This window comes from Eulemur rufifrons, chromosome 14 (genome assembly GCF_041146395.1).
Source record: "Eulemur rufifrons isolate Redbay chromosome 14, OSU_ERuf_1, whole genome shotgun sequence".
In the NCBI taxonomy this organism is placed as follows: domain Eukaryota; kingdom Metazoa; phylum Chordata; class Mammalia; order Primates; family Lemuridae; genus Eulemur; species Eulemur rufifrons.
In genome coordinates, this window is record NC_090996.1 from 29099244 (window position 1) to 29243422 (window position 144179).

General features: G+C 44.4%; 2 protein-coding genes, 1 long non-coding RNA gene and 1 other non-coding gene across 7 annotated transcripts; 3 read left to right on the plus strand and 1 right to left on the minus strand.

The window, feature by feature from the left end:
• Positions 1–3515: 3515 nt before the first annotated feature.
• Positions 3516–40941, plus strand: EMP2 (epithelial membrane protein 2). Of its 3 annotated transcripts, none has more exons than XM_069486934.1 (5): positions 3516–3673; positions 29925–30090; positions 32188–32278; positions 36253–36399; positions 39106–40941. In XM_069486934.1, exons 2-5 carry the CDS (start codon positions 30013–30015, stop codon positions 39291–39293), a joined length of 504 nt encoding a protein of 167 aa, XP_069343035.1. In that variant the 5' UTR covers positions 3516–3673; positions 29925–30012; the 3' UTR covers positions 39294–40941. The 3 variants fall into 3 exon arrangements, with proteins under 3 accessions (XP_069343035.1, XP_069343036.1, XP_069343038.1); XM_069486935.1 differs by lacking the exon at positions 3516–3673 and adding an exon at positions 20903–20976; XM_069486937.1 differs by lacking the exon at positions 3516–3673 and adding an exon at positions 22673–22716.
• A 4552-nt stretch (positions 40942–45493) lies between these two features.
• On the plus strand, positions 45494–115655 carry LOC138394310 (uncharacterized). 2 transcript variants are annotated; one of them, XR_011235302.1, is made up of 5 exons: positions 45494–45685; positions 89150–89269; positions 108868–108971; positions 112633–113244; positions 115256–115655. It is a non-coding gene; the product is annotated as an uncharacterized lncRNA (long non-coding RNA). The 2 variants fall into 2 exon arrangements; XR_011235303.1 differs by lacking the exon at positions 45494–45685 and adding an exon at positions 51932–52605.
• Positions 69920–113192, minus strand: ATF7IP2 (activating transcription factor 7 interacting protein 2). The gene is made up of 11 exons (XM_069486137.1): positions 113152–113192; positions 98457–99313; positions 96792–96916; positions 93153–93287; positions 92466–92561; positions 89086–89237; positions 77424–77497; positions 76287–76342; positions 75776–75842; positions 71369–71454; positions 69920–70758 (listed from the first exon to the last, which is right to left on the minus strand). Exons 2-11 carry the CDS (start codon positions 99301–99303, stop codon positions 70345–70347), a joined length of 2052 nt encoding a protein of 683 aa, XP_069342238.1. The 5' UTR covers positions 99304–99313; positions 113152–113192; the 3' UTR covers positions 69920–70344.
• LOC138394959 (small nucleolar RNA U13) lies at positions 89763–89867 on the plus strand. Its single transcript, XR_011235465.1, has one exon. It is a non-coding gene; the product is annotated as a small nucleolar RNA U13 (small nucleolar RNA).
• Positions 115656–144179: the final 28524 nt, after the last annotated feature.

The window sequence follows — 144179 nt, forward strand, 5'->3', positions numbered from 1 at the left end:
TTGGGGTTCTGCTAAGCTGTCTTAAGGCTGGGGATCAGATTTGCTCCTAGGCAAACCAGGGCATGGACACCCCCAGCCATTCCTTCTGAGAACAAGAGTCGACAGGAGCAGGTTACAAAAGACTGTAGAACCTAAAATGTTCAAGCCAAGAAGGACACACAGAGAAATTACTCAGTTCTCAATTATCTTCTCTCCCCAATCCTAAACCAACCCTCCCAACCTCCATGACCTTCGAGTGCCTTCCTTACACTTCTCTCTCTCTCTATAAGATGATCCTTTCATCAACCAGCTATTGCTACGAAACGAGTAACCATGAAGCTTCAGTGGCCTGGAAATAAACACACATTTCTCAGTCACGTGTCTGCAGTGTGGCTGGAGCGACTGTGTGTCTCAGAGGGAAGTTCTGCAGGTCACCCAGGGCAGCACTACTCCATGTGTGTCTCATTTTTCTGGGAGTGTGTCTCTCATTTCTCTGGGACCAGTAGGCACCAGAGGTATATTCTGCTCATGGAAATGTCAAAATTGCAAGAGGGCAAACCCTGCCGCCCAAACACCTTTCCGTTCCTCGTGTGTGTCATGTCTGTATATATCTCAGTGACCAAAGCAAGTCACATGGCTGAGCTCAAGGTCAAGTTGGGGAACATGCTTGTCCATCATGAGGCCACAGCTAGGCTGGAGACGTATACTGCTACTATGGGGGGCTGAAATACTGGGGCCCAGAGCTCAGTGGAACACACTCTTACTTCCCCCCCCCCCACCATGTTGAAGTTTTGAGCTTATTGCTGAAACACCAGGAGCAGGAGATACAAGCAGGTATAAGGCAGGAATCCTACTGGAGGGACAGGAGTATATTTAGAGAGAGAAAACGAAGAGCACTAGGTGGCAGGTGAATGTGACAGGTAGCTGGGCTCTGGAGAGGGTTTGGAAACCAGGGAGGGGAGCAACTGGCGCACTCCTTTCCTGGGTGCTGGAGAGGCATCTTGATGTCTGGCCAGGCCGGCCTCAGTCTGGACGCAGCCCAGCAGCAGGTGGCTCGGGAGGCGAAGATACCGGGAGGAGGCACCGCCTGGCTTTGAATCACAGAGTGAGAACACAGTTCCCTTTCCCAGTTATCTTGCAATAGTTCTGATGACAGCAGGAGAAAGACTTCTCTGTGCTCATGTGCTTTTAACACCTTGCTGATCTGCCTTTTGAACAGACCCTAAACCCTGGGCCCATGGACTCATTCAGGCAACAGTACCTGGCTACAATTTACTAACACTGTTTTATTTTGGTAGTGTTTACATTTGTAAGTTTGTCTTCTATTTTTGGTGGGTGGCACTGGTTTCCTGTTTACCATGGCGATAGAGGGCTTTCTTTTAAAATAAACACATTAAAATAAACAGAGTTAACTTAAAGAAGACTATTAAGTGAATACTAAGACAGGGGGCAGGTGGATATGGCAAAAATGATAGCTTGAGCTTGGTTAGCACTTGGTGGCGATAGACTGGAGAGAGGAGAGTGGTGTTTGATGCTGTCAGTCTGGGTTCAAATCTGTTTCATCACTCGCATGGAGCCGTTGAGCAGGTTATTTATGTAGCTCCTTTGAGCCTTGGTTTCTTCATGGATAAGATGCGGGTGACTTCTTTCGCAGGGCTGTTGTGTTATATTGAAGGTAATGTTTGTAAAGGAACTGGCGTACGATCAGCAAATGGCAGAAGAAACCCACCTGCTCCATCTCCTACGTGCCCTTTCCATTTTGGGAGAGACTTCTGGGTTTTCACGGTCCTCTACGAGGCCACAGGACAGACAGGTGGGCCCTGCCTGGCCTCCTCTATGGCAGTCAGACCCCACGCTTCCCATTATGGGGAAGGGGAACTCAGTTCAAATTAATGCCTTCCTGCCCTCTCTCCAGCCCTGAGTAAGAAAGTCTTGAGAAGCCATAGAATTAAGAGAGTTGGCAGGTCAGATCCCAGACCAAGTAGGGAAGTTCAGGGCCTTGGAGGGGTTCTCCCATCCCCCAAACATCCCTAATTTAGACCCAGCAAGGCTCTCCCATTGCAAAGCTCCTCAGCAGCATTAAAAAAAGATGCTCATCGGCCGGGCGCGGTGGCTCACACCTGTAATCCTAGCACTCTGGGAGGCGGAGGTGGGCGGATCGTTTGAGCTCAGGAGTTCGAGACCGGCCTGAGCAAGAGCGAGACCCCATCTCTACTAAAAATAGAAAGAAATTATATGGACAGCTAAAAATATATATAGAAAAAATTAGCCGGGCATGGTGGTGCATGCCTGTAGTCCCAGCTACTCGGGAGGCTGAGACAGGAGGATTGCTTGAGCTCAGGAGTTTGAGGTTGCTGTGAGATAGGCTGACGCCACGGCACTCACTCTAGCCTGGGCAACAGAGTGAGACTCTGTCTCAAAAAAAAAAAAAAGATGCTCATCAGGAAATATGAACATGACGTCCCAGCCAGAGGACACTCGCGCAATAAATCAGTATTTCTTAAAAGGGTTTCTCGTTCTCTTGTCAGTGGCACAAGTCAATTGCCTTGTGTTTGGGGTGTGTACAAATAACATTAACCTGTTAAAAGTACAAAAATATAAAAAATAAACAGTCGTGGCCCTGTGTTGGAATTTCTTTTGATTTTTTTAATACACTAAGTCCCACTTCCCCTTCCACACACAGGATGGGGCTCAGGCCCCTCTGGCCTCCCCCCCTCCACCTCATCCTCCCAAGAGCCTCTAGAGCAGACCAGCCCTCTCAGTTTCCAGATGGGGAAACTGAGTCTGGAAAGAAAGGCAGTTCCTTGTCTTTTGATGTCATTTCCAGGGACAATAAATTCCAGGACTTCGTGTTCAAAAGATACAGGGAGTGGTTTATGTGAGGGTGTGTGTCTATTGGCCACGGAGTGAATGGGGGGGGCACCCTGGGGCCGTCCTAAACCTTGGTTCCTGGTTGCTGGGCCACCCCACACCACGGCCAGCTTTCCAGGTCAGTTAATAAAAATGACAATGGCTGACATTTATGGAGGATTTACTATGGGCCAAGCACTGTGGATGTATTACACCTCCAGGCCTTACAACAACCCAAGGAATGGGGTCTTGTAATAACTCCCAGTTGCAGAAGAGGAAATTGAGGCAGGAAGATTAAGTACAAGCTCACGAAGTCAACACAAGTGCCCGAGAAGGGGGCTTCTAGAGCTGGGAGCCCGGATTCCAAAGCCCCTTACCCAAAGGGACAAGAAGAAAAGGGGAGAAGTGGGGGCGAAGGGAGGGGGTAGGGAGGAGGAGAGGAGGAAAGAGGAGAGGGACGTGGAAACCTGCGAGGGGAGCGCAGCGAAGAGAAACTTCCAGCCCTCAGGACCTTCCCTTCTTCCTTCTTTCCCTGGGCCTCGCCACCGACTCCGCCCCAAACTTGGCCAAAGGGAGGCGGGCGCGGGCTGGGGACGCCTGGGGCCTTTCCCTGCAGGGTCCCCTCCGCCTCCTGCGGCCCCTCCCTTCGGCTGTCCCGGCTCCTGACATCACGCCCTGGGAGGCGGGATCGGGAAGGAGGGGGCCGTGGGGAGGAGGCTCCGCGCCGGAGAGGGAGGAGGTAGGGCGCGCAGTCCCAGCCCAGAGCTTCAAAACAGCCCGGCGGCCTCGCCTCGCGCCCCAGCCCGTCCGTCTGTCCAGCTGCCAGCGCCGCCGCCAGTGCCCGGTGAGTTGGGGGCGCGGCCGGGATCCGCGCGCGGGGCGCGGTCGGGGGTCTCGGGGTCACGTGCGCCCGGGCAGCAGGGGCGCGACCTCGCCACTTACTGGACCGTGAGCGGCCCCCGGAATTGGTGGGGGGCAGGGAGAGGCCCGTGCCGCAGATCTCCAGCCTGCGACGCGCTCGTTCGGGCCCCCGAATGGCACCTCGCCACCCCCGGCCAGCTTCCTTCGCCTTTTGCGCCGAGGCGGGCGGGAAAAGTTCGGGGAGGAGTCGGGGCGGCTCCCCTTGTCCCAGCCAGCCCTACTCCCGACCTCTCGGAGACCAGGGCGGTCCCCAGTGTCGCACGAGGGACCCGGGTGTCCCGGCGCAGCGCCCCCAGTCTCTCCGACCGGGCAGGACTGGCTGAGCCCAGGCGCGGTTGGCGGGTCCTCCCGGGCTGCGCACCCCTCTCGGCCCGGCCGCGGCTCCGGCGCGCCCCCGAGCGGCGAGGAGCGACTTCTCTGGGTCCGGAGCGGTGGAGGGGCCTGGGGGCGCTGCTGGGATGACACCTTTCTCCCTCCCAGCTCTGACGGGGCTTGGGGGGCTTGCAGGAGGCAAGGCCACGCTCATGGGTTCCCGAGCAAGGGGAGGCTAGAGGTCAGAATGTGGACTCTACGCCCTCCCCAAATCCGGCAACCTAAGTACACTCCAGGGAGGTCTTTAAGGTCGTAACGTGGCGCTGACATGTGGACATCGTACGGGGGGGACTGGTGGGAAACACCTGGACTTGGGCGAGACCCCACAGAGCAAAGCTCTCCCTCCAGGCCACAGAGTCCACCCCCTGCTTTACAGTAAGGCTGTCAGCCCAGCTTCAGGTTTGGAGAAAGGGTCACTGTCCGCAACCGCAAACTCCCAAGCTGGGTGTGTGTGTGTGTGTGTGTGTGTTTACATGAGCGGCGATCTGGTAACCCAGCTGTGTCTAAGTAAGGGGTTTGGACAAGGACTTAAAGCCTCCAGCTCAAATACTGTGTGATTCCACGTCTATGAAGCACCTAGAACAGGCACATTCGTAGACAGTAGCATGGTGGTTGCCAGGGGGCGGGAGTGTGTGGGAGTGGGGAGTTAGCAGTTCATGGGTACAGATTTTGTTGGGGAGGATGAAAAAGTTTAGGGTTAGAGATAGTGGTCATGGTTACACAACATTGTGAATGTATTTAATGCCACTGAATTGTACACGTACAAGTGGTTAAAATGATAATTACCGCCAGCCCGCTGCTCTTCAATCTGAATCAGTTATAGAAATGCCAAAACTGACACACTGTTGCTGGCCACCTCTCCCTGCAGTTTGGCCTCTGGATAAGGAAGTCCAGGGAGAATGAGGAAGGGACAGGGTCCTGGTTTCCCCGGTAGCCACTAGCGGGAAGGGTGGCCTCGGAGCTGATGGAGGTTCCAGGTGCCCTGGTGCGCACCTGTCTTCCCGCTTCTCCCGGTGAGCCTCGCCCCGAGCCTCGCCCCGAGCCTCTCCCCTGAGCCGTTTGCAGCAAACTCCTCCGTTGCAGGTGGGGAAACCCAGGCCAGAGACAAGTCAGTTTGCTCAAGGCCACTGAGCTGTATGTAAGTGCCAAGAGCCAGACTTTGAACCTCCCCCTCCCCCTGAGTCCTCCCCCTTTTTCCACTTGGAGATGCCCTGGCGGTTTGTGGGGAATGGGGGGCCGGGGAGGGGACACTTCTGGAGAAAACAGGGCGCAGCTGCCCGCGGGGGCCTTGGCAAATGCCAAGCCCACAGCCAAGGGAGGGGTGTGGGGGTGGCAGGAAGGTGCGGAACCTGTTTTCCCACTGAGGGTTTTTGGATCCTGCCACCTCCACCCCCACGGGGACCTGGGGAGTGGGGTCTGAGGCAGAGAGCAGGCCACGTACCCTGAGCCTCCTCTGCCCCCGAAGTGGAGAATTGAGATTCGTCTGAAATCCAGAGAACACATTTGTGGTGAAGCCACAGACGTGGCCAGCAAGTGGGGTGGGTGAGGGCAGGGCTACGTGGGAACAGTGGTGTTAAGAGGGTGGGGCTTGGAGGTGACACTTCCCTGGGGAAGGGGGGTGCACCCTCTCTGGCTGGCACCACCCCAGATCAGGGTCTAGCTGATGAAGGGCTAACAAGGCGTGGTGGCATTTGACTGGAAAGACAGAGCACATCCATTTAGCACCTACACACACACACACATACACACACACAAGTAATAGCACTTAAATCCTTTATGGGGTCCATTCTTCCCGGAATGGGGGGAATGTTTACCCAGCTTCCTTTTCTCTGCCTCTCACATAAAGGCCACGTGCATATGCGCACTCTCAATTTTGCAGCAACAGGTAAATCACAGGGAGGCTCCACCCGCCAGTTTTTCATCCTAGGCGCACACTGACACTCCGCTGCCCTGGCCTCTGCTCTGCCGCCTTCCTGGTCGGTGGGGGCACAGCCAAGGCCAGTTCTTTGTCACAGTAAACGCCGCCAGACATGACCAGGAAGGGAAGTCTGTCGAGACAAAAATACATAAATGCCTTTCCAGGCCAGATGGATGGCGCTGGATTGCTGGCTGATTGGCGAGATTTGTTTGGGAGGCAGGAGGCCAGTCGCCCTCCTGAGGGGGCAGGTAATTGTGTGTGTGTGTGTGTGTGTGTGTGTGTTGCAACACGTGGCTGATTCTCAAGTGGGGCCTCTGACACAGGCTCCGGAGGCTAAGGGGGTTAGGGTGGGCTCCACCGTGGGGAGCTCCTGGGCCACCACCCAGGCACTGGGATAGGGGTGCTGGCCTCTCCTAGAGGAGTGAGTTAAAGGTCGGCCTTGGGACGCCCGTGCAGGAGGAGGTGAGAGGGTGTCTTGGGAAAGCAGGCAATTGGCGACGGCAGCTGGCATGGGGGAATAGGGCAGTTGGCATCGTGGGAAGTACTAGAGGCTGGACTCTTGAGTGACAGCCTCTGCTTGTCCTGGGAGGAACTGGGAGATAGGAGTGGGGGTGGCGGGAAGAGGCTCCCCTCCTTCCCCTAGGAGTGGCGAAGTCTGGCTCCCTGCAGAGTTAGCCCAAGTACAATTTCAGGAGGACTGTGGCGGGAATCAGACGCATCTGGCTCTTGTTAGAGACAGGCCGAGCGAGGGGGGAGTCTAAAAATATCAGAGGCAGAGCTGCCACCCAGCGAGAGAGTACAGGCCTGGTAACCTGACACTGGGGCGGAGGCTGGCGGTGGTGACGACACCGCCAGTGCTGCTCTATTCCAGAGTCACTTGGGCTCTTCCAGGCAGCCAACAGGGTGAGGGCTTCCTGTGTTCAGGGCAGCCGCAGGCTGAGATTGGAGAATTTCAGACATATAAGGGCCTTTTAAAGTCCCAGTTTGAAAGCTAGGGACACTCAGAAAGGTGGAGTGACTTGCTCAGGTCACACAGCAAGTGGGCGGCAGACCCAGGACTAGATCTGGGGCCCAGCTGAGACGTTCAATGGCTAGGAAGTGGTCAGTGGGATTCCAGGCTCAGGTCCCCAGGGTCTGGGGCCCTTTTATGGCATGTGTCATCTGTCTAGGATGCTGGATGTCCACGCTCACTCACGTACTGGCGGAGAGTGGTAAACAAGGAGCTATGCTCAGGCAGGAGGTCACTTCCCATTGGGCACTAGGTCGCTCTCAGGCACAGCTGTTGGGCTCTGGGAATGTTGGCCCGTCTTGGGGCCGGATGTGGGGAGAAGGGAGGCTGGAGAAGAACCGGCTGAATGAGTCTTTCCCTCCTTCCCGTGCAAAGACACTGTTGGTTTTGTTCACCCAGTATCGCCAGTGCTTAATGAGTAGTTGTGGAACGGAATCATTGCATTCCCGGGGCTGTCACCATCCTTGGGAAGCTGGGCTTCTAGTGATCTATTTCATAAAAAGGACCCTATAAACTGTTCCAGTTTCCTGCCCTCCATGAGCAGGCTAGATGACATCAGCTTCTAGAAGCTTCCTAGAACCCTGGGTCCAGAGCTGAGAGAGGGGTCACCAGAGTGATATTTGGCACCAAGATTGTCCTGAGAAATCTGGGATGCACAATAGTCATCACCATGCAGGACAGAAAGACGGACAAGCTAAGTCCCTCAGTTCAGACAGTTCATCGTCCAAGGTCAAGGTTTTCCCAATAGGAAAGTTGCTCGATCTGAAGATTTCTCTTTCTGATACTCTGATCACAAACTTCTCGAGTGAACTGTCTTTCCTTAAAATGAAATTAATAAAAAAAAAGTAGTGAATAAATATGACCCAAAGTTGTCTCGTTAGTCTTATGAATGTTTCCCCAGGCGTGTTACTGCCGACGGTGTGCGAGATAATTGCACAAAACCTGCAGCTGAGTGTAAAGAGAAAAAACAATAATTACATATTTTTCTTGGTTGTTTTTTTTGGGGGGGGGGGAAGCAAGTAGCACACAAAGCCGTGGTTTCACAGATACTGCTGCTTAGGTTGAAATGAAAGTCGATGCTTTAAACTTTAAAACATTTTTTTTTAATAATTAAAGAATTTGCTTCATAAGCACAGGTGGTCCTTGGGTTTGGCAAACATCTTAGTACCGGAGTGACTGCCTTTTGGGAGATGGTATCGTAACAGGACTGGGATGGGCGAGTTTCACTCTTGATAGCATGACTCATCCTGAAATATCTACGAGCTCCGCCTACAAGCCCCTCTTTGCAAAGACGCCCCCAGTGTTCAGCTCCAGACTGAGACCGACCACTTAGCTGCCGAGGGAGTCTCTTCATCTTTAATGAAGATCATGGTTCCACCCCATGACCTGCGCTGGTTGTTCGGAGGATCAGAGGGGATGACATATTGATGTACGTGGAAGTGGCTTGAAATGTTTGTGGTTTGCTTGAATCAAAGGAAGGCCGAGGGAGGGGCTGCCTTGCCCACTTTAATCTCGAGGAGTATTATTAAGCTGCTTTGTGCTCTGGCAATACAAAGGGAGGGAGGCGGGCTGGGAGGGCAGAGGGAGGGAGGCGTAGTGTGGGGAGGGCTTCCCTTCCACATCCCCAAGGACCCCGCCAAGGAGGCAGGTGCGAAGATATTCGCAGAGCATTGCTGGAACGAAAAAGAAAAAAAGAGAAAGAGAGAGAGAAGAAGAAAGAAAAAAGTGGAAGCAAATGAAATGTCCATTTGGCCACTTTGCAGAATATTTGACAGCAGTTGAAAAGAACACGGTTCGTCCACGGGCACCAATGTGGAAAGGGCTCTGTGGCATTATGGAATTAAAACAAAACCAAGTAGCAAAGCAATATGGAAAAATGTTCTATTTATGTAAACATAAACAGAATTTCTTATGTTATGTTTACACGAGGAACAATGTCTGGAAGGGTACACCAGAATGGATGGATGTGCTTGTCTCTGATGAGAGAGGAGGGAAGGAGCCGCACGGGCAGGGTAAAGACTTTTCTGTAACCAAGAGAATAGCATCGTCAGTTGCCTCTTTCCCTAAACTTCAGTGAGAATGAAATAGTCGCCCCTAAATCCGGTGAGCAATGGGGGTTGTGCAGGTGTGAGGGCAGCAAGGTCGGATGACATATTTGGCGGTGGGGTGTCAGATGGCTTGCATGGCGGAGGCTCCCTAGACAGAGAGACCAGTTTGGGACTCTTTTGGAAATCCAGGGACAAGGACATGGTGACTGATCTGAGGTGGTGTCGTCCAGCACTCCCTCTCGAACATCACATTGTGGATTCCTAATAGGCATGATGAGTGTCCCGTCTGGGTGCGGTTAATAGATGTTAACAATGGTTTGGACACAAGGCGCCGATGGCGGGTTCACTGGGTCATGTTAATGGGGCAGTTATGAAATCCAGGGGAAGGTGCCTGGGAAGCCCCTGGGAACGGGAGTCCAGGGCTTCGAAGAGAATTCCAGGAGACAGGTAAAAAGACCTGGGTCTCAAACTGTTTTAGGTTGATATTTTGGGGTTGGCAAAAGTGACTTAGATTTTACCAATGTTATCAGTAGTGGTAATAATAATAATTATCGTTACTCTTGGTTCAGCATTTATGGAGTGCAAAGCTGTGTGCTGGGCCACGGGTTTTACATCCCTTCCCTCATTTAAAATGAACAACCATGCCTGGGTGCAGTGGCTCACGCCCGTAATCCTAGCACTCTGGGAGGCCGAGGCAGGAGGATCGCTTGAGGCCAGGAGTTCAAGACCAACCTGAGCAAGAGTCAGATCTTGTCTCTACAAAAAATAGAAAAATTAGCCAGGTGGTGGTGCACATCTGTAGTCCCAGCTACTCGGGAGGCTGAGGCAGGAGGATTGTTTGAGCCCAGGAGTTTGAGGCTGCAGTGAGCTATTATGACACCACTGTACTCTAGCCTGGGTGACAGAGCTGGTCTTCCACCCCCCGGGGTGGTCCTCTCCGTAGATGCTGCTTCTCCTCATTCCCAGGGATACCATCTTGGCCCAGGCCTCTGTCTCTGTTGTGCTGACAACTGCACAAGCGCCTTGACCACTGTCTCCGCAGCCACTCCGGCCCACCATCCATCTTCCATCCGCATCCAGAAGGAACTTACAGAGATGCAAAGCTGACAGGGTCATGTGCCCCCACCCCCTCCCCTACTTAAAATTCATCAGTAGTTTCAATTGCTCCTAAATTAAAGCAACAGATCCCAGGGCTTGGAGGTCCTTGGCTGGGTACCCCTTAGAATCCCCTGGGCAGTCTGGGTAAAATGCCACTTCCCAGTCCCCACCTGAAAGCCACAACATCAGAATCTCTGGAGGCCGGGGCCAGGGCACGGGGAGTTTTCGAGGTGCCCCTGGTGCTGTTGGTGTGGGACCCGCTGGCCTGGCCCCTTCTGGATTTTCACTGTGTCCAGGTGCCGGCTTGCTCCAGCCCCTGCCTGCCTTTGCTCCAGCTCTTCATCCTCTCCACCGCTGCTTCCACCTGCTCTGCCCTCTCTCCTCCTCCTTCCACGTTCTCTTCTGCTGTTTGTCCAACTAATTCTCTTTGATCTTTAAGACTCGCACCATTTCTTTATGGTCGCCGTCTAACCCCAGGTTAAGTCCGATTTTCTCTTTGCCATTATTCCTGATGGCATTTGTTTAAGCCCGGCAAGGGCTGGAGGGCACAGCTTGAGTTCCCATCTGTTGAGTTCACTGGGACACCCCCAACATCTGTCAGCGTCCCCCCAGCATCGCAGCGGACCCAGGGGAGAGATACGGAAGGGAGGCCCAAGCCTTGGGTGAGCAATGGGCCGGAGGCTGCAGGGGTGAGTGGAGTGGGTGGGGCGGTGGGAGTGTTTGGGAGGTCCCTGGGGTCAGGCCAGCTGCCCCCTCTCCCTCCTGCAGTTGGCTCTGCCTGGAGCTGCATCAGGCATGGTCAGTGCCGTGTATACCAGCGTGACACGGGGTCACATTCCTCCAGGCCAGAGCCCGAAAGAGACTTAATCTATCAACACACCCAGGGAGGGGTCCACACACCGGCAGGCACTGGGGGGTGATTTCTATAGCATACAGGTGGTGCTGACCACTAATATGCTCGTATTCATTCCAAAGCGTGTTACTGAAATGCCACTCGGCGAGCGATGCTGCTTTCCCACTTGTGATGCGCTTTGGGACATGAATCCATCTCAGCTTAATGCGTTTTAAAGAAAACTGTGGGTAATGAGTAGAGCAGGTGGTGCACAGAGAAGGGGGAAATGGCCACAGTGGTGGAGGTGACACTCGGTGCCCACCCTGTTCCCTTCACTGCATAATGTGCCCGTCTCCTCGGCGATGACTCACAGCTTCTTCTCCGGAGAATTTCGAGAAGCCCCTCCCAGAGATGCCTGGGAGGTCACGCTCCCATCCCCCTTCCGGGGCCAACACTCAGCAGAGGCCTGCGGGGCGGGGCAGGGCGGGCCGGTAAGAGCCCGGCCCCGTTGCCTGGGGCCGGACGAACTGCTGCTGTCCACTCCCCGGAGCTCCCTGGAGGGCCAGGCCGAGCTGGACTTCAGCCGAACCCACTTCTTTGCTGGCCTCTTCCCCCCTGGCGTCCCGCTTCCCCCACTTCCTCCTCCGTTTCACCGAAGAGCCTCCTTCAGAAAATCCCTAAGGACAGAATCCACACCCCACTCCGCCTCTAGGTAACCGACGTGAGACCTAAGACGTGACTTTCAGGGCTGGACATGGGGGGTGCAGCTTTAATGCCACCCTCTCCTTGTGCCAGGGAGGAACTGCGGTCCGGTTAGCAGGTGTGACTTGCCCCAGGGTACCAGGTGGCTGCGGCAGGGCCGGGCAGGGCCGATTGGAGGAAACAGAAGATAAAAGAGAGCCAGTGAGTTTTCATTACTCAATGGTCTGTGCGTGGACCGGGTGTACCTTCTAGCCACAGGGTCGTGGTCCTGGTGTTGGGAAAACCTCCCAGAAAGAAGGTTGCATGAGGAAAGGATCCATTCACCTCTCTAGTCCTGAGCAGTCGGAGAGAAACCTGTGAATTGGCAGCTTCTACTTGTTTTACATACACATGTAAATACACATAATATATAAATGTAGTATGTAAAATGGGTATATGTGCATGTCTGTGTGGGTATGCACTGTGCTCCACCTCAGTGCACGCTGAATGTTATCATTTAAGGACCCATGAAAGGGTTACCTGGTGGTTTGCAATCCTTGCTGTTTATTGGACTCACCTGGGCAGCTTTTAACAAAAGAGAGGTTCTGATTTAACGGTCGAGAGAGACGCTCCAGGCGTGTGCTCTTGCACTTCCTGCAGCCTGGATTCTCGGCAGCCTCAGTGTTGCCATGAACTGGTCGTGCCCAAGACTAAGCTGTGCTTTCTGTGTCTTGCTCCGGGTATTCTAGAGCCCTGGGCTTGGTTAGGCAAGGTGGTGGCCGGGGGTGCCACTGCTCACACCCCAGTTCTGCCACTTACCGGTGGTGGGACCTTCGGCGAGCCACCTAACCTCTCTGCCCCTCCGTGTGCTCATCTGTATGAGGGGGACTGTGATGAACCTAAAAAGACAGTATTCTGATTAGACAGTATCTCGAATGCCTCGTTCCTCAGGTCCCCCCTTGAGTTTGTAGTATCTTGTGCCACACACAGCAGGGGTCCTTGGATGACCCTGGTGGGACATGAATCAAAGGGAGGCTTTGGTTTGCTCTACCAGGGCAGTCTGGCCCCAGCAGTCCCCTTGGGGGGAACCCAGGTCTCCCCACTTTGCCTTTTCCTGGGGGGGTGTTGAGGCTCCTAGAGAACCAGTGTCGCTTCCTGCCGGAGCCCCACCTGGACCGTGAGCCCCCATGGCTGTCCTTCTCCCCTCAAGCCTCCTTGCCTTCTGCCCCTGCTCCTCCCTGGGCATGTGGGTGGAACCCCTGGCACACTCGCCCAGGTGTGTTGGGGGCCTAGCCTGAGCCCCTGCCCACCCCCTCCCAGCAGCCTCCCTGGTGCTGTTTCTGCAGTTTGCAAGCAGGAGACCAGGAGCTGGGAGTTGTTCGTGCTCTTGCACTCAGAAGACCCAGCTGGAGGCTGCGGGGCTCCCACGGGGGAGGAGGACACTGTGCCTTCAGGTCGAGTCCCCTCACCCCAGATTCCCCCTGTGTTCACCTCCTGCCGGCTCTGGAGGCTCAAGGCATCCTGGGGAGTCCTGGAGTGGGAAGAAAGATGCCCCCCAAAAGTCTCCATCCTTTGCCCCACGGATAGGCATTTGAGGATGTACCGTGCTGGGCAGGGGCCACAGCAGTGATGGGACGGACATAAATCCCCACTCTAGGGAGCTCCCAGTGCAGAGGGACAAGACAGAAAAAAGAAGTGAGTAGAGAGAAATTAGAGTATAGCGGATGGCGTTCAGTGGTTGGAGAGGAGATGAGGGCAGGCCGCTTGCTCAGACAGAAGACCTGGGGAAGCTTCTCCAAGGAGGTGACTTTGGAGTTGAGTCTGAATGAAAAGAAGAAGCCAGTCATGCCAAGATCTAAGAACTTTCCAGACAGAGGGAACAGCTTGTGCAAAGGTGCCGCTTCCCTGGGGGGTGGGGGACAGGCTTGGTTTTTTGGATACTGAACCATCCCCACGGTTCTTCTGAGCTCTCCATGAGGGCGGGGACCCCGGAGTCCCTGTCTTCACGCCCTGCCGTAGCGCCTACAAAGAACCTCGCGCCTTCTGTGTACTCCGGGAACACGCAGATGGACAGGAGGCTGGAAAATGGGGGCACACGTGTTCCACCTCGTGGGGTGTCCCGAGAGGTGGAGCTGGGTGGTGGCTTGTAGGTGGGGCACGGTCTGAGAGTTAAGGGGCTCCTGGCCCAGATCAGCCCCTTCCAGCTCAAGACCCTGAATCCTGACCCGTGGTTTCTACCTTCCCTCCCTCAGCCGGGGCCACCGAGAGCTCTTAGGTCATGGTGTCCTTGTGGCATTAGATCCATAATTCATCACATTTTAATATAGTCACAGATATGTGCGACCATCACCACCATCAATTTTAGAATATTTTCATCACCCCAAAGAGAAACCCCCTACCCTTTAGATAACTCCTCCCCCATCTTCCCCGTCCCCGCCAGCCCTCACCAACCCCTCATCCACTTTCTGACTCTGTGGATCTGCCCATTCAGGACATGTCACATAAATAGCATTGTGCACCACGTGACCTTTCGTGCCTGGCTTCTTTCTCGGAGCACGTGTCCTCCAGGTCCATCCCTGCGGTAGCGGGTGTCGGTGCTCTGTTCCTTTTTATGGCTGAATAATATTCCCCACGTGGACGTGCACGTTGTATGCACCTGTTCACCCACTGCTGGATGCGTGGGCTGTTACCGCCGTTGACAGCGGTGAGTAACGCTGCTGTAAACACCGTGTGCAAGTTTGTGTGGAGCTGGGCTTCATTTCCCTTGGGTACATATCCAAGAGGGATTGCTGGGTCACAGGGTCACTCTGTGTTCAGTTGTTTGAGGGACTGCCAGGCTGTTTTCCGCAGCGGCTGTACTGTTCTACATTCCCACCAGCAGAGCATGAGGGCTTCTATTTCTCTGCTTCCCCCGGTTTTAATTTAATGCTTAGCCCTGTCCTTGTTTCTAGCTCCTAGGAAGCTCCCAGTGGTGGAATTTCTATAGGCCTAGACCAGGTTTCTGGGGGCCAGGGCTCCTGGGTTTAAGCTGGGCCCCACCGGAGTTCTGGGACAGGCTGGGCCCAGGCCAGGGGCGGCTGAGGTGGAAGGAAGGGAAGGCACAGGCTCTGTGGTTGCCTGGGTGGAGACCACCGAAGACAGAGTTGGCATCAGAGCTTTCTTTAGTGCTGTTTTCGGCACGGGGGGATTCACGGTGCTGCAGTGAGTTTAGATGGCTCTGTCATCAAGTGCCACAAAGCGTCCCTTTTCAATGCCCTTTCAACTCTTCTGATTCCTTCCAGGGGCAAACTGGTGCTATGGCGTTCAGTGCCCTCCGACTCTTGTTTTCCCTCTTTAGCCAGGTCTCCGGCTTAGTTTCTTTGGCAGGAAACAGCATCAAACCAGAATTTGTGAACTTTTTTTTGGGGGGGATGCTATTTATTTTCATAATCAATTTCTATTTATGGCAAGTGATGCTGATTTTCCATTCCCAGGGAAATGGAAAACCAAAAGGTTTCTCTTTAAAATGCATGTATGTATGTTACCAAGTGGTTAGAGAGGCACATGACTGAGTTTCGGAGCCCTTGTTCTAAAGTTTAGGGCCTGACGATCAGATGTGATAGTGGACGGTGCTGAGGTCCGTAGCCCTGCGGCACGTAGGGGTGGAAACTGGGTGCTAGAAAAATAATGCAGGCAGAGGCTGGGGGCAGGGGTGGTTCTAATGTCACACGGCGCCTTTCAGCTGAGACTGCATGAGTGTGCGATTCCCATTGTGTTGGGGCAGTTTCCCAATCCCACGGCCGGACAATGTCATTGCTACAGACGCAACATCGTCAGCGGCGCTCCAGTGGGAAGGGTGAGATTTTGGGGGTGGGGGCGGAGGGGGTGCCTTTCTTTCCAGCATGGCCACCTACAGCCCCCACAGGCATGCCGGTGGGGAAATGTTACTGGGGGACTCCAAGTTCATGGGAACGGCTCCCCAGCTCAGAAATGCTACCCACGGTGCTGGCTCCGCATCTGCCCTGGTCTTGAATTTTTTGTAGTGGGATTCCTTTCTGTTGGTGCCCTCCGAGTCTGCAGTTAAGGGGCGTGACCTGCCAGCTGTTAGGTTGGTGAATCCATATGGGCTGGGTACCCCAGTGGAGAGGTGCTGTACTAGTCAGGGTTCCACAGAGAAACAGAACCAATATGCACATACTTAGATTTATTTTAAGGAATTGGCTCATGTGATTATGCAGGCTGGCAAGTTCAAAATCTGCAGCGTGAGCCGGCAGGCTGGAGACCCGGGGAAGAGCTGATGCTGAAGTCCAAGGCTGGCAGAATTCCTTCCTGCTTGGAGGAAGTCCACCCTTTGTGCTATCCGGGCCTTCAACTGATTGGGTGAGGCCCACCCACTTGCGGGAGCACCACTTCTTAACTTAGAGTCCACTGATTCAACTGTGAATCTCATCCCAGAACATCCTCAGAGAAACGCTGTGGCCCAGGCAGGGTGACACATGAAATGAACCATCTCAGATGCTTTGGTTGGACGGGACACACAGCATTAAGTAAGATAGAATCCCTTTCAAACCACTCCCTTTTAAATTCCCTTTCACCTCTGCAAAGAGGAAATCTCAGTTTTCTGCTAATGTGTCTTTAAAACTTCTCAAACACATGTGACATCCTGTTCTAGCAAAAAAAAAAAAAAAAATAGAAAGCTGCTTCTGGACTCAGCTTTTAGGAGCAAGAGCTTCTAGCTAGAATTTAATAACAATGTTTTGTTTTCATTGTATTTATTTTTTCCAGCACTCTATTTATGGCAGGCGATGCTGACTTTCCATTTCAGTTGTGATATAAGGTTTTCTTTTATAAAAGTGAATGAGCTAGGCAGTGTGGGAACGACAGGCCTGGGGAAACATCAACGTGAGCATCGCTGGGACGGTGCCTGAAATGTCCCCGAATTGTCCCCACATGCCCTGAGCTGCCTGTTGCCTGTTTGCGTTTCCTTCCCTCCTAGAGACTGCCCTGGTAGTTTATTTCTGCTTGGTGGCTCCTGTCCGAGAGTGGTGGCCGTGGACAGGAGGAGGGAACGCTGGCTCTCTGGGGAAGGGAAAGGCCTGGGGATGGCAGTCCTATGACAAACTCCTTGACCAGGATGCTGGTGCTGATTAGTAACACATCCATGGCCTTTGCTGTGTGCCAGATGCTGCTCTAGCTACTTTCACTTAACTATCTTCCAGTAGTCCTAGGGGGTAGGTGTTCCAGTGTCACCCCCACTTTACGGATGGGGTCACTGACTGTTTAAGCTGCTGGACGACAGCCTGGCTCACGTTGTGCTCTTCCCTCGTTTGCTTGAATTGCTTCCTGCTTATCTCCTACCCTCTGTCCTCTTCCTGTATCAACTTACATGCTAACCAGGTGGGACCCTGGTTTCCTGGTCTTGAGGCTCCTTGGGCCTGGCTGAGTTGCAGGCTGTGGTGCACAGTCCATAACTTGCCAGCAAAATCCATCTGCAGAAATGACAACTCTTGTCACTTATGAAAGAGGAAAAGGCTATTAAAGTGAGTGTGACCGATGTCCTGGGGATTACTAGAAAGTTGCTAATACAAAGTGCTCTGTGAAGGAGAGAATGTTAATAACCTAATGGGTGTGAGGATGCGGACACCCTGAGTTTGACACCCGCCTCACCTCCAGCAATTTAGTCCAAATCAACCTCACTCTCAGGCTGACATGCTGTGTGCCTATAGCTATGTTACCAACACTCTCTGGGCTGCAGTGTGGTTTTGCTGGGTGGTATAATTATAGGAAGCTCCTTGGATGACAGCAGCCAGTGGTGAGCTCTTTAATTGACAGGGTCAAGCAGCAGTCATTGGCAGAATGGCAGTGATTAGCTGTTCTGCAAAAGCTGCACAAATATTCAACAAGTATTTGCTGAGCAATGTTGGGTGCTGGGGAAGATGAGTAAGACATAATTTCTGTCCTTGAGGAACTGAATCTAACAAGGCAGTGTCTGCCCTGTATCAGTTAGCTCTTGCTGGGTAACAAACCACCCCGCAAACCGAAAACCTGAATTTTGTTCATGATTCTGAAGGTGGGCAATTTGGACTGGGCTCAGCTGGGTGGGCTTTTTTTATCTCAGCTGGGCTCACTGATGTGTCTGTGACAGCTGGTAGGTCAGCTGGGGGCTGGCTGGGCTAGGGTGGCCTCTGCTGGAAAAGCTAGTCTGGTCGCCAGCTGGTCTCCTGTTCTCCAGCAGGCCAGCCCAGCTTGTTCACGTGGTTGCTGGGCGGAGAGAGAGAGAATAGACGTGTATGAGTCCTCTTGAGGACTTGGCTAGAATTTATATAATGTCACATTTTTGTCGCCTTTTATGGGTAAAACAAATCACAAGGCCAGTGGGGGTTTGGTGGTTGGGGAAATAGATTCTACCTCTTAAACAGAGGATTTGATTTGCTAAAATGTTAAAATTTTTTTCACTTGTATACATGAGGGATATTGGTCTGTCTTTTTCTATTTTTTTTTTTTTTTGGTAAGTCTTTGTCTGGTTTTGGGGTCAGGGTAGTGCCAGCCTCATAGGATGAGTTGGGGCGGGGAGTGTTCCCTTCTCTTCAGTTTCCTGGAACCGTTTGTTTAGAATTCGTATTATTCTCCCTTAAGTGTTTGGCAGAATTTACCCGTGAAGCCATCTGGGCCTGGAGTTTTCTCTATGGGAAGGGACCCTGGGCTCTTGATAAATATTTTCCTCCTTTTATTGCCAAACTTGGGGGACAAAAAAAAAAAAAGACTAGTTCCATTTCTTTACATGTTGTTAGTCCTTAGCGCCTTAAAATCTGGCTCCTTCATTCATTCATTCAGCACATTCGCTGAGCGCCGTGGGTGAGCAGGGCACTGCGTTGGGTGCTGGGAACACCGTCCGGCACAGACTCGCCGGCCCCAGCCTCTGCAAGCCAAGTAAACAACCACACTATGACATCAGGCCGTGAGAGGTGCTACGGGGAGAAAAATAAAGGGCTTTAGTTACTTCACTAAAATTGTGGTCACCAAGTCTGCCAAGGAGCTGATTTTCCCTCCTGATCCCTGTTTTCTGGTCTCTCCTCTTGGCATCAGTTCCCACTGTCGCCCTTGTTGCTCTTCCACTTCTGCCCACCCCGTCGTCTCCTTCTCTGGCCTCGTCTCCTTCCTCTGTGCCCTCCTCTCCCTGGGCAGGACATCTCCTCTCCCAGTGGCCTCGCCTGCCGTCCCCACACCAGGACACCAGGGTTTCTGTTCCTGCCTCCTGTTTTCTCTTGAGTGACAGTCCCGCCTGTACTTCCAACTGCTGGACACGTTTCCAGCATCGCTCACTGGACATGTCCCAAACCAAAGGAACTGTTTTCCTCGTCCTTTGGACAAGCTCCTCCTGCCCCATCCGAGAATCCTTTTCCCTGTCCCCCAGCCCTCTGCCAAGTCCCATCAGCTCTGCTTCTGGAAGCTCTCTCGGGCCCTCCCTCTGCCCACCCTCTGTTCCTGCCTCGGTCGAGACCCTCCTTGTGTCCCACCAGGGCCGCTCTGGCAGCCCTCCCGTTCACCTCCGCCTGTTCCGTCTCCCTGGTGGTGGTGCTGTGGGTGGTTTTCTCCTAGAAGCAGATCTTACGCCTTTTCTGCTTACAAACCTTCCCCAGCCCCCACGGCCTCCAGGGGAACATTTCCTCGCCTTTGCGTGGCCCCCACGGCCCGTGAAGCTTCTCACCCAGCAGAGAGTTCTGGCCCTGGCCCGTCTTGGGGCCCAGTGGGGCGCACACCCTTCTCCGTGGTGCGCTGCTCTGTGCCTCGGGGCAGCGCACACCCCTTGCCTGCAACACCCTCTCCCCACAGCTCCGCCTGGCAAACCCGCCCACCCTCAGAGACCCGGCTCAGTGTCACCTCCTTCACGAAGCTTCCGATGCTGCCCCCACCGCAGCACAGGGCCTGTCACACCACGTGTGTCTCAGCACACGTGCCAGCACGTCACGTCTATCTATACTCCCTTGTCCTCCACGGAGCCTCCAGCTCCCAGGGCACAGGGAACACGCCTTACTCATCCTCGTGTCACCAGGGCTTGGTACGTGGCGGGTGAGCGATAAGTTCTCACTGGGTGAATGACTCTAAAGAACGGGCAATGGGCTAGTAATCCGATGGCTGCGGTTTGGGCCCTGGCTCTGCCACCTGCACATGGGACGATGTGAACAGACCCCTTAACTTTGAGTTGTCGCCGACAAAGTGCGCGTAGTCCTTGCCTGTCCTTATGACAGGGCTGTGTCCCCACTGACAGGTGTCTGCCGTGCAGGCAGTGGAGGGAAGAGCCTTCAGCCTGGAGGACTCCGGGATGACTTTGTTCTCAGCTTCCCTTGTCTTCAATGTGCTTCATGAGCGTGGCCCAGGATATGGGGCCTGGAGTGATGACGTTGCAATGGCCAGTGGCCAGCGCCTGAAGCCATGTGTGGCCCCAGGACTTTGGTTGGATGCCTGATCAGGCGTTAAAGTAACAGGACTCCAAAAAGGAAGGGAAATTCTGATTTAGGCCAGGCTACATGGTGGTTTCTCTGATGCCAGACTGCCTGGGTTCACATCCCAGCTCCTGCCTTTCCTAACTGTGTGACCTTGGGGAAGTTGCCTAACCTCTCTGCACCTAATTTTCTTTACCTATAAAATGAGGCTAATTATAACACCTATAGTGTAGTGTTTTAGTGAGTAGCGAATACATTACTATGTATAAAAAGCTTAGAACAGTGACCAGCACATACTAGGCGATAAATGTTGGCTATCGTTATTGTTGAAGTTGTGGTTATTATAACATTATTCCAACGGATTGGAAGACCCAGGGCTACACAGACAGAATCATCCTCAGTGACTTCTGCCCTGGAGCACTGCCAAATTCCAATGTCCCGCCTGTTGCCATTTCCGGACAGAGCCGAATGTTGACTTTGTGCCCAGAGCCCCGGCCACAGGGAGCGTGAAGCGGGGCTGCCCGGAATAATTGGCTCCCGCCATCCCCAGGGCATCCTGGATGCCTGGATCTTCCTAGCTGGCGGGTGTCCAGATACCAGGCAGGAGGCTGAGCTGACCTCTGCCTTCTTGAAAACAGAGGCCAAAGCCACTGTCCCTCCCGGAGTCCTGTGGGCAGTGGGAGGAGCCTGGGTCCCCGCCAGCCTGGGGTGGAACCACCAGCGCTCACCAGCACGGCCTTCCCCAGGGGTCAGTGCCAGGGCCTCCTGGCCTTTCGAGCAAGAGCCGTGGGTGGAACCTTCTGTGCTGGGGGACGGCCCCGGATCTGCAGGCGCAAACATCTCAGGTCGGTACTGAAAGTTTCCACACCTCGGGATTGTATTTTGCCTACAATTCCGGGAAAAGGCTCCAACTCGGGCTGAGAGTCGGCACGGTCTAAATTGTAGGAAGAACTCCTGAGGGTGGGAATGGGGCTGGGCGGCCCGGCGGGCATCTTCCCAGCACGTTCTTTCTCCGCGGGAAGCCCGGGGCTCGCTCTCTTGTGCGCTTGCACGTAACGAAGTGTGTGCCAAAGCCCTTTCCTTTTGGCAACAGCAAGCAGGGGACGGGGCTCCCGGGGTGGACACTGGTGTTTTAAGGAAAGAGAGGACAGGAGTGGACCCTTCCGCTGTCCATGGGCAGGTCCCATGGCATTTTGTTCACCCACAAGCCCCTAATGGCGATGTTCCACCATCAAGGGCAAACGCTTCTGGGGGAGGGCGAGCTGGTGTCCAGGATGTTTGTGTGTTTCTGCACACCCAGGCTAGATGTACAACACACACACACACACACACACACACACACAGAGTAAGGGAACACTGGACTGAGGCCTAGCAGAACAGCCGCTCCGTAGGACACAGCAAGATGTCAGTTCTCGGTGTGTTTGTTATCTGAGGTCGGGATGGACATTTCTGTGGGCACCGTCCCTCTTCCTGTCAACCTTTAGAAAGTGAAATGCGCTGAGCCACAAACGTTCCATTCTGTGAGCAGAATTTCCATAGCCGCACCCCCCCAGTGCCACACCCCTTCCTCCTCCCTCTCACTCCTCCTCCTCTGCCCTGCGCTCTGCAGCCCTGAGGCCTGGAGGGTGCCGGATGCCGCTTGAGGAAACCCACGTGCTGCTTCTCCTGCCCCAGTTATGGGTTGTTTTTCCTTTTAGAAAATTTGTTTTTAAAAATCTCAAGTCCTGATATCCTGTATTGTGTATTGTTTTTATGGGTATTTCATAGAATGAGGAGTATCTAGGCTTGCACTCTGAAGACAGTTTACCATGGTACCTACGATGCACCTGAACCAAGATTGGGGTGTCTCGGTAACTTATTGCACTCTGTGAGCCCAACCGAGTTTCTGGATGGAAAGGGGATGCACTTCGATACATTTAGAAAACATCCTGCCATGTCTGAATGATTCCTTTTAGATATCAAGGGAAAACTCTTATTTATAAACCAAACCAGGCCAGGCACGGTGGCTCACGCCTGTAATCCTAGCACTGTGGGAGGCCGAGGCGGGAGGATCACTCATCACTCGAGGTCAGAAGTTTGAGACCAGCCTGAGCAAGAGCGAGACCCCGTCTCTACTAAAAATAGAAAGAAATGATTTGGACAGCCAAAAATATGTAGAAAAAATTAGCCGGGCATGGTTGTGCATGCCTGTAGTCCCAGCTACTCAGGAGGCTGAGGCAGAAGGATCGCTTGAGCCCTGGAGTTTGAGATTGCTGTGAGCTAGGCTGACGCCACGGCACTCTAGCCCGGGCAACAGAGCGAGACTCTGTCTCCAAAAATATATATATATATATAAGCCAAACCAATCTCAAAGTAGATCAATAAAGACAGCAAATGCTTCAGCTTGGCCAGTGAGCTAATAGGATGAAAAATGCAGGAAACCCTGTTTTTTGTGCAAATGAAGACTGAAGCGTAGTTCTTAATGAGGCCCTCTCTCAGTTATATCTCAGGCATATCTCAACTTTAGCCAATGGGCCGGTGTAGAGAGAAGATGCCTTCACAGTCCCTCCTGCCTGGCACAGAGCTCGAGAGAAATGCAGCCAAAGGTAAAAGACACAAAGATGATTTAACGCTGCCTCGTGCCCTCTTGCCTGATTTTAATTAGGCTGCCGTGTGGTTTTCATTAGGCCCTCGGTATATGAGTGGGAAAAAGAGTAGTCAAAAAAATGCCTTGTATTTGGAATTGGAAAACCGGGGATGTGCGTCCTAGCCCTGTGAACTTTGGCAAGTCACAAAGGCTTTGGCCTCAGAGCCTTTGGGAGCCTCGGTTTCTCCTCTGTAAAAGAGGGATAATGATACCTTGTTCTGCCAGCTTCACAAGGTTGACATGAAGACCCAATGCAAGACGCACTCTGTAAACTGCAACTTGACCTTTAATCGTGGTGAGTCTCGTTTTCATGTGGGATGACCCCTCTGGACACTCCTTCCCCACGAATCTGCTTTCCCTCCTACCCGTCTTGGAGTTATGCCGACGCTCAGTGCCCCGACCACTGTCAGGAACGAATTTGCTATCTTCCCTGAAGAATGCCGTGCATGGACTGCTTGTCCTGCTTGTCCTGTGATGGCAGCAGCTGCTGAGGCTGCACATGGCAGAGAGCAGGGGCGGGCGGAGTCGGGAGAGTGACTGGCTGGAGAATGTGCTCAGGCTTGTAACTGAAATCGTGCATTTGCTTTGCTTCGGGGGTTCTAGAACAGCAGATTTGGAACTATAAAAAATTTGATAAGAACTGAAGAAATGTGGAAAATAGGTGGGACCACAGAAAGAAAAGAAGGAAGGAAGAAAGAAAGGCAACTAGAAATTCTAGGGAAAAGAAGAATTTTTCAAGGAAAAACCATAATCATAGTATACTATTTGGCTCTGCAGTGTACAATATTTATGTGGTGATGATGTAAATGACAATTATTGATCTAAGTTTAGACTGTGTTGGGATGATGGGAGGAGGAAGATGGAGGGCAAATGATGGTGAGAGAAACTTTTCCCAAAGCAGAAAGTTCTAATAATAATGATAAATTAGTTGGGAAATAGAAGTGCACGGATATTGTCTATAAATATGGAAAGATGGTGGGAGTAGAAACAGCTGAAATGGTTAAAAGTGATTGTTTCCAGGGAGCAGGACTGGGGAAGGCAAAAAGCTGTAGTTTTTCATCATATGCCTTTTGGTTCTATTATCTCTTAAAAAAAAATCATCACGTGTATTATGTAGATCAAAACATTTTTAAAAGATAAGTTCTGCAAATTGTAGGACTTTGATTTCAAGACAGGAACTACTCATCTCGTGCAGTCTCCAACCTTCAGGTAGGTAAATGCCCAAACCCAGGTGGCCTTTTAGAATGTTCTGCTCAGCTCCTGAAGGAATTGCAAAAGGAAAAACAATGTGGTTTGTTCTGTGCCACTAACATTGTGCTTGAATGTGACAGAGTCTTTTGGGAAATGGTCGTTGAGTCGTGAAAGATTGTTGTGGGCCTTCCCACCGAGATAGAAAGGGCAACTGGAAAAGGGCCAGGAGACCCCATTCTAGTCCTGGCCTTGTTCCTGCTTCGCTGTGAGATGGGAGCAAGTCTTAGCTCTCCCGGGCCTCCATTCCTGCCTCTGGACAATCAGGGCTTTGAGTTTTCCAAGGGCCTTTACAGTTCTAGAATGTAGAACTGTAAAGTGATAGCAAATAGCTGTCAGAGGGGGAGATAAACAATAAACAAGTGAACGAATAAGATGCTTTCAGACTGTGCGAGTTTTCCAAAGAAAATAAACTAGGGGGGTAGGATAGATTATGCCGGAAGGGGGCATGGCCACTTTACGTGGGGGTGGTCAGGGACACTTCTTGGAGGAGGGGAGGTTTGAATTGGGACCTAGACAATGCCAGAGAGCCAAGTGAGTGTGGAACAGGGACTGCTCCAGGGAAGTGTGTTCCAGGGAACTGAGACAAGGCCAGTGCAGCTAAAGCCGCAAAGCACTGAAGCTAGCAGGGACAAGGGGGACAGAGGAGGGAGACAGATCAGCATTCAGTATCACATGTTTTGAAGGGAAAATAGGTTTTGTGAATGGCAAGGATTAATTCCGATGCCACTTTGGGTTTGGTGTGCCAGCCGTCATCCAACGTGCAGCCCAGGGAGTTGTTCCTTAGTGTCACCAGAAAGGGCAGGGTACAGTGTGGGTGTGCGTTGTGGCAAGGGTGCTACACCGCTGGGAAAAGCCCTGGGAGAGCTTAGGCTAGTCTCTAGGTGCCTGAATTATTTCTGGAGGAACTAAGGGATGTTCACAAGTCAAAGAAGGCTTCGCCACCCACTCATCATGCATAAGAGGTGGCCCAGTACTTAAAGTACTCTGAAGACCCTCTGAAGATCAAGGCTGACATGTGTTTGGCAGTAATTTAAATTAAATTTTAAAAACTACAAGTAAAATAACTTTGACTCAGTGCCTCCACCACTAGGAATCTGTCCTTTGGTATATGACATGCAAAGAAATAAGTGCAAGGATGTCATTGACAGTGTAGTGTGGAGCAGCAGCAAGTCTGGAAGTGACATAAATAGCTACCAATAGGGAACTAGTTAAGTAAATTGTGGCACAGCCACACAAGGGAACACCAAGCAGCCATTCCAAGAATGAGGAGGATTCATATGCGCAGGAAAAGAATGATCTTGGAGGGATATTATTAGAAAAGCTAGATTAGAGGATGGGGCTTGGACTTGCGGCCAGAGGAGCTTGCTGGAGCTCCCAGCTACACACACCTGCCCCCCAATATCCCTGGGCCCCTCCAGCCAAAAGAAATTGGGGCTCTGTGGGAGCAGACACACCACTCACTAGCAGAGGGAGGAAGTATGGGGAAGGGCAAAGTGCTGCACTCAGGTCAGGAGTGTTACTGTAGCGTTGCTCCCTCCACACGGAAACGTGAGGAGTGGGGAATAAGTGTTCCTCCCTGACAAATGTCTCTGGAAGTTTACACAGAAAACTGAGAAGAGTGGTTACCTCAAGAAAGGCACTGGGACACTGGCATGAGGGATGGTGGCAGAGAGGGTATAGAGATGCAGGAGTGAAGTGTCACTTTTATTGTCTCTTAAAGATTCTTGGGATTCCTCTACGTATGAATAACTTCCTCCAAAGCCCTCTGGTGAGGTCCCCAGCAGTGTCCTGGGTTCACAAGTCCTATAATTGATTTACCCGTATTTTGTTTTTTACTGGAGATCTGAATTCCAGATGTCATCATGGGAGAGTACTAAGGAGGTGACATTTACTTCTCTGTTCCCTAATTTTCCTGGGTGACCAATGGTTCAAACCAATCTTGAGGCACCTTTGTATGTCCCCAGACTTCTCTCTTACACTGGACCTCACTTGATGTCTTATAAAAACTGACCCCTTTCTGTGCAGGAGCCTATTCCTGACATCAGAACCTCCGACTGAAAACATTCCCAGGGCTTAAAGCAGTGCCTCCCAGACATCAGGCATTTGAGAACCACCCCCAGGATGTTTGCTATCACAAGACCACCTGGCCTTTTTCCTTACGTAACATTTTTTTCTTAAATGACTCATGTTTACAACTTAATAAATTTGTTTTAAAAGGATATTTTAAATCATATTATAAATAGTATTACTTCCTATTAAAAGAAATAAACTTAACTATAATAAACCCAAAAAAAGTTATTAAATTCTAGCTACAAACTATGGCCTAACCAAAGATCTGCTTTTTCTTTTTGTGAAAAAGAAATTGGCAAGTATTAGAGACAGACTAGCTCCAAACTGAGTTGTTTTTTTTTTTCTTGGTGGATTTAGAAGGATTGGAATGAGGACTTCCTGTCTGTGTGAGTCAGTGTTAATGCTCTAGCAAAGCACCATCCAAAATCATCCCTTAGAACATTTGAATTCCACACTTTGGAGAAGAATGGGTTAAAGCCTTTTTTTTTTCCTTTTCTAGAAAGTTTCAGTTATGTGTCCCTATGCATTTGCGTCATCTGAGCACGACAATATATGAAGCCATTATCACCCCGGAGTTTGTGGCCCCGATGAAGCTGGCATTCTGGCATTCCAGCTGATATTATAGTAACATGGCATTCAGCATAGTACACAAAGCCTTTTTTCCCCGAGGTCAGAAATGCATCTATTTGAGAGGGGCAAAAAAACAAAAAAAGAAATGCATCTATTTGGAGGCAGCATATGATGGCTGCTAAGAATGACGCAGAACTAAACAAAGGGGAATTTGTCCTTTTTCACAGAATTGGAAGAATCTCTGAACTGGTTCATTGGGTTCTTCTAAGTGGTGATGCACAGAATTGCAGCTGGGACCTCCCAGACTGAGTTCTGTAGCCACACAGCTCCTGGATCATTGTCCCGAGGAGGGGCCCCTTTGTGAACCCACAGACACGGATCAGTCCCATGGGGGAATAACGGGATGAGAATGAGCAAATCAGAGAGCAGAGCTGGCAGAGAAAGGGTGGTGAGTTTGTGCAGTGCCTGTCCACTAGATGAGGTGGGCGAGTCGGTACCAAAAAAAGTCTATATTAAATGATCCTATTTCAGAAATATCAGTGGATGCTCAAACTATCGGGGTGAAAGTTTCATGAGAGATAGGATCTTTACATTGTTTCAAAATGCCCCCCCACAAATGCTACAACGTGGAGGAACCTTGGAAACATTATGCTAAGTGAAAGCAGACAGACACAAAAGGCTACATATTGTATGATTCCATTTGTATTAAATATTTAGAATAGACACATCCTTAGAGGCAGAAAGCATATTAGTTGTTGCCAGGGGCTAGGGGGAGGGGAGAATGGGAAGTGACTGCTTAATGGGTACAGAGTAGCCTGCTGGGGTGATGGAATGTTCTAGAACTAGGTAGCGGTGATGGATTGTGAATGTAATAAGTGTCACTAATGGTAAATCTTATGTGAATTTTACCACCACAAAAACATCACCCCCTGCAAATTATTTTTTAATTAGAAAGGGGAAATGCGCAGTGAAAGACGCCAGCAGGCCGTAACCACGTGATCAAAGTCAGCATCACCAGACTGTGCCTCCTGGTGGGGTACACTGCGGACACATGGCTTATGTCGCATTCTTGCCAGAAAACATAACCTGAGTCAAATCAGGAGGAAACATCAAACACAAACTAGAGGGACATTCTATAAAATAAATAGTCAATACTCAAATGCTATCCATGTCACGAGAAACGAAGAAAGGCTGAGGACCCGTTCTGTATGGAAAGAGACTAAAGGGACATGACACAATGCGATGCGTCATCTTGGATTGGATCATGAGGCAGGAAAAAAGAAAGCTATATGGGCCATTATGGGATAATTGGAGAAATTTGAAAATGGACGGTCAATGTGATAATAATATCGTATCATGTTAAATGTCTTCGTTGTGATTATACTGTGGTTATGTAAGAAAATGTCTTTGTTTTTTAGAAATTCACACTAAAATATTTAGACATAAAGAGGTATGAGTTAGGCAACTTACTCTCAGGTAGTTCAGAGAATGTGTGTGTGTGGGGGGGGTGTACACACAGGTGCACATATCAATCCATTTAAAACTGGGGCCTCTCCGGTGGGGTTGGGGGGCAAGGGCAATATATGTAACCTAAACTTTTGTACCCCCACAATATGCTGAAATAAGAATTAAAATAAATAAATAAATAAATAAAAAACTGGGGCTAAAATTTCATCCTAATGAAGACAAGGTCTGATTTGAACTGTACTGTAAAAAGTGAAACTAAAAAATAATTTTATTTTCTACAAAATTTTAGTAATAATATCTGGTTGCAGTTATTGGAATGAACCAAGTATTCATTTGGTTGTACCCTGCCAACCAGATTGATATGACAGCTTCACTTGGCATTTCAGTTTCATCAACCAAGATCATGGTCATGGTTGTAAAAAATGTTCAAAGGTTTCCTCAGTTTTCCCAGGTGTGACTTTTAATCCTTTGATATTCAAATAATTCTTTTGAATGCTTTTTGTTTTCTTCTTTTATTACCTCATCCACATTCATTTTTTCCTTGTTTATTTTGAACTCGTCCAGCTCAGACAACTCATGTGTTAATGCCTTGGGTGCCTTTTGAACAGTCTTCCGGGGTGTCACTTTCGTCAACTTGGTACAGTTCTAGTTCTTTTGCAAGATTTCCAATTTCACTTTGCAGTCGCTTCCTGTTCAAACTGTCCTACAAGAGTAAAAATTTACTCTGAAATCTCAGTGGTTTAACATCGAAAGGCTTATTTCTCAAACATAATATCTATCCAAGGTGTGAAGCTTCAAGGTATTGTGGCTGCACCATGCCCAGCTACTTCCTCAGGGGGAGGAATCCTGGAGAACTCACACCTGCTCTCCCAAGCTTCTGCTGGAAATGGATGTGCTGTGAGATTCTGCCCCATTGGTCAGAATTAGTCACAAGGGCTCAACCTGTCTGCAAGGGCATCTGGGAAATGTAGTCCTCTTGTGTGATCGGAGAGAGGAAAATGAAATGGCGACTGTCTGCCACCCATTGGATTTGTATTTTGGGATCTGATGTTGTTCAAATGGGGATAGATATTGAGAGGAGGGGTTAATTTTATACATGGTCAGATCATTGGGAAATATTTTTGTATTGAGATCACTTTTGCTTAGTTATGAAGCAGGGACTCTGATGGTGAACCCTTGGATGAGGAGTTTCTGGGGTGTGGGATCAGGAACATGTCAGCACACACACAGCTACTCCTTCCTGAGTGGGTGCTCACGGTGTGCTTCAAAGGCACAATTCTTCTCTGAATTAGAGATTTTAATGGGTCCTCACCCCTCCTCCTCTGCAAGGAATATTTGGCATTTGGATCTGACAACAAACAGCTCTTCACGCCAGACTTTTTGTGCAGTAAAGTCTCCAGGTGAAGAAAGATGAGAAGAGCTGTTTTCTATTTTCTAAGACCCCCCCCCCTTAAAATTTGATTTTTAAAATTTTTTTTTACAGACAAGTACTCTCTCTGTCACCCAGGCTGGAGTGTAATGGCATGATCATAGCTCACTATAACTTTGAACTCCTGGGCTCAAGTGTCCTCCCACCTTGGCCCCTCCAGTAGCTGGGACTACAGGCGTGCACCACCACACCCGGCTAGTTTTTTTTATATTTTTTGTAGAGATGGGGTCTCTCTATGTTGCCCAGGCTGGTCTCAAACTCCGGGCCTCAAGTGATCCTCCCACCTCGGCCTCCCAACGTGTTGTGATTACAGCGTGAGCCCCTGTGCCCAGCCTAACATTTGCATATTTTTATTTTTAATTTTGTTTTGTCGTTGACAGATTTGAATCTCTCTCACACACTCTTGAGAGACATCCCTCTCTGGACTTTACACGGGACTTCTAGCCTCGCCCCGCCCACCCCGTGACAATGTTGGTGCTTCTGGCTTTCATCATCCTCTTCCACATCACCTCCGCCGCCCTGCTGTTCGTCGCCACCATCGACAATGTAAGTGCCCCTCCTGCCGGACGTCGCGGAGGCTCTGCGTCCTAGAGTCGGTAGAAGCAGGGTGAGGACTCTGCCAAGGTGCTCGTGATTTGGGGTTGTCCCATCTTCTGAACCCAGGACTGAGGACGCTGGGCCTAAATATGGGGCTTCTGGAGTGTCCTGTGTGCAGGTTTGGATGGCAGGTCCTGGAGGGCAGGGACCTCTGTCCTCTCGGATTCCCCCAGAGCCGGGCTCTAGGGAGCTCCCCAGAGATGTTGTGTGGATTCAGCTGTCCTCTAGACCAGCGCGCTCAGCCTCGCCACCCTTGTCATTTTGGGCTGGACAGTCCTTCCTGTGCACTGTCGGAGGGTTAGCAGCATCCCTGTCCCTTATCCTCTAGATGCTTGTAGCACCTGCCCCTCCAGTCATGACAACCAAAAATGTCTTCAGACATTGCCAAAGGCCCCGGGGGCAGCAAAATCGCCCTCTGCTGAGGGCCGCTGCCCTAGGTCCCCAGGGTGACCTGCTCCAGATGACCTCTGCCCTCCACCCCAATACCTCCTTACCAGCTATGATCCCTTGTTGGGAGCCCACCTGGCCATGCCCTCCCCAGCGGAGCTCATGCTTGGAACTTTCCAGACTCTACACGTGGCTCTTTTCTTTAGTATCCAGCCTGCGTCCATATGGCAGGAAGGTATTTGATAAATAACCCTTTGGCATAGATTAATATCCCTCCAGGCAGGAAATGAAGCTTTTTAACAGAGCTGCTCTATAGCCCATGTGCTGATCCAAAGACCTGGCTTCCGTCCTGATAATTTCAGACTGCAGAGAGATTGAAGGGGCAGCATTGCTCAGAAAGTCAAAAAGTGCACCGTATGAGTGGCCACCAACTCTGCTACACACAGGACTCCTTTTGACTAATCATAATAACAATAGTAACACAAACGGTAACACCTGTCACATAGTGAGCCATTACTATGGCCAGGGCCTGTGTAAACCCTTTTATGCATGTCATCTCCTGTAATCCTCACTCCAGCTGGACCAGGCAGGGACTTTCCTTGCACTGGTTCACACACGAGGGCAGTTTGGGCACTTGGTGGAGTTTACACTGCAGGAAGTGGCGGAGCCAGGATTTGAACCATCCCAGAGGCTCCCAGTCCTGGATCCAGCCAGGGGAGATGAGCGCAGTGATTGCATTTGAGTTCTGGAGGGTCTTGCGGAGCTGCTGTGAGTGGCCTGGGCAGAGATCACATTGATGCTGGGGGTTGGACCCCACCATCCAAAGGGCCCACTGTCTGTGAAATAGATGGTATTGAATGTTCTTTTAGAATCTTCTTTTTCCATTTCTTGCATCCGGTCCTTTGGGATCCTGAAAAGGTCCCAGACTTAGTGAGAGGGACAGACATTCGGGGCAGAAAATGAATGCACCGTAGCACCCAAGAGTCCTCTCGGGCACCCCCGGGGTGTTCGTGTTATTGTGGCACTTACTGAGAAGATGCAGGTGGACTTTTCTGCCCACCAGTCTGATGGTGTTCATTGTGCGTTTGGAGTTGTCCTTGGCATTGTCGCTGGGCATGTACTGGGAGCTAAGTGAGGGCTTGTTGACTGGGTGGCTGGGGTGGGAGGTCCAGTCTTGGGGTGGGTGGAAAGTAGAGGGAGGAGCATCTTGGGTGGTGCGGGCGGGAAGCAGCCACAGCAGCACAGAGGGAAATGAACGCATTTGTGCTGCAGGCGGGAAAGTCCTGTCTGGTCAGTTGCGTCCATCCCGACATTCCCCCCTAGACTTCACCGTTTCCTAACTCCGCTCTCACGTCGCCCCGTAGTTCTGGGGGACTTGACGACCATCTACTCTAATTACCAGCAGCCCAGCCTCGTCTCTTTCCCACACCCAGCGCCAGGGCATCGCCAGGAGCTGGTTAGAAATGCAGACTCCCAGGCCCCACCAGCCCTCCCGAGCCAGAATCTGCACGTGCACCTGACCCCGGTGACCCGCACGCAGGCTGCAGCGCCAGCCGCGCGGGAGCCCGATGCTTCCCTGCGCCCCACACCTCGTTAGCCGTCAGGGTTGACATCGCTGACGGACAAACAGCCTTTCTCTGTCTCCGCTTCCTGTCACAGGCCTGGTGGGTAGGAGACGAGTTTTTTGCAGATGTCTGGAGAGTGTGCCTCAACAACACGAACTGCACAGAAGTCAGTGACAGCTTTGAAGGTGAGTGTGGGGGAGGAAGCCACCGGGGAAGCCCCGAGTGAGAAGGGAAGAGCGAGGGGTGAGTTCCTCGGGGTCCCTGACGCCTCACCCTCCCCTCTGCTCGCAGGGCGGGCCTGGGGGGCAGAGGACCACACGGGCTGCAGACGGCAGAGGGGACCCGCTCCGGCTGAGTTGGGCTCCGTCCCTTCTCCTCTGTCCCTTGGCAAAGCAGGGTTTCCCTTCTCAGCTTCCCACAGCTCCAGCCGTCACGCGGGATTTTCCCTCCCGCCGTTTTTATCCAAGCCCTGCGTCTGAGCAGCTCAGCGGTTGCCACTCACCTCCGGTCACATGTCCCCCCTGCAGTCGGGACCCCGAGCGCCGGCTTCTGCCCCGTCGGAGCTGCGTGACAGCGCCTTGGGCTGGTCTCTCTCCACGTCCTCAGTTGTAAAATGGAGCCAGTCACCATGTCCCCGCCATGCCCGCCTCTTTATATGAGCTGAAATATAGGAAGGGGCTTTGAACTACAGAAAATCCCACTTAGAAACAGACCAACCACTGTCTTTCATCGTGGAATGAATGGGTCTGTTTCCCTCACGGAACTGACGGGAGAGACACTTTGGGGTCCCAGTTGCCCGATGACACACAGGGTGCCCAGTTAAATTGGATGTTTTAGATAAACAACAGACACTTTTTTAGTATGAATATGTCCCAAATATCACATGGGATATACGTATGCTAAAAACTGTTTGTGGTTTATCCGATATTCAAAAACATCCTGTTTTTGTGTTTGTTTGCCAAAGATGACCGCTCTATTTGGGGAGCAAGGGACCCTCCTCACTGGGTCCCAGAGTCTCACCATGCACCTAATAACAACATTCGTAACAAAGGCAGCAAAAATTCCAACAGAAGGCACCATTTGCGGAAGGTGAGGTGCGGGTCTCAGTCCTTTACATATGTGATCTCCTAGCCCTGTCAGGCAGGGACCATAGGCCCCATTTGAAGATGGGGAAACTGAGGCACGGAACAGTTAAGTTACCCAGCAAGCAAATGATGGAGCCAGGATTCCAATCTCGATGTGACCAACTCCAAAGCCTGCACTCTTAAGCACAGGACACGGTCACCCCTCCATCTGTTTATCTGTCACGCTAACCCCTGGCCCTGGGAATTGCCATTCTTCTCATGCTCTGCAAACGCCAGCTGTGGCTGGTGTGTGTGGCCGGCTGGGAGGGCTCGCTGTGCACCGTGGCCGTGTTTCCAGGCCTCTGTCTGTGTTCCACGTCCTCCGTGTGGGATTATTTACTTGTTATTTTCTTTAAAACAGGGGTTGCTGAACTACCGGCCAAATTCAGCCCAGCGCCTGTTTTTGTTTGGCCCTTGAGCCGAGAACAGTTTTTGCATTTTTAAAGAGTAGTTTAAAAACACAAAAACCCCAAACCAAAACAAAATTAAAATAAAAAAAAGGACATTTGACATGAGACCATACTGTCCACAAAGCCTAAAATATTTACTGTCTGGCCCTTTAGTGAACTTTTTCATTTGCTGACCCCTACTTTTTAAAACAGCTCACCTTTTCCTTACATAAATCTATTTTAAAGGTAACTCTGCATCCTCACCATAAATGATAAACTAGTACCTCTTGCTTTTAGAAAATACTCGCTTGAAAACCAAATGGTGTTATTAAAGTCTGGGCAGACACACTTGCTTCCTAAAGGCTGTGAGCCTGTTTGGGGCTCTTTCCATGTTAATAAACAAAACAACCGAAAGCCAAATATTAGTGGGTGTTTTAAAAGTACTAAATCCCCAAGTGGAGAACTCCTCCTTGAGGTCCTTAGAAGAATTTAAACAAAGCAAAGTGACCAGCCTCCCGTTAAGTGAGGTTTTGTCTCTTCCTGCCCTCACTGGGTCCCACATGCCCTCATCTCAGGGGCCCTTTCTGCACCCGCCTCCCAACGTGGAGAAGCCCCGTCTAAAGACACGTGTCCAACTTTTCCCCCCAAAGCCGTGTTTTCTACGTTTGCCGTCATATGAGCCGCCTGTTGCTAAACATACAGATTTCTGGTGCCTACCTCAGGATGGCGGCGGAGAATTTCTGGAGGAGAGGGGTGGAAGGAGCCCAGGAATCTGTATTTGTAACAAGCATCCTGATGATTCCTGAAATTGGGCAAATTTGGGAAGTACCACTCTGAGCTGGTGGGTCACAACTTTGGCCCCACATTGGAATTCCCTTAGTGTCTTTGCAAACCCCATGCCTGCTCTCAATGCCCAGCATTCTGACTTATTTCATCTTGCTATAGCCTGATGGGACTCTTTTTTTTTTTTTTTTTTTGAGACAGAGTCTCACTCTGTTGCCCAGGCTACAGTGCCATGGCATCAGCCTCAAACTCCTGGGCTCAAGCGATCCTCCTGCCTTAGCCTCCCGAGTAGCTGGGACTACAGGCATGCGCCACCATGCCCAGCTCATTTTTTCTATATATATTTTTAGTTGTCCATATAATTTCTTTCTATTTTTTTGGTAGAGACGGGGTCTCGCTCTTGCTCGGGCTGTTCTCGAACTCCTGAGCTCAAATGATCCACCCGCCTTGGCCTCCCAGAGTGCTAGGATTACAGGTGTGAGCCACCGCGCCCCACGGGGACTTTTTTTTTAAATGGGGTTATAATTTACAAACAAGGAAATGCACAGGTCTTAAGGGCTCAGGTTGATGAGTTTTGACAATTGTATTAACACCCATGTAACCACCTTCCAAAACAAGATCGAGAACATTCCCCACACGCCTGAGAAGTTCCCCCAGGCCCGTTTCCACTCAGCTGCCTCCATCCCCTGCCCCCAGGGCAGCCGCCTCTGACTTCTGTCACTGCAGTTTCCTTCTGCCTGTTCTTGGACTTCATCCCAGTGGGGTCACGTGGCGCACAGGCGGGTCTGGGTAAGCAATCGAGGAGGGGCTGGGTGCTCTCCCAGTGACCCTGCTGTGCAGCCAGAATGAGTTAAGATCCACTGCTCTAGACATTTCATGAAGAACTTATAAATTATGCTCCCTCCAGTCGGTTTCAGGCAAAACTGCAAAATTGCCAACAAACAAATAAAAGGGTTTGTCCTTACGTTTCCTGTGCAGCTTGGGCACTCTCCCCTCACCTGGTCTTTTATCCGCATCCTGGTGGCAGCATCCAGCTTGTACACAAGACTCTCTTTGCCGGCACCCTCTAAAGCCTTACACAGATTCGTTTACTCCCCTTTCCCAGCCTGGTGAGGGGGGAGCTGTGAGTATTCCCATTTTACAGGTGTGGAAACTGAGGCCCACGAAGGTGGCTGCAGCCCCTGTGCTTGACTCCTCTGCACCGCCGGAGCATAGCTGTGTCCTTCCTCCCCATGTGACATGCTCACCCCAGAAATTCTCCCTTCTCCACTGAAACCTCCCTGTCCTGAGCCCCAAACCCTCACACCCCAGTCTCTGTTAGGGCTGATCTGAAACGAAAGGAATGCCCCTTCTCTCCCTAGGGCGTGACCGTAAATGTCACCCTGTGATGCTTCCAGGCTGCTGTGGAGTCCGTAGAGCACTTGCAGAAGGCCACTCGGTCCCCTGAGCCCTGAGTCCATGGCAGCCCCTCTGGGGACCTTTCTAAAGTGAGAACCCCAAGGCCCCACCGTGACTTCTGGAATCAGAGTTGACCAGGTTGGAGCCTGGAGATTTGTGTTTTTAAAAAATCCCCAGTCCGTGAGCCTCGTGTTTGGGAGCTGGGACCCAGGAGCAGGTGGTTCTCGCTCTGTTTTCCAGATGAGGATGTTGTGATCATCCGGTCAGGTGCACAGTAGACGCTGGAGTGGGGGCCTCTGGAAGACTCCTTGGCTGCCCTTGTGCTCAGACCATGTAGACGGCAGCCCGGCCTCTGGCCTGTTTGCCTCCTGTCGCCCCCACTCCGGAGCTGCCTCGCTCACTGTGCACCCTGAGGTTCTGGCCGGCCGTGGTCCTCAGTCGTGCGCCCTCGCCCTCTGCCCGCAGGGTACACCACGCTGCAGGCCGTCCAGGCCACCATGATCCTGTCCACCACCCTCTGCTGCATCGCCTTCCTCATCTTCCTGTTCCAGCTCTTCCGCCTCAAGCAGGGGGAGAGGTTCGTCCTGACGTCCATCATCCAGCTCATGTCCTGTAAGTACAGCGACAGGCATCCTGGAGTGAGCGCTTCCTTCCCAGCCGCCCGGGAGGGACGCCAGGGGGAGGGTGGCCAGCAAGGATTTGGAAAGGAGAAGTTGGCTGCCGTGCTGGGACAGGACATCTTATATTCGGGAGTTTGGATTTAGTTAGGGGAAGGCGCCCAGGAGCCTGGGCTCTGTAGGGTGAGTAGGAGTTGATGTCTGGAGCGTGGATGTGGGGAGTGCGGGGGGAGGGGGCAGGTGGGGCCATGGTCTTGTAGGCCATGGCGAGGATTTGGCGTCTTTGTCCTAAACCCACCGGTGGGACACCATCAGCAGGCTTGAGGCAGGTGGGTGACCGAAGCTCCCACTTTGGGCCAGGCCTGGGCCGGCTGCAGGAGACAAAGGGATGAACGAGACCTGGCCTTAGTGCTGGAGGAGTTTGGAGAAGGCAGATGTCTCAGAGCACTTTTCTCTGCTCAGGAATCTTAGCAAGGTTGCAATCAGATGAAGAAGCTACACCACAATCATTATTGTTTCTCGATGCCGGCTTAAAGCTTTCCAATAAATAATGAAAATGTAGGAGCCATTGCATGGCTTTCTAACCGGGAACTAACGGGTAGCTCGATGAAGGCAAGAAACCTGGTCATCTGGAGTCAAGTCCAAACCTGCCACGCCCTCAGAACAGCCCCCGGGGCATGTCACCAGCATACTGGGGTGACAACTTGTTCCACTTTGCCTGGGACTGTCTCTGTTTTAAACTGAAAGTCTCATATCCCAGGAAACCCCTCGGTCTGGGGCAAAGTGGGGCAGTTGGTTACACACAGCGTCCCCTCCCCTCGGGGCACTTTCTCTGGACAGCCAGGGCACCCCCCTTCTGGGCACAAGGCAGAGAATGGAAGTGTTTTCAAGTGGGAAGGACTTTGGAAGGTCACCTGATCTTGAGAGCCCCAAGTCCATGACAGTCCCTCTTTAGGGACCATTCTAAAGTGCAGACCCCCAGGGCGCCACCCTGACCCTTTTGAATCAGAGTCTGTCCCTCCCATCTGCCCCAAGCCTGCACGGTGTTTGGACGCCCGATCAGTCAGGGATTTTAGTTGCAATCAACAGGTACTCCAACTCGTGTCAGAGATGAGACTCTGGGGTCATTTGCATGAATCAAAGGAAAAGCTGGAGAAACAGGTCTTAGAGAGAAGCTCCAGGCACCAGCCAGTGCCAGGCAGTAGCTTCAGGGAGATGCTGTCGGAATCAGGGGACTCCAGCAGTGTCACTTTGTCTAGCTCCACGTTTCTAGGAATGAGAGTCTGTTTGGCGGAGCTTGTCTCATGTACTCGATCCCCGGCCAGCAAAGGTCTGGGCATCTGATGGCCACTCCCACCAAAACTGCCCGGCCAGGAGAGGGGTAGGTCCCCACGAAAGTCAGACCAGCTACCCTCGTGCTGGCACTAATGCCTGTGAATGCTGGGACTGCAAGTGTTTCAATTAGGATGCTTTTGGCTGTGCGTAACAGAAAATCCAATTAACATGACGTCAGCCAAAAAGATGGTTATGTTTTTACATAATCAGTACCCTGGAGCTGGAAGGTGCCATAGCTGGTTTGGCAGCTCATCAGCAGGGAGCACTTACTTCTGCTCTGTCCATTCTTCTATTCTGTCATCTTTAGAGGTTCAGCGATAACCTCTTCAGGGCTCCAAAAAGGCTGCTGCAGCTCCGGACATCCCATCCTGCCCTGACAGTATCTAAAACAGTAAGCAAGGGGGAAATAGAGCAATTGCAGAAAGTTTTCTCTTCCCTCATCTCTCTCTTTCCAGGGAGAGATATTTTTCACTGAAGGATTTTCTGTGGCCAGAACTGGGACACGTACTGATCCATAAACTACGACAAGTAAACAGGAACCAGATTGCCCAGGCGAAGGGTTGGCAAACTATGGCCCATGGACCAGATCTGACCTGCCACGTGTTTTTGTAAATAAAATTTTATTGGAACACAGCCACAGCCATTCATTTATGTATTGTCTGTGGCTGCTGTCACACCGCAACCTCAGAGTTGAGTATTTGTGACAATGGCCCGCAAAAAACCTGCACAGTTCATTGTCTGGCCTCCACGGGGCAAGATTATTGACCACTGGTGTAGACTATGCTTATCCTCTGGGTTGGGTACTTGGCTGTCCAAACAAAACTGGGTTCAGCAAGAATGGGAAGCGAAATAGCTACAGGGTAGGTGGCAATATTCTGTCACAAACTATTAGTTGCAATTTTTCCAATAGACTGAAATAAATATCTAATAATAAAAGCTTAAGTTTGTCTTTAACTACATACAGCCATATGCCCCTCAGGTACCTGGGGTGCACTGTGCCCCGTGATGTATTCAAACTCTGGTTTTCGTCCGGGCGCGGTGGCTCACACCTGTAATCCTAGCACTCTGAGAGGCCGAGGCGGGAGGATCGCTTGAGGTCAGGAGTTTGAGGCCAGCCTGAGCAAGAGTGAGACCCCATCTCTACTAAAAAAAAAAATTTTTTTTTAAATAGAAAAATTAGCCAGGCTGGTGGCATGCACCTGTAGTCCCAGCTACTCGGGAGGCTGAGGCAGGAGGATCGCTTGAGCCCAGGAGTTTGAGGTGGCTGTGAGCTAGGCTGACGCCACAGCACTCTAGCCCAGGTGACAGAGCAAGCCTCTGTCTCAAAAAACAAAACAAAACAAACTGTGTTTTTTTTCCCCAACAGGTCTGTGCGTCATGATTGCAGCTTCGATTTACACAGACAGGCGCGAAGAACTTCACAGCAAAAACAAGGAATTCTACCCTGTGAGCTCGGAAGGCAGATACGGCTACTCCTTCATCCTGGCGTGGGTGGCCTTCGCCTTCACCTTCGTCAGCGGCATGATGTACCTGATACTGAGGAAGCGCAAATAGAGCTCCGGGGCCGGTCACCTTTGCTGCAGCACGAATCCACATTCAGATAACCGTTTTGTATATAATCATATTTTTTTGTGGTTTTTCTAGCAAACATATTGTTTCCTTTAAAAGCCAAAAAAAAAAAAAAAGAAAGAAAGAAAGAAAGAAAGAAAAAAGAGAGAGGAGTTTTTGCATTCTTGAGATCAGAGAACAGACTGTGAAGCTGGCATTCAGGACTCCTGCCCACTCGAAAGTCTCAGCAAGGCCAAGGCAAAAATCCAGCAACGCTCAAATCCAGAAATGCCAGCGGCAAGTTCCTTAACCACGGGGCTGTGACGGGCTGAGACGAGAGACCGAGAAAGCCAGGTCTCTGCGGGGGGACATGTTTCCTGTAGGTTTCGGCCGGGCACCCCCTCACCTGAGCTTCCCTTCCCAAATGCCAGTGGTTGAAGGGGGGTGAGGAGGGGCCCGGGTGAGGAGTGACAGTCTCCCTAGATGTTTAGCCCAAGTGCCATGTGGGAAGCATGGGGGTAGCCCTGGCATTCTGTCCCCATCCAAACCAGAGCCCAATCCTCTTGTAATGGGCTGGTCGCAAAAGTCCCATCCAAATTTGCTGACAGCGACCACCTGCTGGCCTTAGGGATGGTAATCCTTAACCTGGGTGTCAGATTTAGACTGACTCTAAGGCAAAAAGTCTCACCGCGTGATGCCTTAAAGCACCTTTTAAAATGCAGATGACAGGGCCCCTCCTCAGACCTGCAGAATCAGAGTCTTCGAGGGATGGAGCCCAGGAATCTGCATTTCTAACACGTTCTTTGGGCGGTGCTTAAATGCATTAGAGTTGGGGACCACAGTCCCTGGGCCAGGCGAGCAGAGCTGCCTCATAAATGCTCGAGATCTTGTCACCCCGAGATGGGGAGGTGGGTCCAGCCCCCAATGCGGGCAACCTCAGCCTCCATCACCACAGCTGTTTACATCTGGGCCCCCCAACTCTGGTCCCAGGCCCAGCCCATAGCCAGACACTCTGTCTCAGAAGTCTGCTCTTCCTGCCCTGCGTTCTAAGGCTGCTGGCCTCTAACCCCTGTTTCTAGAGGCTCAGAGGACCCACCCACCATTCATTCATTCATTCATGAACATAATAAATCCTGGCTAGCTTGCCGTGTCGTGTGCCAGGCACAGGGGACACCGTCTCAAGATAATCTCTCTCCTCTTGGGGGCTCATAGCCTAGCGGAGGAGACAGATTAAAAACCAATTAGTGGGCCGGGTGCGGTGGCTCACGCTTGTAATCCTAGCACTCTGGGAGGTCGAGGCGGTGGATAGCTCGAGGTTAGGAGTTCGAGACCAGCCTGAGCAAGAGCGAGACCCCGTCTCTACTAAAAATAGTAAGAAATTATCTGGCCAACTGAAGATATATATAGAAAAAATTAGCCAGGCATGGTGGCTCACGCCTGTAATCCTAGCACTCTGGGAGGTTGAGGCGGGTGGATCGCTCAAGGTCAGGAGTCGAGACCAGCCTGAGCAAGAGCGAGACCCCGTCTCTACTAAAAATAGAAAGAAATTAGCTGGACAACTAAAAATATATATAGAAAAAATTAGCCGGGCATGGTGGCACATGCCTGTAGTCCCAGCTACTTGGGAGGCTGAGGCAGGAGGATCGCTTAAGCCCAGGAGTTTGAGGTTGCTGTGAGCTAGGCTGACGCCACGGCACTCACTCTAGCCCGGGCAACAGATCGAGACTCTGTCTCAAAAAAAAAAAAACAAAAAAAAACCAATTAGGAAAACTAATTACACACTGATGGAGGCTGCAAAGAACACCACCAAGAATTCAAAATAGAGGCCCACAGCACGGGAGGGAACCTGCTTTATGCGTGCGGATCAGTGTAAATATACCTCCATTCAGTTCGGACAGATGCCATTTATCGGGCAGGGCCTGTCCGTGTTGCATCCAGGAAACACTTCCGTGGAGGGTCTCACAGAGCCGGGGTTCTCGAGCTTTAGGGGTGCCAGTGCCAGTCGGGAGAGGCTGACTGGCAGGGTCTGGGTGGTTCCAAGACTGCGCTGAGAAATAGGGCTTTGGGGCTTGTCTTTCGGGGCCACTCTGGGAACATTCTATGATAGAAGCTCTTTGCACCCCAGTGTCTTCTTCCACTCGTGTTCTGAGCATGGTGCTGGGAGGTGTCCCGGGACAGGGGGCGGGGGCGGGGAACCTCGTGTTACTGAAATCCTTTTGCACTTCTGCTACGTGGAGGGAGGGTTTGCCATGAGCTGTGTGGATGTCTGGTCTGAGTAGTTTTAGGGCCCCCGTGAATACCTCTTCAGTGCAGGATTGGGTTTTCCCATCGATTCGTTCATTTCTTTTCAACAAATAGTATTAACTGTTCAGTATGTGAGGCACCGTATGAGGCTCTGAAACTACAGGGGTGAGAAAACCAGATGTCCTCCCCGTCCTCGTGGAGTTTGCAGTCTCTGAGACAGGCCCTCCTCCCCATGGTGAAGCCACCAGCCCAGCACAGGGTGACATGGGGCCAGAGATGGGACGAATGGTCACCTCCTGCCTCGATGGAAAACTGTTGTTAGGCAATTTGTGAGCAAGAGCGTAGGTTACACCCCTGGGGCTTGCAGGAGGCTACATAAGCCTCATGGAGGTTCCCTTGAAACTGTCTGCCCAGGGGCTTTTCTATAATTTTTTGGTAGTCGCAATGGAAACAGACAAAACACCTTAAACCAGAGATCTGGAAAGCCTAACCCCCATGCAATGCACGAATTCCCTTCACAAGAAAACTTCAGGGCTCCGTGAGTGTCTGCGCTGAATGCAGTCTGAAATGACCCTGTGGCTGGCTGCCACTCCTCCACGCACAGTGCCCGCAGCCTTCTGTGACACAAGGTTTTTTTGAGACATGAGAGATGCGTCTTCCCCGACGTGTGACGTGCATTTGGGAAGATGGAAAGAGACGATGCCATCAGGGAGAAAACATCCACCTTCTTACCTAGAGGTAGAATCAGGCCTCACTGGTGCTTATTATCCATTACTCAAGAACAACGACGACGACATTAGCCAAGACATCCAAGAAGCAAATATTAGGACCAAATAGAATTCTGACAACAACTGTATTTGAAGGAACTGTAGTTTGCGCATCTTACGACATTTTTACAAAGTACTGTGATTCTTTCCTCGAGGGGCTGTGTGACGGCGACGGACTAACTCATTTTGTTATTTGCATTAAAATTATTTTGGGTCTCTGTACAAACGAGTTTGGAGAATGCTTGACTTGTCTGTCGCTCTGTGTGAACGTGCGTCCCCGTGCCTGCGTGCAGGAGCTTCGGAGACCTCCCCTGCTCCCGCACACTCTGCCACGGTTTGGGTACCTGTGTGCACGTCCCCAGTGAACAGGCTGGAGTCCCAGGACGCCCCGTGTTAACTGCAGATGGAGAAACCTAGAGCTCCAAGCCTGTGTGTGAACACGTGACACACAGCAGCCTGGACAGAAATTGTATCACAGTTTCAAATCTGTCTGGGCTGGGCGTGGGGTGGGGATTACTAAACTCGCTAATAGTTTAAAGGTCACCGATAATAGCGCAAGTTGGACAATTCCGTGGTGATGGGGAAATTCTAGGGAAAGGCCTAGAGGTGAATTTTGAATCTTAGTTTGGGGGACAAATGAGATTTCAGGGTAGTTAGACACTTCCTACTTAATGTGCCTTTAAAATAGTCTGTTTTCTATGTTTTGTATAATCTGCAACTGTACGTGAAAAATAAAGTTTAAAACCAAATTGCCCAGAGCAACAGACTCTAATGTTCCCAGCTGTGATGACCTCCAGGGGCCAATGCTGCCCTTCTGGGTGGCACAGGGCCAGCTGATTTCTCAGCACGGTAGGAACGCACCGCGAGCAATTGGTGATTGACAGTCTGTCCTAGGACCTTCTCCCTTGATGTCTTACTGGTCTAAGGAATCCAGTGTCCATGTTTCACACAGTCTCTGGCAGAAGTCATTAAATTATCATTTAAGATTAACGTTGACCTCTGAGCTGGGGATGGCACCACCTTTGCTTAGGGTAGACTTCTGAACCCCACTCTCAGAGGAGAGAAGGGTTTGACTGCTGGGCAGGCGGCCACCAGTGTCTGCTACCAACTGTCCCTTGGCTTCGCACATCTGTGCGCAGGTTTGTACCAATTTTAAAAATTGTTACATGTTCATGAAATGAACCAACCCTTTCCCGAGAGGGACATAACCTGAGGTCTCAACCAGTCGCCACTTCCACCTCCCACTCGGGTCTGTGGGGCCGTGCTGCGCGCTCCCCCCCGGCCCAGCAGTGGAGGGCTAGCAGTCAAGTCCGCGTCCTCCCAAATGTGCGGGGCAGGTAATGCAGGGAAAGGAACAAGATGCTACAATGAGCGCTCCCCGCTGGGTGTAGACCTAGTGTCTCAGAGCCGCTTCGGGGCTGGGTAGTTAGAGGCTCAGCTCGGTCATGGATGGGGTGCCTTTGGCCCTGCAGGATCTTGCCTAGACCTAATTTTTTTAAGGGTTTTTAAAAATTTTATTTATTTATTTGAGATGGAGTCTCGCTCTGTCACTTGGGCTGTGGTGTTAGCCTAGCTCACAGCAACCTCAAACTCCTGGGCTCAAGCGATCCTCCTGCCTCAGCCTCCTGAGTAGCTGGGACTACAGGCACTTGCCATCACACCCGGCTAATTTTTCCATTTTTAGTAGAGATGGGGTCTCACTCTTGCTCAGGCTGGTCTCGAACTCCTGACCTCAAGTGATCCTCCAGCCTCGGCCTCCCAGAGTGCTGGGATCACAGGTGTGAGCCACTGCACCAGGCCTGTTTTGTTTTGTTTTGTTTTAAGCCAACAAACATTTATTATCACACAGATTTTGACAGTCAGGAATTATCGGCTTATCCGGGTCGTTCTCCTAGGGCCTTATTTTTTTTTGTTGTTGTTGAGACAGAGTCTCACTTTGTTGCCCAGGCTAGAGTGAGTGCCGTGGCGTCAGCTTAGCTCACAGCAACCTCAGACTCCTCGGCTTAAGCGATCCTCCTGTCTCAGCCTCCCGAGTAGCTGGGACTACAGGCATGCGCCACTATGCCCGGCTAATTTTTTCTATATAGATTTTTAGTTGTCCATATAATGTCTTTCTATTTTTAGTAGAGACGGGGTCTCGCTCAGGCTGGTCTCGAACTCCTGACCTTGAGCAATCCATGGGCCTTATTTTTGAGCCTAAGAATTCCTAGCTCCCTGCCTCTGAGCTCCGCTGCAGCCCTGAGGCCATAACTTCAAGCCCTTATAATCCAAACGACATTCTGGGCCTGTCCCTTGGTCTGGTGAGGAATGGGCGAGGACCTGGCGTGTGTTTCTGGAATGCCATACGTCTTCCCTTCTGCGTCCACCGTGCCGATCCTTCGTGCAGAGCAGGGCTTAGCAGACCACCAGCCTGCTGGCCAAGGCTCTGCTTTCATATGGCTTCCGAGGTGAGAATTTTCTTTCTTTTTTTCATTTAAAAAAAGTTGTAAAACAGGCAAAGATGACCATGCAACAAAGAAGACCGTACGTGGCCGGCGACACTTGGACTGTTTACTTTCTGGCACTTTACAGATAAAGTCCGCTGACCCCTGGTTTAGAACTTGACTTGTTCATCCCAGCTAATGTCCAGATCACTGGCTTCTCCATCAGTGGGGATCGCAGACCTCGGGCAGGAAGAATCTCAGCAAAGCCATATTTTCTTCCATTTTGACATTGGTTGGACCACGTTTGGCCCAAGATTTACTTTTTCTTGTTGGATCTTACTGAAGGCCATGAGAAGTTGAACATGCCAACATCCTGACACGTTTCTGCAATTTCTCCTGACACTGCAACTTCCACAGGTACAGGGTTGGCATAAAATAGGTGACAGTTTAAACCCGGCTTGCACTATCGCCCGTGGGCCGAGTGCGGCCCACCGCCCACCACCTGATCTTGTCAACACAGCTTTGTTAGGACACAGCCACTCATTTACAGAGCGTTCATGCTGCTTTCAAAAACAGAGTTGCCATAGAGACGGTATAGACCACAAAACCTAAAGCATTTACTGCCGGCCCTTTACAGAAAAAGCCTGTCAAACCTCGGTGCAAACCAAATGTTTTGCAATAGCCTGACAAGGGTCACGGCTTCCCAGCCAGGAAGAGCAGGAGCCTCACTGCCCTCTAACCTGCCACCTCCACTTAGCCAATTCCACGTCAGGGTGTCTGTTGCTTGCAGCACAATGTCTGTGACCAGACGTGGCATTGGCCAGGGTTCCTAGTTGCAAGCAGCAGTGACTCTGGCTGGTTGAAACAGAAAAGGAATTTGGTAAAAGGAAATCCAGTAGTGCCCAGGCTCGGAAGCACGCCGCCACAGCTCCCTGGTTGCCTCGGAATGTTCCACGGAACACAGGTTGGTAAGGAAACCGCTGCCGTCACCGCGAGACGGTACAGCTCGCATCGGGAATGAGATCTTAGGCAGCCACTATCTCCATCTGTGCTACTCCTACTGCTGGGTCTGGCGATCTCGTTCTGTGTTCTTGGTTCTTGGTATGCTCTTGGCCGAGGGGTGACCAGACGCACCAAAGCAAGGCAAGCCCGAGGTGACGTTTATTGAGGGGGAGCAAGATAGGATCATAGAGCAAGAGGAAGATACATGCACCACAGATGGCCACCGGACCCCTGGTCATGGCAAAAAGAGACCTTGGTGATGGTCTGGGTCTTGTTTTACAGTGTCCGGATAGGGACCTCCCTGTGGTTCAGGTGTCATCATGGAACCACTTTGATGGACAGTTGGGAGTTACATGACCTGAGTCTTACTGCGCATGCAGATCTCCCATGAGCCTCTCTGAAAGCCCATGGGTGGGGAGAGTGAACTGCAAAGTAGATTGAAGCTGATGACATGATAATTAACCTTAGGTTCTCCTAAGTCACCTTCCAGACTCTATTGTGTGATACCTTGTGGCTTGGCCCGTGGGCTAGAGAGTCCTCTGCATTCTTTTGCAGTTGGCGTGCTAAGTTCTGATGGGTAGACTGCTAGGGCATTCCCTCCTCGCCCAGGTATGGCAGTTGCTGGGGACAGGATTAAGGTGGGGCAGCACCAAGACGGGGTCCTGGGGCCACCCTTGTCCTTCTTCCCAGGTGGGGCAATTGCTCGAGGCAGCACCAAGGCAAGGCACCCACTTTTGTCCCTAGGAGACCCGGAACTCCTCGCTGTCTCCCTAACACTACTTCTGTGGATTTGAAGCCTGACATGGTGCCTCTGATTGGTGACACCAGGTGACCATGTCCTAGCTGCAAGGGAGGCTGGGGAATGACTAGCTGGCATCTTCAGTTTATACAGTGGTGGGGGGGGGACCTCCCCAACCCACTGAGACTCAGAAGGAAGGGAATTCCCCAACATGGGACATTCAGATATCGGACAAACGGAATGTCATATGTCTGCTACCTCCCATCAGGAGCCTGGGTCCCTGGTTACCCACAGTGAAGCCAGCGCATCCCAAGCCTCAGTCATGCATATTCCACCCACATCCTCTGCCTTCTCTGTGCGTGCCCTGCTCTATTATGTACTGAACATTTTTCTTTAAATTAACTTTTTATGTAATACATATATTCCAAAAGGAAACTTAATATCATAAAGTAATTTAAAAACCAGATTCACTTGTCATAAGTGATAAGGTTAGAAACTAGACACAATTTTTTTCAGAAATGCTATCAAATGCATATTACAAACTAGTGTCTAAAGGAGATTTGGGGTCTGAGATCTGCACAGTTTCCTGACGGGGAAAGGAGATTAGTGACGATATTTAATGATGGCCCGTACCACCCTGCTCAGTGCAGAGAGCTGGGAAGCAGACAGCAGAGAGAGCTTTCTCCCCGTGTGATGTGACATCAGGCGGCACCTAACTCACTTGGGTACCACTGGTGATAGTTGCTTTGTGCTTTACTTTCAACCCTGCCTTCGTTTCTGATTGCTGCTGTCACAGGTCGCCACAAATTTAGTGGCCTCAAGAAAGGTGAATTTATTATCTTACGTTTATCTAGGTCCAAAGTCTCAGATCAGTTTCAGGGCTGGTTCCTTGGGAGGCTTCGGGGAGAATCTGTTTCTTGACCTTTTCCGGCTTCCGAAGCCCACCCACACTCCGTGGCTCTCGGCTCCTCCTGCGTCTTCAAAGCCAGCAACGTGGCGTCCCCTCTCCTCTCTGCCTCCCGCCCCCTGCCCCCCGCTCACGAGGACCCTGAGGTCACACTGGGCCCACCCAGATCATCCAGGATCATCTTCCCCATCCCAAGATCCCTAATCTAATCCCATCTGCAAGGTCCCTTTGCCATATGAGAGAACATCGTCACAGGTTCTGGGAATTAGAACGTGGACATTTTGGGGGGCTGTTGTTCAGCCTACCACAACCCCCTCTCCAATCTCTTCTTTCTTATATGGGTCCATTCGGGGAGGTAGCGTTAATATTAAAAACCCATGAACCCGAATGCCCTCTGCTGGCGTAAGGGAATTCACACACGCTCTGTGTTCTTCCCTCATCGGATTTCTCTGTCTCCTGTTTCTGAGCTGGGTTTCCTCGCTCAGGCTGGCTGTGTGGTGTAGCCCAAGCCAGGAGGAGATTAGAAATACGTATCTGAGGTTAGCCACACCCGGGTGTGGGAGCAGAGGCTTCCAGCCTCCAGGAAAGCCCCCCGCACCCACACCCTCAGCCCCCTTCGGCCCACGGCTCCCACCCCAGCACTCGGGGCGTGTGGGCACCCAGGACCCGCAGGTGGAGGGGCTGGTGGGGGGCTGTGCACAGTCACCCACGGATGTCGGCAGAAGCAGAGCCTCTGACGGTGTCTGGAGCGCACTGATCACAGAGCGTCCAGCCTTGAGTGAGGCCCCTGACTCGTCGCCCATGGAGCCAGACCTTTGATTGGGCTTTTGCGGTTCTGATTGTTGCCTGTCTGCCTCCCCCTCGACGCCACGGCCCAGGGCTCCTCTGACCAACGAAACACTTCCGGGGAGGCAGGAGCTCGTGGGCCCGAGAGCCAGACATGCCTGAGTTCTAATCCAACTCTGCTGCTCGGACCCGAGAGGCTTCAATAAGCCATTTGGATTCATTCAACCTCGTCCTCATCTGCAAACTGGGGGCAACGCTTAGCTCTGAGGGTGGTTCGTTTTGTCTCCCATTCGCCCAGTATTTGTTGAGCACCTACTACGCGCCATGCATTAGGCTGGGCACGGGAGATACAGGGGTGTGCTAGGCAGAAAAGCCCTGTGCGCTCATGGAGCTTATAGTATAGTGGGGGAAGGCAGGATATGAACAAGAAAAAAAGATAAATATAATTACAGGCTGAGCTATGATCTGTGAAGGAAAGAGTGTGATGCAGAGAGAGCCGCTTGGGGAGGGGAGGACTCCTCGATGAGGTGACACTCAAGCTAAGACCTGCATTAGGGAAACTGAGGCACTGGGCAGCAGAGCCAGGCAGTGCAAAAGGCTGTGAAGGTTAAACGAGAGGATGCCCAGAACCCCAGGTGACAAAGCCCCTTCCTATGAATTGTGTCATTCAGCTTGATTTGCATGTCAATGCTGTCAGGTGGAGAGGGCAGACACTGGTGTGGCCGCTTTGTTGGTGGGAACGTGATGACAAGAGCCATTAAGTGCTACCAGAAGGCAAAAGCCACTCCCTTCGGTCTCCCTTCTCCCACGTACCACCTGCTTTGATGGATGATGGACACGTGTACGATGGCAGCGGATGGAGCGGATGGGTCAGCCACTGCTGCGTAACAGCCGCGACACCTCAGCGCATGCCCGTGTCTACTGCTCTCGTGTCTCGGGGCACCTGGGAGTTGGCTGGGCAGCTCTTCTGAACTTGGCTGGACACGTTCACAAGTCTGGGTGTTGGCTGCTAAAGGCTGCAGGTGGCTGAAAGGATCGGGGCAACTCAACCTCATCCTGTGCGTCTCTCGTCCTCCCTCAGAGCAGCTCAGGTGTGGTCTCCAGGTGACGGCAGAGAGGCAGGAGAGCACGTGGAACCATGCCAGGCCTCTGCAGGCCTGGGCTTGGAGTGGAGACGCCATCACTCCTGCTGCCTTCTATTGGCCCAACAGGTCACAGCCCACCCAGGTGCAAGGGAGGGGAAACAGAATCCCTCCTTTCAGGAGAGGAATGGCAAAGCCACTTCCTAGAGGATGGGGTGGGGAGGCAGGCAGTGGGAGCGAAGAACTGAAGCATTTAATATAATCTGCTGTGTCAGGGTCATAAGCTAGGGACCGGGAGGTGTGTGTGTGAAGCAACCGAACCATTTACTGGTGAAAATGCAGATGCCAGACCTATTAAATCTCTAAATCCAGAATCTGAATTTTATAAGCCTATCTGGTGATTCTGATCATTATAAAATTTATAAACCGGGCTAGGTGTGGTGGCTCATGTCTATAATCCCAGCACTTTGGGAGGCTGAGGTGGGAGGATCGCTTGAAGCCAGGAGTTCAAGACCAGCCTGAGCAACACAGCAAGACCCCCATCTCTACAAAAAAATTTAAAAATTAGCCAGGCGGTGGCACACACCTGTAGTCCCAGCTACTTGGGAGGCTGAGGCAGGAGGATTGCTTGAGCCCAGAAGTTGGAGGTTGCTGTGAGCTATAATGGTGCCACTGCACTCTAGCCCAGGCAACAGAGCAAGACCTAGTCTCGAAAAGAAAAAAAAAAGTTTGCAAGCCATCATTTAAAGGAATGAGACTTACATACGTCTACGTCAGACTGGTTATTTTCATTTTATATTTGGAGGTAGTAAACACTGGAACAAGATTTTATATGTAGGCATGTAGTATGGGTCTCTACTCCTCCCTCCACAAAAATATGTTTCTAAAAATTATCCACAGGCCGGGCGCGGTGGCTCACGCCTGTAATCCTAGCACTCTGGGAGGCCGAGGTGGGCGGATCGTTTGAGCTCAGGAGTTCGAGACCAGCCTGAGCAAGAGCGAGACCCCATCTCTACTAAAAATAGAAAGAAATTATATGGACAGCTAAAAATATATATAGAAAAAATTAGCCGGGCATGGTGGCACATGCCTGTAGTCCCAGCTACTCGGGAGGCTGAGGCAGTAGGATCGCTTGAGCCCAGGAGTTTGAGGTTGCTGTGAGCTAGGCTGACGCCACGGCACTCACTCTAGCCTGGGCAACAGAGTGAGACTCTGTCTCAAAAAAAAAAAAAAAAAAAAAAAAAAATTATCCTGCTTCCAACGTATTTGTGCTCTGGACGTGAGAAGAACCGGTGTCCGGAAAGTTAAAGAGCCAGTAGTACTACCGCCCCCTCGTGGTGGTGCGCGGCAACGCGGCCTAGCAATAAAACAGCAGCAAAGACCCCAATTGCACATCCAAGGTAGCCAAATCCAACACAGTTGATAAAAGCTAACGTGCGTTAATCCTCACTAATTTACAGTTAAATCTGTTACTGCTAGAATGCTGCTATGTACTGATTTTAATTTATCTCGATTTATTAATTTTTAGCCAGGTGATTTTTATACTCTTTTTTCTGTTAGTACAATAGTACTACATTGAGACAGATTGACAGTTACAAACCTGCTTTTTTTTTCTTTGAGACAGAGTCTCGCTCTGTTGCCTGGGCTAGAGTGTCGTGGCGTCAGCCTAGCTCACAGCAACCTCAAACTTCTGGGCTTAAGCGATCCTCCTGCTTCAGCCTCCTGAGTAGCTGGGGCTACAGGTGTGCACCACCGTGCCCAGCTAATTTTTGTATTTTTAGTAGAGATGGGGTCTCGCTCTTGCTCAGGCTGGTCTCAAACTCCTGAGCTCAAGCGATCCTCCCACCTCAGCCTCCCAGAGGGCTGGGATTACAGGCGTGAGCCACCGCGCCTGGCCTACAAACCCACTTTGAACTCATTTGAAATAGGTGTATTATGAAAGTATTTGTGAATGTTTTCTTTCAAAAGTCTTTCTTGTAGGAGCGCCACAGTATATCGCTGTAAGGCAGGTTTTCTCGGCATCGGCACAACTGACATTTGGGCTGAAGAATTCCTGGCTGTGGGGGCCGTTCTGTGCACTGTGGGAGGTTTAGCAGCATCCCTGGCCTCTGCCCTCTGTGTCAACTGTATACACTCACCACCACCACCACCACTGTTGTGACAACCGACAGTATCTCCAGGCATTGCGACATGTCCCCTGTGCAGGTGGGAGTTCAGCAAAATTGCCCCCAGTTGAGAGCCCCTGCTATAGGCTTTTCCATACGCCGGGATCACATGACTGGCGACCACGATGGGGTGGCTACTCGGGAGCTGTTGGAAATTGCCAGCAAACTTGGTTAGCACAAAGCAGCTCACACCCATTTGCAGAGGGAACCGGGCAAAGCCGATGACGGTCTCCCCTGCCGGGGCCCTTGGCATCTCTCTGAACACGCGGAGAACAGCACAGGATGTTCCCCGTCCCCGAGCTCAAATGGCACATTCGCTCAATATTTGCTATCAGCTAGAACAAACAGAGACCAGAGCAACCGGGAGAAAGCGGCTTCTCCGTGTTTGTAGAAGGACAATAGTGTCACTTCACCAGGGGAAAAAGAAGTGTAACCTTGGAACGGGGTTACCTTAAATCACAGATTTTTTATTTTTGGCCAGGAGAGGGCGTTAAATTGCCATGGTCTGTCTCTGCCCCGTCCAGACGAAACGCAGGAGAGATCGGAGGCCGCCAGACGAGTGTCCGCACTCCCAGTCCTACCCCGAGGCTGGGATGGGGAGAGGAGAGGTTCACGAGGCTGCCTCGGGCTGTGCCCCCAAGCCGAGGTCCCCTTAGCTGTGCTTAGGTTTGTGTTTTCCTGCAGTCAGCTCTCCCCTTTGCCATCCCATGGCAGCCTGGGTGGACAGTCTTTTGCCCCGAGAAAAGGACCCTGAGTGCCCCCCAGACCCTTTCAGAATAAGGTGTGAGATCTGGACCTTGCAGAAATATCTTACTGGGACCCCTGAGACCTGCTACTCCATGGCCAACTCGACCTCCCACCTGGTTCCTTCGTCCCCAGCTGTGTGAGCTTGGGCAGACCTCTTGGTTTCTCTGGGCCTCTGCTTCCTGGGAAATGGGAACAGCAACATCAGGGAGCATACAGTCAGCGCTCAATGAGGGTTGTGCATCTTTTATTATTGTCAAGTCACTGGGCCAATATCACCCACCAAGCGAGTGGCAGATTCAAGGCTCACACTTGGATTTTCTGACTCTAAATCCTGGATTCTCAACCTTGGCTGCTGGAACCACTTGGGAAGTTTCCAGCGCCTGGATTCTGCCGAGGTTGCCATTTAATTTCTCCGAGGAACAGCCTGGGCATCGGATTGTTAAATAAAGTGCCCAGGTGAGTCTGGGAACATGCAGTTCTGGTGGAGAACCTGATCTGGCAGGACTAAATCAGAGGGGCTTCCTGGAGGAGGGGGTGGCTGATCTTGCCATAGAGAGAGGAGAGGATCCAGGAAAGAACTGGAAAGGGTGGAGTCAGCACGTGGAGCTGCTGTTGGTTTAGGCTATAGGTTTTCTACGGGATTAATGAGGGACAGACAGGTTGTGGGGCACCCCAAGCAGTATTGGGAGCCTCAGTCTGAACCTCAAAGAGTCGCCGCCACTCGGTAGCCAGGTGTGGCCTGCAGGCCCCGCCTCCCTGCCCGGTGGATGAGTTGGCACAGTAACCAGAGCACCTATTAAGGGACAGGTGACTCAGCCTCCGTGTTCCAGCCGCGTCTGCCTGCCTTGCTTTCTGGCACAGGAGCCAGGGAGCGAGATGGGACACACGGTGACTGCCCAGATTTCACCGGCATCTCGACGGAGGTGACATTTCACCTGGCTTTCTGTCTCGTTGCCCTTGAAAAAGTCTTTATAATTTGCTGGCTGGAGAAAAGGTGTTTCATGAAGTGTGGTCCACGGACCCTCTGCCTTGAACTCTTCCGGGGAACACTTCGAGAATGCAGACTCCTGGGCCGCCTGCCCCCCCCCCCGACTTGTCGAGTCAGAACCTCGAGGGCTGGGGCCCTGGATCTGGCCATTTTAACAGGCTCTTTAGGGATTGGGACTGAAGGATGTTGGCGGATCCCAGTTGGGAATACTTTGTGGGATGCTTATTTCCGTGAACCAGGGCGGTTAACCCAAACGACAGGTGGGTAGGATCCAAGCCATCCGCGAGTGCTGCCTTCTCTGTCGGTTCTCTGATCTTTCTGAGCACAATAAACACAGTGGCCCTAAGAGGGGCTCTGAAAATACAGTAACTTGCCTTCAGTATAGCCCACCCAAAAATGATTTTAAAAAGAAAGGAACTCTCACCTCATACTTCAGAGATTTTCAAAATGACATTCATCATACTGACATGGGTATTTATTGCTTTTGGGGCTGCTGAATATCTGGTCGCTCTTGCTTTGGTAACGACACCCCAAATTCCTTCTGCAGAGTTCCCCCTCCCTCCCTGTGGGCAAGGTGATGGGCAGATCAACCCAGGTGCACTGTGGCATGTGGCCCAAGCCAGGGCAATCAAGCCCCATCTGTGACTCTCTCCTAGGCTCTAAATGGAGCAAGGTGAGGATGGAAAACCAGCTGGAGTTGATGCCCTCTGGCAGCTGCATCCTCCTGGGTCTCCCCCAGGCCCCACCCCAGCCTCTCTTCGCTCTGTCCTGAACCTTCTCTAGCCCCCCCGAGATTCTGATGCCACCCCATGTCCTGGCCTCGATTCTGGTCCTCTCGACAGCTCTGAAATTTCTCTCTCTTAATCTCTCTGTCTGCACTCTGCTGCAGTGTTCTGGAACCTTCATCCTGTTTTCACTTTTCACAGGGAGAGGGGAAGAGGTGAGGGAGGGACGAGAAAGTGAGTCATTTTCATGCAACTTATTTTGCCACATTCAACCTTGTCGTTAGAAAAAGCTTTACATTTGCGCCACGGACAACGTAGACCAGACGGCTTCTGTGGTCTCATCGTACTTGAAAACGTCTTTATCATTTGCTGGCTGGAGAAAAAGATTTTCTTCAAGTGTGGTGAGATTTGAATCCTTTTGCACTTGGGCTGGACTTGCAGCTTAGGATCATTAGTGTTAATCTACATCATTCCATGCCAATTTGACGAGAGGATAAATGACGAGAGTAGAGAACGTTCTGCCGGCTTCTGGGCAGGACGGAAGCTCGGGGATCCAGCACACAGTCAAGGAAGAGCTCTGGGTTCTCGGGGAAGCCGATCGACTGTCAAGGCGACTCCAGGTAAGGTTTGTGAATCAAGTTAAGAATCAAAAGCAACTGAGATCAGGCCTGGAAGGCAAGGACCACGATGTACCTGGATATTAGATATTAGCTAAAAGGCTTGCTCTGGCGGCACCATGTTTCAACACACCAACTGCCGTGGGAGTTGGATTCAACTCACACTAGTTTTGAGCCCAGGCCTCGTGAAGCACACGTAACTCACAGGTCTCTGCACCTTGGGGAGTGGCAGGAACTATTTTTCACATTGCATGTAACTCACCTACAGAAAACAATAAAAAATGTTCATTAGATTAGAAAGGATCGTTTTGTTTTCAAAGTTTTTATGCTATTTTCGTAATGAAACGCCATGGCCCCAAGGAAAAAAATTTTTTTGTCTAGTGTGGCAGTCGATGTGCTAAATTATGTTATTTATTGGCGTTGGGAAAGTCAGTTGGTTTCTACTCTGAAAAGGGTGGAAAACGCGTTGAGTTTCAACCGGAGAAATGAGAAGACACTACTGCCACCTGGTGGTCATTCATCCAAATTGCTCCTTCAGGCCTGGGGGTTAAAACGGGTGGTGTTGAATCCAGCTCTCTCAACAGCTGAGGCTTGTTACCCCGCTTGAGCTGGGATCTGAACATTTCTGTTTTCAACTACAGTCTTGATTATGAGCCAGATCAATTTGGTTTGGCCAGATAAGTTCATGCCCGTTGTCCTCAGGGACCATCCCATTGCTCTCTGAAGGTCTCTTGTGTGTTCTTGTTAACCTGTTAATCTCCTGTGTCCCCCAGTGGAAGGTCAGCTCCAAGAGGGCAGCGACTCTATCTAGTCTTGTGCTCCACATCAGTGCTTGGTACAGTGTCGGGCATATAGCAGATGTTCAATAATTCCTTGATGAATGAAAATTTAACAAAAGGGTGAAAATAGAGTTTTGGGTTGCGTGAGTTGCATGTTTCAAGCCTTTGCCATGTTGTAAAAGTATTAGCCCAACTGCTAATAATTCCTTCTGTGTCTTGGATTTCTCCTCTCGGCCTCTGTGGCTGGAGCCTTGGGTTACAATCCAACCTACCTGAGCTTGGCCTCTAATTTGCTCCAAGTACTAACCCCTGCCCATAAATTTACCAAATCAGATTCATACAGAGCCCACTGTCCAGAAACAAGGCCTCCAATCCTTCTACTAAACTACCCCAAACATCTCTCTGCTTGACACACATGGGTCCCAACCTGCAAGCAAGAGATGGGTGAGTGTCCTGGTTTATGGGACAATTTTTTTTTTCATGGGGAAATAAGTGGTGGATAAGTACAGTTAGGCCCAAAGGGAATTGACTGCAAGCTGTGGTAGTGATCAGGATAATTTGTAGGTAGTCCAGAAAGTACCCTATGATCCTAAATACTTACCACCACATGTTCCCATACTGGTAGGATGGGTTTGAATTGATCATTTGCTACCATTATGGAAATCATCTGTATGAAAGGATCTTACTTGTTGACTAGTGACACTTGGAGGTGTTTTGTTTTTTTTTTTTGCCCGTCTTGCTCTGTTGCCCAGGCTAGAGTGTCATGGCATCAGCCTAGCTCACAGCAACCTCAAACTCCTGGGCTCAAGCGATCCTCCTGCCTCAGCCTCCCAAGTAGCTGGAACTACAGGCATGCACCACCATGCCCGGCTAATTTTTTTCTATTTTTAGTTGTTAGGCTAATTTCTTTCTATTTTTAGTAGAGACGGGGTCTCGCTCTTGCTCAGGCTGGTCTCAAACTCCTGAATTCAAGCAATCCTCCTGCCTCGGCCTCCCTGCTTGCTAGGATTACAGGCGTGAGCCACCCTGCCTGGCCGACAGTTTTGAGTTTTAACTAATTTTTGTCCTTTCCCACCATCTAAATAGCTAATCTGTTAAGATCTCCTGCCACCCGTTGTAATTCCTGTGGTCACTGTTGTCTTGGATTTTGTGGGGTTTTATGCGTGGATCCCAGTGGGCAGGGCTCTTGACTCCAACAGAGTTAGTTCTACCATTCAGCTCACGTTGAAGGGAGGGAAACAAACCTCGTTTAATTTCAACCGGAGACATGAGAAGGCACTACTGCCACCTGGTGGTCATTCATCCAAATTGCTCCTTCAGGTCGGGGGGGTTTTCCTTTATCCTGTTAGGTTCTGTGGCTGGAGCCTGTGAATTAAACTGACAAAATATAGATTAACAGAAAAGGCATATGAATTATAATTTTACATGCATAGGGGCTTCATATGAAAAAGTAAAACCCAAAGAAATGATTAAACTTGGGGGCTTACATACCATTTTAACAAAGGACAATAAATTGTGAGGTAGTGACTAGACAAAGGAAAGTGGGTTTGGGCTCCTAGGAGAGGGAAATTGTGGGAAGGTGACTTAGGAGATGGTGGATAAAGATGGTTTAGTGAAAGGTGTTTTTAGTTGGTTTGGAAGGGGGTCTCACTGTATTGCCTATGCTGTTCTTGGACACCTGGGCTAAAGCGAGCCTCCTGCCTCAGCCTCCTGAGTAGCTGGAACTGCAGCGTTCAGTAAAGCTTGTTACGCCGACTCACAGTGCCATCTCTGGTCATCCTGGTACAAGAGGCAGGAACATCTTTGCAAAGACCCGTCCTGGGTCTCCTGTTTCTCAGTTGCCTGCAGCTCAGAATAATCCTTGTGCCAAAGAGGCAGATTTTGGGGTGGCATTTTTGGATCCCCTTCAGCACGGATAAAAACTTGAGGTAGCTTCACCCCCTCCCCAAAGTCTCACGAGGGTGAAAGGTCAGAACTGACTGAATGGATTGGTCTGCATTATAGGGGCTCATTTTATTTTTTTTTTAAGTTCAATTCTTTAACACCATTGTCGTGGATGTATGGTAATGGAAAATGTGTAAAATTGTTCGTCTGTCTCTAAGCTTTTGCCTCTCTGACCGCCATCTGGCACTTAAAGATGAGGCCTCCGTCGTGACGTCAGGCACGTCGCACTGAGGGACTACCCCTTGAGGTGACGGACGGAGAGCTCTGTGGCTTCCTAACTGGCGGGTTCAGTGTCTCCCGGCAAATGTGAGTGTCCAAGCGTGTCCAGGAGGACCCACCTGCCTGGTGCAGGGGCAAGAGCACAGTGTCATTTTTTTTTTTTTTTTTGGTCATAGTTCCTACTGGAGACTGTGTTAGTTTTCCTAGAGCTGCTCTAACAAATTACCACAAACCCGGTGGCTTAAAACAACAGAAATTAATTGTCTCACAATTCTGGAGGCCAGAAGTCCAAAACCAAGGTGCTGGCAGGACCCCATTCCCTCTGGAGGCCCTGCCGGAGAATCCTTCCCTGCCTCACCCAGCTCCGGGGGCTCCAGGCGTCCCTTGGCTAACGGCTGCACCACTCCGGTCTCTGCCTCTGTCCTCACACTGTCATCTCCTCTTCTCTGTGTGTCTTTTATCAAGACATTTGTCCTTGGCATTAGAGCCCATCTGTATAATCAAAGAGGATCTCATTGGGAGACGATTAACTCAATTACATCTACAAAGACCCTTTTCCCAAATAAGGTCACTGTCACAGGTTTTAGGACATCGATGTATTTGGGGGGAGGGTAGACACTGTTCACCTCCTACACAGAGGCTGCAGTTAAGCGCTGAAAGGACCCAGAGAAAGTTTCTGACTCTAGGGAAGAGTCCCTCTCCCTTCATTGCCAAGGGAAGCACACACATTTGCAGAATATGTGCAATGTTCTTTATGTTCGTCACTTATATTAATATTTTCCGTTCCTGGCTCAGCAGCTAGACGATGTCCTGGGTGGAATCTCTTCCTTCCGTGGATACTACTCAAAACCCGGTGGTACAAGTGGTGCGTCCCATCATCACCACCAGGTGGCAGCCAAGAGCTTAGAGTCAGCATGGGTCATATTTGATGCCTGACTCTCAAATCACAAGTTTAGGGTCTCAGCTTTTGAACTGAGATCCAAGTTCCCAAATAATGACTGAGGATGCCAATTCAGCTTTGGTCTGGCCTTTGCGGTGCTGTGTCACTTAACAAGCAGAAATTACCAGATAGGTCAAGTCCACCAGCCAGTCGGGTGTAGCAATAGCTCACCCCCACTGTTTAAGCATTTTACATAGTGCACACCTGTTATTTTTACCTAGGTGCCTGGCATCTCCTTCCCCACTCTTGGGTAGCAGGATCTTGCATTTATTTGGGGAAACCGTCGCTCCCATGCTTCCTGTAATCCTGGTGGGAATGTCAATCGCATTAGCCCTCCTCCTGGCACAGCTGTCTCAAGGATGGGCATGTGAGAGAAATTCAATCAGAATCTCTCTCCAGAAGAACTTAGACTTTAAGTAAGATCCTGTTAGGTCTGGAGCCGAGAGAGAGACACATGAAGCCTCATGTGTAGCAAAATGCTGTTTACTTTGAGTATCTGGGTGCAGATGGGTGGAGGCGAAAAGTGTCCACCCCGAGGGAGGAGAAAGCCTTGTGTTTTATGGAGGGTTTTTCCGGGGGAGTGAGTGAGTGGGCCAGAACAGCCGCTTGTAATAAATTCTTGTTCAAACAACCAGCTCCTAGGACCCCTGCCCCCGTCACATCCATCCTTCAGCTCTGGCGAGATAGGGAGGGACAAACTTCGTCCCCTTGGTGGGGCGGGGGAAGGAATGCTGGCTGCAGCTGTGGGTTAGATTTACAACGTCTGTCTACAGACTCCTGCGGCTATTGTTTTATAAGCCTACGGTTTCCATGAACTGCATTCTGTCCTATACACACTTTTCGGGTTCCCACCTGGAATGAACCTAACAGACCCCCCACACGGTTGCTGTGTCATTCCGGTGGTAGCACCCAGAGAGAATCTGCCCTGATCGTCTTTCTTTCTGTGAACCAGCCACTGGCTTGCCTATAAATCATTCCCCGACACACTTGCTTGCGATCCTAGAACCCTCATTGGTAAGATCTGCATTTCCTTAACAGTTAGTTTAGGGTGGGCACCTCTAGCACCGGCCAGGCAGAAAGTCAAGCTTTCTTCATTACTGATCATCTTAGGTAGATTGTGAAAGGAACTAACTTTATTCAGATGTCCTTGGATCAGTCACTTGAACTTTGGGAATGTTCAAATATAGCCAAAACTACTAAGAAGGGGGGAGGGTGAGGAACAAAAACTTACCCGTCGGGTACAATGAACACTGTTCTGGTGACGGGGACACTAAAAGCCCTGATATCAGCATTATACGATTCATCCATGGTAACAAGAACACTTGTGCCCCCTAATATTTTGAAATGAAAATTATTTAAAATAATATAGCCAAAATATACTCCTGAATTGTTTATAAAGCTGAGAGCTTTTATAAAAATGATAAGAGGAAGAAGTGAACCATGGGTGCCTACAGCTAAAGAAAATTTTTTTTATTTAATTGGTCCAAGACATTGGTATGTTTTAAAAGTTTCCCAGATGATTCTGATATGTGAAGGGTTTAAGATGAGCATTTCTCTGCAAGAGCCAGGTCAGGTGTGGATTTGAGAATTCGAAGTGTTCAATGACACTTGTACCTTGTTCTCCTACTTTAAAAGTTCCTTTCGGACAAAGCCCTCATGGAGAAACAATCCTAAAACAGCTGTGTCTGTAATACTCTTATTAAAACCACTCAATCTCAGTAGACCTGGTTCTCTTTCATTGAGGTGGGTAGAGACACATCCTTTGACAACTAAACCCAACTAATTATTCTAGCATTTTCTCTGTTTTATTTCCCCAAAACCCTGCCTGAGCTCTATCTCTATTTAATGCAAAGCTATGTCCCCTTTATTGTTCTATGTCACCCCATCTTAAAATAACCTCTATGTATTGGTTGAGAAGTGCAGTGCAGGCTTCAAGAACTCAATGGAGAACCCGAGGAAATAAAGCGAGAGAATGTGAAAATCTTGAAAGAAGTGAATGTAAACATATTGAATGTCTTTCTAAGTCAAAGCAGTTTGGAGCCAGAGCTGATGGTAAAGTGAATGTTGCAGAATTCATTAGATAACCATTAATGAGAAGAATCTGGCAATTCTTGGTTCCTTCTCAGTTGATGTAGTCTACAACTACTGGGATCAGGACTAAAGTCACTCATGCAAACCTTAATCAATGCTCTCAAATGCCTGTGGGAATTTGGTTATTAATAAAAGTTGCAATGTATATTAATAGTATCTGCACAACGGATAGTCAATAAAGTTGGATCCCTACCTCACTCCTTACACAAAATAAATTAAAGGAGGATAAAAAATTAAATGGAAAAAAGTTATGAAAAGATCACTTCAAAATTATAGTAGAAAAGGGCTTTCTAAATTTAAACAGATGCTATCAGAGAGGGTGTGATAAAGTCATTTACATAATTGATTGCATGATAAAAACTGTAAAAGATAAATGACAAATTGAAACTGGATTTTGATATTTATAATACATATTACAATCGAAGGGGTAATTTCCTTAATATTTTTAGGACTCTGATAATTGGATAAGGTAAAAACCAGCAGTTCAGAAGCAAAACAGGAATCAACGTGAAAGGATATAAGCAAAAATAAAAATGTTTCTTAGTCATATGAAGGGATATTCGGCCTCATGCATAAGAAAAGAAATGCAAATTAAAGTCACAGTTACCTTTTGTTCCCCAATCCCTTGGCAGAGACTCAAGAGAGTAATAGAGTTGCCCCTGGAACAACATGGGTTTGAACGGTGTGGGTTATATGTGAATTTTTTTCAACCAAAGGAGGATCACAAATACAGTACTCCTACTTGCAGGATTCAAAATCCACATATAGGAAGGGCCGGTTTTTCCTGTAAGTGGGTTCTGCAGGGCCAACTGTGAGATTTGAGTATAAGCGGATTTGGGTGATGGAACCAATCCCCCGGTGCATACGGAGGGACAGCTGCCAAGAATGTAGGGAAAGTCTTATTACGTAGTTGATGGAGAGTAGATGTTGGTACAACTCTATGAAGGAAAGTTCGCCAAAATTCTGAAATGTGCATTCTCCTTGACTCAGTAGTTTCACTTTTAGGAATTTGCCATGTACTTCTATGTGCAAAATAATATGAGGATATTCACTGGGGCATTGTTTGTGCAGCAAAAGATTGGTAATAACCTTTTCCCCATCACTGGGGTTACATAGGTTATTCTGTTAAATTGTGCTACACGTATAGCCCACACAATAGAAAGTTACGCAGCTATTAAAGGAATGAGGCAGATCTCTACATACTAATATGTAATAATCTCTAAGATATATTATTAAGTGAAAAAAGCAAGGTGCAAAATAAGGAGAAGAAAAGAGAAACTCGCATTCAAAATGAGTCTCAAGCCAAAATTCCAAAACACAGGAAGAAAGTTAATAAGACACCCCCAAAACCAACAGATGAAAGATGAATTCACTCTGGTTAAAATTAATAGCACTGTTGGCCGGGCGCGGTGGCTCATGCCTGTAATCCTAGCACTCTGGGAGGCCGAGGCGGGTGGATCGCTCGAGGTCAGGAGTTCGAGACCAGCCTGAGCAAGAGTAAGACCCCCGTCTCTACTAAAAATAGAAAGAAATTATATGGACAACTAAAATATATATATACAAAAAATTAGCCGGGCATGGTGGCGCATGCCTGTAGTCTCAGCTATTCGGGAGGCTGAGGCAGCAGGATCGCTTAAGCCCAGGAGTTTGAGGTTGCTGTGAGCTAGACTGACGCCACGGCACTCACTCTAGCCCGGGCAACAGAGTGAGACTCTGTCTCCAAAAAAAAAAAAAAAAAATTAATAACACTGTCTAAAAAACTTTAAAGTGTGTATGTTTGATCTCCTTGCAGAGAAAACTAAAGGAATATTAAAAAACAAGATTATGACATTAAAACAGGCAGAAATAAAGTTAGACCATGTGGATATTAAAAGAACCCATTTATAAATATTGGAAATGACAAATATAGCCATTGAAATAATTCAATAGAGTTAACTCTAGCTTTAACAGAGTGGAAGATTCAGCTGGTTAATTAGAAGATAGCACCAAGGAACTTACCAAAAACACTCCCTGTGAGACAGAAACTGAGATACATAGATAATACATAGATAAAGCTTTGTTTTTATTTTGGGACAGGGCCTCACTATGTGGCCCAGGCTCGTCTTGAATTCCTCGGCTCAACAGATCCTCCCACCTCAGCCTCCCGAGTAGCCGGACTACAGGCATGCACCACCATGCCTGGCTAATTTTTTCTGTATATTTTTAGTTGTCCAGATAATTTCTTTCCATTTTTTTTTTTTTTTTTTTTTTTTAGCAGAGATGGGGTCTCGCTCTTGCTCAGGCTGCTCTCAAACTCCTGAGCTCAAACAATCCCCCCGCCTCGGCCTCCCAGAGTGCTAGGATTACAGGCATGAGTCACTGCGCCCGGCCCACAGTTTTTAAAAAGTTGGTTTATTTGAATCAGGATCCAAACAAAATCCACATGTTGATTTTTTTTTTTAATTTTAATTTTTTTTTTTTGGTTTGTTTTTTTTGAGACGGGGTCTTGCTCTGTCACCCAGGCTGGAGAGCCATGTCATAATTGTAGCTCACTGAAGACTCAAACTCCTTGGCTCAAGAGATCCTTCTGCCTCAGCCTCCCAAGTAGCTGGCGCCACCATGCTCAGCTAATTTTTTAAAAATTTTTGTAGAGCTGGGATCTCACTATGGTGCCCAGGCTGGTCTTGAACTTCTGGCCTCAAGTGATCCTCCCGTCTTGGCCTCCCAAAGTGCTGGGATTACAGGCATGAGCCGCTGCACCCAGCCTTGGTTTTAATATGTATGTTTCTTACAGTGTTTAAAAAAATTTATAATAGCCCTGCCTTTTTGGCCATTTGTTGAAGAAACTGAGTCATCTATCCTTTAGAATTTCACACATTCTGGATTTGGCTAATTGCATCCTTGAGGTGCTGTCTAACATGCCCCTCTGTCTCCTGCGTTTCCTGGAAGCTGGTAGGTGGTTATATCCAGAGGCTTGCTGGAATTCAGATGTAATTTTTTGGCAAAATTGCTCCATGGTTGGTGCTATATACAGTTGATTCTTGAGTAATACGGGTTTAAATGTGTGGGTCCACTTACACACGCTTTTCTTCCGCATCTACCACCCTGAGACAGCAAAACCAACCCTTCCCCTTCCTCCTCAGCCTATGCGAAGTGAAGATGATGAGGATGAAGACCTTTATGATGATCCACTTCTACTTAACAGTAAATACTCTGGGAGGCCGAGGCGGGAGGATCGTTCAAGGTCAGGAGTTCGAGACCAGCCTGAGCAAGAGTGAGACCCCCGTCTCTACTAAAAATATAGAAAGAAATTAGCCAGATGACTAAAAATATATAGAAAAAATTAGCCGGGCATGGTGGCGCATGCCTGTAGTCCCAGCTACTCGGGAGGCTGAGGCAGTAGGATCGCTTGAGCCCAGGAGTTGGAGGTTGCCGTGAGCTAGGCTGACGCCACGGCACTCTAGCCCGGGCAACAGAGCGAGATTCTGTCTCAAAAAAAAAAAGATAGTAAATATATTTTCCTTATGATGTTTAAATAAGATTTTATTATCCCTAGCTTACTTTATTGTCAAAACATAGTATATAATACAGTGTATAAAATATGTCTTAATCAACTGTTTATGTTATCAGTAAAGCTTCCAATTAAAAGTAGGCTATTGGTAGTTCAGTTTTGAAGGAGTCAAAAGTTACATGCAAATTTTCGAGTGCTGGGGGATCAGCGCCCCTAACCTCCACGTTGTTCAAGGGTCAACTGTATTTCTGTGTCACCCCAGTAAACACATAATGTCTGGTTAACTAAAGAGACAATATTAAAAGCTACCAGCCTGAAACAGCAGATTACTCACAAGTGAAAGACATTTGACTCCCAACAAACTTCTCATCAACAGTAACAGATGCCAGAAAAATAGTATCTCCAGAGTTCTAAGGGGAATATTTACCATTCAAAAACGTGTAATTCCAGAGTGAGGGTGGAATAAAGACATTTCAGACACAGTCATAATAGGAGAATTTACCACCCAGCCCCAAACTGAAAGAAAAAGAAAAGTGTGGGATGCAAGAAAAACGGCAAATACAGAAATGGATAAAATGCCAATAAACAATTATTGACTGGAATCAGTCATAATTAGCTCTTTTTTGGTTTTAAAAGGTGGGCCTAAAACTGTATAAAAATAACAAATAGGTGTGTATCTGGGTAGGGGACATGTAGTTAGGGCACGGTAAGATTCTCTTTTTTTAAATTTTTTATTTCAACAGATTGAGGGATAACAAGTGTTTTTTGTTACACGGATGAATTGCATAATGCTGAGGTAGCCCCTTCTTTGGAAGGATGATAGAGATAATAAAAAACCTTAAACTTTGTTGGGAAAAATAAAGTTTTGAATGTAGATATTAAAATATTACAAATGATTCAGATCTGCATCACAATAATGCAGTGGCTGGTGGGGACGTGTGGGGTTGAGATGAAAGAGGTTGGCATGAGTTGAAAACTGTTAAGGGTGCGTGATGGATATCACAACATTGAGCTTTACCTGGGCTCTGTGCTTCTAGAAAATAGAGATAGTTAAGAAATGCCCCTGAGAGGTGGCCCAGGAAATGGCTTACTACAAAAAACTGCCCTTCCCCATGTGACTTATCTAAGACCCCTTGTTGACCTACGGCAGGGCCAGATACAAACCCTCCAAATTCCCACTACTTGTCTCATAAATGACTCGGTGAACTGTGTGGCCCCACTGACCAATCTAGACCAAATGCCTGCTAACCCGGCTATATTGCTCTCAGGCACCTCTCCTTCCCCCAGACCCCTGAACTTTGGCCTGCCCTGGAACTTACCCGGAGCAATGGAATGGGGAACACCCCCACCGTCCCCCTTCACAGCCCCTCCAAGTATCCACTGATTGAAACATTTTCTGTTCGGGTGCTGGATCACCCCACTCCCCACACCCAGTTATTTCTAGACTCGCTTTACTTCTTCCTGTAAAAGAAAACCCTTCAGCCATTCTGAGATGCCCGCGGATCTCGCGTCTGGAGCATTCTCCCTATTACAGGAAGTCTTCTCACATAATGTCTCTCCTTGCTTAGGGCCAGATTTGGTTTTTTTTTTTGACAGATACTTGGGATTTTTTTATATTAATCTTTGTACTTTTGTGTATGTTTGATAACTTCCATAACAAAAAGTTCTAAAGTAATATATGTTGACATTTGAGGGAAGTAACTGAAAGAACAGAAAAACAATCAAATTGCTGTCAAACAAGCAGAAGGAAGAAAAGAAAGATTTCAACAGAAGGAAGGGAAGAGGAAAAATAAGCGAACAAAAAAGATAATGTAATAAACAGAAGAAAACACAAAATAAGTCAGTCCCACTGCATATTTCTGTAACCACTATAAACATACTCCCCTATGAGGGTAGAATCTACCGAACTGAATTGAAATAAACTGTGAAGCTGCCCATAAGGAACTCACCCAAATCTTCCAGAGAGCTCTCAGATTCTTCCAAGTGTGATATAACTTGAGTGTTTTGGAATTTTGGGGGGGTCTGAGTTTAAAGCGACTTTGGCAATCGAAATGGCATTTTAGTTGAGGAAGCACAATCAGACGGGTAGAGTTACCTACTCGGGGCTACATATTCATGAGGGCCAGGGAAACTGGATTTTCTTTGAATCCAAATATTTTATTCCCCATTCACCTGTGACTAAGGATTTATTAACAGCAGGACATAAGATTAGAACAGACACAGGATTTCATCAGATTTAAAAGTTTGCCTCACTTTATGGACAATAAAAAAGCAGTGTTGGTGGGAATGCGGAGTGGCAAAGGCGGGAGAGCAATTTGTCAGGCCCCCAGACACACGTTCACTGAGCAGTTTGGAAGGAAACGTGCCCAGGTTGGTGAGTGACTCCCTCCTCAGCGGGCAGGGTGAGTTGGGAATGAGTGGTGGTAAAAAGAGACTTTTGATTATTTTTTTTGTGTGTGTGCTGTCTTTATAATTTTCTATGGGGAATATGTTCACATATTATGATTTTGTTAAAAGAGATTTTTCTATCTCCATGGCCAGCTCTGAGTGACATGCCATCTCTCTCTGGAGAGTGGCTAAAAACTCTAGCCCTGCCCTGACACAGATCCAGGGGAGGCGGCCGTGGGTGTTGACGGCACGCCTCTCACAGGATACTTCTTTATCCTGGTGGGGGGCCTAAGGCCTAAGTGTCCAACCGAAGGTGAGGTGTCTCCCTCACAGGAAACTTGTTTATCCTGGAAGGCACCCTTGTGGCTCTTCTCTGGCCTGTGTCCAGCTTATTCGTACCCAGAGAGCCACTGTCTAGGAGAGCCCTGACTGGGAGGAGAATTGGGTTCAGGTGTTTGGGTCAACAAAGTAGATGATGTAGCAGAAGCGGTGTACTACTCACAGGTCCCAGAGAGAGAGGAGCAGCGACCGCGAGGGCTGACACGCAGTCCAGAGGCAGCAGGTGCTCGGCAGCAGGTGGGGGTGGGGGCGGGGCGAGAGAGAGAGAGAGAGAGAAGGATCTGTGGGACCAAAACCTTTACTGGAGCCCAGGACAGTCCCCAGGCAGGTTTCCCATGGGGACTTCTCACTGGTGGGTGTAGAGCAAGCAGGCACCAGCTCTGCGGGGGCGCCCCGTGACCGAGAGGTGGTCACTGACTGTGGCGTATCTGCACAGTGCATGTGGGGTGCAGGGTTACTGGGGCAGGTCAAGTAGGTTGTATCTGGCTGCCCCATGGGGAGGTGGTCACTGGAAGGCAGTTGTATAGGGCTGATGTCTGGATGGGCCACACTGAGGAACTGGGAGGAGGTGGAGCCCTGCTTCTGGAATGGGAAAGTAACATTGAAAATGGAACCAAGGCAACATAAATTGTAAGAATTAACTGCACCCATTAATTCCTTACAATGGCTCTGTATCTATGAGGCTTCTTGGGCTCATGTCGTTATGACCAGTTAAATGTGGAAAGAGAAGAGGCGGGAGGGGGGGAGGAGGAGGGCAGGCAAGCAGGCCGGCCGGCTGTTATAAAACGTAGCTGGTCCGCACTACCTTCACTTTACACACTGAGAGAAATGAGACTCATGAAACGAGTTGCCCAAATCAGTTAATAAGTATTGGAATGAACTTTTAGACCCAAGGGTGTGTTTGTGAAGTCCACATCCCACAGCATAATGAACGGGATGTGCTGCTTTCCAGGACAGCCTGGCGAGCTACCGCCCTACTCAGCTCCGTGGAGCAAGGCTGCTCTTCCTGGGTCTTGGGATTCCCCATCGATGCTGTAGAACAAGGAATTTCTTACAGGGCTGGACTTGGTCTAGTGTGCGAGAACAGGTGCAGAAGGCTGGGCAAACTGTGCCCTGTGTCTAGCGTTGAGCGTGGAGTCACCCTGTCAGCCAGGCAGGCTGTCGGGGAGGAAGGGTGCACGTGGGAATTGTGCGCTGTGGGAAAAGCCTGCAGCAGCACATCTGTGCCCTGTGCTTGGACAGACTGGAGGTGGCCCTGGCAGCAGCTGTCGGAGCTGCAGGCCCAGGGACCAGCAGATCACATCAGCAACAGTGTGTACTGGCTGTCACACTCTGATGTCCTGCATCGACCTTCAGAATGTGGAACATGTGATGCTGCCTCACTTCTGCTTTCCAAGTCTCAGGAAATGTCTTGTGATCAATGCTAACCTTGACAGCCATGGAAGGAAATCCTGTGAATGGTTTCAGAGTACACCTCTTACTAAAGATCAGAAATGCCAGAGGCTTGCTGCCCTACTTCACCATGTAGCTTAGACACGTGCCTTAGGATAAGCCAATCAGATTGTGTCTGTGGTCTCAATCTGGAGCCACAAGACAGCAAGGACAGTGAATTCTTCCTGTTCTGTCAGACCAGTTCCCACAGTTCATGTTGTATGCAGCATGAATAGGAACCATGGGGCTGGGTCTCTGTGACCTTCGGCATGCATTCTAAGCTCCCCAGGCCTGTTTCTCCATCTTTAAAATGGGCATAAAATGTCTAACATATCACCTGGTAGAATATGAGTTGCATAAACCATCTTAGGTTTGAAACTTAATTTGGGTTATTGCAAAGTATCTTCCCCACCCCTACCCGTGTATCTTCTAAGCCTGATTCTTTAGGCTTCCTGGCGATTCCATGAGCCAGCCTATGACCTTTCCTCAATGTATTCAACTTTCACTTGGCAGTTTGGCTTCCCACTAAAAGAACAGGAAGCGGTTCATCATGGAGTCGGTGGTGTGCTGGTTCTCTGCACTATGTGCTGGGGCTGCTGGCAGGACTTTTTTTGTCCTTAGGCTGGCTGGCTCTTTTCTGGTGTCATTGACAAGTTAACGGTTGAGAAACTTGCCCCTACCTCTCCAAAAGGCAGGAAGCAGTGATGCTTTTTGACGTTTCTTGATTCACCACCTCCAAGATGTCTACAATCAGCCTTTTCCCCTCCTCTTGTGACCGTGAAGGTTCATCCACTTGAGACTTGTGCACCGAACCTCTTTCCAGATGGCCTGCTGGTTGGGGATGTGGTTTCACCTTGGTGATGAGCACCAAAATCTTGTTTATGATGTCAGGTCTTTGAGCTTCACTTGTCCATGTCAACCCAAGGGTGAAATCCTCGCCCAGGCTGAATTCCTTGTTCTACTGTAGGACACCCTTCGTTGCTCTGAGCCTGAAACAAAACCTCACAGGGGGCAATTCCTCTCATCAAATACAGTTCAGAATCTGGCTCTTTCAGTCGTAATGTTTTTTTATAAAGACACAGGAGACTGGGGGGGGGGGGACCCTTTATTTATTACTGAGGATGGGAAGGCATTTAAATGCCAAGGAAAACCATTCCCTGTTCATTTTTTAAATCTCAGAGCCTCCAAGGCCTGAACATTCACTGTGTACCAGAAAACAATGCCACTCTGTCAGTGTGAGGGCTACTTTTGTTTCTCAACATCCCAGTATCAGTTACCCAAAGTTTGCCTCTACTGGGCCCTGACTTGTATTTATCGAGACTCTGTGCACATGTTCAGAGTTTCTTGAGCTGCTCATACTAGTCACAGCTTCACTTCAGTGTTCCTGCAGGTAGAGGTACGCATAAAACCCTTAGCTATGTTCTCTGCGGACTGATGGTAGCTGGAAAATGAACAAAGGGTAATACTAAGGAATCGGCAAATGAAAGGCTTAAATCTAAAGCGGACAACTCCATTTTCCTCAACTGAAACAGGGTGGATAATGCTTTTGTAAGAGATACTGTATGGTTTTGTGTACACAGCACACAATGTTTAACAAATTTTATTTCGTCTAAGTCTACAAACAGATTTAGGGAAAACCTCCAGACTATTTCCCCAAATAACTGACATAGCAAAAAAAACAAAAAAAAAAACAAAAAAAAAAAACAAAAAAAAAAAACAAAAAAAAAACAACCCCATTAAAGAAAAGAAGACTGGAGGGCCACAAATTAATAACCCCCTCAGATTTTGAATAGTTGAATAGAAGGGAAGACATTTTTGCAAAATCTTGGTGGAGATGGACCCCAGGGATTGCCTCAGTAAAAAGCCAATTTTTCCTGTAGCTAAACTGACCACAAGCGGGAAAGCTGTCCAGAGGAGACAGTGGCTGCTTGTATCCTAGGGCTTTCTCATATAAGCAGCAGCTCCATGGTCACCAAAGGTATTGTTCACAATACATCTTAGTGACATAGGTCCATGATAATGTAGCTTTATAACATATCCATTGTGAGTACATATTTAATACAAATCAGAAATTCATGAAACTATGAGCCATTTACAAAATATAGAATAGGACTGTCCCTATACAAAGGGTTCACAATCTGAACTGGCCTTTTAAAATGGCAAACAGTCTTAGAATAATATTGTAAACAAACGATTCCAATATAACAAACCAACATGTAGTATGACATATAATTATTAAAGACTTTAGGTAAGATTTTCAGAAAACCCAGGGATAGATTGTATATCACAAAATGGTCCATATCGCCCAAAAATGTCTTTTGATTGGACAGTAAAGTAGTATTTGTTGGAAACTAAAAATTGAGATAAAGTACATGCCATCGGGAGTGGTAAAGCTTTAATTTCTCCAATTTTCTTCCAAATCAGCTTATCATCAGGGGTCTCATGACACAGGAAGAGGTGGTAGCTTTCCACAGGAGCACACTTGGGATTGATTTTGGTGATGTTCCAACTCAGGGCAATGCCCCTGGGTCTCAAAACTCGTTTCACTTTGAGCTCAGGCTTCTGGGGAGGAAGTGTGTCTCGGACTTTGTCCACCAGTTCAGGTAGTAGTGGTGGTGGTTCTGGGAGAGGTGGCAGGTGCTCAAAGGACTCAAGAACCTAAAAACATATTTGCAAAAAAGTTTAGCAAGCTGGCTTGGTGGGTACCAATTATTTTAAAGTGGTCAACAGAAGTTGTAAAAATATACATTTCCCATTCTTCAATCCTTTTGTCTAAATAGTAAAAGGATATTTCAAGAATTACGGGAGGCTGGATCCTGTCTTTTAAACATAAGCCTCTTCTGGGGTTAAGATTTCTATGCTCTGGAACATCACTAATCCACAGTGGGTTAGGTCTCAGATATTCTGGATAAATATTCCATCTCACTTTTAAATTGTGTTGTCAAACATTATACTAATTTACAGGAAAAGTGTCAGTACATAAGAGCATGTTTCCCTCTACTCTTACCAAAAATGACTATTGCTTTTAAAATAAAAATGCTTATCTAATTTGTTGGATGAAAAAAATGTATTTGTTTTAATTCTGTAGCTTCTGTAAAATTCAATTAAATTATTTTAATTGTGTAAGTAGATTAATAGAACATTTTAAAAAGCACATTAAAGTGTTTTTTAAGCTGAAATGTGACCCAAATATTTCTTCAGAGTAAAACAAGGTACTTCCCACTCAATTTGGAATGAATATCCCTTACAGAGCACTTCATATCAGTACCTGGTTTGCATTTTGTGCCGCTAGGGTTGTTTCTTTTGAGTTTAAAACAGCTTTTGAAGGTGACTCCACGGTGGATACTGGATGTTCTGTGAACAATACAAAGTTTAAAAAGTAAAATTTATCTATAATAATAAATTCCATAGCCTTTAAGCAAATAATTTATGTCTTGGGTAGTAATTAAATGTGAACTAAATTTACAAGACTGTGAAATATGAAGATACAGTTTGATAAAAGTTCAAGGCCCAAAGGTACCAAATCCAGAAAATTTTCCTTTAGGGTGACGGAAATTCTCCTCTTAAGGTAAACACTTTGGTCATTATGCAACTGGGAACTAGGTACACTTACACATAGGAGAGGGATCCCTGCTCAATGATCTTAGAGGCAAATTCTCTTTTGGTAGGCCAACAAGGATGTCCACAAACACAGAGCCATTTATAATGTATGAATATATGAGACACATAAGTCCTAGGAATTCAAACTAAAAATCATGCACGCTGGAAGTTTTCTTTCTTTTTTCCCCTCACCTGACTGGCAACACCCCTCCCCTTCCCCCCCCACCTCAGCCCCCGAGTTAAAGAAATTTCTACTGATAGGGTCTGTGTTAATCTGGAGGGAATTAGGTATAAATTGTGGACTGGAGAAAAGGAGGGAGGAAAGAGGGACAGAAAGGAAAATGGAAGAGAAAAAGAGAGAGAAAGGGGGTGGGCAGAAAAAAGTGGGTGGGAGAGAAAGAAGGTATGAGTAGGTGCAAGAATAGTTTATAAACAACTGGCGAGAATAAATATGGTTAAGAAAAGGGGCTTCATGTTACAAAGTATTAGAGTTGGATACTAAAAGTTCCAGAGATTTGAACATATCTAAGAAGCAGTAAAAACCATGTTAGGTCCATTGCATGACTAGTGATATAACTAATATACTTTATGAATCCCCAAATTAAATTATTTTTATTTGTATTTTTCTTTTGACAAGGATGAACAAGATTCTGCATTGTGTTTCAAAGTTAAATTATTAGTTTCTTTATTTACTGGTATTAAAAAAATCTTACCAGAAAAAGTGATGACTTTATGGTCTTAATTTCTAAGAGAATCTATACTGTCTTTTCATACTGGTTTAATTAATTAGAACTAGATTTGTAAAATCATAATCTGCAAGTTATGTAGATAACCTCCTCACCTCCCGAACTGCTGGGATTACAACTGAGCTACAGTGCCCAGCCAAAACATGGTTTGGTTTTGTTTGTTTTTCTTTTTTAAGAGAACTCTCAACAAAGAAAGCATGGCTTTTAAAGTTTGTATTTTTGAAATGAACTATTAGACATAATTTACAATTTATACCCATTTTAAGTATGCAGTTCTTTAAGTTTTGACAAATATAGACAATATTTGTGAAACCATCGCCAAAATACACAGAATATTGTTATTAACCCAAAAGTTCTTTAGTATTCCTTTCTCAGTCAATCCCTCTCTCATTCTAACCCCATGAAACCACTGGTGTATTGTCACTAAGGATTACATTTGTCTTTTCTAAAATTTCACATAAATTGAATCATATAGCATGTAATTCTTTTGCCCAGCATAATGTTTCTGAAATATATATGCAACATGTAGTTGCATATATCAATATTTTGTTCACTTGTTTTAGTGTTTAGTTGTATAGATATTCCACAATCTATTCACTCACTTCTTGATAGACATTTGGACTGTTTCTAGTTCTCGGTTATTATGAATAAAGCTGATATGAACAATAGCGTAAAAGTCTGTGGTAGATGTAGGTTTTCATTTCTTTTTGGTAAATACTTAAAAGAGTAAAATATAAAGTCATATAGTAAAGGTACAGTTAATGTTTTAAGAAAACTGCAAAACTACTTCAGAGATGATTTTACCATTTTACATTCTTACCTGAATGAAAATCATGAGAATCCAAGGTTGCTCTACATCCTCACCAACACTTCATATTTTTTGTAGTTTTCATTTTGGCCATTCTTTTGGGTATGCAGTAGTATCTCATTATAGTCTTAATTTCCCTAATGAATAATGACGTTGAGGATATGTTCCTGTGCTTATTTGCCAACCCCTAAGATTTAATGACGTGTCACCTACTTGCTTTGGGTCTAATTTACTCTTCTTTTCTTAGCATCATACAATAAAAGCTTAGATTGTTCATTTTAGACCTTCTATTTTTCTGATATAAACATTTAATGCTAGTATTTCCCCCTAAGTACTGCTTTAGCTGCATTCCACAAAGTCTGATATGCTTGTTTTTATTTTCATTCAGTTCAGAGCATTTTCTAAGTTCACTTTTAGATTTCTTCTTTGGCTCATGAGGTTATTGAGAAGTATATTTAGTCTCCAAATAGTTAGGGATTTTCCAGCTATCTGTTATAGACTACTCATTTAATTCTGTTGTATCAGAGAATATATTCTGTATGATTACAATCCTTTTACATATACTGGGACTTGTTTTATGAGAACCTGATCTATCTTATTGCATGTTTCATATGCACTTAAAAGAATTCTATTATGGTTGAGTTTAGTGTTCTATAAATGTCAATTAGGGTATGCTGGTTGATAGTGTTGCTTAGCCTTCTGTAGCCTTACTGGCTTTCTGTCTACAAATTGCATCAAATACTGAGAAGGAGTGTTAGCATTTCTATCAATTATAATTATGTATTTTTCTATTTATCATTTAATTCATATCAGTCTTACATCAGGTATTTTGGAGCTCTACTATAAGTGCATATACATGTAGGTGTACTTTGTCTTCTTGATGAAATAACTGCTTTATCATTATGAAACAGCCTTTCTTATTACTTATTCTGAAGTCTACTTGTCCAATAATACAGCCACTCTGACTTTCTTATGATTAGTGTTTGCATGCTTTTGCATGGTTTATCTTCTATCCTCTTAATTTTAATGTATCTGCATTTTTATATTTAAAACACATCTCTTATACTTAATCATATAGTTGAGTCTTACTTTGTTATCCAGTCTAACGATGTCTGCTTTTTAATGGAGTGTTTAGACCATTTACATTTTGTTATCAGTATAGTGAGGTTTAACTCTATCATCTTGCCTTTTATTCTCTGTTAGTCTCATTTGTTCTGTGTCTGCTTTTTTGTGGCTTCTCTTAGATTGAATATTTTTTAAATTCTGTTTTATCTCCACCATTGATTTATTAGCTCTACTTCCACTTGAAAGAAAAACTGTTGCTCTAGGCATTACCAATGTATCTTTAACTTATCATAGTCTACCTTCAAATACCACTCCACTCTCATACAATGTTAAGACACTTAAAACAGCATACTTCTGTTCCTCTGACCATCTTTGATATAACTATTGTCACACATTAACTTCTACACATAAACTCTACAATAAGGTGTTATATTCCTTTGTGTAGATCCACTTTCCATCTTTTATCATTTTACTATCACTTGAAGAACTTCCTTTATTTCTGATAGCAAAGGTCTACTGGCAACAAATTTTGTCTGATAAAGCCTTAATTTTGCTTCCATTTTTGAAAGACATTTGCTAGATATAGAATTCTAGGTTGACAGTTACTTTCCCCCATCCTTTTAATGATGTCATTTGATTGCCTTTTGGTTTGCATTGTTCTAACCGAGAATTCTGTGAATTCTTTGTTAACCTATCTATATTGTATCTTTGTTTTTCTGTTTATCTCTGGTTTTCAGGAACTTCAATATGATATCGTATCTTGCTATGGTTTTCTTTGTGTCTATCCTATTTGGAATTTATTGAACATCTTGGATATGTGGGTTTATATTTTTCATTAAATTTGGATGAGGCCTTATAACTGGTTCCCAGCCCCAGATGATTACATTTCACTTCTTTTGACGTAAATCTGAGAAAGAGGACACCATTGTCACTCTCCCTTTACATTTTCATGTCACGTAATTTTTTTTGGAAGAAAAAAAAAATCATTGGGTGAATGGATAAATTATGATATATCCACACCATGGGCTACTCTTGGCAATAGAAGGAAACACTAGTGATACGCAGCAACAACAATGTGGATGAGCTTCAAGAAAATTATGCTGAGTGAAAGAAGCCAATCTCAGAAGGACACATAGTATTATCATACTCAAATCACATTTGTGAAATAATATAATCACAGTGATGAGCACATTCGTGGTTACTAGGGGTTAGTGATTAGGGGTAAGAGGTAAGTGTGGCTATAAAGGGGTAACATAGGGGAGCTTTGTACTGATAGAATAGTTCTGTACTTTGATTATGGTGGGGCAGTTACACAAATCCACACATGATAAAATTGCATAGAGCTATAAACACATGCATAGTAACACACTGAAACAAACTCCATAAGTGGGTCCAGTGAGTCTTGAGTTGTTACCCTTCCCTTTTTTAACAAACAGAAAAATTAAAAATCTATTACCTGTGTTACAGTTAGATAGGCCTTCTCTTGTCAAATCAATTACAGAAGGAAGTGTCTTCTGTACAGCCTGAAAAATTATTTAAAAAATAAGGTTCGTACCTCAATAGCTAAAAATGTTTTTTAAAAATGAAACACACTAACTTCATCATTTAGAAACAAGAGATTGAACACTCTTTAAATCTCTTATGGTTTACTTTACTATGAAACTCTACTATGAAAAACAAAGCTCTTACAAAAGACTATATGGTTTCCGAGAATATGACTAGGCAGTCTAAATGAATTTGATAAATGAGTATGGTTGTGAAATATGTTCATCATTAGCTATCTGCTTTTCAATGTGTAAGCTGAATTGGAACCTGGTTAGGCTAACTAGTCAGACATTAATTTCTCAGAGAACGAATCCCCTCAAGAATGACTTAAGTCAACTAACATGTAGCAAACACTAACATTCCTAGAACTAACATGTTTAAATGAACAGTATTCAGAGACAATATTTATTACCCACCGTGACTTCAGTTTCAGCATTACATGGATCACTGGAATTTCCTGATATAATTTTTCTAATATCTGAAAGAAAATTATTAAAATATGAATATATTTGACAAGCTTATTAAACTATTAATTTATGGACTTTGTAATATATGAATGCTGAAACACAATGGGATGCTAATTATACAATCATAATAAGTAACTCAATTGACTTTACCTATTCCAAAGGTTGACGATCCAATTAAAAAAAAAACCGGTAGAGTTTTTTGGCCAAAAGACTTTTTCCCTTCTTTACAACTGTATTATTATTTTTTTGAAAATCTGAAAATGATTTTAGTTTTTGAGAAAATATACTTGGAAATGCACATTTTTTATTCACAATATCTTTAGAATAAATTGCCTGAGACAGGTAAGGAGCACTCTTTCTGGAACCAGTAGGAAGCCTCAGATAAATGTTTAACATCTTTAGTAATTCTGATTCATAATCTCAACAGCCCAAACTGTGGGGACAATAAAGTAGCTATATAAGTGGAGGCAAAGCTTTCTGAAATTAAGATACAAATACTACAATACAGTAAAAAAATGAAATCAAAATGGGAAATTTCGGATTAGAAATTATGAGCCAAACAAGATGGCTACTTTAAGAAAGAGAAAAGTTATCACTGGAAATTTCAGGTTAAAACTGTTATGTAAGTGTCATAAGACATAAACTCTAGAAAGCAACAAAAGCGCTATCAAAAAAACCAAGTTAAAATCAAAGAAAATAATAAATACAGTTCAAATCTCAAGTAGACTATGAGATAACTTAATAGAAAAAAAAAAAAAACTGCAAAAAGCAAACCACCACCACCAACAGAAGGCCAAGGCAAACAATTAAAAATAATGTATGTGGAAGCTAAGTAGCTTTACAACTTGCAAAGTCATTAAACAAACACAGTAACAAAACAACATGCCATAGGCTGATAAAACACAAGCTTAAAAAGAAATGTCAGTTATATTAAGAAATCATTTATTTAGGTAATATTAATTATATAAATTAGAATATTTTTGAGAGTACATTTAAAATTTTTAATTAAAAGATATTCAATTATTTATTTCAAACAAATATTGATTTAAGGCTTTCTAATTTGATCATCATAGTCTAATCAACTTAAGATACCTGTTGGATCTGATGTAATTGGAGTTGTCAAATTAGGACTTTCCACAGAAATCAACATAACATCATCATTGTTACTAAAATAAAAAAAATTAAAAACAAAAATAAACTAAACATGCATCATCAGGCTTAAACATGCAATTAGTAGAGTTCCTCTAGCTTAACATTTCATTACATGTTTACTGAACAACTTGGGAGGAAATGGTGATCATAAAACCAAATACCAAAGAAACCCCGGTATTACCAAGTCAATGATATGACCAAAAGTTCATGAAAATCCAATAGTAGACTGATAAAACTGAGTAGGGATCTATTCACAGTGAATCCAAATATATAATGTATAAAAATATACAATAGACATAAATGTGTAAGATACACAAATTATCACTTGAGCACAGAAACTTGCCTTCATAAAAATGAAACGTATAACTGAAGGAAACTCACTATGACACTTACAGATACTCTAAGACTGAAGATGGTAATAAAGCTATTAAAAAAAATGACACTACTATTTATTATATAGTGATATATACAGTAGCAATATTTACCACAAATTTTGTAAACTAAGGCAATGATGGTAAATGATGCTATGGTTATAAAATACTCTGAGCCAGATCATCTTCTGCCATTTTGACCCTGACTCCACTTTTATGATTTTGATATTTTAAGTTAGAATTTTGTTAAGAAAACCTTGAGACAAATTTAATTAAGCTCATTAAAATCCTATATCAATTTTCTACACAGCATAATTATACCATTTTCTTGTAGAGATGCCTTCTATTCTTAGTGTTTATATTTAGGTCTACAATCCATTTTGAGTTAATTTTTGTATATAGTACGAAGTGCTGAGGTTCACCTTTTCCCTCTAGTTAGTCGAGCAACATTTGCTGAAAAACTTTCCTGTTAAATTACCATGGCATGCCTATTGTAAACCAATGGACCACATGTGTATTCTTTAGTCTGTCCACTGATCTGTCAAAACCACTATCCTTATGTCAAAACCATCGTCTTTTACTACAGCTTTACAGTAAGTCTTGAACTCAGGTAGAGTGAGTCTCCCAACTTTGCTCCTTTTATATACTGTTTTCATCTTCTAGGTTGTTACATTTTCATGTAAGTTTTTAATCAGTTTGTTACCTGTTACCAAAAAGGCTGCTAGGATTTTGACTGGAATTGCATTAAACATACAGAACAATTTGGGCTGAATTGACATCTTAACAATAATGAATTTTCTGATTAATTAAAGTTGCATATCTCACCATTTATTTAGGTCTGCTTTAATTTCTTCAGTAATACCTTGTTAGGTTTCATACATATTTTAGTTTTTCCTTAGGTCTATCATGTTCTGTTATTGTAAATAATATTGATTCTAAATTTCAAATTCCAATTGTTGCCTGTACACAGAAGTGGTAGAGAGAAATAGTATGACATGTTTTCTTTAACTTTCAATACTTTAGAGATACCACTCCAACTCAATATTTTAGAGACGTCTTCTAGTTTGCATGGCGTACAGTAAGAAGTCTGCTGCCATTCTTATATTCTTGTTCCTTTTTATGTAATGTCTTCTCTCTCTCTGTGGTTACTTTTTAAGATTTTGTACTCATCACTTACTTTCAGCAATCTGATGTGATGTGGCTTTGTATGGTTTTATGTTTCTATTGCTTGGGAATTGTTAACCTTTTTTTTTTTTTTTTTACATTTATGGGTTTCGAGTTTGTATCAAATATGGAAAAATTTCATTATCTTCAAATATTTTTTCTGCCCTTTAGTGATATTACAATAATATATATATCAGACTGCTTGATTCTGTTCCATAGGTTTCTGATGCGTTGTTTTTACAGTCTTTTTCCTCTCTTGTTTTAGTTTGAACAGTTTCCATTCCTATTTCACTGACTTGCTTTTTAAAGCACTACTCTGTTGTTAATAGTATACACTCAACTTTTCAATTTAGTTATCATCTTTTTCACTCTGCAATTTCATCTATTAATAAAGTTCAACTTGGGTCTTCTATATTAATATCTTCCATTTTTTTCATGTTCACGTTTTCCTCTACACTGTTGGAACATGAGGTGTATGTTGACAATATCTGTTTGGGATCTCTCCATCACTATTCTTTGACCTGGAAAACATCCCCAGGTAGCAGGCTGGGACAATGGTAGGACTCATTTCATTTGTTTCCCTTCTCTCAGGGATCATAATACTGAGCTTCCGGTTTAACAGTATCTGGTCACAATTCATTTTCTTTTTTTAGCCCGATTTTTGAGTTGTTTACAGCAAAACCTCAGTTCCTGTAACTATTAATGCTTCATGGGCAGAACCTGAAAATTTCTGTATATTCTGTGAAATCAACTGTTTTCTATGGACATTTAAAACAAATTTAATTCAATTTTCATATCAAGTGTATTGGTGGAGGTGGGAAAAGGGTGGGATAATAGAAGGTTGCTTGGTAGGTACAATGTGTATTGCTTTAGTGATACATGCACTGAAGGCCCTGACTTCACCACAGTATAATATATCAGTGTAGCAAAATTGTACTTGTACTCCATCAATATATACAAAAATTGAAAAAATAAATTTAAAAAAATTTCTGAATAATATTCTAACATTTACCATTATTCCTACTTAACAAAAATATTTAGATACAAATTTTATTAAGAGTATTTGATTTTTGGCCAGGTGCAGGTGACTCACACCTATAATCCTAGCACTCTGGGAGGCCGAGGCCAGAGGATTGTTTGAGCTCAGGAGTTCAAGACCAACCTGAGCAAGAGCGAGACCCCATCTCTACTAGAAATAGAAAGAAATTAGCTGGACAACTAAAAATATATAGAAAAAACTAGCCGGGCATGGTGGCACATGCCTGTAGTCCCAGCTACTCGGGAGGCTGAGGCAGAAGGATCGCTTGAGCCCAGGAGTTTGCGGTGGCTGTGAGCTAGGCTGACGCCACGGCACTCACTCTAGCCCGGGCAACAAGGTGAGACTGTCTCAAAAAAACAAACAAACAAAAAAAACTTTTCCATTCACTTTTAGCCTCTAACAAAACTTGCCACAAAAAAAGGGGGGTGGGGGAGGTAACAAAAAAAAAAAAAAAAAAAAAACCAACTAGAAACAGTAATCATGAATTGAATGAAAGACTGATAGCTACATTTTGTTGTTAAACTACAAGAAAATTTTAAGTAATTCTTTTCATATATTCATATTACAGTCAAAATCCCTTACCAATATCAAAATTTTTCATTTAATTTTTCTTTTCTTTAGTTGTTGCTACAGTACTTCAAATGTAATGCTACACGGGAGTATAAAACACTAAGCAGAAGGACTTTAAAAAGTAAAAGGGAATTTTTGGCAATCTTATTGTACTTAGGAGGCAAGGATTAAGATTTGTGAATCCACCAAGTAGAGAAGCCCTGGTGAACACTTCAAGGTTTCATATGGAATCCATGGAGGGCTATGTCTTACGGGCCAAAGTAAACTAGAGGTAGAAGGAGCCTTACCAAAACTACTATAAGCCTAAAGTTATGCTGTTCCCTGAGTAGATTAGGTTGTCAGACCCTACTCTGTTGAGCAGAGGAAAAGATGAACCTTGTGTCTATAGCAAGATGATATCTTTCAGAGCCTCAACAATTTTTCAGAAATTATCAAGCATGCCAACAGACAGAATCAAAAAACTAGAAACTGACAGAAAAACAAGAGAAATGGACGCACAGGTGACCCAAATACTGGAGTTATAAAACAAGGGCATTAAAATAACGATGATTAATAGTTTTACAAATTTGGAAGACGGAGAAAATAGTTAAAACAGATGGAACACTCATTAGAAAAGTAGAATCTGTGAAAAAAAAGACTACACTGAAATTCACTGAAATTAAGTACAGTGAGTTCATATAAAGACACCATTAGGGAAGCGAAAAAACAGGGTGAGGAAAGATATTTATAATAAATATATCTGACAAAAAACTTTAGACAGACAACCCAAAATGAAAAGAAGCAAAAATCTTAGACTTCATAAAAGAAGATACCCAAATGACTAACAAACATGAAAATGTGCTTAATTTCATTATTAGAAGGAAATACAAATTAAAATCACAATATGATGCTACATACCAATACAGCTAAAATGAAAGAGATAGATAATACCAAGTGTTGGCAAGGACATGCAGTAATAAAACTCTCATGTACTTGTAGTGGGAGTATAACTTGGTGCAACTTCTTTGGCCAACTGGTTGACAGTATCTATTAAACCTGAATACATACATAATCCCATAACCTAGCAATTCCAATTCCAGGCATATGTCCAACAGAAGTTTATATATGTACATTCACCAAACGGCATGTAAAAGAATGTTTACAGCAGCACTATTTATAATTTCCCTGATCTGTAAACAACCCAAATGACCATAAACTGAATGGATTTAATTGTGGCATATCATATTGATGGATATTATACAGCAAATGAGAATTAACAGCTTGGATGCATCTCACAACACATAAGGTGGGGTACAAGAAGCAAGACATACTGAGTATGATTCCATTTATACAAAGGTGTAAAGCAAGCAAAAACAATTTATGGTGTTAGAACAGAGGATGGTGTTTAAGTCAGCATGGTAGCAGAGGAGACTGGTGACTGGGAAAGGCATGAGGCAGGCTGCATGCAATTAGTATTTCTTGAACTGGGTGATTGTGAAAATTCATCAAGCTATACATTTATTTGTTTCTGGAGTTTTCAGTAGGTATTATATTCAATTAACATTATTTTAAAAATTATGAGTGTAAAACTGTTAATGCTTATCCTGAGAACTCCATCTATAAATCTGCAAACTAAGGGAAGGTCTAACTGAAATTCCACTAGCATTCATTTAATATGTAACTTTCATGAAACTTGTTCCACTTACTGCTACCAATGATAGCTTTTTTTATAAACCACACCTGGAAAGAAAACTGATGAAACTGATGGTTTTCACAGTAGTCTGAATGTGCCTAACACATATTTTATACTTACATTTTGCCTTGGAGAAAAATTTCTGTGTCTAAAATTATTAATTTCTCCTGATAATGTTGTTATATAGTAGTTAAGAACAGAGATTCTGGAGACAGAATGTCTGGATCTAAGTTCTGGCGAATGTTTTGGTGACAAGGAATTCTGCTTTGGTTTCCTTATATAAAAGAGAGATATGTTTAAAATTAATAAAGAATGAATAGAAAAGAGCACATGAAAAACAATATAAGATTTCTTAAAATACTGTGGCTGGTAACTCCTTTTTACCCCTTTGTATCTCTGTAAACATTTCTTCACACAAAATTCAACGCAAGACATAGGCAATATTAACTGTTTCATTTGATCAATACTGGCAAAGTAGTCTGTTCTTGGGTGCCTTAGACCTTGATGCTTACTTTTCATCTTTAGAAATGACTGTACATAAACGTATTTTCTTTCTACTTAAGAAAGTTTCTTCATCAAATATATGTTCTGGTTCATAAACTTTCTCTTTTAGAAGCTTCTGCAACTTAGCTCTTACTGCCTTTTCCATTTTCTTCTCATTCTAAAAAGAAAAATGCTTAAACTTCTAAACCCAACTATTACTATGGATGTAGACAGTTAGTAGTGGCACTAATTCCTCCAATACCTGAAGCATCAGAAAAAACAATAATAAAACCTCCTGGCTTTCTCTAGAGCCAGGATAATAATGGGAGGAGCAACACCTTTCTTTTTTTTTCTTTCTTTTCTAAGAGTTCCTTTATTTCTTAAATCTTTTTCAAAATGTTAAAATAAGTTATATGCATACAAAAGTACATGAATTGATATGTAGAACAGCTGTAATGGGATCTCCCACACTTGAACAATTTGAAAAGTAAATAAAAAATAAAAGTATCTACTTGAAGACATAAGAAAGCTGTGGTGGCAGCCAAGACTTGAGGTATTAAGATCCTAGAGAAGAGGGTATAGAGACATGAACTAGACACTTGCCACTGTGTTCCCCTCAAGGCATGTCAGCCAAGCAGGAATGCTAAGAAGCCAAAGCAAAAAATGGCTGAAATCACAGTGGGCTGGTATTGAGGAGAAAAAAATTGGAATGTAAGACGAGCAATAGTGGGGGAGCCATAGGACACACCCCAAGTTTTCAGGTGGAACTTAAGAGGGCTGTACCACAGGAACGGGGGCGGGGGGGGGGGAATCAGAGAAGACTAAACCTTATTAAAAAACTGCAGATCAACCTCAGTTCTCCTCAAATCTATTGCTATGTAACAATTTACCTAAAAATGTAATGGCTAAAATCCCACACATTTATGATCTCGGTTTCTGTGGGTAATTAGGGAGTGGTGCAGTTGAGGGACTGTGGCTCAGGGTCTCTCAAGAGGTTGCAGTCAGGATGATGGCTAGGGCTGTGGTCATCTGGTCTGGCCAGGGCTAGGGGATCTGCTTCCAAAATGGCTCATTCACATAACTGTTGGGAGGCTACCTCACCACGTGGAACTCTGCACAGCTCGCTTGATGTCCTCATCACATGGCAGTTAACTTACCCTAGAGCAAGCAATCCAAGACAGCAAGGAAGCTAATGTCTTTTATGATCTACTCAAAAAATGTCACTTTTGCCATATTCTATTCACTAGAAGTGAGTCACCTAGCATAACCCAAGACAGAAAATAGGTTCCACCTTTTAAAGGGAGGCGTATCAAAGACCTTTGTGGACACATTTAAAATCCATCATAGGTGCCGTGATTCTCTGCTGTCTTCCAGAGTATAGGGTGAATCCAGTCATGGTAGACATGATTGAGGGCCTTTACAATATACAATATCTAAGAATCAAACACAAAATTAGCAGGTATACTAAGATATAGGACAAAGATCAAAAACAACAAACAGAATAGAGCTCAAAGTGACCCAGATAAGAGAGTCATCAGAAATGGATCAAAAAATAAGTGACTAAAATGTTCAACACATGGATGGTAAGATGAAGAATTTCCCATCCCTGCTACCTAACATTTTACAGTATACTGATGAAAACCAAAGATAAGTAGAATATCTCAAAAGCAGCTAGAGATATTATTTTCAAAGATGCAACGATTAGACTGATGTTTAAAAACTTTCAACAGAAACAGAAATCAGAAAGCAATGTGATGACATCTTGCAAGCGCTGAGAGAAAGTAACTGCCAACCTACAAATCTATACCCAGGTTAAAATATCCTTCAAAAATAAAGACAAAATGAAGTTATTTCCAGATAAAAACTGACAGCATTTATGCTGAGCAGAAGTATTAAATAAAAACAGAATAAGAAATGGAGTTCTTATGCAGAAGAAAAATTATTTCAGATGGAAAGATGGAAATATAGGAAGAAATGAAGAGCAAGAAAGAGTAAATACGTGGGTAAGTCTAAATGAACAATGACTGTACAGTGATATCATCCTGTGGGATTTAAAATAATACAAAATTAGAATGAATGAAAACATAAAACATGGAAAGAACAGTAAGCAAAGTGAAGTATTCTGAGGTCAAGCATTGTCTACAAAATGGTAAAAGTAGTACTTCATGTTAGATTCTAATGAGTAACCATCTATATAATGATCTTACAATAACTTCTAAAGGAACAATGAAAGATGTATAATTAACAAGGTAATGGGGAATGGAAAAAATAGATTAATCCAAAAAAAGGCTAAAGGGACAGATGGAGGAAGTGATCATAAAATAAATGGAATAAATAGAAAACAAATAGTAAGATTGCAATTATAAACCCATATACATCAGTAAGATTAAACATAAAATTTCTAGTTGAGATTACTTTCAAATTGAATTAAAAACATATGTTCCCTTTAATAAATAATTACAAAGCTAGCACTCATGTAGCCACTACTCAGGTAAATAAATTTTAAATTACCAGCACTTCAGAAACCCATATGCCTCTATCCTGTATCAGAAACTTCCCCCCAAAATAGCATTTGTAGTACTGATTTCCTTGTTTTATTCCTTAGTGTTACCAACTAGCTCTGAATCCCAAAATAATGTATTTTATTTTATGGCTATTTTTGATCTTCATTTAAATGGAATCATACTATTTTGTGTCTGCTTTTCAATAATGCTTTGGTGGGAATCACTCATAATGATTGCATGTTACTGCAGTGTCTTCATTTTCATTAATGTATAACTTTCCACTGTATGGATTTACAAGAATTTCTTTTTCTTTTCAACTGTAGATAGACACTTTTTTCCTATTTGGCTATTAGGGAGAATGCTAATATACATTTCTCCTATCACACATGTATACCTATCTCTACCTAGGGTACACAGCAAGTACTGGAACTGCTAGGTCAAAGGAGATCCAGATCTTCAATACTTCTAGATAATGCCATTTTTTTCTAGAATATTATACCAATTCAGTCAACCAACAACAAAATATTCAATAAAACAATTCCCTTTATTTCAAAACCTCACCAATACCCAGTATTGCCAGATTTTTAAATGTTTTATTTTTTCCTTACCTGTTATGAAATGATATCTCATTGTGGTTTTAATTTGCATCTCCCTGATTACTAATGAAGATGAACACTTTTTCTTATGTTTATTGGCCATTTGGAATTCCTCTTTTGTGAAGTGAAGTGGACGTACAACTCTTTTGCCCATTTTTCTTTTGTATTACCTGGCTTTTACTCATTGATTTGTTGAAGTTCTTTATATATATTCTGGGTACTAGTCCTCTACAGGTTATATGTGCTGCCAGTATCTTCTCCCACTCGATGGCCTGTCTTCTCACTATCTTTATAGTTCCTTTTGAGAAAAGAAGTTTCTAATTTTAATGTGGTAAAACAGATCAATTTTTCTTTTATGGCAAGGGCATTTGTGTCTTAAGAAATCTTTCCCCATCCAAGTTTGTGAAGACATTCTATATTCTGAAAGCTTTACAATTTTCCTTTAGATATTTAGTTCCTTAATCCACACGAGATTAATTTTTTTGTACAGCATGACATAGGGGTCCAATTTCATATTGTCCCCAACATAAACAGCAAATTAAGATGGCACCATTTACTGAAAGTCATACAATCTCCATCACATGTCACATCATGTACATATATGCGTTGAGTTTCTGGACTCTGTTACAATGATCTGTTGTTTGTCTAATACTTGCCAATATCATATTATCCTATTTACTGTAGCTTTGTAATTTTCTGATGGCAAATTCCCTCCGTTTTGTTTCTCAACCTAAAGGGTATCTTGGCCTCTTAACCCACTGCATTTACATATACATTTTAGAAGCAAAGACGCTTATTCAGTTTCATGAAATTACACACTAGGATACCGATTGAATTGTACTCTATAAAATTAACTTGAATAAAAGTGAAAACATTTTATAATACTGCTTTGTCCAAACCATAAACATAGTACATCTTCTGTCCATTTAATTCTTCTTTAGTATCTCTCAATGATGTTTTATGATTTTCTTCAGAGTTATTGCATAACTTGTTAAATGTATTCCCAGGTAATTGATATATTTTGGTGCTGCTGTAATGGTATTATATCTTTTTAAAAATTTCATTTCTTCATTAAATCCAGTATATAGGAATACAACTGATTTTGTATATATTTGAGTGCAGCAATCTTGTATAACTCATAAATTCTAATATTTTATTGTAGGTTTCTTTGGATTTCCTACATACATACCCAATTCATCCAAGGATAGTAATAATATTGTCCCTTCTTTGCTAATCCTTTATATTTTTCCCCACCCCCCCCCCCAATTATTGGCATTCCTACATTAGCTAAGACAAACAGTATGCTATATGAAGGGATGAAAGCAGGCATCTTTCTCCCGTTTTGTATCTCAAGGAGAACAATTTCCAATGTTTTACCATCAGATTTGTCTTAGGGTTTTCGTAGATAATCTGTCAGATTAAGGAAGTTACCTCCTATTCTCAGTTTGCCAAGAATTTGTTTTAATCATAAATACTTTATCAAGTCCTGCATCTATTGTGAGGTGATGATTTTTTTCCTGGCAAATTACATTCACTGATTTTTAAATTGTTAAACTAACATTGCAGCATTCCTGAGTCAAACTCAATTTTTGCAGATGGTTGAACTTGGTTTACTAGAACTTTGTTTAGGACAACTGCATCTATTTTGTGGATTAAAGTGGGCTGTAATTTTCCATTTCTGTAAAATTTTAAAATTGACTTTAGTTTCAGGGTTACGCTAGCATCATAAAATGAACTGAAGAATGTTTCCTCTTTTTCTATTCTTTGGAAGAGTTTGTTTAAAGCTGCTGTTATTTCTTTCTTAAATGTTTTATAAACTCACCATCGAAGCCATCAGAGACAAGTTACAGATTTGTTAGAATTACTTGCAAATTCACCACGGTCTGAGAGTGGTGGCTCAAACAGTTTCATAAATTGCAGGTTCTTCCTTCAGAACAGTGGATTTGTTCAGATCAGAGACACAAGCCACTGCTAAATTGGACACATTTATCTGTAAATGCTATTTTAATGGTGTCTTCAACTTCTTCCCTTCCATCATCAGCACTTTATTTTTCCTCTTTTCACTTCATGAGTTTCAGCACATGCATCAACACAGGGTAACAACAGAGTTACTGAAATGTGACTCTTCCGTTCATGAAATAAATGCTTTCTTGGCAGCAGCTTCCTGGCTCAAAACTAAAATGTGGGCCTCAATATCATGGAATACTATCAGAAATCTACTGTAAATGGTGTAGATCTGAAATGCTTCTCCTTTGTTTCATAGCCTCCTTGTGTACGCATATTTATTTGCACGAAAGGGTGTTTGTTCTTCAAACAACGGCCATCATTCGATTTTCTTATTTTTGGTTATGTATTTTCTTCTTTTTAAATAATCTTAAAGAGCTCCAAAAAAATGTTATCACGAATAAGAAAAGAATTCATTAATATCTCTCCCCTGCCCCCCCCTCCCATTAACATCAATTCAGAGCAGGACCACCAATCATGTTGGTCTGTCGTACTGAACTAGTTCTTTCCTACCAGGCCTAAATCTTTTGAACTAGACTGGAAATTACATGTCTTAGCTATTTTATTACTCAATTAGACAAATAAGTTAACCTATTCACTCTAATTTGAAGCTATCATGATACTACTTTCAATGGGCAGAATTAATTTTAGGCACTTTTTCCTTAGTCTTACCTACTTGTCTGTAATTTTGTGAGACAGGGTCTCACTACGTTGCTCAGGCTGGAGAGCAGTGGCTAGTCACAGGCACCAACATAACGCACTATAGCTTTGAACTCCTGAGCTCAAGCGATCATCCTCCTGCCTCAGCCTCCCAAGTAGCTAGGATGTGGGCATGTACCACCGTGTCCACCTTCTGTGTCATGTTTTTAAACCACTGTTTCATAACAACTTGATTTTTCCAAGTATATAACTGGAAACTACTGGGGTGACCCAACAGGTCACTCTAATCACTATATCAAGGATGAGAAGCATCACAACGGAAAACCTGATCACCTAATTCAAAATTTCAGTACTGTGAAAACAATAATGATTAAAGGTTTGGAGAATCAATGTCATTCCTTCATAATGGACAAGAATAGTGATCCTGTGAATGTGATGAATATGAAGCTTTAAGCAAATTTTATGCTTGAGAAAAGGGCATATGTTTACAAATATAGATTTAGATAAATAAGTTTATGCATTTTTACAGAAATGCCTACCTTTCAGAAACAGACTCATCATGATCCAGTGACAAATTAATCTTTTCACTTGCTTTTTCTGAAGGTTCTGAGTTCACAGAAGTCATTCTTTCAACTGGACTATTAAGTGACTCTGGATTCTTATTCAAAATCGCTGTACCTGAATTTACAACCTGTTAAGTGGGTGAGAAAAATGCAGCTGAAGGTAAGGTTGCCAACTGTGTCCTTCCACACAAAATTAATGATAGGTAAAATTTCACTTAGAAAATATTATCACATACATCATATTATATGTATTTCAACAGCTAACCACCATGATTGTGATTTGCCTGCCGAAATGAATTTTTAAAAACTTAAGAGAGGCCGGAAGCAGTGACTCACTGCTTGTAATCCTAGCACTCTGGGAGGCCGAGACAGGAGGATTGCTTGAGCTCAGGAGTTCAAGACCAGGTGGAGCAGGAGACAGACCCTATATCTCTACTAGAAATACAAAAAAATTAGCCAGGTGTGGTGGTGTGCACCTGTAGTCTCAGCTACTCGGGAGGCTGAGGCCGGAGGATGGCTTGAGCCCAGGAGTCTGGGGGTGCTGTGAGCTAGGCTGACACCACAGCACTGTAGCCCAGGCAACAGAGAGACACTCTGTCTCCAAAGGAAAAAAAATAAAAATAAAAACTTCAAAGAAATAAAAATGATGGGCAATCCTTCTGTATTTCATCAGCAGGATTGGGTTTTCACATTTATGTGTGAGACGTGCTTCCCTCAAACCTTGTTACAGCTTTGGTTGGCACATTACCTGTCTGATGTGGGGGAAAAAAAAAAAAAAAAGGATGGCACAAATCAACTTCCCAGCTTGGATGGAAACAAGGAAAAACAAATACCTAGGTACTGAGATAACATTTTATTCCTATTAGACTTAGTTTTAGGAACAAACACTACACTTTAACAACAAAACTTTTTACTTTTGTTATGCTTCTAATAAAGACCAGAAGTAAATCAGATTGCCAACTTGTTCTTCCAGTTGAGTTTATTTAAAACTTGGAGCTGGAGCTGGAGCATCGCTTGAGGTCAGGTGTTGAAGACCAGCCTCAGCAAGAATGAGACCCCATCACTACCAAAAAAAAAAAACAACCAACCACCACCTCGGAGCTGAAATATTTAGTCCACAACTGCCTTCCATAATCATTTCTTGACAACAACTACTCTGGAAACCAAACTGTCTTCCGTTATGATTTCACAATAACAACTTCTCTGCTCTTTAAAATTCCAATAAAACCCCAACCTACACATCCTCAGGGCCAGCATTCCTTTTTCCTTTCGTGTCATCCCTTTGTCTCCCCCCTTAGGTTTTGAAGCACAAAGTTTATTTTACTTTCCATCTTAATCTTTTGAGTCAAGAATTCTTTCCCATCCTGAGGTATGAGCACCCCTAACATAATTCAAAAGGATCAAATGATTGCCCAAACTCATGGACTTTTCTAAGGGACAGCATGAACAAAAATGCAGATATGCAAAGGCAGAATTCTGAAATATTATCTTAAATTGAACAGATTTTATATGTAGAAATAGATTTAAATAACGTTGGAAAGCAATAGCAAAAATATTTGGTATCCTTTCTGTTCCAAGACAAGGTCGTATAGACTCACTTCTCCCTGTTCCTCCCCTCTAACTGCAACATTGAGAAAAAATAATCAACATTATAAAGCTCTTAAAAACTGTTGACAACCACCAGGGATGAGAAAAGAAATCATTAATATCCCCCACACTCCCACCTTGAACATCAATCCAAGCCAGGACTACCAATCATGTTTCTTTGTTAAACTCTTAACTACTTCTTCCCTATCAGCCCCAATGATACTAGAAAGTGACTCTGAAAGTTACTTTATGTAAAGAAAAGGGTAGACTTACTAAGCTTTTTTTTTTTTTATTCTCCATATATCCTGCACCGGGTGCCAAGGAAGCCAGGGACCCATCCTTTACCCCAAACCTGTAGCAGTGGTGCTCAACCCCTGATTCCATAGCTGCAGAATTAGGGGGCCCAATTTACCACAGCAGCACTGTCAGATGGGTCCCCACCTAACACCTTAGGCAGTGGCAGGCCCAATCCACCACTGACCATAGACTGTTTCCTGAACTTCCTACTCAATAGCAGCACCTGCAGAGACTGAACAGAAGAAAGTAGAGCCAGAAGAAAGAAGCCCAACCAGTACAGCACTGCGGGAGTTCTTAAAAGTCAATTGTCATTGTAACTACAGCTCACAAGAGGTGGTCAGGATCTACACGCTAAACCCAAACAGGTTTAACCCACATATGCTAAGAGTCATAAGCCTAACTTCCTCAAAAAGCCCTCTGCGTGACTGAATACAGTGAACTTTTGACTAAATCTAAACATGGTAACTGCCTGCCGAAATAGAGTCCTAGTCTAATTTCAAAGAACGCTCATTGTGACTGAATAAGGTGACCTTCTCAGCTTTCCAAGGCACTAGCAAAGAGCTGTCCAGCAAAACCCTTGGCTTTCTCTATAGAGCATGCTTTTCTGACAGTGAACTTCCTAGAATCTTTTGCAATCTGGATAGTGAGAATTTCCCAAATCATCAAGTCCTGGTTCTTTTTTACTGAACAGTTCCTCCTTCAATTCATCTCTTTCTTCTCACATTTTACTATAAGCAAGAAGAAAGAAGTCAATTCTTCTATACTTTGCTTATAAACCTTGGGCAGACCAGTATGGGTCCAAGGTCTGTTAGGGACTGGGGCTGCAGAGCTCCGCCCCCCTACCCTACCTTGTCCCTGTCCATAGAAAAATTGTCTTCCATGACACTTAGGAAGGTGAGTAGGGGGCGCACAGCAGGAGGTGAGCAGTGAGCAAGGGAAGCTTCATCTGTATTTACAGCCACTCAGCATCACCACCTGAGCTCCAATCCCTGCCAGCACCCCCCACCCCCCACCGCCCCCAACCACCATCAGTGCAAAAATTGTCTTCCATGAAACCAGTCCCTGGTGCCAAAAAGCTTGGGGACCACTGCTGGGTGAACAGATTGACAGAAAATGATAAAAGTATAATAAAATATTAAAGGTAAACTCTAGGTGCTGAGTGTATAGGTATTCACTACAAAATTCTTTCAACTTTGCTGTATGTTTGATATTTTTCTTAATAAAATGAAGGTGGGAGGGAGATAGTTTAGGTAATCACTAATCCCCTCTCTACTTCCTTAACTAAAGTAATACAAATGGCATTTACTACTTAAGGGTGTCTTCTCCAGAGATAGATTCGAGGGAACATTCTAAGTATAAACTTAGTGTCCTTTAAGGCTTCTGTCCTAACTTGGAAATATATTCATTTCTTATAATCCAACTACGTATAATGTTAGACGAGGTTATTAAAATTCCTGTGTGTTTATACTAACCTCACATGTTGTATTATTGGATAACATGTTTGGTTTCAAACAATTCCTTTGAGATATTACTGTTTTAATACGTCTTTGAAGTTTTCCTATTTTTGTCTAGAAGGAAAAGAGAAAAACAAATAAATATTAAACCAGAGTACTAAATAACATATCATATAGAGATGGAGGGAAAATTATTGGCCCAAGTAGTTTGTAAGACTTAGGCATTTACCCAAATAAATGAGAAATTCTTATATAAGCAAAATATTTAAACCACATTTTATGCTTGTATGATATTCACGAATGGAAGATAAAAACCTCAAACTTCTAATTGGTCCACAATAAAATTAATGTTGGTAGAAGAAATGCCAATCAGCAAGTAATCCTAGAAGAGTAAAACAAAACAAAAAAGTCCAAAAAAGCTTGAAAACAGGTTGCATAAGCTCTAGTAAAGGATATATTTAGAACGAAGAGATTGCCCATGGATTAAGTCTTTTAAGTGACACAGAATGCCTAGTATTTCTAAAAGTATTTCTCAAGAGCCAATATTGCTAAGATATAATAAATTCTATTGTCTATGGTATAGTCATACATTAGGCCTGTGTCCAGGAATCAGATTGGGGTCTCCTTTCCTAATATGAAAGATATCGTCAAATTCTACTTTCTAAAAGGACCCAAATAAAATCACATGAAATTATAAAAACTTACGAAGAGTTCATCAGCTATTGCTTCATGTTTATTCCTGCACTGTGTCTTCCCAATGCGTTCCTTCAATTCTTTCAGTTTATTATCAAATAGTTTGTAATTTATACTACAGATCTCCTGTCGAATCAAATGTCTGACCTAGAATTTTAAAATAAAAACCAAAATACCCCATGTTTCAAATTTAAAAGCCATTTTCTTTTCTGCTTTTTAAGAGTAGCTTTGTTCTTTTCTACATTTACTATAACCAATAAAACATACTTTATTTATATTTGTATGTTTATATTACAAGTTTTATAAAACTTGAATATTAGACTCACAGAACACATTCAATATTTAAATATGCAGACATGCTAGAAATTAAGTTTATTCTCATAGTGCAAATTTTAGTCTCCTACGGTGCCAGCTGAATTCCATAATATACATTATAGGAATAATTTAAAGACTATGTCCCATTTACATTTTTTTAATAACCTTAACTAAAAGTTACTGTTTCATAAAAAGGAGCTCTACTAATCTGAAAACCAAAGCCCAATGAAAATGGTTGTTTGGTTTGTAATAGATTTGGAAAAAATTATACAAATTTGAGCCTTGACCTTACCATTAAACAGGCTATATGACCTTTGGGAAGTTATATCATCTCTGGGCTTCATTTTCCTTGTCCACAAATGGGTAGATAATACAATAAATGTCTGTTGAACAAGTGATAGTCAAAGGATTTTTATAAGAACACAATAAGGTGATGTGTGAAAGAGCTCCATAAAATAAAAAAAAAAAAAAAAACACTGAATTGATATGAGGGGAAATAAATATGCAAGATAATCACCATTAGTTGCATGTTTTTAGAAGGTGGCTTATTGCTAAAATTGAAAGATGCCAGGGACAATTATGTAGCAACTAATGCTACCTGGCATAATGCATGCTATTCTAACAGACTATAGTAGCTATCTTATGAAAAATGAATGAGTTTCATTATCTGGCTGTTTTCTTGAAAACAGAGTGGCCCATTTTCAGGGAGAATAATTAATCTCAATGCTCATTGATATGAACAGCTCTGCTGGGTTATTCATTAAGAAACATTCACTGTAGTTTTCTTCTCGGTGAGTATCCTCCTATAAGAAACTTTCAAAGCAGGGTAGGTCTGTTGCTCTTAATGACACCCATCATGATACATTTAAGGTATTTATTAGTAATATTTATACTGTTTTCCCCTCAACATCTTGCTTCATGGTGCTCAAAACTGGAACACATAGTTCCTATGTTAAGCTTTTTATACTGATATCACCTGGATGATTAGTTATGTTCTTTAATTTTATTTCATTATTCTCCACGTTTTTCCTTCTTGTTTCCAGCTGTTCTCCTCCTCAAGGCTGTCTACTTGATCTCTTCCATACTGCCACTTCTTCCATGGTTTCACAATGTTATTATACATGATTGTCATTTTTACTTTTACAACTTTTAAATATTTGATCAAACAAGTGCTTAAAATGTATTATTATGTAAACAAATGGTCAGAAACACATACTTTTTTTTTTTTACCTACAGCCATTACCTACTACCCATGTGTGGGTTTTACGGATCATCACATGCTTGTCAGTTCACTGGCTAGGGTCAATATGTGAAGCTCATAACCCAGATCAATTTTGCAAAACGTATCTAAATGTTTTAAACATGGAGACACTGTGTTCTTTCTACAGTGTTCTTCAAACTTCCCTGGTGAGGAAGAATCACATGGGATACTTGTTAAAATCACAAATTCCTAGGTCCCATCCTGGATCTATCAAACGAATCTTCAGGAAAGGGGCCTGGAAAGTTGTATAATTAACAGGAACTACAAGTGATTCTTATCAGGTAAATTTGAGACAACAGTAGCCTAAAACATGTCTCTCACTATTAGCTCAAAAAACCACAACTTAAATAGGTACTTCTGGTGATGCAGACAGAGGGAGATCCTTAAACTTGATTATTTTGGACTAAGTGTCCACCAAGGAGTGATTCCTCTTGGTTAGAGTGAATGCTTTTTCTCATTTAATGGTAATGCTCCTTATACAGAAGGAAAACACAATATCCTCCACCAAATATGTCATAAATTTTTTCCAATGGTAATGTGCCCAACATTATGGAGTCAGATGGAAGTCCAGATTTCAATTTGCAGACAGCAAACAGACTAGACTATAATTTGGAGAAGGTACAAACTTAAATATCTCCCCAATCTGTCCCAACTTTCTAAGACAGTGGGTAGAGTGAATAACTTGGATTTTTGAGGAAAAACCCTTCCACTTCAGTAATTTAACTGGAATGAACTAGACCAAGATCCTTATGCAATCACAAAAGGTAAGAGAAAATAGCTCTAGGACTCTCAGGAGGGATGAATAATTTCAGAATGGGGAGCCCTATATCTCAGTAGAATTGAAACAAGGTGAACATACAAATGTGATTTAGAGAGATAATTGTTTGGATGTGAATTTTAACAAGTGAGGAAAAGCTAGCTATTTAGAGATAGTATGTCCATATCAGAACTTGTTTCCTAATGCAGCTACTAATCACTAGGAATAAGATGCAGATGGAATCCCTAAACTTTTTCTTGGATAACTTGGCCTAAGGCTAGATTGATAATTCTACTACCCCCCCTCTGCCAGCAATAGACCATTTACTTATTTTTTATCATGTCTCTTTTGGTCTTCCTGGAAGAAAATCAAGACATAGAAAGTGAAACACTATTGACTCACCTTTTAAGCTGGTTCTGCATGAGTCTTTCAAAAATATTTCCTTTTATAAAGTGAAGACACATTCATAGGATTATATAATTATGTAATTATAATGGTCTGTTTTAGAAAACAGTAGTGTTTGTGTTTCGGAAACATTGTGCAGGATAGTTTTGATTGGGAAATTTTGGTCCATTACAGCCGAAAGACATTTATCTACCACATAATGCCTTTTAGTAGTGATAGTGAAATAGTAAAACATAATTATCAAAACAGGTCCTGATTACAGCCATTCCAGTAGCACTGAAGCTCATTATACATCAACTCAGACTTGATCAGACATGTATTGAGACTATAGTACAATGAGATGAAATGAGGCCAAAATGAAAGCAGGAAGTGTGTTTAGTGATGCTGTAAAGCAAAATGTCAGATGATACACCATTATCTGTGTTAAGTTTGGAAATTAGGGCAAGTAAATTTGAATGTAGGACTTTGCAATGGACTATTGGGTTGTCTGAGTCTATGAAGTAGTGGTCAATTGTGATGAGGTCTACAATCAGATATAGCTGCAGATCAGAGAGCTCCATGACTAGTACAAAAGAGCTCAGACTGTTTAGCAAAGCTAAATAAAGGTCAAGCAGTGTCTGACTCACACAGATATTTCAGTGTAACATTGAAAGCCCATTTCTACAACAGGACTGTACCTTCATATGATTCCCTAGGTCACTCTGCATGGGATCATTTTCAAGAAACTAGAGATGTTTTGGTAACGTACATAATTCTTTCCCTAATCTTGTCTGCTAATTTGGTGTTCACACACCAGCTTTACGTCAAGTGAAAGGTATCTATACTATGTCATTGTGGAGATCAGTTACTTTTTGCCATTTTTTACTAGTCAAAAATAAGTTTTGAAGCAAATACTTAAGCCCCAATATTTTACCTGTTCCAGCAATGCTGTTTGCCTTTCCAGAGCTACACAAATATTTTCATTAATTTGCTCTGAGGTTTTCATGCGTTTAACATTTTCTTTGTTTTCTGAAAACATCCTCTTCTTTTGGTAATGGCCTTGGGGAGATGGAAAGATTGAAGATAAGAGGAATTCTCTAATTTAGAGAACCTCTAAGCAAATGGAAAAACTAAAATGTGACAATGGCAGCATTTTTAGAATATGTAACTGCACATGAATATTCCCCAAAACTATTCCTTTAACAAATAATGAATATCTTAGGTAGGGTTGTGGTCTCAGATACACTCCTCCTTCAATCTTATTTAATACACACACATACCCCAATAAAAACATAAGTTATACAATTTAACTCTCTATTTATAGTTATGTAAGTGGTCCTACATTTCTTTTTTACAAGCAGTTAACTTAGGCAGACTTACATAATTTTAATAGATGATCCTATTATTTTTAAGCAATCTTAAATTGATCTTGTTAAATGATTGCTCTGTAGCCTAGACAAGAACACAAAATTTATCCTATGAAATCAGTTTTTTCTTCTATTTCATTAACTTAAATACCCTACACTTCTAATGAAATTTACTTTTACTATTTTAATGATGTTATAACCCCAAACTTCAGTTTTTAATCACTTTGTGTTTCTATTAATGGCTCTCTACACACAAATATGTATAAGTGTATATATTATCTATCATCTTATACTTAGCATGTGATTTACAGGTGAATCCTATAGAAAGAAATGGGTTCAACAACAATTTTTTAAAGACTCACTCTCTTGGCCAGGCGCTGTGGCTCACACTTGTTATCCCAGCACTTTGGGAGGCCAAGGTGGGAGAATCACTGAGCCTAGGAGTTGTTGGAGGCTGCAGTGAGCTGTTATAACGCCACTACATTCCAGCTTGGGCAACACAGCAAGTCTCTAAAATAAACAAACAAAAAAAAAAAACCCATTCTTTTCTAACTAGCTTTTTTTTTTTTTTTTTTGAGACAGAGTCTCGCTTTGTTGCCCGGGCTAGAGTGAGTGCCGTGGCATCAGCCTAGCTCACAGCAACCTCAAACTCCTGGGCTTAAGCGATCCTACTGTCTCAGCCTCCTGAGTAGCTGGGACTACAGGCATGCGCCACCATTCCCAGCTAATTTTTTGTATATATATATTTTAGTTGGCCAGATAATTTCTATTTTTAGTAGAGACGGGGGTCTCACTCTTGCTCAGGCTGGTCTCGAACTCCTAACCTCAAGCTATCCACCCTCCTCGGCCTCCCAGAGTGCTAGGATTACAGGCGTGAGCCACCGTGCCCAGCCTAGCCTCCTTCTTAATCTAATAAACAAAACTTCAGAATAAGAGATGTAGATAAAATGAACCAATCACTATAAGCCACCTTTTGGTTTTTTTTTTTTGTACTGTAAACACAAAGAGATTGATTCCCTTCTTTGTCAGGATTAACTTCCCTTTTGATATGGTGGATAACCTTCCCCCTCCCCATCAAAAATGGTTCAGGAATAAGGTACTCTGAAATACTGTTGTCATAGTTTTTTCCTGTCTATATGTACTTTACCTATTTGTATATTTGAGACTTTAAAATCCCCCCAAAGAAAGTGACTATTGTAATTTGTCCAAAATATGCATAAGCATACACTTACCGTTGTTATTATCAGCATCAGGTGATGACTGCCCCTTCGAGTCTGTACTTTCACAATTTGAAATGCTGGAATGACAGGTTCTACTGGAGTCTTCATTTTTCAAAACATCAGCAGCACAGTTGTTGAAATTAATAGAATTCACCAAGATAGGTTTTTTCTCACCAGGCATAAAATTTGAGTCTGAACTTAAAATGTTGTCATTTTGTCTTTTATCATGTGACTCTGAATTGGAATTTGTTTCTAAATGAGAAGCCATCTTGTCAATTCTCTTATCATCCAAGGTATTGGTTCCTGTAGACTTTAGCATTTGAATTAGATCACTTAATATGCTAGGTTGAAAGCAAATGGAGTTTACATTACAAGCCCCTTCAGGTTCAAAAAAGGATCTTGTTACATTTGCCTGATATTCAAAATGATTTTCAGAACGGTTTTCAGAAGTGTTTTGTGGATCTTCTGCCTCCTGTATAACGAGTTTGCTGGGAGAATCTATTCTTTTACTTGGACACACAACTTGTTCAGCAACATATTCCAATCTTGTTTCTGGATTAACAATTTCTTCTACTGGTTTTATTAAATTCTGAGAGGATTCTTTACTTTTCTGTAGAAATACTGAATTTTTGTTAGAGTCTAATGAAGAAGCAATGTTTTCAGAATGCCTACATTTGCTAATTATGACACCAGTACTTAAATTCTGATTACTATTTGGAACATTACTCCCAATTGATGTTATTTTCAGTGCTTCAACATTCTTTGACTTATTCAGCATCTCTGCTTGCTTTCGGCAACTTGTAGGCATTGTTTTTCTGGCTTTTAATATCTTCCGTTTACTTTTATCTGGACTTGCCATCGTTCATATCCTGGAATTTAAGATATCATATTTAAATCCAATTCTCCAGTCAAGTTCTTTACAATATTAAAATAATGTTGACACTATCTCTCCAGATTTAGATAATCATTTCATTGGAAATTACATCCATTTTCATGTCACTGAAAACATACAAATTCCAATTTTTTCTATAAACATAAACTACATAAATTCAAGTCCTATATTGCTAATAAGCCTCTACACTTCATACTAAGCCTGATGATTATCTGACCACTTTTTATTGTATCACCTCAGGGATATAACCATTTTTTTTTTTTTTTCCTTTTTTTGAGACAGAGTCTTGCTGTCTCAAGACTTGCTGTGTTGCCCAGGCTAGAGTGAGTGCCGTGGCATCAGTCTAGCTCACAGCAACCTCAAACTCCTGGGCTTAAGTGATCCTACCGCCTCAGCCTCCCGGGTAGCTGGGACTACAGGCATGTGCCACCATGCCCTACTAATTTTTTTCTATATATGTTTTAGTTGTCCGTATAATTTCTTTCTATTTTTAGTAGAGACAGGGTCTCGCTCTTGCTCAGGCTGGTCTTGAACTCCTGACCTTGAGCGATCCACCCGCCTCGGCCTCCCAGAGTGCTAGGATTACAGGCGTGAGCCACCATGCCCGGCCAAGCATTGACTTTTAATTTAATCATACAAATAGGCTATAGTTTACTCGAAAGATTAAATTGCACTTCTTCATAAAAACTAATAAAGCTTTGAATAAAACATTCCATTTACTACACATAGTACATTTTTAAGCTTTACTAATTTTCAAATTTCCAAATAAATGGTACTATGGGAGTAATTTCCAATAGTCATGAGTATAAAACAAGCAACAACATACATGACATGATGGCAGTTCAAAGAAACAAGCCAATTTTAAAATTTACCTTAAAAAATAGTTCTTAATCACTTCTCATAATTTAAGAGGAATCTACTATATAGCAGCAAAAAATATGTTGGTGTTTTTATACCTTAGTATTCACATTACCTTTGATGTGAACTATGAGTAGGTAAATGGTTTAAAACAATTTTACAAGGCAATCAAAGGCCTAACATAAGCAAATAAAGTGATTTATGTTGACACATGGTAGACCAGTTATCTATATTTTCATTTACCATTATCTATTTTCATACTTGAAGTTTTCTTTTACTATATTCTTTTTATTCAATATATCATTTGATCAAGTACAGTTCCAGGTTTTGTGAGACCTGAAGGTTGAGGTGAATATTTATTTAAAGTCAGAAAAAAAATTACAACACATTACAAGTTTTTAAAACGTGACATGTCTAAACATCACAAAATCCAGAAAAACAGCATAATATTTTCATTAAGGGCCTATTAATAATATACCTATAGAACTTTATTTTTCCTCTCTGACTCCATATTATTTGATTGCCTTTTGATTAATACAATTTTTGTGTCATTTCCATCAGAGACAATGGACAGAGCAAATCTTTCCTCTACCATGGTGAAGAATATATATATATATATATATATATATATTTAGTTTGGTAATCAGGATGCATAAAATAAGCAGCTTCACCTAAAGACACACTTCTTTATACTGCGCTACAGCTTTATGCCCTGTAAACACTAACATTCTTTTATTTCAAAGGCAGAATTCCTATCAAAAAGAAAATAAATATATGCTGTGTTATTATTTTTTTTTTTTGGAGACAGTTTCGCTCTGTTGCCTGGGCTAGAGTGCTGTGGTGTCAGCCTGGCTCACAGCAACCTCAAACTCCTGCGCTCACGCAATCTTTCTGCTTCAGCCTCCCTAGTAGCTGGGACTACAGGCATGTGCCACCATGCCTGGCTAATTTTTTCTGTATATTTTTAGCTGTCCAGATCATTTCTTTCTATTTTTAATAGAGACGGGGGTCTCGCTCTTGCTCAGGCTGGTCTCGAACTCCTTACCTGGAGCGATCCTCCCCGCCTCAGGCTCCCAGAGTGCTAGGATTACAGGCGTCAGCCACCGCACCTGGCCTTCCCTTTTTTTTTTTTTTTTTTTTGAGACAAAGAGTCTTGCTCTGCTGCCCAGGTGCTGTGGTGCTCAGCCTAGCTCACAGCAACGTCAAAATCCTGGGCTGAAGTAATCCTTCTGCCTCAGCCTCCCAAGTAGCTGGGACTACAGGCATGCACAAACATGCCCAGCTAATTTTTTTTCTGTATATTTTTAGTTGTCTAGATAATTTCTTTCTATTTTTGGTAGAGATGGGGTCTCACTCTTGCTCAGGCTGGTCTCGAACTCCTGACCTTGAGCAATCCTCCCGCCTCAGCCTTCCAGAGTGCTAGGATTACAGGCATGAGCCACCATGCCCGGCTCCATATAACTTTTAAACTAAGTTTGTAAATATACACAAAACAAAACAAACCAGCCAGGCACAGTGCTGCATACCTGTAACCCCAGCATTTTGGAAGGCTGAGGGGGGAACGTAACTTGAGGCCAGGAATAGAGAACACCAGCCTGAGCAATAGAGCCAGACTCCATCAATGCAAAAAAAAAAAAAAAAAAAAAATTTCTGTTAGGAGGCTGCGGTGGAAGGATCACTTGAGTCCAAGAGTTGGGAGTTTGATATGGAACGTGGCAAAGACAAAAAAAAAAGTTCAAAGTTGCAGTGAGCTATGATTGTGGCCACTGTGCTCCAGTATGAGTGGAAAAAAAAAAAAATAACAAAACTCCCCACAATCCTGCTGGTATTAAAAAAGAGAAATGTATGTGTTTGTTTATGTATAAACAGTATATAAAGTATGATGTGTGCACACACACACAAAGCTTAATAAATAATTTACACAGTATACAACTCGCCCATTTATGATGGTCTTTAGAATATTCACAGACTTAAGCAACCATCACCACATCAATTTTAGAACAATTTCCATATTAAATCCAATCCCTTTAGCAGTCACACCTTTATTCTCCTCCATCCCCCTTAAGCTCTACATAACCACTATTTTGCGTCTCTATCAATTTGCTTATTCAGGACATTTCCTGTAAGTGGAATCTTACAACATATAGTCTTTCTGACTGGTTTCTTAGAATGTTTTCAAGGTTCATTCACATTGTAGCATGTAACAGATCTTCATTACTGAATGATATTCTACCATATGGATATGTAACATTTCATTTATGCATTCATTAATGGATATTTTAGTTATTTCAACTTTTTGGCGATTGTAAATAACGCTGCTATGAACATTCACATACAAGTTTTTGTGTGGACATGTGTTTTCAGTTTTCTTTTTACTACATACAACTAGGGGTGGAATTGCATAGTCACATGGCAACTCTATTATTTTACCTTTAAGGAACTGCAAGATCATTTTCCAAAGCGTCTGGACCAATTGCCATTTACCAACAGTGGATGAAGGTTCCAATTTTAATACCTCTTCACAAACACTTGTTATTTATCTGTTTTAGAATAGCAAGTGAGGTGGTGCCTCACCATCATTTTCATTTGGATTTCGCTGATGGCCAATAATGTTGAGGTTCTCTTCATGTGCCTCTTGGAGACTTCTATTATCTTCTCTGAAGAAATGTCTATCCAGATTTTTTGCCCATTTAAAAGTTAGGTTAGGCCGGGCGCGGTGGCTCACGCCTGTAATCCTAGCACTCTGGGAGGCCGAGGCGGGTGGATTGCTCAAGGTCAGGAGTTCGAGACCAGCCTGAGCAAGAGCGAGACCCCGTCTCTACTAAAAATAGAAAGAAATTATATGGACAACTAAAAACATATATATAGAAAAATTAGCCGGGCATAGTGGCGCATGCCTGTAGTCCCAGCTACTCGGGAGGCTGAGGCAGGAGGATCGCTTGAGCCCAGGAGTTTGAGGTTGCTGTGAGCTAGGCTGACGCCACGGCACTCACTCTAGCCTGGGCAACAGAGTGAGACTCTGTCTCAAAAAAAAAAAAAAAAAAAAAAAAAAAAAAGTTAGGTTATTTGTAGTTCTTTATATCTTCTAGATTAAGACGCTTATAAGATAGGATTTATAATTTTTCCCTCCCATTCTGTGTGCTGTCTTCAATTCCTAGATGGTATGCTTTCAAAAACTAAAGTTTTAAATTTTGATAATCCAATTTATTTTTTCCATTTGTTGCCTGTGTTTTTGGTGTCATAGCTAAGAAATCACTATGCAATCCAAGATCATGAAAATTTATCAGTTAATTTTTGTATATGTCAGATTGGGGTCCACATCCATTCTTTTGCATGTGGACATCCAGTTGTTCCAGTGCAATTTGAAAAGGCTATTCCTTCTCTCATTGAATTGTGTTTTGACACTTGTAAACAATCAATTAAGTATAAATGGGAAGGTTGGCTGGGCACAGTGGTGTGTGCCTGGTGCAAGCCTGTAATCCCAGCTACCTGGGAGGCTGAACCAAAGAGTTTGAATCCAGCCTAGGCAACATAGGGAGATGCTATCTCTATAAAATAAATAATACTGACCTATGGGTCTGTCCTTATGTGAGTACCACACCGTCTCGATTACTGTAGCTTTGCGCTAAGTTTGGAATTCAGGGTAAGTAAGTCCTCTAACATTTGGGGGGTTTTATTTCTTTGTTTGTTTAGGCAGAGTCTTGCTCTGTTACCCTGGCTAGACTGCAGTGTCATCATTAGCTCACTGCAACCACAAACTCTGGGGCTCCAGAGATCCTCTAGCCTCAGCCTCCCAAAGACCTGGGATTATAAGCATGAGCCAGCATGCCCACACTACTGAACTTGTTTTTATCCTCGATAGTTTTTTTGTAGATTCCTTAGGATTTTCCATTTACTAGATGTCATCTATATACAGATGTCTTCTTTCTTTCCAATCTCAATTTTATTTTCTTGCCTAATTTTCCCGACTAGATCTTTCAGAACAATGTTGAATAGAAGTGGTAAGAGAGGTCATCTTGTTCCTGATTTAGGAGGAAACCTTCAGTTTTTCACCAGAGCATGACATTAGCTGTGGGTTTTTCACAGACATATTTTTATCAGATTAAGAAAGTTCCAAACGTTCGATACTTTGTTGAATGTTTTTACCATGAAGGGGCACTGAATTTTGTCAGAAAATGCTTTCCATCATCTCTTAAGTCAAGCATGTGACTTTGTTCTCTATTCAATTTATATGATACGAAGCCAACCTCGAACTTCTGAGATAATTCCCACATGGTAATGATGTATAATCCTTTATATTTCCTCATTAGTATAGTGGTCAACAAATAAATACAAAGTGAAAACTAAATTTAAATTTCTAAATTTTAAAACAAAAAAAAAATCCTTTTCTAATTGCTAGTATTTGGTTGAAGATTTTCACACTTACATCCATAAGAGACATTGTTTTATAGTTTTCATGTCCTTATCTACTTCTAGTATGGGGAAAATACTGGCCTCACAGAATTATTTGGGAAATGTTCTTTCCTCTTCTATTTCTTGAATATTTGTGAAGAACTGATATCTTTAAATGTTTGGTGTAATTCACCAATAAAGCCAACAGATTTGAGGCTTTTCTTTGTGTCTTAATTCAATGTCTTTACTTGTCATAGGTCGGTTCAGATCTTGAATCAGTCCTGGTAGTGTCTTTTTAGGAATTTGTCTATTTCATCTATTTAGTGGAATCATACAATTGGGATATTTCTGCGGTATTCCCTTATAATTGTTTCAACTTCCGGAAAGTCAATATTAATATTCATTCATTCCTCATTTTAGTAATTTGAGTCTTCCCTTCTTTCTCTTCATCAGTGTAGCTCATTGATCTTTTCAAAAACCAACTTTTGATTTCATTGATTTTCTCCATTTTTGTCAATTTCCACTCTCATCGTTTTTTTGACAGAGTCTCACTCTGTTGCCCAGGCTAGAGTGCCGTGGCATCACCCTAGCTCACAGCAACCTCAAACTCCTGGGCTCAAGTGATTCTCCTGCCTCTGCCTTCGGAGTAGCTGGAACTGCAGGCACCCACCACCATGCCCAGCTAATTTTTTCTATTTTTAGTAGAGATGGGGTTCTCATTCTTGCTCAGGCTGGTCTTGAACTCCTCAACTCAAGTGATTCTCCTGCCTTGGCCTCCCAGAGTGCTAGGATTATGAGCGTGAGCCATCGTACCCAGCCTATGTTTTCCTTCATTCTGCTGACTTTAGGTTCATTTTGCTTTTCTGTTTCTAGTTTCTTAAGATCAAAGTCTAAGTTATTAATTTGAGGTCTCTCTTATAGCATTTATCACTATAAATTTCCATCTAAAAGTTGCTTTAATTGTATTCCCAAAATTTTTGGTATGCTGTCTTCATTTTCATTCATTTCAAAGTATTTTCTAATTTCTCTTTTGATTTCCTCTTTGACTCATTAGTTATTTAGGAATGTGTTAGTTTTCAATATTTGTAAATTTCTGAAATTTTCTTTTGGTATTGATTTCTAACATCATTCCACTGTGATATGATAATGCTCTTTTTATGATTTCAATCCTTTTAAATTTGCTGGTTTGTTTTACAGCCTAGCATGTCTATACTGCAGAAAGGTCTATGTATATTTAAGAAACGTACATAGTATATTCCACTGTTTTGAGGTGGAGTGTTCAAAAGATGTTTCTTAAGTCTAGTTGTTTTATACTTCGAGACTTCTTACTTAAGTGCTTGGTTTTCTATCCATTATGAAAGTTGTGTATAAAGTCTCAAAATATTGTTGAATTGTCTATTTCTCCCTTCAGTTCTATCAGTAGCTTCATCTATTTTGGTGCTCTGTTATTAGGTGCGTATGTTTATAATTGTTATACCTTCCTAAAGGACCAACCTTTGTTTCATTCATATCCCTTTTTATCTCTAGCAATATTGTTTTAGTCTATTTTGTCTGGTATCAGTAGAGGCATTCTAGGTTTCTTGTGGTGTTTTGCTGTTTGTACGATGTATCTTCTCCTATCCTTTTACTTTCAACCTATTTGTCTCTTTGAATCCATAGTGTGTCCCCTGTAGACACCTTATAGTTGGATGCTTTTCCCCCCTCCAGTTTGACATTCTCTGCCATTTGACCAGATTGTTTAATACATTCACAATTGACATTCATTCATTTAGACAGAGTCTCGCTCCGTGCTCGGGTATTCTCATAGCTCATTACAACCTTAAACTCCTGAGCTCAAGCGATTCTCCTGCCTCAGTCTCCCAAGTAGGTGGGACTACAGGCCCGCACCACCATGTCTTCCTAATCTTTTTCTAGAGAAGGAGTCTTGCTCTTGCTAAGGCTGGTCTCGAAATCCTGGCCTCAAATAGTCTTCTCACCTTGGCCTCCCACAGTGCTAGGATTATAGGTGTGCGCCATCACACCTGGCCTAACATTATTAGTAATAAACAGATGCTCCCTGACTCACGATGAAGTTCCATCCCAGTAAGCCCATTGTAAACTGAAAATAACATCAATTGAAGGCTGGTCGCGGTGGCTCACGCCTGTAATCCCAGCACTCTGGGAGGCTGAGGCAGGAGGATTGCTTGAGCCCAGGAGTTTGAGGTTGCTGTGAGGTAGGCTACCGCCACGGCAGTCTATTCAGGCAAACAGAGTGAAACTCTGTCTCAAAAAAAAAAAAAAAAATCAATTCAGAGATGCATTCAATACAGGTAACACTTAAACTACTGAACATCATAGCTTAGCCAATGCCTAACTTAAACATGCTCAGAACACTTACATTAGTTCTCTGCAGTTGGACAAAATCATCTAATCCAAAGCCTATTTCATAAGCGTTGAATATCTCATGTAATGTACTGATATTCTACTGAATGCCTATCCCTTTCACACCATCACAAAGTCAAAAAATTCTAAGTCAAACCAGCATAATTTGCAGTTTGATTCATGTCTGCCATTTTATTTTTTGGTTTATATGTCTCAAGTCTTTTTCTAGTCCTTTACTGCATTAGATATTAGATTTTTTTTTAATGCTCTGTAAATGGTGTCTTTTTATAGTAGTCTAGAGATCAGAGAGTACAAATCTGTCTTTTGGGGTTTTTTTTCTTTTTTTTTTTTTTTCTTTTTGGAGACAGAGTGTCACGCTGTTGCCCAGGCTAGAGTGTCATGGCGTCAGCCTAGCTCACAGCAACTTCAAACTCCTGGGCTCAAGCAATCCTACTGCCTCAGCCTCCCGAGTAGCTGGGACTATAGGCACGCGCCACCGTGCCCGGCTAATTTTTTCTATATATTTTTAGTTGTCCAGCGAATTTCTTTCTATTTTTAGTAGTGACAGGGGTCTGTCTCTTGCTCAGGCTGGTCTCAAACTCCTGACCTAGAGTGATCCTCCCGCCTCAGCCTTCCAGAGTGCTAGGATTACAGGCGTGAGCCACTGCGCCCGACCCCGTTTAGGATTTTTTTTCATCAATTGTTAATAAGAGATGAGTCTATATTTTATCAGGTTTCCACAACTAAGTTATGCTGGCCTCACAAAACCAGAAAGTCTTTTCCTATTCTCTGACTAATTTGTATATTAATGGCGTTATTTTTTCCCTAGATGTTAGAATTCACCACTAATGTCATCTGAGCCTGGAGTTAACTTTGTAATAAAACTTTCCAATTATGATTAAATCTTTAAAATATATATAGAACCACTCTTATTTCTGACATCTTTTTAATGTTAATTTTAGTTGTTCTTTCCATTTCAACATAATTTCAAACTTATCAGCACAAAGTGTCTGTAATATATATAGTGCTGTCCCTCTTTTCATTCTTGATATTGGTGATGGGTTTTCTTCATTTTCTTCGCTATTCATATTTGAAATTTATCGATTTATCAAGATTTTCAAAGCATTACTTTTACCTTAGTTGGCTTGCTATTTTACAGTGTTCCATTTCATCATTTCCTGATGATATTATATAATTATTTCCTTCTACTTTCTTTGGTTTTGAGTTGTTGTTCTTATTCCAGCTTGATATTTAAAACTTGTATCTTTTCAGTCCCTTTTTTTCCTAACTTCACATTTAAATCTACAAATGTTCCTCTAAAACCTGCTTTAGTTGAGCCCACATCTTATTTGGTTCAAAATATTTCCTAACTTTTGCAATTATAATTTAATTGAACTGCAGATTAATAAATAGATTAATTTCCAAGCAAATGCAGATTTCCTAGTTATATTTTTATTGTTGAACACTGGCTTGATTTCACTGTGATCAGAGAATAACCTCTGATTGAGTTCAATCTTGCGATACTTGTTTAGGCTAACTGCATGGTCAATTTTGGTAAAAGGTTCATGTGTACTTATATCAATGAGGTTAAATTCTTAATTGTGCTTTCCTAATCTTCCAGCTATTAAAACAGAAGTGGAATACTATGATTATGGAATTGTCTGTTTCCTTTAATTTAGTCATTGTCTTTTTTTTCCTTATATAGTTTGAAGCTATGGGTCCATTCTGATTGAGTTGTTTTTTCCCCCTCTATTCCTGGTAGATTGGGTCTCCCCATTATGAAATGTCTGTATCTCCAGTAATGCTTCTTGAGAAGACAGTATCTTAATACGTTATAAACACTAAATAAATGGCAATTCTTCTCTTTACTCTTTTTTTAAGAAGTAAAAACTTAATATATTCTCATTCAAACTTATACAGTTCAGAGGCAGGATTTGAACCCAGCGTCTTACGACTCAAAGAAATCTCATATCACAAGCACAAATCAGATACGGTATTGTAAAGAAGCATCGCTGTCGTAACAGGTATGTCGTAGTTAACAAAATAACAAACACTCTTATTAGTGACCAGCTTGGGACAGGTGACAGTTAATCTCATTATGAGCATGAACTAATCCCAAGTATGGTCCAGGGACCCTCATCATCATCATCACCTGAGTGCCAAAAGAATTTTGCCCTTACTCTTTAAATTTTTATCAATGTAACATTATATAATGAAGCAATATAAAATAAAAAACAATTGCTTGCCAGCGCTCCTTAATACTTAATGGCAATCACTTTTAAACTAATTTAGCATTTCTTAAATATCAATATTTTTATTTCCCCACTAGTATTTCTAGAGTTACAAATTTTATCCATATATATCACTTTTCCATAATTACAGATGACTATTTAGTTCGCGTACTTTTTAAAGCTCATATTTTCAATTAAATCAATACTTAAGTTGTTATAAGTAAATATTCTCTAGACAGCCAGAGCATCATGACTGCATTACCTATAACAATATTTTGTTTTCCCTGGTGCTATCAAATCTAACATTCCTATAAACCTAACCTTAACTTTTTTCAAATTGACGGGAACTATCATGTATCAACATTTTCCCCCATTCTATACTCCTTCAAGATCAAGTTTAAAGATCACCTATTCAATAAAGCCTTCCACCAAGAGAACTACTTCCTTATCTGAATTTCCCATTACAAATGTACATTTCAAGTCATGAAATTTGAGGACAGAGATGCATCTTACTTTATATCCTCAGTGAAAGCCTTTCATATAGAAGTTTTAAGAAATGCTGTATGGTGGCTCACTACTTTATGAGGCCAAGATGGGAGGACCACTTGAGGCCAGGAGTCCAAGATCAGCCTAGGCAACAGCCTGAGACCCAGCCTCTATAAAAAAATTTTAAAAATTAGGCAGGCATGGTGGTGCATGCCTTTAGTCCCAGCTACTTGGAGGCTGAGGTTCAAGGATCACTTGAGCCCAGGAGATGGAGGCTGCAGTGAGCTATGATGATGCCACTGCACCCTGGCCCAGGCAACAAAAGAGTACTGGAAAGCCACTCAGGGTTATTGTCTCTTTAATATAAAGAGTATCAGAAACAGGCCTCACCAGCTTTTGTCATAGCCATCCCATAAGCTACTTCATATCAGCAACACAATACACAGTAGCCATTCAGTGGTATGCTAAGGGAAATTACCACATTTAGTAGATACATATAATGCCTCTATATAATTAATGACTAAATTTACTAATACCTATATAAATATACTCCTATGAGCTTAATCAGGAGTTCAAAAACTCTTATTATATCTCATTATCTCCTCTCCGTCCAGAAAGTCAGTTATTTCTCTCTAGATATTACCTGACTACAATCTGTCCTACTCAAATTGGTAAAGATGAACGATAAAACGTTAGCCAAGTTTAATATAATGTACTTTAAAAGTCAGGTTTAAGAATAAGTATCTAAAAGATTAGGAATAGGAGACAGGATAAGATAGAAGAATATAGTTCTTTGTATTTTGTACTATCTCATTCAACTTAATGAGAGCTAGGCCAGGCACGGTGGCTCACGCCTGTAATCCTAGCACTCTGGAAAGCCGAGGTGGGCGGATCGTTTGAGCTCAGGAGTTCGAGACCAGCCTGAGCCAGAGCGAGACCCCGTCTCTACTAAAAACAGAAAGAAATTATATGGACAGCTAAAAATATACATAGAAAAAATTAGCCAGGCATGGTGGTACATGCCTGTAGTCCCAACTACTCGGGAGGCTGAGACAGGAGGATCCCTTGAGCTCAGGAGTTTGAGGTTGCTGTGAGCTAGGCTGACGCCACAGCACTCACTCTAGCCTGGGCAACAAAGTGAGACTCTGTCTCAAAAAAAAAAAAAAAAAAGTTAAAAAGTTTTTATTTTTAACAACTATCCAAAATATTACTTAAAATTCGGTTACATCAAATGAAACACATCTGTACACACCCACTATAAGAAAACTATGAAATATGCACAGGCAAAGATGCAGGTATCATGCAATAGGTTCATACCAGACTGCAAGATATTAAGTAGCAAGGAAATACAATGGAATTGAAGGCTGAGATGAATGAAGTAGAGTTGATAAGGAAGGAAGAATAGCAGAAAATTCAAGATGTACCTAGATACACCAGTTCTTAAAACATGCAAAGGCCTGGCGCAGTGGCTCACGCCTGTAATCCTAGCACTCTGGGAGGCCGAGGTGGGCGGATCGTTTGAGCTCAGGAGTTCGAGACCAGCCTGAGCAAGAGCGAGACCCCACCTCTACTAAAAAAAATAGAAAGAAATTATATGGACAGCTAAAAATATATATAGAAAAAATTAGCCGGGCATGGTGGCGCATGCCTGTAGTCCCAGCTACTAGGGAGGCTGAGACAGGAGGATCGCTTGAGCTCAGGAGTTTGAGGTTGCTGTGAGCTAGGCTGACGCCACGGCACTCACTCTAGCCTGGGCAACAGAGTGAGACTCTGTCTCAAAAAAAAAAAAAAAAAAAAAAAAAAAAAAAAAAAATGCAAATCCTTTCCAATAAGATACTGGCTCATGCATTTCTGTTGAGGCAGAAGTCAATCTTAGGATGCATCCTGTACATATCTGCAGGTAAGACTCAGAGTGAAGTAGATTAATTTGATTAAGATCAGAGTCAACACTTCTAAAAAAAAACACAAACAAACAGGGATAAATAAGCTAAGAAGAAAAAAGAAAAGCATACTTCACAAAAGCTGAATTCAGTGTAGTTAGTACTTCATTCAGATGCTTCATTTTTCAATAACTTTCCTGTGATATAAATTATCTTTTATCTTGAATGTTCTTCCCCATTTGTTTTTCAAATAGTTATGCCGAATGTCATTTACTGGCTATAAGTAAATACGACAAAAATCACAATGAAAATAGTATTAAGCCCCAATCCAGACAACAGCCTAAGTGGATCTAACATAATTTTTCTACTGTGGACTATTCAGTATAATTGCCTTATAACCACAAAGTTCATCTTCAACAGGTTTGTTTTTTTTGTTTTTTTTGAGACAGAGTCTCACTGTTGCCCAGGCTAGAGTGAGTGCCGTGGCGTCAGCCTAGCTCACAGCAACCTCAAACTCCTGGGCTCAAGCGATCCTCCTGCCTCAGCCTCCCGAGTAGCTGGGACTACAGGCATGCACCACCATGCCCGGCTAATTTTTTCTATATGTTTTTAGTTGTCCATATAATTTCTTTCTATTTTTAGTAGAGATGGGGTCTCGCTCTTGCTCAGGCTGGTCTCGAACTCCTCAGCTCAAACGATCCACCCGCTTCGGCCTCCCAAGTGCCAGGATTACAAGCGTGAGCCACCGCGCCCGGTCAACAGTCAGTTTTCTAAATGCAGCAGAGTTTTAACAGAGAAAGCAAAATAATTATTGCCTCCGTTTAGATACATTCTTTTTTTTTTTTTTTCCCCTTGTTCTCTTTAGACAAGACGTTTAGACACATTCTTGAACTTGCTAAAATTGGAGAAAGTAGGCGGGGGAGGGTCCACATGAAGGAAACAGTTTGATTTTTTTTTTTAAAAGATGTTAACGATGAGCTTCTGTATTAAAGGAGTCATTAAATCACAGCATGCCCACGCCGGAAAACTCAGCTGAGGTGCATACCGCATTTCAGCGCTTCAATCAGACCTCTGTATTACCGCGGCAGGTCTGGTGCCTACTTCATTACAACGTATATCAAGGCCACTTGGCAAGATTCAGTTCTGGCATTGGGTTCTTCAGATAAAGATGACTAAAACAACTCACGGAAATTTGGCAACGGGATACTGAAGTCGGAGGTCAGAATAAAATTTCATCCGTTAACTGTAAAAGCACTCCGGGCCAGGACTTAGCTTTCTTTGACTCACTAGTCAAGGGGTGGGGGGGGACCAACACTGAAGCCACTTCCCTCCGCAGCCCCAGCCCGGTGCCGCCTCAACCGGGGGCCGCAAACGGCTCCCACTTCGCCAGCACTCCGCTCGGAAAGCGGTGTAGCAGCGACCTTCCGCCCCTCGCGGCGTCTTCCCGGCAGGTCCGAGCCCCAGCGCCCCTGCGGACGCCTTTCAGTCAGTCAGTCAGCCCCGCCGCCACCGCCCCCCGCCCGCCCAGTACTCGCAGGACTCCGCAGCTGTACCTCGGAGAAGCGCGCGGAACCCGCAAAACCGCCGCTCGGCCGGCCCCCACGTACCTACAGTGGCGCCGCGCCCGCAGCTCCTCTGCCCGCAAGCGATCCGAACGGCAACCGCCGCGCACAATGGTAGTCCGGCCAGGACCGGCTGAGGTAAGTCTCCCACCGCCCACCCCGGCGGACCCCGAGCCAATGGCAGCGCGAGCGTGCGGAAGCCCAGCCAATCAGACACGACCGTAGGGAGTGGGCGGGGAGAAATGCAGCTGGCGGAAGTAGAAGTCAGCTGAGGGCCGCCTGCTCTTCGCCTCCAAGAGCGGTTCTTCCCGGCAGCCCCTGGGGCACCTCCTCTCATCCCCTTACTTCCCCTCCCCCACCTCAGTAACGGGTTGGAGCGCCTGACTAGTCCCTTTTTTTTTTTTTTTTGAGTGACTCATGCAAAAATTTGGATAGTTTTTCAAAAATTATTACTAATAAAATGTATTTACAAAAACAAACCCCCCCATAATCTGTACCTTACCGATTTGAATTTTTCAATATTATATTAAAGTATTTATCATGATGAGTTTTTTTTTACTACCTCTTACATTTTGTGACTTAGGAGAGTGGCCCTCATACTGTTGTCTTTTCCTTGAGTTCCTTAAATTGTCCCAGATGCCTGCCACCCTAGGTTGCTTCGGATTTCTGCAGCCTGCTGCTAGAGAATCTCCCTCTTTCTTGGTGGTTATCATGTGTTCACCCAATAGGTCATCATGGCGTACCCTCTGTGAGGGAAGTGCCGGAAATCTAACCGTCAACTAGATCGATAAAGCCCGCTTTGTCACAGAGGGCAGAGCTGCCTGCCTTGGCCTAGTCACTTCTGGCTACCAGAAAAACGAGACAAAGCCAATCTAGACGGTTAAGCCATTAACAGAATAGCGTCCTCTAAACCAGCAGGTTCCCCAAATGTGGTCCAGGGATTTCAAGATCTTAAATGTCAGTACAATTTTAATAATAATATGAAGATACTATTTGCTTTTTTTCATTCTTTCAGGCAGGAGAATTCAATGGAATTTTCCAGAAGCTTTTAGAAAATTGACATGAGAGATTAGGACAGATTGAATACAGAAGCAGACAAGAGAATGTCTTATCTCAGACATTAAGGAAATAATTGGCAAAAATGTAAAACAATTTTTTTTTTTTGATACAGAGTCTCACTGTGTTGCCTGGGCTAGAGTGAGTGCCGTAGCGTCAGCCTAGCTCACAGCAACCTCAAACTCATGGGGGCTCAAGCGATCCTCATTGTCTCAGCCTCCCAAGTAGCTGGGACTACAGGCATGCACTACCATGCCTGGCTAATTTTTTCTATATATTTTTAGTTGTCGAGCGAATTTATTTCTATTTTTAGTAGAGACAGGGTCTTTGCTCTTGCTCAGGCTGGCCTCGAACTCCTGAGCTCAAGCAATCCTCCCACCTCAGCCTCCCAGAGTGCTAGGATTACAGACGTGAGCTACTGAGCCCAGCCTATAGTAACTATTATTATGAAAATTGATACAACTGAGAACATGAATGATCTTCAGCTAATCTTCTAGCCTTTTGTGTTGGAATTTTTCTTGTTTGCTCGTTTTCTTCCAGTGAGGATTGTGGTAGGCAGAATTTGAACCCCATGATCTTTGTCCCCTACTATTCCTCTTATGGTTAAGTTACATTACATGGCAAATGGCCTTTACAAATAAAGTTATAATCAGCTGACCTTAAGATGAAGGATTAGCTGGGATTTTCCAGGTGAGTACAATGTAATCACATGAACTCCTAACGGCAAAAGACAAGTCAGATAGATGCAGCAGAAAGGGAATTCACAGAGATTCAAAGCATGGGAAGGACTCAACCCATGGGTCCTGGCTTGCAGATGAAAGGGACCACGTGGAAACCATGAGAAGAAAAGTAATTCTGCCAACAACATGAAAATGACCCTGGAAGGAGATTCTTCCCCAGAGCCTTGACTGGCTAACCCTTTGATTTCACCTTCAAAAAGACCATAAGCAGAGTTCACAGCTGAGTCCACTGGTACTTCTGGTTTATAGAACTGTGAGATAATATGTGGGTGTTGTTTTAGGCCACATTTGTGGTAATTTGTTGCGGCAACAATAGAAATCTAACATGAGCTTTCATTCCATACCCTTCTCAGCTCTCCCTAAGGCAAGGCTGGAATCCTGAGAACTACATTTCCCAGATGCCTTTGCTTCCTGTGTTCTGGATTCACCAAGTGGGATGCACTTCCTGATGTTTCAAAAGTGGAAGAAAGACATGTTTATTGTTGTGGATTTTTGCTTGAGCTTTGTCTCTTTTCCTTGCCAGTCCCTGCCTCAGTAATATAAGGCAGCTGTGACGATTAACAGTGGTTTTATGAACTTTTCTGGCCTGTGGGCAGCAATAGCAGTAACTTCTTTATCCTCTGGACCACAGATGCAGTGGCACAAATGAAAACCAATCTGACAGTAGCTCCTCCAGATCCTTATAAGCATCTAAGTCTCTGTATTAAATACCAATGTGTTTCAAATATCTGGAGTTGTTTCTTTTTTCCATAACTGAACCCTAATTGATAGACTTCTCCATACCTGAGTTTCTTCATCTGTAAAATTAAATTACTCATAATGGATGACACACAGTAGAAAGTAACTCCTTAGTATTATTACATGGATTAAATGACATAGATTATGTAAAGTGGTCAACACTCAGTAGGTGGTCAATAAATATTTGTTACTATTTTTTTCTAAAAGGCTATTCATGTGATTATTGGCACTTCCAAATGCCAGTTTATTCTCCCTTTTCCCTAACTTATCAACATTCCTACCTTGAAAACACACACACACACACACACACACACACTCCTACTGCTTTATCTACTGGAGAGTTATAGCAGCCACAAAATACAATATAAGAAGTCCAGATTATATATAGTTCTCAGCACTGTCAACTATAAAAAACAACTCTGGAGTTAGACCAGTTATTTCATACTGGTCTTTATTGGATGTCTTTCAAAAGTCAAATGAGAGGTCTGAAAATGCAGCAATCGCAGTGAGCAAAAACACTTTCACAGTCACTTTGTGGAATAGTAACCCCTGCCTAGCTTACCGTTCTCATTTCTAGCCTCTTCAGAAGATACCCTGTTATTTCAAGAAGTTGGGACTTTGCATTTGTTGCCCCAACTATTTAGAAAACCCTTTTCCCCCTTCTCCACCTGGCTAATGTCTATTTAAACTTTAAATGAAACCACTTCACCTTCATCCACAGCATGATGGTGGTTGTACTATGTTCTCTTCTTTCTCATTTGTCTTTCTACTACTTACGAGCATCCTGAGAGCAGTGACTCATCTTTCAGGTACTGTTAGGACTCAGAAAAGAATGCCCCAGAATGAAGTTCTAAGAAGCAGTTTCAGAAGCAAAAGTTTCTTTGTTTGTTTGTCTGATTTATATATATACATACATATATGTATATACATATTTCAGGATATTATGAGGGTACAAACATTTTGGTTACATTTTATGTCTTTGCCTCACCCAAGCGAGGATTGGAGGCATGCCCTTCCCCTCTACAATGCTCACCGCGGCCATTAGTTTTGAGTTTACCCGCCCCAACCCCCTAATCCCTGGAATATATTACTACCATGTGAGCACCATAGTGTTGATTAGTCAGTGCCAATCTGATGGCGAGTACATGTGGAGCCTATTCTTCCCATCTTGTGATACCTCACTTTGGATAATGGGCTCAAGCTCTATCCAGGAAAATATAAGAGGTGCTAGATCACCGTCGTTTCTTATAATTGAGTAATATTCCATTGTGTACATATACCAAATTTTAATCCACTCATGAATTGACAGGCACATGGGTTGTTTCCACATCCTTGCAACAGTGAATTGTGCTGCCATAAACATTCGGGTGCAGACGTCTTTATTATAGAATGTCTTTTGTTCTTTTGGGTAGAAGCCTAATAGTGCTATTGCTGGATCGAATGGTATTTCTATTTTTAGCTCTTCAGAACCAAAAGTTTTTCTCTGGGCCTCTCCTGCCCTCCTGCTTCTCAGTCCCATTCTCCCCTGAGGCCAGCCATAGAAACTAGAATCCCTCCTCCTCAGGACGGGTCATAGAAACCAGAACCTCCCCATTCCCCAAAGCCAATCACAAAACCTAAAAATATTACTCTAACTTTCCCTCCACCTTTCTGTGTAAAAACTGGCCAAAAAGAAATTATCTGACCTACCTTGTTTGACTACAGATCATAAGATCCCCTTTCCAGAGAGGGTCCTGTCCCAGACCCAGAAGAAAGCAATGCATGCTCAGAGAGGCCACGAAGAATCTAGACAGACAGGCCTTGCTGGGTTTTCTCGCTCAGTCTATTAGCATTAGATCATACCCTTTTTGTCCAATCATATTTCCACATGGCTACTCACACTTTGTTGCACCTAAGCATACAAATAGACAATTTTCCCTGTATCTTTGGGTCTTCATCCTGAAGCTCCTGTGTCATGTAAAACTATGATCACATAAATTTGCATGTCTTTGTCCTATGAATCTGCCTCTTGTCCATGGTTCTCAGTGAACCTCTCAGTGAAACTTCAGAAGTTAAAGGGGAAGTTTTTCCTTGGCCCCTACAATACTAGATAAAACAATATGGGTAAAGCATTTGAAAGAGTGCCTGACCTATAGTAAGTATTTAGTAAAAGTTTATAAATACTATTACAAATATGATCATCATCACCACCCTCTCACCATCATTGTATATTTTTGTTTCGATTATCTGATACATAAGAGATGCTCAATAAAAGTTCATAAAATGAAAGTAAAGGAATGAATTCATTCAGAAACAGTTTTCAACGTATCATTTATAGTATCATCTCCCCTAGCATACATCAAAGCAGAACAATTGGAATTTCTTTAAGGGAAAATTACAGTTAACAACATAATCACTGATTACAAATGTAACATTAAATTATAGGATAGAAATAATATTGTCCGGGTGCAGTGGCTCACTCCTGTAATCCTAGCACTCTGGAAGGCCGAGGCGGGAGGATCACTCAAGGTCAGGAGTTTGAGACCACCCTGAGCAAGAGCGAGACACCCCCCCACCCCGTCTCTACTAAAAAAAAAATAGAAAGAAATTAACTGGACAACTTAAAATATATAGAAAAATTAGCCAGGCATAGTGGCGCATGCCTGTAGTCCCAGCTACTCGGGAGGCTCAGGCAGGAGGATTGCTTGAGCCCAGGAGTTTGAGGTTGCTGTGAGCTAGGCACGCACTCTAGCCTGAGCAACAGAGTGAGACACTGTCTCAAAAAAATACTATTACTATTATTGTTACTATATTTTTTAAGCATGACTATTGTGATGGCTACATTTTATGGTTGGTTTAACAAGACTATGTTGCCCAGTTATTTGATCAAACACGAGTCTAGACATTGTTGTGAAGATACTTTGTAGATGTGACTAGCATTTACAATCAGTTGACTTTAAGATTGCCCTCGATAATATGGGTGAGCCTAATCCAATTAGTTCAAGGCCTTAAGAGCAAAAGCAGAAGTTTACAAGAAGAAGGAATTCTGCCTCAAGGTTGTAACAGAAATCCTGCCTGAGTTTCTAGCTTACTAGCCTATCCAACAGATTTCAGAGTCAAGCCTATGGCATCAGTTTCTATCTGAGTTTCTAGCCTGCCATGTGAATTTTGGACTTGCCAGCCCCCACAATTACGTAAGCCAATTTCTTAAAATAAATCACTTAACATATATATATAAAATATGTAAAATATATACTATGTATCATATATATTATGTATAATATTATGTAGAAGAATGATATAATATCCTATTAGTTCTGTTTCTTTGAAGAACCTTGACTGATATAATTATAAACTATTAAATATAAGAGAAACTGTCAGTTAAGTAAATTGACTCACTACTGCAGGTAAAGGGTTAATGCTAGTCTGAACACTTTACTCCATAGATCCAGGTATACCTGGAAATATAGGCCTGAATTTATCATCTTGCAGTAATGATTCCTGGACTGCAGTGAGTTAAGATAATGCTTAATATTAACTCTTTCACATTGTACCAAGCAGATGGTACCTGGCTATTGGGACTGCTTATTATGAAATGCCTAATTGGTGGACAGTATCTGTACCAGGAAGGATATAGTTTAAGAAACATTGCCAGAGAGGCACAAAACGTATATAAGGACTTGCATGTCTAGTAGGATGCAGAAGATCAGGGATGACCACCTGTTTTGGTAAATAAAGTTTTATGGGAACAGAGCCGTGCCCATTCATGTATATATTGCCTATAGCTGCTTTTGTGCTACAGTGACAGAGGTGAGCGGTGGCAACAGAGACTATAGGCCCCAGAAAGCCTTTTAAGAAAAGGTGAGCTAACCCCTGTAGGCGATCATGGTAGGCCAATGCTTCTTATTGGTAATAACTGGACAAAACATAAACTACAAAAGTCACAAAGACATTAGAGAGCTGTGGAAACAGTGAAGACCAAACAGAATATTTATAGAGAAGGAAAAACAACTTAAAATGAGTCAACTGATTTAGAACCATTTTTTCCCTGGGATCATTTGCTAATTTGGGACATGGATCAAGGATCAGAGGGCCCCTGTTGAGGGAAAGGGAAGTAAATAAATTTTTCCAGTCATGTGGAACTGGAGTGACAAAAATCGGAGACTTGAAGGACCTCAAATTGACAAATGTGTTTCTTCTCAAGACATTTGTTAAATTCTGGCACACAACCAAAAATTACTAGTCATGAAAAAGCTGCGATGATAAAAGAGGTAATCAATAGAAAACAGCTAAGTTAAGCAGATCAATGGTTGAATGTTGAGCCTAAGAAATATTGATTTATAGAAATGCCCCATATATTTTTAGAGACAGATATGATTTCAGAAGTCAAGCAAGGCTTTGCCCTAAAGGAAAATGTAAATGTGTTAGTTCGCATATCAAAAGCTGCCTCACCTCAGGAGGGCGTCTCAATGGTCAGTAGCAGCTGCTTTCCAAGGTGACCCCTGCTATCCAGGCCTATGGCTCTCACCTGTTTTGAAAGACAAAGCAGGTAGAGCCACGGGATGCAGGAGCTGATCGCCTAGCTTTCCCCACTGAAAAAAGCCAAGGAACAATGACCAATCTAATGGCAATGGACTCTCCTGGTGTTCATTCTAATTATTTCCCACTCTAAGAAACCATGGCCTCTTAGAAAAATAGGTCTGGAACAGGAAAGTACAAATTAACCTGGAACATCCCACATCCAAGGGGAAGGCAATTGAGTTTCACCTCTTAAATAGAGAAGTATTCTAGAATTTGTGGGAATATTTTGAAACCACCACCAAAATCATTTTGAAACCACTACCAAAATCATTTTGATTTTTTAAAAGGTGCCCAAATCTGTATATATCTTTATGAAACTGAAATATAGAAACACTTTCTATACAGTAAAAATTTAAATGTCCTCTTCACAACGAAACTTGCCCATATCCCTAACTCCAACCTTCCTAGCATGACTTTACAGATTTTATCCTAAATAACTACACACACAGAGAAGTTTAGAGTTTTGATTACATGAATGGGCTTACTCTACCATCCTATTTATTAAGACATCATGTCTTCAAGCTCTTTGTGTGTTAGCATAAAGATAGCTCATTCTTCTTAAAAACTGCACCATATTTCCTTGTAATTTATGTAACCAATTCCCAACTGGAAAGCATAGATGATGTACCCCCTCTTTTTTCTATTATACACGTTGTTACAGGGAAATCTTTTCAGTCTGGTCCTCTTAGTTCTGGAAATTAAACACCTAGGAGTGAAAAAAGCACTGAGTTAGTGGGTATGTGTATATTAAAATTTGACAGTAATTGCCAAATGGTGGGTTCAGGGGTAAATGGCTCTGAGAGGGAAGTCGTTCCAAGGAAAAGAACAGAATTTTATCAGTTAGGCTGTTTTGTCTTGAACTCTGGCCTCAAGTGATCCTCCCGCCTCAGCCTCCCCAAGTGCTAGGACCACAGGCATGAGCCACTGCACCCAGCCCAAGTTAGGCTGTTTTGTAAGTAACAGAAAACAACTCAAAGTAGCTCATGGAAAAGGCGAAGATATTTATTAAAAGAAAAAGGGCAAGGGGCAGGGGCTCAAGCCTGTAATCCTAGCACTTTGGGAGCTGAGGAAGGAGGATCACTTAAGCCCAGGAGTTTGAGGTTGCAGTGAGCTATGATGACACCATTGCACTTTAGCCTGGGCAACAAGGTGAGATCCTGTCTCAGGCAAAAAAAGAAAAAGAAAACAAAAAAGAGACAGAATAGAGCCAGGCTTTAGTAACATAAGTGAATGTGGAATTAAAAAGCCATCAGGGCCAGGTGCAGTGGCTCACGCCTGTAATCCTAGCACTCTGGGAGGCCGAGGCGGGAGGATCGTTTGAGCTCAGGAGTTCGAGACCAGCCTGAGCAAGAGTGAGACCCAGTCTGTACTGAAAAAAAAAAAAAAAAAATAGAAAGAAATTAGCTGGACAACTAAAAATATATAGAAAAAATTAGCCAGGCATGGTGGCACACGCCTATAGTCCCAGCTACTTGGGAGGCTGAGGCAGGAGGATTGCTTGAGCCCAGGAGTTTGAGGTTGCTGTGAGCTAGGCTGACGCCACGGCACTCTAGCCTGGGCAACAGAGCGAGAGTCTGTCAAAAAAAAAAAAAGCCATCAGGATTCTATCTCTCATCTCTACTTTTCCATCTATATGATAGATGGAACGTGACAACCCCAAATCTTCCATATTTACATCCCTGTCTAGGAGACCCATCTAGACTAATTGGAACCCCAGGTTTCAAAAGCAGAGAGCCTCCTTGGCTCAGACTGGGCCTGTGAGTGGAAGACGGGGAAGGGTCCTAAACTACCAATGCAGGATCTCCCACTGCCAGAACATAACCTCCCACTCATAATAAAACATCAGGGTTGAGGGTAAACTATTTCCAGAGAAAAGACATTGTGATCTCATGGGATAAAGACACATTATGTGTTAATCAAATTTGCTGCCCTAAGAATTAAGACAGAACCAGATTCAATGAACTACAAGAAAATTGGAGGATTTCTGAAGTGAGTGATTGTAAAATAGTGTTTCCTCTCACCTCCTCAATGCAGGGACTAAGATCCTGCAGATTCAAAGTAACTTGAAAATTGTAAAAGACCCCTGAAAAGAAGAAAAACTTTAACTTCAGCCTGCCCTTTCAGCTGTGTTCCCTGTAGTAATGGAAATCCTTGGGTAGTCTTTAAGTGATTGTTTTAATCGCTTTAATCTGTATAACCATATTGTGTAGATGTAGTTAAATTTTACTAGGACCATTTAGGTTGTACAATCTACAAAAGAATGTACTTTGACTAAGACTAATGCATTCTGCTTCTGTAAACTTACTTGCTTAAAGATTGTTATCAGAACAGGTAGTCCGAGGCTGGTCCCCAACCCCCACAACGATGGGAAAATATGATGTAATGCTATCCCAACTTTTGTGCCAAAAGTCACGTAGTCCTATCTCAACGTAGTATAAAACCTCCTTGCTTTTTTGGCTCTGGGCTGCTCTCTGTGTCTGTTCTCCACAGCACACGGGTAGTCGCTGGCCAGCTAATAAAGACTCATAATTTGACTCAATTTGGACTTTAGATGGTCATTTTCGTGCACTCTGTACCATAACAAACGTGGGACGGAAATGCAAAGTTATTTAGTGCTAGCAATTTCAGCCCGATTGTGTTAGTTTTGCTGGAGTTTAAAAACAAAAAGAAGACAAAAAAAAATGACACCAAAGAGCCACAGAGACTCGGTAGGAAGTGAGGCCTGTGCAGCAGGACGCCCGGGTGAGCTGAGGCCCAGCAATGGCCGCGGCCCTCAAGACATGGCCAGGCCTCGACTCAGCAAATCCCTCACAGCCCAAGACCTGACGGTCACCGCGGCCGGCCGGAGTCCAGACCCCTCCCCACCGCCCGGGTTGGGCTGCAGTCAACCCGTCAGGCCGCCTGGGCCGAAGCGCCACTGGGCCACGGGAATGGCCGAATGTCAATGGCAGCCACGGGAAAGTTGCGATTCGGACCTGATGCCTGAAAAGGCGGGACGTTGCACACGAGCTCCGCCCCCTCAGCGTGGGCCAAGGAGCTGCGCGGATCTGGGACTCGGGGGTGACCTTTCAGTCCCAGTTGGATGAAACAACGACCACAGACAAAGGCCTTCAGGGCCGGAAATGAGCAGGCCCAAGACAAGGATGGTTTGAACTGTCGGTGGCCCCAGGGCCGTTGGTCTTGACTGGAAGCCAGAAAAGGTAGAATAACCTACCGCCCTGGGCCAATAAAAAGTGCCCACCACCCTTGGGGAAGATTCACTGGCCGCTGTAGAAGGCCTGCACATATAATATGAACAAGCTGCTTTCTAGTCCTTTACATACACGTATGATAAAGTAGAGCTAGAAAATCGCATGGCTTGCAAATCATCATTTGCTTTTCAAAAATTATAGAAAAGAAATATCTTTTGGAAATGACTTTTTAAATGAAATGATTAGACCACCTGTAGAAACGACACCAGGAGCAGCAAACGTCCATATCTATGTTTGGTCAGTGTACAGCTGTGGTCCCCAACCCCGCGAGACCAGGCTGCAGAACTCTGCTGCCACCTCTTGCCCCCTCCCCAGAAAAATTGCCTTGTAGCTGCAGCTTTTCGCTCCAGAGTTTGGTGGCAACAGAATAATTACTCGAAACACACAGCGTTTAGAGAGAAGGGGAGAGACCAAAGTCTGAAGGAGAAAATGGCCTCCTCAGCTAAGTTCCTTCCGTATGTATTACCAAGGACACGTGCAAGAGGTCGGGGAGTACACAAGAATGTGGAAACTTGAGCAAGCATAACTCTTTGCAGATAAGGAATAAGATGTGAAGATATCAGCTAATAATTCTTAGAACAAAGAACTTGGCTGGAGGACAAAGCCGGGCCCTTTGCCAACTTCTTTAACGACATCCGTAAACATGAGCTGTTTTCAGCTGATCTTTGCACACAGCAAACAAGCAGCTTCAGGTGGGCATTTTCATCTGTCCCTTCATTCATCCTGCTCATATTCTTTCATCCATCCATCCTTTCTTCTAGGCCCAGCCCCAACATGGTCTTCCATGAAACCAATCCCTAGTGCCAAAAAGGTTGGGGACCACTGGTTTAGAGGACCGGGAGCAGAAGGCCCAGAGGAGGAAGAGGAGAAGCTTCTATGATAGTCTGGTCATATTTAGAAGACATCTTCATATTATAACCATGTTCTCTGTGTGCATGTTATTTCTTACTGTATATGCAGTTGTCAATGCTAAGTACTTTTTTGGAATATCTAATCTTTTTAGATGTTCTAATGCATTTCAGTTAATACTGCTGTATATTAGAGGACAAAAATGTCCTAACGTCCAAAGTAGGTTAAAAGTGCCAGGAAGGGCTGGGCGCGGCGGCTCATGCCTGTAATCCTAGCACTCTAGGAGGCCAAGGCGGGAGGATTGTTTCAGCTCAGGAGTTGAAGATCAGCCTGAGCAAGAGCCAGAACCTGTCTCTACTAAAAATAGAAAGAAATTAGCTGGACAACTAAAAGCACATACAAAAAATTAGCCGGGCATGGTGGTGCATGCCTATAGTCCCAGCTACTTGGGAGGCTGAGGCAGAAGAATTGCCCAGGAGTTTGAGGTTGCTGTGAGCTAGGCTGATGCCACAGCACTCTAGCCTAGCCTGGGTGACAGAGCTCAGTGCCCCCCGCTACCCCCCAAAAAACAGAGATAAGATCTGACCTGCATGGGGCCCACAGGAGTGGAAACTCACTTGTTATTACTCACTTTACCCGACTTCCTTTGTGAGACAAGGTATACCAATTCTTGAACCCACCAAAATTTTGTGGTTAGTAGTGGCTAACAAATACATGGTGGTTGTATCTACTTCCTGGATTCAGTCAGGTGGATTCTGGTAAGAAGCTTTTCTTAACTGTCACTTCTCCTTTTGCTAGCAAAAAAAAAAAAAAAAAAAAAAAAAGGCAACAACAACAACAACAACAACAAAAAACCCAGCAAACAACAGCAAAACCTCAACAGCACTCTTTAAGAAATCTCTGTTAGGGCCTGAGATAACTTTGTGGGGTAACAGAAGAATTCTATATCTTGATTGTGGTGGTGATTACATGTGTGTATCCATTTGTCAAGCTCATCAAACTGTACAGTTAAAATAGAAAGATTTTGGCCGGGTGCGGTGGCTCATGCCTGTAATCCTAGCACTCTGGGAGGCTGAAGTAGGAGGATCCATTGAGCTCAGGAGTTCGAGACCAGCCTGAACAAGAGCGAGACCCCTCCCGTCTCTACTAAAAGTAGAAAAATTAGCCAGGCGTGGTGGTGCACACCTGTAGTCCCAGCTACTTGGGAGACTAAGGCAGGAGGATGGCTTGAACCCGGAAGTTTGAGGTTGCAGTGAGCTATCATGATGCCACTGCACTCTACTGTGGGTGAGGATGGCGCGAGACTGTCTCAAAATAAAAGGGGGGGGGGATTTTATTATAAATTATACCTCATTAAAGTTTATTTTAAAAAGGAGATTCTCTAAACACTGCAGGTAAATGTGTGGAAAGGAACTGAGCCCCCACCTCCTTACCCTGGCTGAGTTCCCAGCTGATAACTAACCCTAAATGGCCGGCCTTGTGAATGAGCCACAGCAGAAAGGGTCCTCCAGTCCCTGGTCCAACCACCCCAGCTGATGCCGTGTGGAGCAGAGACAAGCTGTCACTGCCAAACGCTGCAGATGTCGGAGCTAAATAAATGACTACTGTTTTAACCCACTAAGTTTTGTGGTAGTTTCTTATTCGGTAATAATGACTGGATCAGTTAGCCAGATAAAAAGAGTGGGCACAGGGTGAGGACTCCAGGCCAAAAAGAATTCTAATATCTGCCACAGGTCGACCATACCATATTCAAGATCCTTGGGGTGGCCTGTCCTTCAGAACTCAAAATTTTTAACTTTTGAGTGATAATACAGTATCTGTACGGGTAAGGAAGACCCCCATCTATTACCTGGTGCATCAGCCACCTGAGACCCCACCCATCAGATCACTCCAACCTAATAAAAGTGGGAAAAATCGAGTAGACGGGGCTCAGAATTCGGTGGCGAGACCCCTCCGAGCCTGCCGGGGAATAAACCTTGATTCTGCGACTCTCCGCATGCCCCTCGGTTTGTCCTCGGAACCACCCACTGTAACAATACCACATTGTTCATAACATTTGCACTGGGTGATGCAAAATACGAATGCATCTGTAGGAAAATGTATAAATATGCACACCAAATGCAACAGATTAAGGCCATTACCAGGACTCACTTGAAACCCCAGAGTTGATACAAGAATTAATTTAAGCTGAAAACATTCGGATTCAATAGAATCAAAAAGCAGCCATCTCAGAGCCTCCGTCATCTGACTAAAAGCAACACCTTGGGGCAGGGGGGTTGCTACCAGGAATCCGCTCTCCTGGGGAGAGTCGTGCCTATGAAGACCAACCGCTGGCACCTACATAAACGAACATTATCACAAACTGTATTTCTCATTTTTTCTTCTAAAAATTCATTTCTCTTTCCTAAAGAAACCTATTTGTTCTTCTCCTAAGAGCCTTTTCTCCCTCCTCCCTTAGGTGTACAAGCCTCCAACTTTAAGCATGTAATGAGCCAGCTACTTCTTTTATAGGCTCCTGTATGCATACAGATCAATCTTTTTTCCTCCCTTTTATCTTTCTCGTCAGTTTAATTCACAGTCCCCCAAACAAGAACCTAAGAAGGTAGACGAAACGTTTTTTCCTCCCCTACATCATAAATAGCCATGTTAGGTAGACACTGAGGGACCTCTGGCTATCCTAGGGACAAAAGCAGGCACCTCGCCTTGATGCTGCCCCACCCTGATCCTGCCCTGAGAGCTGCCACACCTGGGGGAAGGAGGAACCCCTGCTAATCTGCAAAAGAATGTGGAGAATTCCCCAGCCCACCAGCCAGGCAGCCCAGGCACAATAGGATCTGGAAAGTGACCCAGAGTAACTTAAGGCTAATTATGCCATTAACTGTCCATCAAAGTGGTTCCATGGTGACATCTGAACCATGAGGAGGACCCAATCTGGACAGTATAAAATAGGACTCCAGACTATAACAAGAGCCGCCTGTTACAACAGGGGGCCCCTGTTTGTCATCTGTGGCAAATATATACCTTGCCCTTCCTCAACAAACTTTGTTTCATGCTTGCCTTGCCTTTGGTAGGTCTGCCACTCTTCAGCCAAGAGCGTACCAAGATCTGAGAACAGACAACTGCTGACCCGGCAGCCACAAGTCAGGCTTTGCTACCAAATGAATTTGCTGCAAAATTTTTTAAAAAAGAAAAGCTGTTTCTTTCTAATTTTTTTCTTGCTCAACAGTCTTTCCTACTTTAAGGGAGGCATCCTCTGCTCTCCCGCAGCGTACTTGGAAGACTCTACTCACAGATGGAGGCCACCGGCCCTGGGAGATCTGTCTCCTACCTCTCCCAGCTGCCCTTGGGCCTGAGCATATGGGTTACCCACCCTAGCCAGGTCGAAAGCACACGGGTATGCCAGGGCCCGCTGGCTGGGAAGCTCTGAATTTAAGAGTAATTAAGGAAATAAAAGAAGCCACTGGACCTGGCAATTGATTTTGAAGTGGGAACTCCCACTGACAAGTCTCCACCCTGCTATCTCCTCTAACAGCTATCACACTCTCGCTTCTGTAAGCTGCTTGCAGCAACTCCCCTACCTGGAACCGAGATGGCTGACCCTGGCCTCGCTGAAGATAACCACATTGCAACTGTCAACTGCGACCCATTCCCTCCCTAAAAACAAAATGTATAAAAGACCATCACACTCTTTGTTCGGGGCTCAGAATTTGGTGGCGAGTCCCCTCTGAGCCTGCTGGCATAAAACCTATTTTGCTGTACTTCAGTTTGCCTCTCAGTTTGTTCCCGGTCAATTTTGCTGTAACAATTTGACAAGGGAGGCAAGTGTGAACTAAAATAAAACCTTAAGCCTCCCAGTAGACTGAATGGGGGACTCCAGGAAAACCTTCAAGCTGAGTTTCTGACCAAGAGGTGAAGGGAGGTCAGACACACCATGTCATGTCCCCTCTCTCTCGGAGATATTCTTTGCAACAAAAAGATGCAAACAGCCTAAGGCCAGATAAGAAACCTTAAACTACACCTGCAGGCCATCGATTGACTTAAGAGAACTCTTGGGTTTCAGTAAATGTCTCCAGGCTTGTCTCTGATTAACAGACATCCTTAAGTTAAAACATTCCAAGCCTTTATGGGACTGCAAACTAGTACAATCTCTATGGAAAATAATATGGAGATACCTAACTACCATTTGATCCTGCAATCCCATTACTGGGCATCTACCCAAAGGAACAAAAGACATTCTATAAAAAAAGACACCCACATGAGAAAAAAATGTTTATAGCAGCGCAATTCACAATTGCAAAGATGTGGAAATAACCCAAGTGCCCATCAATACATGAGTGGATTAATAAAATGTGGTATATGTATACTCAGCCACAAAAAACAATGGTGATCTAGCACCTCTTGTATTATCCTGCATACAGCTGGAACCCATCCTACTAAGTGAAGTATCACAAAAATGGAAAACCAATCACATGTACTCACCATCAAATTGGTATTAACTGACCAACACTTAAGTGCACAAATGGTAGTAACATTCATCAGGTGTCGGGCAGATGGGAGTGGGGAGAGGGGATGGGTATATTCACACCTAATGGATGTGGTGCGCACTCTCTGGGGGATGGACACGCTTGAAGCTCTGACTCAGGCGGGCAAAGGCAACATATGTAACCTAAACATTTGTACTCCCGTAATATGCTGAAATTAAAAAAAAAAAATTCCAAGCCTTTAGACAAAGCTTCATGTCTTTAACCCAGGGGTCCCCAACCTATGGTGAGTTGTATAATTATTTCATTATATATTACAATGCAATAATAGAAATAAAGTACACAATAAATGTAATGTGTTTGAATCAGCCCAAAACAATGCCTTTCTCCCCTGTCCATGGAAAAATTGCCTTTCATGAAAATGTTCCCTAAGGCCCAAAATGTTGAGGACCCTGATAGCCAATTACAAATCAAAGAATCTTTAAACCCACCTGTTAGGTTTGTTCCAGGTGGGAATCTGAAAAGGTTGTATAGAACGGAATGCAGTTAATGGAAAACTTAGGCTTGTAAAACAATAGCCGCAAGAGTCTGGAGAGTCCCTGGACTTTGTAAACCTAACAGACAGCTGCAGCCAGCATTCTCCACCCCCATGAGGGATGAAGTTTATCCCTCCCTATCTGGCTGGAGCTGAAGGATGGATGGGGGGAGGGGGGAGTCCTAGGAACTGGTTGTTTGAAAAAGAATTTATTACAAGAGGCTGCTCTGGCCCACTCACTCCCCCCGGAAAAACCTTCCATAAAATACAAGGCTTTCCCCTCCCTCGGGGTGGCCTCCACCCATCTGCACCCAGATGCTCACAATAAACAGCATTTGGCTACGCATGAGACTTCGTGTGTCTCTCACTCAGCTCTGGACCTACCACCACCCATAGCCTGGAAGCTCCCTCTCCCACTTTGAGATGTTCGGCCTTTTCAGGCCAAACCAATGTACGTCTTCCATGTATTGACTCAGGGTCTTACTTATATCATAATTCCTGTCTCCGTGAGTATGTAAAACCAAACTATAACCCTCTGAGGCCATGTCCTCTGGGCCAGTCACCCACATTCAGCTCAGAATAAACCTCTTTAAATTATTTACAGAGTTTACAGTTTTTTTTCTATTAACACAAGTAAGATCAGGAAATCAAGATTCAGTTTCTGTTTGGGCAACAGGGTGGCACTGATGCTAAGAGAGCACAGGATGCTCTTTGCTATAGGGTAGGATCACAGGGGAGAGCTCTGGGCATCCTTACCAGGAAGGTGGCAATTGAAGCTCTGGAATGTGTGACAAAAGGGGGAGGGGAAAGTGAGGAAGGGGGATGAAGAGGTACCCCCAGAATATTCTTAATCAGACCTTCCCTTGGCCACAAATCTTCTCCATCCACCAATGCAGTTGTTGAGGTTTATATCTGGGAAGGTTTGACTTTCGGACAAAGGTTCTTATAAATAAATAAAAATCCTTAGACAATAGATGGCCTTCCATGCCCTGAGGGCTTCGATTGGAGGGAGGTGGCAATCTTTCAGGTGCAAAAGACTCAGGAAGTCTGGCGCCAGTAATCCTAGCACTCTGGGAGGCCGAGGTGGGTGGATCCTTTGAGCTCAAGAGTACAAGACCGGCCTGAGCAAGAGTGAGACCCCGTCTCTGCTAAAAATAGAAAGAAATTATATGGACAGCTAAAAATATATATAGAAAAAATTAACCGGGCATGGTGGCACATGCATGTAGTCCCAGCTACTCGGGAAGCTGAGGGAGGAGGATTGCTTGAGCCCAGGAGTTGGAGGTTGCTGTGAGCTAGGCTGACGCCACAGCACTCTAGCCTGGGCAACAGAGTGAGACTGGGTCTCAAAGTAAAAAAAAAAAAAAAAAAAAAAAAAAAAGACTCAGGAAGTCAGAGAATCCTACCTAACCTGTCAGACCACTCCTGTCTTTGTTTCTTGAAATATAGTTTAGAAGTTCAGAGTCATTTCTGAAAGGAGTAGCAGGGGTGCAGGGTGGGCTGTGGGTGGGGGGTTTCTGGAATATGGTACAGGAACATATCCAGGTATTGCTTCTGTGACTATATAAAGACGCATGTCATATAAAAGATGTTCTAGCAATTTTCCTACGACTTGTTCTATAGCATGATTAGTAACGGTTACTACTGCAATAATTACTGCTACATTTTGACTCACAGTACCGTGAAAAGAAATCCAGCGTGGAGACGATTATGTCAGAGGTCCGGAGAAAGGATCAGGAGGGCGTGAGGAGCCGCACCCCAGTTGCAATCGCGTGCACATCCAGGTTCAATCAGACCTTTTGAATTGGGCCAAATCAAAAAACGCCCCGAAGAAGCAGCTGTGTTCCGTTAGAATTGTTTGCACCGGGCCTGATTGCAAACCTCCCGAGGAGACCAATGAGCTAAATTAAGCAGATCATCTCCTGGAGACATCCTCAAATGTCGATCGGCCTGCAGGGGGAATAAAACAACTTTTTATTTGAGGAACAGGAGCCCATTTAAATTGTCAGGCAGAGAGAGGCACTGGAATGAAACAGCAGTCACGACACTCCCCCTAGAGCTAAATAATTACCTTTTTTTTTTTTTTTTTTTTTGAGACAGAGTCTCCCACTATTGCCCTGGTTAGAGCTCAGTGGTGTCATCGTAGCTCACTGCAACCTCTAACTCCTGGGCACAAGCGATCCTTCTACCTCAGCCTCCCGAGTAGCTGGGACTACACTCCTACACTCGTGCAACACCATGCCTGGCTAATTTTTTCTATTTTTTGTAGAGACGGGGTCTCGCTCTTCCTCAGGCTGATCTCAAACTCTTGGGTTCAAGCAAGCCTCCCGAGTAGCTGGGGCTACAGATGCCCACCACCACACCCGCCTAATTTTTAGTAGAGATGGGGACTTGCTTTTGCTCAGGCTGGTCTTGAACTCCTGAACTTAAGAAATCCTCTTGCCTCAGCCTCCCAAAATGCTGAGCCCCTGCACGGACCAAATAATTACCTCTTGAAGCCACTTACTATGTAGGATCTAGACTGACTCCAAGTATCCATAAAATGCCACACACCCGATAATTCAACCACTCACAGCCAATCACTAACCAGTGTTATTTCTGTAAACCCATGATAATTCCGGATGAAAAACTTTTGCAATCCCCGTTCTCCTGATTTTCTTTCAAAACTCGAGCCTCTTTTGTTCTCCAGGGCACTCCCCAAGGCAACTTGGTGTGTCCTGCCTTGCAGTCCTCAACTTTGTCCAAATAAACTCTGTTTTGCCCCTGGCTTCCTCCTTTCAGGTCCACAGGCCATTTGTTAATCGTAGATTATGCTAAAGGCTTCCACTTGTGCAAACTTGCAGGAAACCTTCACGAGCCCCTGCCCAGCCTCACCTGGGTGGAAAATGATTTAGGTGCTTGCTAGACTTGTGTCTCCTGAATTGCAATTCTTAAAAAACGCCTTCTCTTTTGTCTGTGGAGTGTTGGTTTTATGCCTTATTAGTTGACCCTCCTGTGATGTTTCCTACACGTACAATCTTTTGAACAATCTCTTGACTCGGGGCCAGGGGCGGAAGCACTGGGAGAATTTAGCAGGGAAGGTGCCGGTGGGCAGAGACTGGTGGAAAGGATCAAGCTTTCTTTGTTTCATGAAGGGGAGGGAGGTGATTGCCTCCTGCCCTCCTCCTAGGGTGTCTCCTTGAAAACATAATAGGCCCTACAAGAAGTTGAAAGAGCGAAGGATATGCCATTCCAAAATATGCCAGATTGGTATATTGATTATTTTAAGTTGAAAATATTGGAAAAATTGTGGTTTCAGAAAAGGTGAGCTGACCTGTCTATTCCTGCTTGCAGAAAGCCAGCGGTAACAGGCGGGGTGCCCTTGCCTTACCAGGGAAAGAAAACAGCCCTCATCACCAGAGACTGGGAATTGGGGGGTATAAAGGGCCTGAAAAAATAAACCTAACAAAGTGACCCTTGTCTTCCACTAGTTTTACAGCTCCCAATATATCTCCTGGTGACACTCCTAGAAATTTACTGCCCTTAGCCAGATCCTTGCAAACTAAAATAAAATCTTAAGCCTCCCAGCTAACTGAATGGACCCCCACTTGGCCAAGGGGACTCCAGAAAAACCTTCCAGGTGAGTTGCTGGCCACGAGCACACGCCTAGTTATGCCCCACCCCTTTTGGAGATAGTCTTTGTAACAAGATACTAAATCATTAGCAGGCCTAAGGCCATGCAAGACAAAGCTTAAACCACACCTGCGGTCATCGATTTACTAAACAGATCACTTGAGTTTCCATTAACTGACATCCTTAAAACATTCCAAACCTTTACAAAAACCTTCATTTATTTAACCAATTGCAAATCAAAATATCTTTAAACTGACCTGTAACCTCCCCACGCCCGCTTGAGGTGTCCTGCCTTTTTGGGCCAAACCAATGCATGCCTTCCACGTATTGATTTATGATTTTACACGTAATATCTGTCTCCCTAAAATGTATAAAGCCAGACTGTAATTCAACCACTGCAGGACCATTTGCTCAAGGCTTCTTCAATTTGGCTCTCTGGGCCACAGTCACTCACATTTGGCTCGGAATAAACCTCTTTAAATTATTTTACAGAGTTTGGGTTCTTTTCCATTAACATCCCTTTTGTTGTGTCATTTCTTCTCAAATTTATTATTCTTTGTCTAAAAAGAATAAAAACATCTTAGTTTGGCTACTTCTGGGGACTTCACTCTCTTGTGTACAGGTAAAACTAATAAAACTACATACAGGTAAACCTAATAAAATGGGCATGTTTTCTTTTATTATTTTATTTATTTATTTATTTATTTTGAGACAGAGTCTCTGTTGCCCAGGCTAGAGTGCCGTGGCGTCAGCCTAGCTCACAGCAACCTCAAACTCCTGGGCTCAAGCAATCCTCCTGCCTCAGCCTCCCAAGTAGCTGGGACTACAGGCATGTGCCACTATGCCCGGCTAATTTTTTCCATATATATTTTTAGTTGTCCAGATAATTTCTTTCTATTTTTAATAGGGACAGGGTCTTGCTCTTGCTCAGACTGGTCTCGAACTCATGAGCTCAAACGATCCACCTGCCTTGGCCTCCCAGAGTGCTAGGATTACAGGCGTGAGCCACCGTGCCCAGCCAAAACAAAGAAATCTTTCATCATTGGTGGAAAGATGCATCTCTGTCAGTTAGTCAGGAAAAATCTATATACAGACTGTTCATAAAGATTAGGACCAATTTCCTTATATTTTGTTGAGAACATGGTTGTAAAGGAATTGTTCCTCACAGTTTTTTGTGGGTCTCAAAGTTTTTCAGCAGTTCAACATGGAGCCAGTAGCCCAAGATGAAGTCACTGATGTCAAACCTGGAACATTGCTGAGCTCAATGACCTGAGACAAAGATTCTCTTCTTGACCAAACTCTACTCAGGCTCTCCTGAAACTCTTTTTCAAGTAGGCCTCAACTTTTGGGCTTCCATGTTCCTCTCGGCATTGTCCAATTTTAATAAGAATCCTGCTAAGTCAGTTTAACCAAAGTCCCCACCTTTGATATCTGATCACCCTTAATCTCTGACTAGGTCCCCCCTCCCCCCCCCCCACCCCCATCTCCCAGGTGATGGCTGAATACCCTGGCCCACGTGTGGCAAGAATCCTATTATGCCTGCCTCTTAGCAATTTTCCAACCACTGCCCCCCTCCCTGCTCCTTGGCTATAAACTTCCACTTGCCTGACCATGCTGCGTTTGGAGTTGCGTACGACCTCTCTCCCTTGCTGCAGAATTCCATCACAGTGGTCCCTACACCCATCGTGATGCTCCTGCCCCTTGAATAAAATCTTTCCTACTATGTGCAGTACACTGTTAAGAGACACATCATGACTATAGGATTGACATTAGTGTCTACCAAGAAGAGGCAAAAGACCAGACTACAAAACAGTTAAGATAAGGTAATTTAGAGGGGTCTTTGGAATTGCAATGTGGGAGACACAGATTTGGCTAGAAACCAAATTGTGTTCTGAAGAGAGGAAGCGGAGTAGAGGTTTTTAAAAGAAAGCTAAGGGTGATGACACAAGTTATTTTGAAAGAATTATCATTGGTGAAGGCAGCTGGCTTAGTGCATGAGTTCACAGTTCATCATCTGTTGCTTATCAGGAGTTGTAGCGCTGGTGAAATTGAGCTCTTCTCCAGGATGTTGTGGTCGCGGTGGTTCGGCACAGCTCAAAGAACCAAGGCAAGTTCCTGTTTTTCTTTCTTTCTTTCTTTTCTTTTTTTTTTCCCTTGCATTTTTGCAGGTTGTGCAGGCAGTCACGACTGCATCTTAGAGCTCCGAACCAGAGTGACACCATTTCGTATATTACATTTCACAGCCGCCATAAGCCTGACTTGAGCATCTTGCGCAGAGATGATACGACCATCACTTAGCAGTATGCCCAGGATTCCTAGCAGGCAAGGCCACCTTAGCACGGATGTAACTTTCAGAAGCTTTAAAACAAAGCTGGCCCTTATAAGAATAGCTTACACTCTCGGCCGGGCGCGGTGGCTCACGCCTGTAATCCTAGCACTCTGGGAGGCTGAGGTGGGCGGATTGTTTGAGCTCAGGAGTTCGAGACCAGCCTGAGCAAGAGCGAGACCCCACCTCTACTAAAAATAGAAAGAAATTATATGGACAGCTAAAAATATATATAGAAAAAAATTAGCCGGGCATGGTGGTGCATGCCTGTAGTCCCAGCTACTCGGGAGGCTGAGACAGAAGGATCGCTTGAGCTCAGGAGTTTGAGGTTGCTGTGAGTTAGGCTGATGCCACGGCACTCACTCTAGCCTGGGCAACAGAGTGAGACTCTGTCTCAAAAAAAAAAAAGAATAGCTTACACTCTCTTTATGAAACAAATATGTGATAACAGACAATGGACTAAATACAGGTATAACAAAGGGAAGGATTCCCCAGTCTTTGAGGACAGTCCACACACATACACCTGCCCGGGCAGTTAGTCCTCTGACCCCTGACCGTGTCCAGCCGGAACCACCAGCTGGTCCTGCCGTCTGTTTTGTCAGGGTGCTGCTGAGATAAGCCGCTTCAGTGTGAGACGGCATCTGAGAGGCTAAGAAGTTTTTATAGAAAACTTCTTTCAATAATTCACATTGTTAACTCTGTTCTTCATAAAATCTCTCCCTCTAATTCAAAATATTTGTGGTCCTTATGAGTGTTATAATGCTGATGAGCATTGAATTTCTTTAACGTTGATAGTGCAGTATCACAAATCGAGCAAATCATCTTTAGCAGAAACAAAATAATATTGCAATTCCCAATCCTCATTAAAAAATCTGTTTTCTGCAGCCTTCTCTTGGTCTTCTTTGACACGATGCGCTGTTAAGCAGACAGATTTAAAAATTACTGTCGAGCTGTGCAACTATTCACAAATTCCACTTCAAACAGAAACACGGTGCACTGTTGTCAAAGGCTGATAACAGACTGCCGTACTCTACCCAGATAAACTCTTGCCAACCAGCCTCATGCGGTAGTGGCGCCAGTCAGGAAGAGGAAGTTAGAACTGAATCACGAGTGTAGCAGCCGTCCATTTAGCTCTTATGGCTTACTAATGTTCAAATTGTGCAGGTCAATCTGAGAGAATTATTTCATTGAAACTTATTTTATTCTTTGGTCTTTTAAATACATTCATTTTAAAAATAAATAAAAATATAAAAGATGAGCAAAAATATATTAATACAAATAAAAGGATTTGTTTCGTAAAATTTGGATTCAGTCAAAAGGCCACATTTAAGAACCTGGCAGGCCACATGTGGTCTTAAGACTGCAGGTTCTGCCCCTGCCGCCGCATATATTTTCCGGGCACTATTAAAATTTCAAGGGAATGTAATCATTTGCCTCACTAGCTGTCCTCCTCTTCCTGCATGCCTTTTCCCCTTTAAAGAAATGTGTAAATACTGAGCCGCCTGAAAACCTCTCTGAAGAGAAGAGGCCACAGATGTGTCTGTGACTTGTGTTTTCCCAGGCGCACCCTCAAAGCCCTGTCTCAATAAACCTCGACCGATTGAGACTCTTGCCTCAGACTCTCAACTGGGTTGACAATAGAAACAGGAGGATTATTGACTAAGCAGCCCCGATCAGTGGCCTGGGAACCTCTTTTCTTGTCTGGTTTGGGATCCCTTGGTCCGTGGTTTTGGGAAGGGCTCCAGGTACTATTTAAGGCCTTTCTTTTCCTACCCATTATTCTAACCATCCTTCATTATCTCCAGCAGGAAAGCCAGAGACTAGCCTCACAGTCCATATGGGTTTGTGCCAACAGGAGCTGGCACAGGTACATGTCTGCTGACGGAGTACAACATGACGCGTAGATGCTATCCTTTGCAATCAGGGGTTGGACTGAGAGGTCAGGGTTAACACGTCTGAGCGCTGCTCTCCTCTTGACTGGCCTCTTAGGGAGGAAGTTGGCTTCCTGTGGAGTCTGTTCGGGTTACAGAAACTGGTAAAAGCTGAGAGTGAGAGAGTAAACACCCTGGCAGAATGCTGATGTGATGGAACAGGGCTACATTGGTACGTTTTATCAAATGGACCACGGCCCAAGGTCATATCATGGGGAGGCTGGTACATCCTCGACCACAGACCTGGTAAACCAGAGCCCAGGCTTCACCTCCTGGATTCTGATCTGGTTCTACTAAGTCTGTGTTCCGCCCTATATGACAACGAACATAGGGGTAGGGGGCCACACACCTGACCTTGCCGTCTCCATTATCCCTCCAACTAAGCATTGTTCTCGACTCGGTGTCTGTGCTGTCCATCCTCCACCCTTATTCGCTCACTAATTCCCATAAACTCTTTTCTCACCTTCACCCCGAATTCTTGGCATCCTGGAACTTGCCAAGACCCATCTAACTTTCTTATGAATTAGAAAAGGTCTGAGATGTTTTCTCAAATAAATTAGTAGAAAAACAGTGAAGAGAGCCTGGCCACTGGTATTAAAATAGATTTCACAGAGGAAAAGGGGGCAGGGTGGCTGGATCCTTTGATGAGTTGATGGAAAAAAAGACTTTAATTGCTTTCATATTCTAGGGGGATATGAGGTGGTATGTGATAAATACAAGCACAGCAGTTTCCCCTCATTCATACGAGTTACGTACAAAAGTACTTTTGCGAAGCTTTCCATCAGTATAGTTACCCTTGTACAACTCAAGGGTTGGGTTGCTGCGCCTGTGCAGTGGAAGATCTGTGTAACTTTTAGAGCCTCACCAATAACGTAAAGTCACATATTTTATATGTTACATGTATTATATACTGTGTGCTCACAATAAAGTAAGCTAGAGAAAAGAAAAATGTTAAGAAAATCATAAGGAAGAAAAAACACATTTATAGGACTGCACAATATTTATTGAAACCGGAAGTGCATGTTGTCTGTGTACAAGATGAATCATATCTGAAAAGGCAGCAACTGCCGCTGGCGAGCTCAATCTACAGCACATACCAAGCAATTCGGCGTTTTCTTCTAATGTCATGACTTTTCTCTGCTTCTTGGGAACACTTGCAGCATCACTAGTGGCACTTCGTATGGGTCCCATTGTGTAATTAAAGGTTTACGGGATTGTACTAAACATGATGAAAAATACAGAAGAACAATTAAAGATCACTTTTTACTGTGATACAAAATTTCCTGGAGGCCAGGCTCACGCCTGTAATCCTAGCACTCTGGGAGACCAAGGCAGGAGGACCATTTGAGCTCAGGAGTTTGAGATCAGCCTGAGCAAGAGCGAGCCCCTATCTCTCCTAAAAATAGAAAAATTAGCCAGACATTGTGGTGTGTGCCTGCAGTCCCAGCTACTTGGGAGGCTGAGGCAGGAGGATAGCTTGAGCCCAGGCGTCTTGGGCTGTGGTGCACTGAGCCCATCAGTGTCCGCACTAAGTTTGGCATCAGTATAGTGACCTTCTGGGAGCAGGGGACCACGAGGTTGTCTCAGGAGGAATGAACTGGCCCAGGTTGGAAACGGAGAAGGTGAAAACTCCCATGCTGGTCAGTAGCGGGATCACAACTGTGGACAGCCACTGTGCCCCAGGCTGAGCAACATAGCAAGACCCTGTCTCTAAAATAAATTAAAGTGAATTAAATTAAATTAAAACAGACCAAGAAAAAAATCTAGAAAGGCAAGAAAATTATGATTTAAATTTGGATGTGGGCCGGGCGCAGTGCCTCACGCCTGTAATCCTAGCACTCTGGGAGGCCGAGGCGGGAGGATCGCTCGACGTCAGGAGTTCGAGACCAGCCTGAGCAAGAGGGAGACTCCGTCTCTACTAAAAATAGAAAGAAATCATATGGACAGCTAAAAATATATATAGAAAAACATTAGCTGGGCATGGTGGCACATGCCTGTAGTCCCAGCTACTTGGGAGGCTGAGGCAGAAGGATTGCTTGAACCCAGGAGTTTGAGGTTGCTGTGAGCTAGGTTGATGCCACAGCACTCTAGCCTGGGCGAAAAGAGCAAGACTCTGTCTCAAAAAAAAAAAAAAAAAAAAAAAAAAAATTATAATACATAAATAAATTTGGATGTGTGCTGTTATATCCACTTGGTGTTACAGTCAAAAAAATGCTGCAAACAGGGTTGTTTGGTAGGAAAGATTTAACTGTATATGTCAGGTGTTCAACAGACGTTTAATGTTTACCACGGTATGTTTATCCAGGAAGCCAGGATGACAAAAGAGACATAGGTTGAAAAGAGAAAAAGCATCCAAAATTTAAGAAAAGGCCAAGTTACATTATCCAGATACCGATAACAACTTGAGCAATCTGTTGATAGAAGCGGAATTTTGTTGTTTGATGTCGTCATTCATTGGTGATATATCTGATTCATAGCCTTGTTTGTGAAGTTAGAATTTAACCCAAACAATTAATAAAGTCATGAAAGTTTTGCAGCCTAACAATCTTTAACCAGCTTTGTGATTAGCCCAACAATCTTTAACCAGCTATTTCTTTCTCGAGCCTAATCTTGCGATATATTCCTCTGCCTCTGCCCTTTTTCTAAGACTTCCCTCTCTAAAAGCACACTTTGTGTCAGCTTTTTTTGCTTTTGCTCATTCCTTGTTAACAAGTTCAATGTAATGTTGACACATGATCTGTGGCAGTCTGTAAACGTGGCTGCGAGAGTTCCTCCCCTCCCTGCATACATGCACGTGTACAATATGACACTCTTTGCATCTAAAGGTAGAGTCTATGTCTCCGCCCCTGAATTTGGACTGGCCTATGACTTGCCTTGATCGATCGAATGGGGTGGAAGTGACGTTGTAACAACTTCCGTGCTGAGGCCTCAAGAGGTCTTGCAGCTTCTGCCTTGTCTTGGAGCGCTGCCCTGAGACTGCCACGCCTACAGGAAGATGAAAGGCCACACGGATGCCCTAGCCAACAGTAGCATCATTGCCAGACATGTGAGTCAGGACAACTTATCTTCCAGCTGAATGCAGCTTTGTGAATGACCGTCAGTGAAACCAGCCAAGGAATCACCTAACCACCTCACAGAATCATGAAAAATCATAAATCGTTGATGTTTCGGCCACTGTTTGGGGGTGGTTTATTAGGCAATGCAGGGATGCGAAAGTGTGACACTTTTCTTTGCCCATCATAGGGGCTGACACTCAAAACAAAAGACACTCAAAACAAAAGACAAGAAAAAAGCATAACAGATTTACTTAACCAAAGTTTTACATGACACAGAGGCCTTCAGAAATAAAGACCTGGCTGGTGAGGTGGCTCACGCCTGTGATCCTAGTACTTGGGAGGAATCCTAGTACTTGGGAGGCTGAGGCGGAAAGATCGCTTGAGACCAGGAGTTTGAGACCAGAGTGAGCAAGAGCGAGACTCTGCTGTCTACAAAAAAAATAGAAAAAATTAGCCAGGCATCGTGGCGCATGCCTGTAGTCCCAGCTACCAGGGAGACTGAGGCAGAAGGATCGTTTGAGCCCAGGAGTTTGAGGTTGCTGTGAACTAGGCTGACTCCACAGCACTCTAACCCAGGGAACGGAGAGAGAGACCCCTCTCAAAATATCAGACTTTGATTACTATTTATACGTTGTGGCTCTACATTATTTAAATATGGACAGTTTCACAGTTGTTTTAAGGGTTGACAGAAAGTCCCTCCTTGATCAAACTTTAGTGAAATTCCTCTGAGTCCTCTTCCCAGTTAGGTCTCACATTTTGGGCTTCTGAGTCCTTTGTGTCGCCTTTTTTTTTTTTTTTTTTTTAAGATAGGGTCTCTGTCATTCCAGGCAGGTGTTCACTACATTGCCAAGGCTGGTCTCAAACTCCTAGCCTTAAGCAATCTTCCTGCCTCAACCTCCCAGAGTGCTGGGATTACAGACTGTGTCGCCCAATTTTAGCAAGAATCCTGCTAACTAATGGAATGCAGTTTAGCCAGAATCCCCCACCCTTGACATCTGATCACATTCCTTCCCCTGCACCATCCCCCCAAGGGGTGTCAGACCCTGGCCTGCCTGCAGCAAGAATCTCCTTAGGTCAGTTTAACCAGAATCCCTACCCCTACCCCTGACATTTCCTGTTAGTAATTTTCCAGTCATTGACCCCCTACCCTGTTTCTGGGCTATAAATTGTCACTCGCCTTTGTTGTATTTGGTATTGAGCTCATTTCTATACTAAAGTCTCTTTTCTGCTATTGCAATAGTTGAATAAAACCTGGTTTTGACTGTATATTTGTTTCTTTGTTTTTGCCACTGTGGAGGCCAAGGGAAAGCTTCCCCTTTGCCCTCTAGTTTACTGAAAAATTAAACTCACAAAAGGAGATTAATAGCAGAAATGGGGCCGGGCGCGGTGGCTCACGCCTGTAATCCTAGCTCTCTGGGAGGCCGAGGCGGGTGGATCGCTCAAGGTCAGGAGTTCGAGACCAGCCTGAGCGAGACCCCGTCTCTACTAAAAAATAGAAAGACATTATATGGACAACTAAAAATCTATATAAAAAAAAAAATTAGCCGGGCATAGTGGCGCATGCCTGTAGTCCCAGCTACTTGGGAGGCTGAGGCAGTAGGATCGCTTAAGCCGAGGAGTCTGAGGTTGCTGTGAGCTAAGCTGATGCCACGGCACTCACTCTAGCCTGGGCAACAAAGTGAGACTCTGTCTCAACAAAAAAAAAAAAAAAAAAAAAATAGCAGAAATGGCATCCAATGCATTAAAGTGCTCATGGGAGAGAATCACAGAGTGACTCCCCAAACCTCCTAATGGGGTGCAGACGCTTATAGACCACCTTTAGATCACAAAAAGAATGGGGGCTCCAGGCATGGCCAAATACAGATTACAGTGGTGAACCGGGTTCTCTGGTTATTCTGGCCGGTCAGGTTCCGGGAAGAAGAAAGAGGCAGCTTGGCTCCCAAAGGTGGTCTTGTTATGTAGATGAACTCTCAGGAGGAGCAGCCGGAGAGAATAGAAGGTGTTTCTTTAATCTCCTCCACGAAACACCGCATGGCAGGGCTACTTCTGCTTGCTGGCTCTCTACACGGCCCTCTCCAAATATGTGAAAGAAATATATTTTGGGTAAAATATTTTGATTTCCTTCACTACTTTAACTACTGTCCAACTCTGTTTTTTTTTTTTTGGACAGAGTTAAAATGGTTAATGTCTGAAAAGCACTTCGACTAGTACCTGGCACACAGTAAGTAGTGTATGTCTTAGCTTTATGATTAATTTTTTTTTCTTTTTCCTAAACTTCTTGAATCAAATGTATTATTAATTTTGAAGCCTGGTACATCGGTTTCCCTGACTGAAGGGAGCGCAGACACGTCCCTGCTAAGTAGGTCTGAGAAGCAGCTTCGAGGTAGATTATGCACCCCCAGCCCCCCTGCCTTCCTCTCTAAATTGCTAGGACCCTGCAGGCCTCTCCCAACCCCCCACGTCCTTCCCTCCCTCGCCCAAGGGCTGGGTCAGGGCTGTTTTCTTCTCTTGTTCTATAGTGATCTCTCTTGCTTTCCCATAGACACGTGATATTTGTCAGCTTCTTATCCTTTTTCAAGGATGGTTATCTGCTCCAGTCCCTTCTCCCCAAGGCCAGCCTCGTTTGTTATCCACCTAGCCTGCTCGGAGCAGCTGGCCCCTGTACCTGCAGTACCTACGTCCTCATGCGGCTTTAAGCAGGGGATTGAGAGGAGGCACAGAGAAGGTTTGAAGCTGGAGACCCCTTCTAATATGGCTGGGAAGTCTGGGGTGACATGGAAAGCCGAGGACTTCATAACAATTCCATAATCCTTTTTGGGTTTTCACGGCTGGCAGGGTTGTCAGAAAAAGGAAAATTGATAAGAAAATTTTAACCAAGGCCCATGATGGCACGTGGGTAATAAAACCTAAGCCTACAAACTAAAGCTGACTTCCCATGAAACTGGAGTTCGTTAAATATTTCACCGCAGATACTGGTTATAAACCTGTTTATCAGGTGTGGAACAAAGGCAGGATAGAATCTGCGCCGTCGCCCTCCAGCAGACCCTCGCCAGACCCAGACCTGAAGGTGCGTCCCCTCCTCCCTCCCACTGGGCCACACACTCACCTCATCGCGTGCCGACCTCACTGAGCACAGGAACAGAATTGTTGCTGCACTCACCAGCTTCTTCTACCTTCTGTGCCAAACGTGTCCACCTGTTAGAAAATGGATATATACTGTGTCTCCTGTAACCTACTTCGGGATACATTCTCCGTCTATACTGAGTCTGTGTTCCTGGGTTTAAATCCTCAAACTTGGCTCAGAATAAATCTAACCGTAATTTCTCTAAGTTCTAGTGCCTGTTATTTTACTTTTTGGTCAAAGAGTCACATATTTTTCTCTCCTCCACAAAGCTCCTTCCACGCTTCCCACCCACCTCCTGCCCACCTGTTTTTAACTATAGGTATGTTTGCCCAGAAAAACCAGAATTAACAAAAATCTATAGTTATGACCATCGTCAGTACCCAGTTTCTTTTTCTTTTTTTCTTTTGAGACAGGGTTTCGCTCTGCCACCCAGGCTGGAGTGCAGTGGTGCAATCATAACTCATGGTGACCTCAAACTCCGGGGCTTCAGTGATCCTCCTGCCTCAGCCTCCTGAGTATCTGGGACTATAGGCGCGCACCACCATACCTGGCTAATTTAAAAAAATGTATGGTAGAGACAGGGTCTTGCTATGTTGCCCAGGCTGGTGTCGAACTCCTAGCCTCAAGCGATCCACCCACCTCAAACTCCCAAAGACTTAAGCCACTGCACCCAGCCAGTTAGTACTCAGTTTCGAAGAGTCTTTGTGGAAACTTCTATAATCGGACAAAAATCCTGGTTTGCACATAGGAATTCAGTACTGGCCATCTCAAAAGCAAAGTCTACAGAAATATATTGAAATGAAAAGATATACAC

Bases quoted from the DNA above. Each gene is read 5' to 3' on its own strand.
- EMP2 (XM_069486934.1), top strand. From the start codon at position 30,013: ATGTTGGTGCTTCTGGCTTTCATCATCCTCTTCCACATCACCTCCGCC. The intron at 30,091-32,187 runs GTAAGTGCCCCT...TTCCTGTCACAG, and splicing joins TCGTCGCCACCATCGACAAT to GCCTGGTGGGTAGGAGACGA. The intron at 32,279-36,252 runs GTGAGTGTGGGG...CTCTGCCCGCAG, and splicing joins AGTCAGTGACAGCTTTGAAG to GGTACACCACGCTGCAGGCC.
- ATF7IP2 (XM_069486137.1), bottom strand. From the start codon at position 99,303: ATGGCAAGTCCAGATAAAAGTAAACGGAAGATATTAAAAGCCAGAAAA. The intron at 93,288-96,791 runs GTAAAATATTGG...TTAAAATTCTAG, and splicing joins AAACAGCATTGCTGGAACAG to GTCAGACATTTGATTCGACA. The intron at 77,498-89,085 runs GTAGGCATTTCT...TTTTTATTTTAG, and splicing joins GATGAGTCTGTTTCTGAAAG to TAACAATGATGATGTTATGT.